General features: G+C 42.6%; 7 protein-coding genes across 12 annotated transcripts; 4 read left to right on the forward strand and 3 right to left on the reverse strand.

The window, feature by feature from the left end:
- Positions 1–5,641: 5,641 nt before the first annotated feature.
- Positions 5,642–10,503, reverse strand: LOC308316360 (ras-related protein Rab-7L1-like). Of its 2 annotated transcripts, XM_080764934.1 has the most exons (5): positions 10,181–10,503; positions 9,270–9,341; positions 8,967–9,148; positions 7,232–7,353; positions 5,642–6,649 (listed from the first exon to the last, which is right to left on the reverse strand). In XM_080764934.1, exons 1-5 carry the CDS (start codon positions 10,296–10,298, stop codon positions 6,517–6,519), a joined length of 627 nt encoding a protein of 208 aa, XP_080621060.1. In that variant the 5' UTR covers positions 10,299–10,503; the 3' UTR covers positions 5,642–6,516. The 2 variants fall into 2 exon arrangements, with proteins under 2 accessions (XP_080621060.1, XP_080621061.1); XM_080764935.1 differs by lacking the exon at positions 9,270–9,341.
- Positions 10,504–12,489: 1,986 nt separating this feature from the next.
- LOC308315435 (NFX1-type zinc finger-containing protein 1-like) lies at positions 12,490–28,116 on the reverse strand (the record flags this gene model as incomplete). The annotated part of the gene is made up of 17 exons (XM_080763401.1): positions 12,490–14,931; positions 15,395–15,490; positions 15,796–15,906; positions 16,463–16,630; positions 16,728–16,860; positions 17,756–17,895; positions 18,204–18,424; positions 19,254–19,377; positions 19,764–19,913; positions 20,997–21,127; positions 21,408–21,530; positions 22,790–23,034; positions 24,836–24,939; positions 25,085–25,264; positions 25,500–25,843; positions 27,229–27,436; positions 27,589–28,116. The coding sequence occupies 17 exons, from the start codon at positions 28,114–28,116 to the stop codon at positions 12,757–12,759; spliced, it is 5,181 nt and encodes a 1,726-aa protein (XP_080619527.1). The 3' UTR covers positions 12,490–12,756.
- Positions 28,117–34,716: 6,600 nt separating this feature from the next.
- Positions 34,717–35,727, forward strand: LOC308315967 (eukaryotic translation initiation factor 3 subunit I-like; the record flags this gene model as incomplete). Its single annotated transcript, XM_080764244.1, has 1 exon — positions 34,717–35,727. One exon carries the CDS (start codon positions 34,717–34,719, stop codon positions 35,725–35,727), a length of 1,011 nt encoding a protein of 336 aa, XP_080620370.1.
- Positions 35,728–43,876: 8,149 nt separating this feature from the next.
- LOC308315438 (solute carrier family 41 member 3-like) lies at positions 43,877–74,076 on the forward strand. 4 transcript variants are annotated; one of them, XM_080763407.1, is made up of 12 exons: positions 43,885–43,995; positions 44,470–44,572; positions 48,135–48,502; positions 56,287–56,394; positions 56,615–56,686; positions 59,323–59,467; positions 60,337–60,483; positions 63,151–63,295; positions 64,567–64,646; positions 67,153–67,287; positions 69,651–69,799; positions 71,401–74,076. In XM_080763407.1, exons 3-12 carry the CDS (start codon positions 48,179–48,181, stop codon positions 71,572–71,574), a joined length of 1,479 nt encoding a protein of 492 aa, XP_080619533.1. In that variant the 5' UTR covers positions 43,885–43,995; positions 44,470–44,572; positions 48,135–48,178; the 3' UTR covers positions 71,575–74,076. The 4 variants fall into 4 exon arrangements, with proteins under 4 accessions (XP_080619531.1, XP_080619533.1, XP_080619532.1 ...); XM_080763405.1 differs by lacking the exon at positions 44,470–44,572 and having other exon boundaries at positions 43,877–43,995; XM_080763406.1 differs by lacking the exons at positions 43,885–43,995; positions 44,470–44,572 and adding an exon at positions 45,147–45,293.
- Positions 74,077–76,723: 2,647 nt separating this feature from the next.
- Positions 76,724–108,159, reverse strand: LOC308315439 (carbohydrate sulfotransferase 11). 2 transcript variants are annotated; one of them, XM_080763410.1, is made up of 5 exons: positions 106,652–108,159; positions 86,839–86,921; positions 81,353–81,517; positions 78,860–79,198; positions 76,724–78,506 (listed from the first exon to the last, which is right to left on the reverse strand). In XM_080763410.1, the coding sequence occupies exons 1-5, from the start codon at positions 106,743–106,745 to the stop codon at positions 78,162–78,164; spliced, it is 1,026 nt and encodes a 341-aa protein (XP_080619536.1). In that variant the 5' UTR covers positions 106,746–108,159; the 3' UTR covers positions 76,724–78,161. The 2 variants fall into 2 exon arrangements, with proteins under 2 accessions (XP_080619536.1, XP_080619535.1); XM_080763409.1 differs by having other exon boundaries at positions 81,353–81,520; positions 106,652–108,155.
- Positions 108,160–114,349: 6,190 nt separating this feature from the next.
- On the forward strand, positions 114,350–128,407 carry LOC308315968 (synaptic vesicular amine transporter-like; the record flags this gene model as incomplete). Its single annotated transcript, XM_080764245.1, has 15 exons — positions 114,350–114,467; positions 116,168–116,359; positions 116,511–116,859; positions 118,249–118,307; positions 118,425–118,508; positions 119,230–119,322; positions 119,693–119,782; positions 120,683–120,726; positions 122,899–122,962; positions 125,620–125,715; positions 126,387–126,465; positions 126,935–126,986; positions 127,295–127,358; positions 127,841–127,960; positions 128,250–128,407. The coding sequence occupies 15 exons, from the start codon at positions 114,350–114,352 to the stop codon at positions 128,405–128,407; spliced, it is 1,662 nt and encodes a 553-aa protein (XP_080620371.1).
- Positions 128,408–130,215: 1,808 nt separating this feature from the next.
- Positions 130,216–136,767, forward strand: LOC308315437 (E3 ubiquitin/ISG15 ligase TRIM25). The gene is made up of 5 exons (XM_080763404.1): positions 130,216–130,388; positions 130,593–131,432; positions 133,354–133,493; positions 134,349–134,516; positions 135,188–136,767. The coding sequence occupies exons 2-5, from the start codon at positions 130,812–130,814 to the stop codon at positions 135,894–135,896; spliced, it is 1,638 nt and encodes a 545-aa protein (XP_080619530.1). The 5' UTR covers positions 130,216–130,388; positions 130,593–130,811; the 3' UTR covers positions 135,897–136,767.
- The last annotated feature ends 674 nt before the right edge of the window (positions 136,768–137,441 follow it).

The raw sequence follows: 137,441 nt of genomic DNA on the forward strand, positions 1-137,441 counted from the left end.
ATATGACGTAAATTTTCCATTCATTGTCAATGGCATTTTTGAGGGGTGCCAGCCCATCCTATACAAACATTAAACCTGTGTATAGTATAGTATACACAGGTTTAATGTTTGTCTTTTGTAAACGCCATTGACAATGAAGTCATAATGTGCCTCATTACGTCATATTGTCTCTTTATTGTTAATGGCGTTTAATGTTTGTGTTTGCACTGTTGCTTTTTCATCACCATTACATCACCTAATTAACATGAGTTAGACTTTAATATATTAGCGCCCCTCACTTCACACTGGTGTGATTGTTAATGTTTGTTAAGACAACACAAACATTAAACACTATAGGCCTAGCTGTTTATAGGAGGGACTAGCACCCCTCAAAAATCACACTTGTGTGAAGTGAGGGGCGGCTGATGTATTTATATCGACACACATGTCACATGACATTTTCTGTTCTAAACAAACATTAAAAGTCCATAAACCTGGCTGCCATATCACATAATTTCAAAAGCCAGATGTTGGGAGCCCCTAAAATAAATTCTCAGTCAAGAGGATGGTTGAGAGACCACCACAACTATAACAAAGACATTGCCGAACGACACGGTGGTCACGCATGATGTGAACAGCCCTATATGCAGTAATTATCATCATTATAGTTATTGATGCCGATGGCCCTTAAAATCGTATGACTTTTTAACTTGACATTTACACTGATCACTGTGGAGTGGACTGTATCGAATTAACGCTCATGATGTGATGTACTTCACCTTCCTGGTTGTGAAACAACTGAGCCAGTGTGTTGTATTGTACTGCTGGCTCTGTACTGGCACCGGATTCTAAAAAGCCCGAACCCACGGGAGGGAGATGTGGGGAACTGGCATGTGGACAGTTGTGCAGCGCTGGGGCCTAAAGAGTGAAACGAGGGAAAGAATGAGTCTTACGGATAAGAGGGAGGCCTGTGGGACATGTCTGTTTCTTTCATCCTCCTCTGAGTTGCATGTACAACAAGCTGCTGGCTCCTTGGACTGTTGGATGCTGCTCTGAAGTCACAGGAGCCTCCGCTGGCCCACAGCCACAGGGAAGAAGAAGAAAGAGAAGAAGGAGGGGGGAAAAAAAGACAATTCTTTTCTTATTTTCACAGAAAATATGTTCTTTTCTGTTGAGAATATGCCACAGAATTTAAATATATTTTAATTATACATTTGTACACACCCATTAATGCAAATCACAAACCTGCACAGTAAAATCTGTCAATTTAGATTGCTGAAATTCTGAGGGGGAACCCTGAAAGAAGAAGAAGAAGAAAGCCTACAATTCTGGAGTTAAATTAAAGCTGAAATCCAGGATTTACTACAGTAAACAAAATGTTATTTGATCGAATCTGCACAATACAGCTATAGTGTATCTACAGTGGTCTCTACTCTACCACTGAGACATTTAGACCCTGGTGTCAGGCAGGACAACTACTGGTTGACAAGCAGTGCTGACTGAAGCTCATGAGAGCAATATTTCCCCTGTGCTTCCCGGAGTGCTTCTTTGATGAGCGGTAGACATTTTGTTTCTGACGCAGGAGACAGAGGTTCGAATTCCAGATAGGTATGAACATTATGGATTGCAGCTTTAAGAATCAGAACAGACAATTGGACTAACTCCAAAGTCACCATGGTCATATCTCTCCATCTCTCTCTTTCCAATGAGTCAACTGTGATGGCTCAAGTCCACAGTGAGAAGAGCAACGCATTGTCTAAAAACACATTTTGTCTAACAAAGTAATTCTGTTGAGCACATACAGTAATGTATCGCTCACAGTATGAGGTATTCTTTACTTTACTGGACTATTTCCAATTTTCAATACTTTTACTTCAACTCAACTTTGTTGCCGAACTAAACTTTGCCTTTGACTATAACTTTTTTGACTTTTGGATTCTGTACCTGCTTGGATTTCGATTTCATTAAAACTTTTGAAATCTACACTAGCCTCAAAGAATGTAATTACAACCTTTATAAGCTTCGACTACTTGAAATAGCCGATGCATCATGTTGTGAGCTTGTAGAATCTACAAGCTCACACTAGACTCTACAATGTAGTTCAAGTTATTTTAATACATTTGAAAAACTTGTGAAAAAGGACTTTTACTTTTGATACTTTATGTATATTTTGATGCCAGTACTTTTACTGAAGTACATTTTGAGTACAGTACTTGTAACAGTATTTCTACATTGTATTGAAACTTTTCTTTATAAGTAACGTGTGTGCTTTCTCACTGATTGCTCAACAGGATGGTGTGTTCGGCAACAGTGTACAGTACGCAACTTGTTTTAGTTGCTACTGCACCAGTATGACGACTACACACCCCACGCACCCACCCAGTCTTCAGAAGTCCCAACACAGACGGTTGAGGAACAGTGTACGCCTCTGGTGAATCAGCATTATCTTCCTGGATTACAGGAATATCTGTTGCTTAGCAATGGGAGACAAACACGGCACGCTGCCTGTGACTCTATTACTTTCCTGGCAGCGTCAGGCATCTATCAGGAAGTTTTGGGAACTGTTGACTGAAGTTTTGCTCATTTCAATGACATAACTCATTGAATGGCTCTGGATATTTTCATCTAAATGTTTCACATAAAACGCAAACAGGCAGGCAGTTTTGAAGTGCTGACAACCGTACTGGCCATGCTTTGAGATTTTCAAAGCATTGGATTGTTCATTTAACGGCTTGTTTAATCTCAGTTTAAAATCTCTGATCTCAGACTATCGGCTTGGTCAATATATTGGACATTATTTAACTTTTTGAAAGTATTGGTTTTACTTTTGGTACAAATATGTATCAGATGCGTCCTTTTTTAAACATATTGGTTTAACACAAATACCAATTGTGCAGGAGTTTAACGGTATTATACCATTTATTATAATTTTTTCTGGGGTTTTTTTCCAGTATTTTGAGGTTTTATGACCACAATTACACCCAAAAAACCTGAACTTTGAACATTCAGTGGATTTTCTGTTGTCTGGAGTTTTCTCTAGTGTTTGGAAGCCTTTTTGAGCAATGAAAACAGGCAAAACTGTGAAAACAGGGACATCTGCTGGCAAATCCCATTGACATTTACTGATTTGCTGGCTCTTATACATCACAAACAGCAGGAAAATCAGATCACTTGTTTGAGCCAGAAAATCCCAGACCACAGAAAATCTACTGAATGTTAAAAGTTCCGTTTTTTTGGGTGCAATTGAGCAAAAAAATAAAGAAATTACAAAAACGTTTTTTTAATGTCACAATCCCTTTAAGATCCTGCATAAATGGTGATATAGGCACTATAAGACGTGCTCCTGACCTTGCCCCTAAACACCACACCGCCAGGTGATTCCCTGTGTGCGGTCGGTCATTCCATCTAAGCATGACACACACATGCCAGAAAATAAAAATAAAATCTGACATCAGTTATTGTGAATATGCAATGCGAGTTGAGTTAGTGAACTCCTCTTCAGTGGATGGAATTGTGCACAGCCATGAAGTGCATCTCTGCTGAAAGAGCCTAGCTTTCTGATGATGGAACATAATCCATACATATTTATAAGAGCCTGAGATGTGGTTACTGGTGGTTTGCACTGACTATACTGCAGAGAGAGCGCCACAGCTTTCCTCCAAGCCTGCTCCTTCCAAACTCTGATGAGATCACGCAGCCTCAAGAACCAGGCCCATGCCAGAAGACAAAGGGCCCAAAAGCAGGGAACTGAGGCAGAGCTCAGCTGGTGCAGTTCACTACATTTATTTTATTAATAAATCAAGGAACAATGGCTTACGGGACGGTGATGCTGATACAAGCATAGACAGGCAGATAAACAGTCCAAAAGGAGCAAGCGATAATCCACCCAATGTTCAGGCAGAAAGGGTCAAACAGGCAGAACCTTTGACAGAAACAAAGCTTAATTGCTCCTGCAATGAGCTGTAGGACTAACAAGGGAGCCATAGAGAATGATACAAAGTGTTCAGTGCATCATCTCCATTCACTCCACCAGGCCAATCATTTTAAAACTCAGCACTTATTAAAAAAATTAAATCACACTTGTGTTGCGGCTTGGGTTAACGTCGGCAAAGCGTTTCCGTTCACTAGCGGTTTAAAATATAAACCCGGAAGAGACCCCTGGTCTAGGCGTTTGTGTGCCTGCACCCATACACACACAAGGCTGGCCATAGGCCAAAAATGGTCAATTACCTTCTCTTAATTTTGTTTTAGGGTTATCCCGATTGGATCGGATCGGTTGATTGGAAATCAGCTCTGATCACATGATTTTCAAAATATCGGAATCGGCGAGAAAAGATCTGATTTTTTATTGTCTAATACAAATCTCAAAGAAATATGTATAAGCAATGAGATTTGTAAAAACTGTGTTTATGCTACTGTAGTTGTTTTCCTTCTGGTCCCAGTCAGAGATCATCAAACAAAGACTAGTCACACTCAGAGGCGCTGGCCGAAAGAAGAAAAACAACAAAAATAAGTGTTGTATAACCTGCCGTTTATTTCTTCTAATTATTTGTTCGGCCCAATTATTTTTGTTTGTTGTCATGATTTGTCACAACTCAAGTTGACTTTGTACGAGGCTTAAAAGGTCTTTAAATAAATACTTTTTAAAATGTCATAGGGAAATCACAGCAAAAAGAATGGTGAATTGGTTAATTAGAGTGAATACAGATATACAGCTTATAGAACTGCAATGAAGTTAAAACTCGTTCTCATTCAGAGAGTACTACAGACACCTATCCCATCATGCATAGCGGGGGTTGCATACTGTAGGTGTCTTAAAGGTCTTAAAGTTCTCAGTCCTGGGGACGGATTTCAGTTGGCCATGGGGAGGAAACCGCTGTATTAAATCTAATCTATTGGTCAGTGGTGGAAGTGGTGGTACATTTTGATGCCCTTGTACTTTTACTCTTGTAAATTTGTAATACCAAACGTGTACGGTACTTAATACAGTATAACAGACTATTTCTACAATAGGGTATTGATATTACGTAAGTAAAAAAACTAAATATGAGTATTCTATCACTCTATCACTATTCTATCACTCATGAGCCTAGGATGAACCCCCGAGTGCCATCAGGTTTACAACCAGCAGGTGGTGTTGAAAACACACCAGTTAAAACAGAGAAAGAGTGAACACAAAACATGACATCTCAACTTTCAGGTTCCAGGTTATGGAAAAGGTATCTCTGCCAGCTAGTGAATTCTTAACAGAAGGTTTATTGTTGGATTTATATAAACTCTATTGCCCAAAGGATTGACTGAGGATATTCCATGGAATGTTGTGTTAAAGGGACATTTCACTGCTGGAATAAACTGCAGTCACTCAATGTTAATAGTATTTGTAGTAGATAACAGTAGCACAATTTGTGCACACTATAGTCAGAAAAATAACAAAGTCTGTGTGTTTGACTAGGGTTTGACTGGATTGCTGAATTCCTACAATGCCCATAATGTAGTGCACTTCCCCTCCTTGTGGAGAGGGGGGGGGATGCTGCATGGAGGTGTGACTTTGTAGTCCAGGAAGGAAGTGAGACTACATTGCCATGTGTTTCAGGTTTTTGGTCATGAACATGGCGTCATGACTAAAAAAGAATTACACACATGAACACCCCAGGAATCTTGTGTCCTAAACATCATTAAAATAAGCTCTGGGTGTAAAGGGCTGAAGTGGCCCTTTAAGTATGTGTGGGATTAAATTAAATTAAGTGTCTAGTCATCTTCTAAAACACACTTTGCAGCTTTCATAAATCATTCCAAAATGTGCATAATGTATGCCTATATTTATGTATTTGTTAATTGGTGTTACACACTCATGTTCATGTCTGGAATGTTCTGGTTAGGGTGGTTAGTGAGTCACATGCACATGCAGGCCACAGACAATCATAGAGATCGAGGCACTCCCAGTGTGATTGTCTCACACCTGTGAACACAGAAGGGGTGGCGTCTATCAATTTCTGTAACAGATGAAATAAAAAAGGGCAGTGTGCAGGATTCATGAATATTTCTTCATGAATGGTCACACACTAAAGTCAACAAACACAATCTCCACCACATTGTGAAGTTGTTCAAGTTTAAAGGGATAGTTCAGTTTTTTTTTAACTTAAGCTGTATGAAATAGTTGCCAATAATATAGTGGTTGCAACTGTATTAGAGTTGCCAATAATATAGTGGTTGCAACTGTAGTAGTGAGTAGTGAGTAGCGAGTTCTGCTCTGGTTTTGGTGAAATATTAAGTAGTTCCGCTCATTTTGTGGGGGGCACTGGGACCACGCATTAAAAGTAAATTAATCCACAAAACTAACATCATTTGTATTGTTGACCAATTTCTAAAATATTAGTGCAACTTTCGTTCATTTTTTACCCCTCTATCACTCACACGGAACTATGTTTTTTGTGTCCATAGCAATTGGTTGCAATTTCAACAGTTGCAACCACTATATTAATGGCAAGTATTTCATACAACTTAAGTAAAAAAATGGGGAAATATCCCTTTAAGGTGCTATCCTGAGCAGCAACCTGTGTCCAGCACTGGGCCAGCATTGAGCTCAACTGAGTCCAAGTGAAAACCCATGGTGTCTATATCTGATGGTGGCACCGGGCTCACAATCGACAGCATCTCCTCCACCAAGCGCCTGGAACAACAAGGTGGACAGGTTAGTGCAAGTATTATTAAGAAATATTACACAAGAGAGTATGTGCTAATGAACGGTAAAGCACACCCTCGAGTGTAATATTGCAATTATACAACAGTATATATAAGCACAGCTAGATGGCTGGTTAAACCAATCAGATTGCTTCCTCGAAAAACAACCTGTTGTATAAATTGTGTTAATATTCAGTTCCGAGTCCATGACTATAGGTTTTTGTCTTCATGGCTTTTTAACATTACAGATTGAAACTGGGGTATTCTTTGGCTCCAAAACAATTACTTCAGTTTAGTCTTTAGACTGTAAATACTGTTGTCAACAAAGAGTGAGTGAGTGAGTGAGTGAGTGACTGCACTTCACTCTTCTTCTATTATAGATTCTGTATAGTGTCATCACTAACAACATGAAAATGTACGCATCACTTATTCACTCTGTGAAGCCTTGAATTCATGGACAAAAACAAAAGTCATCCATGAATTCATTTTGGAGGTGAAGTATTCCTATTAGTATCACCCACTAAATGAATCGTGAAGTATGCTGCACTGTGATTCCTCTACGTTACAGTACCTCATGGCCTCGTTGACATTCCTGTTGTCTTTCACCGAGGTCTCCATCCAGCATGTAAAGCCACAGTCCTGACTGAACCTCTGTATGCTCTCCACTGACACCACTCGCTCCGTCAGGTCACACTGGATACACAGAGAAACAGGAGGAGTCAGGGAGAAAGAGAGAGAGAGGGTTCTTTTGAGGGGCTCAGGATCCTATAGGATATAACATTGTATATTGTTTCTTTAGGATAGGATGTAACATTGTATTTGTAGGATAGGACGTAAAAAATATATTTTGTTTCCGTTAGGATAGGATGCAACATTGTATTTTGTTTCCATAGGATACTTTGGACGTCACAGGAACGTTCACACAGGTGAAAGTGAAGTGGATTTGAATTGGACCACTTCGCCGATTCGCTCTACCTCCTGTCTGAGAGAGACAGAAGTTACATGCCGTTGATGACCCCTGACCCCTGTAGGACATATAGATGATCTCTGACCCCTGTATGGACCCCGCAATCTCTGTCTACCTTCATTTGATAGTTTCTCACCAGGTGAACGGTCTGGAAGAAATGATTTACATTCACAGAAAATGACAGCACTCAAACTGCTGTCCTTTAACCTCTTAAACCCCAGGGGGGTTACACACAGTGTGCAACATCAGAGTTGGAACCGGAGACCAATTGGGTCTCCATTGACCCACTGAGCGCTGTTCAGAGTGTACAGGGTTTAATGAGGTCTAGCCATATATGGAGCGTGTCTTGAGTGTACAGGGTTTGATGAAGTCAGATCAACATATGGAATGTCAGAACAGGTCAGATCCAAATATGGAGATCTAAGGGTGGCAGCGGGGGAAGTGTCTTGAGTGTACAGGGTTTGATGAGGGCCCAGGTATGGCCGGGCCTTCATTTTTGGGCGTGTTGATTGGCCAGGTATCAAAAGGGAGACATCGAAGAGGAAGGACGGGTGGGGAGGGATCAACATATGAAATGTCAGAACAGGTCAGCTCCATATATGCAGATCTAAGGGTTTGAAGTTTGAGGTCAGAAGTAGAGTTGCTGGCCAGCTCCAAATATGCAGATCTAGGTGATGATCCAGTATTCTAGTACTGTATCCTATGGCTATCCAGGGTTTGATGAGGTCAGTGACGTGATTTTCATATATGGAGATGGCCATACTGTATATGGAGCTTATTGTTTTTTTCAATGGCATTAGCCCCTCCTATATCCAGCTTTTGTGTGTGTGCACAAACTTTGTCCTACACAAACCCATTGACAATGAATGGACAATTTTACGTCATAGTGTCTGAGCAATTGGTGTCTATTTTACGTCATGATGATGTACAATGATAAGAGCGCCCCTCACTTCACACGGGTGATATTGTTCTCTAATTTCTATTTATCCCGTTTTCTCCCCAAATAACTTGGTATGCCAATTCCTCCCCACACACATTTCCGTGTATTGTCACTGCTGTTGTATCCTCTGCCAATCAGAAGAAGCCCCCACCAGGAGGATGTAGAGCCTCCGTCCTACTCCCCCTGGCTGCCCAACACACGGTGACGGTGTGCGGTGACAAATATCACCCTCCCCGCCGGGCTTCCGCCCCCACAAACATGGGCCAAAAATGTGTTCGTATAGACACTCGACGAAGCCGGAAGCCTGATGCACCACGGTGGATTCAAACCCCCAGACTCCGCAGTGCCAGCACTTCACCAGCTTTTTCAAATGCTCTGTTCTAGTGCAGCTTTATTCACCTTATTGGCCAGCAGGATGCAGGGGAGGGGCTGTCCGTTGGACAACAGGCTCTTGTTGTCCAGGTCCTGTTTCCAGTGGCGACAGCTTTGGAAGCTGGCTGAGTTGCTGACGTCGAACATCACCACACAACCCGAAGCGCCTTTATAATAGATCCGGTTCATAGAGATGAAACGCTCCTGACCTGAGGAGATAAAACAGAGTTAAACTAGACACACACACACACCACAGGCACAGGCACACACAACCCTGTAGAATCTAGTAATCAATGAATCAATGATTCAATCGTATGTGTTGTACTGTACCTGCAATGTCCCAAAGCTGCAGTCTGACTTTCTTTGTGTCTGTCCAGAGCAGCAACTTTAAAGTAAACTCCGCTAAAGAGAGAGAGAGACTACTTCTATGAAACGTTGCATTTCCTATCAATCCGTCACCCCCACGATTATGGTCACGCTATAACCGAAACCCTGCATACTATACCATACATGGTTTGACATACTAGATCTGCATAATGTAATTAGGAAGAAACCTGCGGTATTCTATAAGATATGGGAGAAGTTCTTGGACTTCATTAAGCGAGGTGATATTGAAGAGGCTTTGGATGTATAGTGGTAAATTGGAGTGGTCAGCTGTGGGGTGGGGGTAGGGAACTGTGACGGACATTGTGCATTTGTTTGTTTAACTGTATGTAAAACGTTTTATTTTCGATTTATTTTTAGTTTTGTCATTATTTATTTATTTTTGTTCTGTATTTATTGTTGTCAAAACATTTCGTGATAAGATTTTGTTTGTATTTGTGCTGCCATGGGGATGTGGGGGGGGAAATAATATATGTAAATTGTTTTGAAAATACTTCTTTGTACTGTAAAGAAAATCAATAAACATATGTTTAAAAAAAAAGAAAAAGATCTGCATATATAGAGCCGGCCAGCAACTGTACATCACTGACACCAGATTGAATAGTTTAACTCCTGCTTCTCAACTGTGCCGTATTAAGAAGCTGTTGTCAGGCTTCTCGCCCTTAGGCATTTTACTGGTAATAAAAAAGGTATACTCTGCACTGTTGAAAATAATTGCAGCAATTAATGTTTTTGCTGAAAATAAACATTTACACACATACTTCATAAACTAGCAGTGGCATCGGAAACAGTCATGCTCACATCAGAGAAGCTTCATAGCAGCAAAGTAAATCCTCTCAAAACATGCAAAGGATTACCTCCCATTGTCGTCTTGTAATTCCTGTTGAACTGTCCGTTGACATAGCGGTGCACAAAGGATGATTTCCCAACTTTTACATCTCCTATGATCAGTATTTTGAACTGGTGCTCCGTCATAACCTCTCCGCTCTCCCACTCAGCAACGCAGTTGAACAGCACAGAGAAAAGGTTCCTCAAAGTAAGACGGCTGACATCAATGACAATGCTTGCAAAGCCAAGTACATGTCATATCTTTTTCAGTTACTTTTTCCTTTCTTTTAAACAAGGAAGCTATCACTGAAAACTCTGCCTGACCTTAGACCCAGCTTTTTCCTGTCTGACCCCAAGTGTTGTTATACTACTACCCTGGCCTAGATCAAGCCCAATTGATCTCTGTCTCCAGCCTAAAAGTCTAAAATGAAGTCTTTACGTTGACATACGTTGACATAATTGCATTGGCTGCTTTAAGTCAATTGCTGCTCTGCTGCTGCCAGTTTTGCTTCCAGAAACAAATGTGGACACATAGCATGCCATGCATATCTCTCATGAGCCACACCTTTGTGAAATACAGGTTGCAGTCGTAGACATAAATACGTAGAGACACTGCATCGCTCCAATGAACCAAAGAGGTATCTCTATTGGCTCTTTTCAACTAGAGTGCAGTTGCATAACCTGAAACTGAATCTGTGAAGGTCTGTGAGTTTTGTATCATGGGAAGCCGTTTAGGGCTTAACTGAATAGTCAACTTGTACATTATATGCACTTCACTTGCACATATACTTCACGTGCACATACATACATATTGGTACTTCACTTGCACATACATACATACATACATACATACTTCACTTGCACATACATACATACATATGTACATACTTCACTTGCACATACATACATACATATATACATACTTCACTTGCTATACATACATACTTCACTTGCACATAAATAGTTCATTCGCATATTAAATACTTCACTTGTACTGTACATGCATACATACTTCATTCACACATACTGTATACAAATACTTCACTTGTACATACTGTGAGGGCGCTGTTCTCAATACAAAGAGACACAGAAGCCAAGTTCATAGTTCTAGCCAATATGGCGCATTTTGGTTCACAACAGAGAAAATGGAGCATTCAGGTAAGTGGTTAGCATGCCATAGGGAATAGTCTCTTTCTTTTTCAGGGGGGACAGGGGGCCAGCGAGGATCCAAGGAGGTAAGTGGGTTAACTTAGATTATTTCAATAATCGCAACTTAAGCATCAAATAATAACCCAAATTAATGAATTTCTTTCTAGGATGGATCGTCAACAGGTAAGTGAGGGGGGGGTTCCTTCCTCAGACTGTACAGGTAAGATATGTGTATGGTCCAAGGTTTCATTCATCTAATTTCTGGCTTATGTATGCGTGTGCGTGCTACTGTATGTATTCTCATATATCTCATGTTTCACCTATCTCACTACTTTTTAGTAAGAGAAATCTATGAAAATCTGGGAACTAAATCGATCGCATTTGTATTTATTTTTCCTTTTCACAGCTGGTCTATAACAACGCTATAATTTCCATTACACCATAAGCCTGAAAATCAGCTATTTTATATCATCCATAATTCTTCTGACTATAGTTTATTACAGCATATGAACAGTGTTTGTCGCTTAATCCAGACAGATTTCAATGACCATATTCCAGTGGTTTTCAACCAGTGGTTTGGGGACCACCAGTGGCCCTTGAGAGGGTTCCAGGTGGTCCCCAGCTAAATGGAGAGATGGTAACCATTCTTATTAGATCTTTAACTCTTGAGAGCGTATTAACCCATTGATGCCTGAGGCCAAATCTGGGAACACCTTCTAGGGCCTGACCTAAGGTTTCTGAAAACCTTCAAATTCTGATGATTTTTTTTTTAAATAGTTACGTTGCTACATGTATAGCAATAGCTGATGAGACACAGAGAGCGCGGCCGGCATCAAGGGTAGAACAACGTATACGTTACACCAGGCGTCAATGGGTTAAACCAAATGGACCCTGATGGGTCCATTTGATTTCATTTTACACTAGTCTACACAAAAACAATTGTTATTTTGATCAACGTTTCTGTTATTTCTCCTATGGTACCATATCAATACAGCATGGAATTGTGGACAAAATCTTATCCAACTACAACAAAATATTCTTTAGTTTTAGGTCTGTGAGTAAAAATCTCTTCAAATGGTGGTTTGTGGCTTAAATGCTGAATAAATAATGGGGCCTTGATATGAAAAGGGTTGAAAACCAAAATATTTTTTTATTTCTGTGAACGTCACAGAATGCATATTAAAACAATTTCTCTCAGCATGCAATGCCAGAACAGGATATTGATCAATACAAACAAGCCAAACAGCCAACAGCCAAACATATCTAGACAACAATTATATGCATAATACTATAACTGTATTAAGGCCAGATGGGTATCAGGTATCAAAGGTCAGGCATAAGGAATGAAAAAATAGTCCCCAAAAATATAAAACGTCAATGGTGGATTCGAAAGTCTATGTTGCTTGACTTCAGACCAAGCAACGTATTGTGGCCCATTCATCTGACATCTTTAGGTTCAGTGCTCAGTGTCACAGTCAGGGCAGTGCTCACTCTCTGCTGCCCCTTCACACTTGCTTATAACATAGACATGGCCTTTATGGCATCTGTACCAATGGTCAGGTTTCATCTGTATGGCTGAGACAATCACCTTACTGTGTTGAAGCATGTCCTCCAGACTCTCCAATGCCTGTTTTACTTTAGTGTGTTGAATCATCAGTGTGTTGTCATCCTGAATCTTAAGTGCCTGTTTCACTTTGTCTTGCGGACTTGGAACTTCTTTGACTAACAAGTTGAAACGGATGTTGCGGTCAGCAGAGAGGATCAGCTTCTTCAGCTCATGCTGTAGATCCCAGACCTGCTGGTCAGTGAATTTCTGCCTCAGATCGAGTAGCCACATCACAAACTTCTTAAGTCTCCCCTCAAAACGGAGTGCTTGGTTACCAGACATTTGCTCCTTTTGGATCCTTTTGAGCATTTCAACTTTCTCAAGGAAGGCCATCTTGTTTTCCAGGACAGACATGTCCTTCATCATGAGACGGGAAGCGCTCAGTTCCACTGTGATGTTCATGTAGTCACTGTTTTGAAGCCCCCTCATCATCCATTGGTTCTTCAGGGTCTTCTTCTTCTCTGCAATCTCTGTTTGGCACCCACTGAGCTTCCCCTTTACTTTCTCGATCTCAGTCAGAATGCTCTTGATTTGGGTTCCATAGCGGAGGTTATTTCGAATTGGAGTTTGACACTCAGGGCAGTCCTTTAGTCTTATGGCCACCTGCTTCCCTTCATTGTCACCCATCCCCATGTGTGAGTCAATGGCTGTTGATTCAATGATGTGTCCACAGTCTTCTAATTGAACGTACAAATCGGTCCTGGTGGTGTCCTCAGTGCCAATGATAGTTGCATCACAGATGCGACATCCGTTTGGACATTTCTCTCCACAGATGCCTATGCAGGCATGGCCACAGTCAAGGATCTTGTCACAGGGCTGGACACAAGGTGGACGATCGCATGGCTCATGGCAAGGCTTACTGCACCTCTGGTGAGGGCACTGCCAAGCACAGGGCTTAGTGCAAGGTGTGCACGGATGTCCACATGGGTGCTTGCAGTTACTGTGGATGCAGCGGTTCTCACAAGGCCTGCGACAGGCAGCGCAATCAGAATCGCATAGACCCTGGCACTTATGGGAGCAGATCAGAAGACGTTGGCACCGTTGGGCACAAGAGGAGTGGTAGTGTCCCTGGTGGCAACTGTGGCAACTACCAGTACAAGCATGCCCACATTTGAGCATCTCCTGGCATGGCTCCTGACATGCAAACGTCTCTGGGTCTTGGTGGCAAGGAACCAACTGACTATGCCCACATTGGAGCATCTTCTGGCATGGCCCCTGACATGCAAACCTCTTTGGGTCCTGGTGGCAAGGAACCATTTGTTTGTGCTGGCACTCTGGTATGGTCTTTTCAACCATTACTGTGCACTTATCGGGGCATGGTAGGTAGCACACGAGTGGGCACTTGTGATTCAAATCACAGAGAAATCTTGTACATTTCTCAGGACACTGGTACTCTTTATGCTCAGGGTCACGAGGATGGCAGTACAATGTGCAACGGTGGCCACATTCCAAACTGAAATCACAATCTAGTGTGCAGCCTCCCTCTGGAGCTTGTTTAAAATGTTCAGCACAGGAGGCCTCAACCTGATGGTCTGGATGATTGCGACAGCAGAGGGTGAGGGCGGTCCCAATCTCGCCCTTCTCCCGCAAGGTACCGAAGATGTCTGCCCACAGCTTGACTCTGCCCAGCATTTCGCTGTTGCAGATGCAGTAGAGAGCTTTCTTGGCCCGCGACAAGGCCACACAAACGCGGTTGGGGATGCTCAAGAAGCCAACCTTACCCTCTGCATTGCTGCGGACCAGAGATAACAGGATGATATCATTCTCTTCCCCTTGGTACTTGTCCACAGTCTTTACATTAACCCCCTCAAAGGACTTGGAGGGCATGAGTTTTCCCAAACAGAGAAGCTGGGCTGTGTAGGTGGTGAGGATGGTAATCTGCTGCGGTTTGTAGTCCTGTAAGAGAAGGTAGCGGCACAGGGCAACTACAAACATGGCCTCATGCTGGTTCTGGTGACTCTTTCCATCTCTCATGTTTTCTTCTGGATAAGTGTGCTCCAAAAAGAATAGATTGGTTTTAAGGCCCTGCAAAGCAATCATTTGTACGATTTATTTGTCATATTCAGTGTATGGAATTATCTTATATTCAGAATATCTAAATGGGGGGACGGGTTAAATGATGCATTTTGAAACGGTTTTCTAAAAAACCTAATATTTGTCATATATCGAACTGGAAAAACATGATTTTAAAAGGGTTCCTGGCTAATAAACCTTACATGCCTTTATAATTTCCTTGAGCCTTCTATAACTAAAAACACTTTCAATGTTTTATTTATTTCTTAAAATAAATAGTTTTCTATCTTTACTCAAGGGGCCCGTCGCAAGTTAATGATTAATTCATGATTTTTTGTCCATGTGTGGTGTGCCAACTAAAAAACAACTTAATAAGTCTTCAGGTAGGCATCAAAATAATAGTAGTAGTACAAGTATGCGGTGCTGGGGAGCTGAAATGCTGTGGGAAGGTAGTGGAGATGAAAATGAAACGCACCGTGATGTCTTCGTGGGCCATGACAGAGGGGTGGTTCTCCAGCTCAGGGTAGATGTGTGGGGTCAGGAGGCACGCAATGTTTGGCTTCATGCGATGCTGCAGGCATACAAAGACCAACATGAACTGAATGCAAACGCATACTGTCAGTGTTGAAAAAGTTACAAAAAAAACGGTAATAAACTACCCATTACAGTTACTTAAGTAATAAGTTACTTTAGTTACTTTCCAACACACTGCATACTGTACACACACCTAAACATGGCACAACTCTAAAGTAACACATACAGTTATGCATTGCCTTCAAATGCATGATTGAAAGCTTCCCCATATTATTATTAAATGTTTCATGCATAAATGAACGTCAATGACAGTTTTGCTGATTTGTGAAACAAAGCACACACCTGGCTGTTGAGTCTAACGTAGGGTAGGTTCATTCTGATCAGCCTCTCAAACATGGACACCTCCAGGTCGTAATTCCTTCCCAGATCATATACTGTAGCACTGGGCCGCAGCTGAGAAGACAGTATAGGAGATAATATAGGTCGGAGATCACTGTGAAGTTGCACGCACACAGCAACCGCTGCCATCTCCATTATAAAAATAAAATGAAAAACAGCAGCTGCTATAAATAAAACTATCTTACAAAGTAAGTGTGTGTGTGTGTGTGTGTGTGTGTGTGTGTGTGTGTGTGTGTGTGTGTTTGTGTGTGTGTGCGTGTGTGTAGTGGCTAGAGCGACTCAATGCGTGATAGACCCTCAATGCAGCCACAGTCACCACACAACACTCGTGTAGAGCAGCTTACAATGCAGTGGGTGAGATTACAATTACAAAAAGAAAAGAAGGAAAGTCTAAATGCCTTGTTTGTGCAGACAGTCCGGATACTACTTTTTATTTTTATTCTTGCAATGAAATTATTACTAAAGCCAGTTTTCATTATCTATTCCATGTCTGCTTCGCATCGGGGTGAACAACGCCCCTATACTCTGATATATGCCAATATACCATGGCAGGTTAGTGACACTGATGTGTGGGTTTAACTGACAGACAGTGACAGTGGTGCTTCCTGACCTGCTGGTGGTCTCCGATGAGGATGAGGTGCTCACAGGCTGCACTGAGCGCAGTGATAGTGTGGGCCTCCAGCACCTGTGCAGCCTCTTCTACAATCACCAGCCGTGGCTGCACTTCCTGGATCAGATTACGGAACTTGGCCGCTCCCGTTGTTGTCATACCAATGACCTAATGGGCAGATAGATTTTTCCATTTTTAACTCTGTCTATAATGAACATAATACTACTATTACATTACATAGATTTCAACTAGTATTATAGTGTACCTTGGCTCTCGTCAGGACATGGATACGTTCATTGCGTTGTACATCATCTAGTCGATCCACCACACGCTGATAGGCTTCTGCAGGCCGCAAGGCTTTGCTACGCAGTTCCATCCTGTAGCGTGCAACCCACAACCTATAGACAATTTACAATTTAGGCATTTAGCGGACGCTCTCATCCAGAGTGGCTTACAATAATCACGGTAGTCACATACATCAGATGCAGAGAGACAGGGTTTCAGACAGGGTAGTGCCTCAGTGAACTAGGATCATAGGTAAACCAAGAACCTAGCATCAGTCTAAAATACACTATAAAAATAATAATCTGTACGTTGAAACAATAGCAGGAGACCAGGTAAACAATGAGCCTAGAATCTGTCTAATATGCTACAGTATCTAAATTCAACATTGTGGCCAAGAAGACAACAAAAACCTAAGTAACAAAAACATGATAACATGTCGTCAAATCTAGACATTAGCATGAAACGAGCAGAACGTGTCAGGAAGTGGGTACGGGGAGAGTGAAGTGCTAAGGGGTGGAGGGTGAGGTGGAGTCTGAAGTGGGTACGGGGAGAGTGAAGTGCTAAGGGTGGAGGGTGAGGTGGAGTCTGAAGAGGTACACAGACAGTATGGGGAGAGTGAAGTGCTAAGGGGTGGAGGGTGAGGTGGAGTCTGAAGAGGTACACAGACAGTATGGATGTATGAAACAATAGTAGGCCTATGACAGCACTAAGCCTCATAGGTGGACAATGACAGTGTCATGGTTTTATTGTTTACTGGTTATGTAGTCTTGCGTGGCCAGACTGTTGCCTCTGTAGTTCCGGACTCTAGTCTATATAGCATTCGGAGAGCATTGTGGGATAGTTGTCTGGCTACGCGAGTCTACTGGTTATGCATTACCCATTGTACCTGCTGCCAGGGTAGGCTGTACCCGTTGTTACCCAACGTACCCAGTGCAGTACCCGCAGGCATATATACTGTAGGCCTACTTGGGATCGATAAAAGTTATAGGGTTAGAAAGGGAGCCGTACCGATAGAGTCTCCATCTGTCTGGCAGACTGAGGAGCCAAACATCCAAAACGTCTTTCTCCTCTGCTTCGGTCATGTCCGTGCCCCGGTCCAGCTCTTTCCTGATTCTGTCCCTCATTTGTCTCCTCTGTTGTCGTTGCTTCTACAGTATGTAAGCAAACAGGTGCATGGCAAGGTTTGACTTTGAACCCACATTAATGACATTGGCTCAAACCTAGGAAAATGTTTTATCACCGTGTGATGGACAATAACGTTTTCCATTTAAAATTTTGAATCTTTCTTCTGCACTGTAATTTCATTATCTTCCTATTTTACACTATGCCAGTAGAGCCTTAATCCTACCTGATTCATTGTGTACTTTTGGGTAACATAATAACATAATATGCTATTATTATTGGTCAAATGTGCAATGTTTATGTAAGGTATATGGCACCGCTTGTTTTCCCTCACCTCCCAGCCTTGATCGCTTGGCTCTGCCTGTCGTTCAGTATGGTCAATTTTCAAAGCCAGCATTTGCACTTCAAGTGCTGCCATCATGCTTCTCTCCATCGCCTCGTCCCGCTCGCTTCTGGTGGTGTGGACGTCTTCAAGGATTCGATCCGACTGGATCCAATGGGCCTCCTCCATGATTTCAATCATCTCCTCACCCTCCACTGTAGCTCGCTCTGCAGCTTAAATGAACAATACAATAAAATACAACTATTAAGATTACTCTTCAAATTCAAATCTGTTTTCAGATCTGCCTTTACAATGTATTTCGAAGAAACACCTTGCCTTTCTTTAGCTTAACCCATTCAAACCAGATGTGTGTCAATATATAACGTGGCTTTTCAAAAATAGAACATATTCAAGCTCACTTTGTTCCGTGCTATGAGCTTGTATATCTCCTATTTTATATATTTAAAAAAAAAAGCTAATCTTTGAACATATGTTAAAGGAATTTTTTTAACTCAAATCTTTGCTTCTGGGTCCAAGCAAAAATATTTTGAGATGGGGGTCTGCGGCCAAATACATAAATTACAATTTTAGGTGGTCCATGACATGACAATGTTTGAGAACCACTGGAAAGTGGTAGTTTTCAGAAAACTGCTAGGATTTAGAAAACATATTTGTAGAATCTGCCTCTTCATGGGTAAAAGCAGGGGTGCCAAAAAGGTAGATTGCGATCTACCAGTAGATCACATACTGTAGGCTGTGCAAGTAGACCACATGACATGCTCCTAAAATATATAATATAATAAAAACTATTTTTGGCATCCGTCACTTGAATTACGGCGACTTGATTCATTGACTTTGATTTGATTTATTTTCAGCAATGGGATAATATTTTTGGGGGTGGGTATCTTGTTGAGTTGCGGTTAAAAAGTAGTTCTTGAGTCAAAAAAGTGTGGGCACCCCTGGCTTAAAGTGAAACTTTGACTGTTCTGATGCGAGGAGTTAACTTGTTGTAACATACAACAGATTGTGGACTATAAGGTGGGCTCCACTTTAAAACCTCACCTCCATTTACAATGGCCTCCTCTGTCGCCCTCTGCTGGAAAACAGTGGAATCAATGTCCAACCACTCCATTATGGCAGAGGGATTCTTCTTCTTTTCACCACCGCCCTCAAACCCATCCTGATTCTAAGGAGGAGGGACATTACACAAACAGTTAATGGCAAGCCATGTTATTTCCTGACAAGACAATTGTTTTGGCCAAAGTAGATGTGGCCTGTTTAATATCCCAATACCCATTAGCAGTTGTGTTCTTTTTTTTTTATATATATTTTTTTTATCCCACGATTTTGTAACCCATTTTTCACCCCTGTGTCAATCATCTAATGTGATCCTGGGCTCTACACACCCTCCACCAACCTAGTCCCCATATATGGGGGACAAGGGGAGAGCAACGGACTTGAACTCATGCTTCCTTCATGCCTGAGTGTCCAAGTTGCTCCTTTACACCTGACAGGGGGGAGTTTCCTCCCTGTCAGGTGGCAGGGGGTTTCCCCCCTGCCCGCATTACTCACAGGTACAGTTGAGCGGCGCAGGCTGATCCAATGTTCCCTTGACATGAATGTCTGTAGGAAAGCCTCTTGGAGGATTCCTTTCAGACTGCAGCCCAGCTCCACCACCAGAGGCCTCATCTCATTTTTCACCTTATCCAGCTCCTCGAAGATCTGAAAGAATACAAAGACCCTCGGTGCACAGAAGCAGTGGTTCTCAAAGTGGAGCTCAGGGGTCCTTGAGGGAGTTCCAGGGGGTCCCCAGAAAAATGAGTTGATACGGTACATCATCAAGATACAATTTAACTGTATTATATGCTTCTGTTATTCAAGCTCACGAGTCGCATCTTGGCACGTTGTGAGCTTGTAGATTGGATATTTGTTTTATTTGTAATATGCTTAGGATATTGTGTTGGGTTGCATGTATATGAAGAAGGAACAATTGCTTGCCTGTAGTTCATGGAGATTTTTTATGTCATTTTATGAGGGTTAAACTGGTATATTGTGTATTTGTCATATGTTCTTTCGATACCCTTTGACATGGTGAAGTCCAGAATAATTACCTCCAGCTGAGTATAAAAGGCTCGGCTACCAGGTGATAGGACATGGTGAGAGAGCTGGACACTACCATGTCACCTGCCTGTCTCTTTGTCCCTTTTGCCATCTTTTTTAATTTTTCTGTGGTGAATAAATACACCTTTTGGTTGCACCTTACCAGCAGCTCTGTACTAGTAGTAGTTCCAGCTGCTAATTGGTTAGAATGGCCCAATTCATTGTTCTTTAAAATCTTTTTAGTTTTTGGCTAGGTGGCCCAGCCGTCATTCAATCAGGATAGAGATGGGCCTTCCGCTAATCATGATCGAGCGGGGGCGGGCCTTGGTGTGCGTGCTGATGGCCTGTTGCGTGTCCCCCCACTGTAGTGCGTGTATGTGCACATCTTGTTACCAGGGAGGACCAGGTTTTTTTTCTCCAAATCACCCAAAATACTGAATGCTCCTTTAATTGTGATACCAATAAATAGGAACTTAAAATATACTGCGTTAGTGCTATTGAAGCAAGCCAGAACACAATTTATTGATCATTAAAATGAATATGAACTGTGTTCACGTTCATTTTAATGACCAGTGTTAACTGGTCGGATGGGTGGGCCGCGAAAGCTGTCAAGATTTTCAAGTGGATAATGATCCAGAGAATGTTGAGAACCACTCATTTATTTATGTTAAATAATTATCAAATAGGTTAATCATTTTCTCACACCTCTTTTTTTGCAGAACGGAGGTAGCTCGGCACGTCTCGGGTCAGCTCCCGAAGATTGAATTCCATCAGTGCTTCACTGTCGCTCCGGCCTCCTACTCTTACAATGCCCCTTGGCAGAAACTTAAGGATACCTGTGTCACAGATAGAGGCGGTAAAGTCAATTATTTATATAGAAAGCGCCTTATCAAAACAAATAGGTGTAAATATCACATTAAGACAATAGACATTGTTAATTTGTTAGCCATTTTAACATCCCATCCCTAAAAGCTCATGACAAAGATCATTTTTGTCTTGCATTGTAGAAGATTTCTTCCGTAACGGCCCTCGATCAGTGCTGTCACACATCCATTAATAAGTGCAAGTAGAATTTAATGTAGTTGTAATTCAGGACGTGGACGGTGAAAAACGTACCCTCAAGGAACTGATCCAGGGCGTGGTTAGTGTAACACACCACCAGCAATGGGGCACCACTGCTCCAGAGATACACATTGGTCAACAGAGCCTGAGCAATCTTCAGGCCCACATAGGTCTTTCCTGGAGACACAAGATGCGTTAGTGTCGTGATAATAATAATAATAACTTCATTTGTATTTGTATATTTAAAAACAAGTTTACAAAGTGCTACACAAACAGGCAATTCAAATAAAATAATAAAATACAAAAATAATGAAAGACAAGATAAAAAGCAGAAACTGGAACTGTTCATTCAAACTTATTAAAAGCCTTTATATAATAGTTTTTTTTAAAGTGGACACTGAAGTGGTCTGTCTTAGTTCCAGAGGAAGTTGGTTCCACAGCAGTGGAGCCCTAGCAGCAAAGGCTCTGCCACCTTGCGTCACCAGCTTTGTGTTGGGGGGGGGGGTCGAGTAAAACTTTGGCTGCTGATCTGAGGTTACGGGAAGGTATGTGCGGGGACAAGAGGTCGGAAATATATGCAGGTGCTAGTCCATTTAGTGATTTAAAAGTTAATTTTAAAATAAATTCTGTACATGACTGGTAACCAATGCAGTGAGGCGAGAACAGGAGTAATATGGTCATATCTCCTGGTTTTTGTAAGAACTCTAGCTGCTGTGTTTTGAACTAGTTGATGGATTTTTTTGAGTCCAGAAAAAAGAGAATTGCAGTAGTCCAGATGGTTTGTGACAAAGGCATGAATAAGGGTTTGTGCATCGCTGAAAGTTATCTGATTTTTGCAATATTCCTGATTTGGTAGATGGCTGTTTTCGTGATGTTAGTGAAGTGCTTTGAGAAGTTTAGAACAGAATCAAATAAAACTCCCAGATTTCTAGCCTCAGGGGAGCACTGTAAGCCATGTACATTTAAAAGCTGGATTTGGTTATCTCTGTGGGATGATGACAAGACATGTAACAGGAAGCAAAAGAACACTACTACTACACATTTTAAATACAAGTTACACATTTGAAACATACTGTAGTGTACAGTACATTAGGCTTCAGAATTCAATGATTGAAATAAATGGCTTTGTAAGTGCTTAGATAGTATTTTAGTGAATGTCAATGAGAAGCAACCATTGTAATTGCACTGAGCAGTACAAAATGTTTTATAGCATCCATCTGGATTTACATTATCGTTGGAGTTTTAAAAAAACGACAGAAATAGTCAAAAGCAATGTGGCAAGTTGACTTAAACCCTGTATACTTGGTCTCACAACAGCGAGAAAAACTAAAGAAAACAAACAAAGAAAAAAAACTGTTTCATTTTCACCGATAATGAAGAAAGGCTAATTAATTTGAACTCAGGCAGACCTTTGAGAACACCCTGCCCTGCCCTACCAGTGCCAGGAGGTCCCTGTATGATGGCCAGTTCCTTGGTGAGGGCCAGCTTGAGGGCACTCATCTGAGACTCATCCAGTCCAAGCTCCTCCATTGTGGGCCAGGCCTCTGGCTTCAGCAAGCTGAACATCCGCGGCCGAATGCTGCTGCGGTGCTCAGGGTGAACAATGGCTGACAGGTTGTATGTACTACTCATCTTCAGATAGGCTGGGGGGAGCACATCCATGTTGCAGTCCACGATGTTCCTATAAAGGTGTTAAGAGATTGTTTATAGATTATACTATATTAGATTATATTCACCATAATTCATTATTTGTCATGAAACAAGACTACAAGGTCAATAGCAAGAATAACTATAAACTATAACTATAAATATTCCGTTAAATGTCTGACTCACGTGGATGTCAGTGTCCACGCTATAACGATCACGAGTGGTGGATCATAATATCATTGTTGGGATCGTTTTCAGTGATTTGATGAATGATGGAAACACTGACAGCCAAATAACATCCATCCCAATTTAGAGGGTGTCAACTTAAGTTCAACATGTTTACACAACGTTAGTATGGATGCATCATTATCGTTAGTTATCATTATAGTTATCATTCATGGTGTATACAGCCCTTAAGACCTGGGGCTCCAATTTCATCGCCGGCTTTACCCGCAACACGGCCCGCAATTCAGCAGCTGCCCGAAAATTACGAATATAGGAGCGTTCTGTCCCTTAATGGTATTTTCGTCCAGCGTCACCGGCTATCTTTTTTGCCGACACCGGTATTTGCGCCTAGAGGTGTGGTCATGGGTGTTTAAAAGCACCCTTTTGGGAAAGCATTTTAAAAGCACCCGTAAACCGTATGCCAAATTAGTTTGGTAAAGAGCAGCGCGCACCGCGCCTCAATGGAGATGTCCACGTAGTGTAGGCTGGTCATCTCTCCTTATTCTCCTATGCATGCATCTCTTTGTAATTTTCATATAATCAGTAGAAGTGAGTGCCTGCCACTTCCTTGTGTTTATATAATTGTATAGTCAAAGATGTTATTTGTGCCATGCGTGCGGCGTGCGCGATTCCATTTGCTCATTCAGTTCATCACCAAGCAGCAAATGGGGTTAAATCGATGTCTAAATCCGAACTTTCCTTTTCGCTTCATACCGTTCCGTAGAGACGGCCTACACGCACGATCTATATACCCAATGAAAGCCCTAATTTACTAGTTTACATAGAACTTTGAAATTAAAAGAATTAGGTTTGAGCAAGTTGTGATTCAATGAAAAGACGAGTGTTCTTGGCTCTGTGCGGGGTGGAGGAAAAAACGGCACGAGGGGGGGAGGGGGGTTGGGGGGGTGCAGCACAAGTGAGACTTCAAGGCAGCATGTAACCACACCTATGCATAATATAACGGGTAACCGAGGTGTTTTAGGGATTTAGACAGGTAACCAAAATACCAACTTTAGTGGAGGAACACCCCTTCCCCACTGCTAAATCCCATAACAGAAGAATAGACGAAATTGGAGCCCCTAGTGTCATCATAGTGCTCAACTGGCGCAGTCAGACAATAACTAACCAGCAGTGTTATAAGTTGCATGCAGGCTCTAACACAATATTGTGTAAGCACTTCATTCCCAAGTATTGATCTGCTGTGACTGTGCCATTCCTGTCACAGTCAGGGTGACGAGCCAACAATATGCAAGTTTGATTATGAATGACAGCGTTACACTGGCAAATTATACCTCTCACACATGTGTGTCACAGTGCCCAAGTTATATATAATGGAGTTCAACTTTTATTTAGGGATGCTAATTTAGTACTTTTTTTCCTTCTCTGACCGATACCTGACTCTCATTATTAAACATTGATAGTCAAAATGAAACAAACTATTTAAAATTGACACACCTGTGACAATCGGGATTCAGTAGCATATCGAAATCGGCCATAAAAATGCCATATCGGTATCGGATTGGTCTCAAAATAATCCTGATTATTTTAACAGCCCTGTCCATAAATTGCCCTGTACGCCTACAGTATGTCAGGAACACATGCTCACATACCTCTGGAAGGGCAGGTGGGCCTCCTCTTGCTCCTGCAAGCCTTGTAGCACATAACGGTAGGCCTCAAAGAAGGCGGTTGTCTCCACCATCACGAAGCGGTCCGTCTGTAGGATCAGGCCATTTTTGTTAGTATCTCGGTGAGTACAGACAGTTTTGGACATTTTTTCCCAGGGCGAAACATTGGCTTGCGCCGGACCTGCATGATATTAGTGGCCATTAAACACACTTTACAGTTCCAGACCATGTCACCTGTATTGTCCCCAACTTGTCTCTGCTCTCCTCAGTGAAGATAAGCTGGACCCTGCCTTTCCGCAGGTCTTTGGGCTCACTATCTGACACCGTGGCGTACAGGAGGGTCTCAAAGTTATCACACGACAGACAGACCAGGGAACCATAGATTAGTCTCTTAGAGTTCTCCCATCGCACACCCTGTTGGGAAAGTGTGTGTGTGTGTGTGCGTGGGTGCGTGTATGCGTGTGTGTGTGTGTGGTAGATGGAGTGTTATTAGTTATTTGGTTTATTACGAATGGAAAATATACAGTACATTTGCCGAACAAAATCGAGGATTTACTGCAGACCAGAATTATACAGTCAGTATTATTGCTGTTATCTATCCAATATGAAAGCATATGAAGAAAACACAGAAATCGACACAGATACTGACCTTAAAAGGCTGAGGGTCAAATTGAACAACGTAGACTACGCCCGCCCGCGTACACTTTGGCTCCATCAGACTGGTGTCACGATACACTGTGATGTCATCAGAGCGCATCCTCCTCGGCGGGCTGTCATTGGCCATTTGTATCTGGAGTAGTTCCTGGATCCCCTCACGAAGCGGTCGCACAAAGTCCTCTCTCAGCAGCCGGAAGTGAGTGTCGAGGTACAGGTGGCTGCTGGTGTAGGGCTGAGAAGTGAGATTGGGTCTAAGGAATGGCCTCTGATCCCCGTGTATCTCCTCAGGTGTGGGGTAGATAGGCACGTTCCTGAAGTTCCCCTGCTCTTCTCCACCTTGGATAGGAGGCATGGCAAAAGTGGCCATAGTTTAAAATTATGATCATATAACAACTAGGCCTGTCAAAGTTAACGCGTTATTAACTAGTTAATTTACAATCCTCTTAACGGCACTATTTTTTTTGACGCGCGATTAACGCACTGTGAAGTTTGACAGAATGGTTGAGAATGTGAATGCAGGCAGTCAGTGAGCCCCGCCTCTCTCCCCCCCCCCCCCTCTCTCTCTCTCTCTCTCTCTCTCTCGTCAGCCTGTGCGCACTGCCACTGTGGGCTCACTGGGCTGGGGGAGTTGAGCTGTGAGCAGTGCACTCGTCAGTCGTCAGCTAGGCTGAATGCCTCCTTTGGACTCGTTATTAATTAATTTGCTCCACAATGTGTTAGATCAGAATTGGGCAAAAGCAAAACTCTGGCCGTTTTGGTTGATAAATATAGCAGTCAGTTGTAAAAGCCTGATGCTACACAGACCATGCTAATGCCCAAGCCAATGTTGACTGTCAACATTAGCTTTAGCATTAGCATGGTCCGTGTGGCAAGCTGAGTGACATAGCATGACTGCGTGCTTGCAGGAGAGAGAGAGAGGCAGGGAAGGGGGCCGCTCGTCTGGAAGTGTGTGTGTGTGTGTGTGTGTGTGTGTGTGTGTGTGTGTGTGTGTGTGTGTGTGTGTGAGAGAGAGACTGTGTGTGTTGAGTTGAGTTTATGATTTAGTTTCTCTCTTCCATGGCATTTGCAATAAAGCAAGCATTCTCCCATATTGATAAGAGTATTTCAAACTTGAAAAGCAGTGGTTCTGAACCAGTGGTGCGGGGACCACCAGTGGTCCCTGAGGGGGTTCCAGGTGGACCCCAGCTAAATGATGAGTTGGTAACCAAATGAACCCTTGTAAATCTTTAACTCTTGAGAGTGTAAAATGAAACCAAGTGTGTCCATTTGGTTCAATTTTACACTCAAGAGTTGAATAATTGTTGCATTAATTACTTAAGTTAATTTAAGTCTACACAATTAGAAAACATGTTATTTTGATCAACATGGCCTGTTATCTCTCGTAATGGTACCATTGGCCAACATCAATACAGTTCTTTAGTTTGGGTCTGCAAAGCTAAATGTCATCAGATGGTGGTTCCGTGGCTCAAATGCAGAATAAATAATGGGCCTTGATACGAAAAATCTTGAAAACCACTGATTTAAGGTGTATTTAGAACGGATAAAAAATATGCGATTAATTTGCGATTAATCACAGTTAACTATGGACAATCATGCGATTAATCGAGTTAAATATTTTAATCGATTGACAGCCCTAATAACAACACCAAACTACTGAAATGTTACCCGCCGTGCAGGAGTATAGCCGTATGAATATTAATAATGTCCTTCACCATACATACCATGGTTCTCCCCACTGGTGTTTATAGGTCTCCATCTGTGTTTAGAGTCGCTCTCCCCTGGACTCTTAAGGCGGCTGACCAGGTCCTGGATCTCCTCCAACTTCTCATCCGTCTCCGGGAGGACATCCATTCCAGATACCTTGAGGTCCCTGATGGAGTTTCGAAGCACCATGACCAGCATGGAACTGTTAGGGAATGTTTTGAGCACCTGGAAATGAGTGAATGGGAATAAATGCATGTATTTTATTCGGGCATTTCATCAAAGCAAACTTTTCTTGATCATTTTTGAATGGAAGTGAGTCATGACGCGATCTTAGTTTTAGAAAATGGCTTCTCTGCTATTGGTAAAAAAAAAATTACCTCTAAGACAACAGCCAGGATGTTGTCCAGATGGTGTGTGTACTGTTTCCTGAGGCCAGACTCTGAAGCCATTTGCGCCACATGATGTGGCAGTGTGAGGCGGAGGAATTCGGAGTCTTTCACCATGCCGGCCAGGTGTCGCCGGGTGCCCCTCACTCCCCCTGCCTGGAAGGCCTTGCATAGGACCGAGCAGAGGAGTTGGACAAAGTCCTGACCCATGTCTTTCTCGTTTAGCAGGGCTTGCAGAGTGGCGATAGAGGACAGGGTGATGGCCACCTCGGATGGATTCTTTTCCGATAGGTTCTGTAATATTTTGAAGGCATTTCGAAGACCACCATCCCTCCTCTTAGCAGAACTTGAAGCCCCCTCATTCCTGTTGTGTCTTCCACCATCTTTTCTCCTACCACCACCGCTGCTGCTTCCTGCTCTCTCCGCACCACTGCCTCCTCTTCCCCCAGACCCCGCTGCATCCCTACCTCCAGATGCACCACTGCCGACGGCTGCACCTCTCCCTCCGGCTGCATCCATACCTCCAAATGCACCTCTCCCTCCAACTGAACCTCTCCCTACAGCTGAACCTCTTCCTCCAGATGCACCTCTCTCTCCAACTGAACCTCTCTCTCCAACTGAACCTCTCCCTCCAACTGAACCTCTCCCTCCAACTGAACCTCTCTCTCCAACTGAACCTCTCCCTCCAACTGAACCTCTCCCTCCAAATGCACCTCTCCCTCCAAATGCACCTCTCCCTCCAAATGCACCTCTCTCTCCAACTGAACCTCTCCCTCCAACTGAACCTCTCCCTCCAACTGAACCTCTCTCTCCAACTGAACCTCTCCCTCCAACTGAACCTCTCCCTCCAAATGCACCTCTCTCTCCAACTGAACCTCTCCCTCCAACTGAACCTCTCCCTCCAACTGAACCTCTCTCTCCAACTGAACCTCTCCCTACAGCTGCACCTCTTACTCCAGATGCACCTCTTACTCCAGATGCACCTCTTCCTCCAGATGCACCTCTCCCTCCAACTGAACCTCTCCCTCCAACTGAACCTCTCCCTCCAAATGCACCTCTCCCTCCAAATGCACCTCTCCCTACAGCTGCACCTCTTACTCCAGATGCACCTCTTACTCCAGATGCACCTCTTCCTCCAGATGCACCTCTCCCTCCAACTGAACCTCTCTCTCCAACTGAACCTCTCCCTACAGCTGAACCTCTCCCTACAGCTGAACCTGCAGCTGAACCTCTCCCTACAGCTGAACCTACAGCTGAACCTCTCCCTCCAGCTGAACCTCTCCCTCCAACTGAACCTCTCCCTACAGCTGAACCTCTCCCTACAGCTGAACCTCTCCCTACAGCTGCACCTCTAACTCCAACTGCACCTCTAACTCCAACTGCACCTCTACCTCCAACTACAGCTCTTCCACCGAAGCCATTACCTGAAAAAATAAAAATTATAATAATTAAATAAATAAATAACAACAACAACAACAACAATAATACGCTGGCGAGACAATAGCCAAATTGGCTACCCGCTTTGAATGCTATCAACTGACGTGGCTAATTTGTACACTATAACGGTTGAGGAATAAGTATTGCAAAATCTGTCTTAAGTGATTCAAAGTGACATTTATTACACGTATACGCCGATGTTAATTGACAGATGTGCTCATGGCAGGATCTTCAAGGAACATAACATGAGAAAGCAGGACACAAGTATTATATTGTCCCAGTTCAACCCACCCAGAGAGAGAGAGTGAGAGAGAGACAGACAGAGAGACTCGAGAGAGACAGAGAATGAGACAGAGAGAGAGAGAGAGTAGAGAGAGTGAGACAGGCAAAGAGGTGAGGGGGAGAATGAGAAGAGGAAGAAGAATGCAGGGAGGACCCAACGCTATCTGTGTGCGAAGACCTTGACAAGTTTCCCAGAGTCAGAGAGAAAACATTAATATAATTAATTGCACAGAATAATGATCAACCTTTATATGAAAGAAATGCTAAATCTTAGTGATTATAATTGGTTGAAGACATGCACAGAACCAACACAAAGTAGACAGGCCCTCGAATAGCCATTCTGGGGTCAACATGACTTGATCTCAAGGGGCCCTGTAGGTGCTATATGAAGCAAACACAGTACAGTAAGATGGAAATTCTCTGTCACAACCCATAATCTGTCCCAACCCATAATCACCAGTGTAGGTTACTCATCAAGACCATGCAATGGAGCAAGTAGGCTATACCTGAGCCTACTTGGAAACACGAAATGACTGCCACCGAAGCGAAAACATCATGAAACTGACTCACGTGGCCAGTTAAGACTGAGGTTAAGGTTAGGGGACTTACGTGTCCGGTTAAGACTGAGGTTAGATTTAGGGTTAGGGTTAGTAATAATAGTCGGACAACGCGACCAACTCCACGTCGAACAATGGCTGACAACAACAGCATCGCCACTCCAGTAAAGCCTACTGACTCCATTAAATGGTCTTGATAAGTAACCTACTGTGATATAATAACACTCGAATCTGCTATATTGGGACTGGACTCAGGGGAGGTCAGGTCATTTTGTTTACCAGTGATATTAATCACATCTTTTGTGTGCGTTTTTCATACTCCACCTTGGTGAGCACATTAACTACTGTTTTTCCTAACCCTAACTCAGGGATGGACTGACAGTAGTCTTAAATTGATTGGGTCTTTTTGTGTGCAATTATGCAAACTACTCTCACATTTTAGAACAGTATATTGTTGATTGAAAAGAACACCAAACAGTTATGTTTGTTTTCTAGTATACAAAAACTCCTGTTCATCTGAAACCCATTGAATTTAGTAGTTTGGGAGATGTTTATCTCGTCAACTTCTGAATTATGTTCCATTGTTGATTGTAGTTTCGCAGGGAGTTCTACAATAATAATAATAATAATAAGGGTAATAATAATAGTAACTAAAACTGCACTCTTAAATTTAAATACTAAAGTCAGGTTATAACTGGCTGTCAAAGGTGACGTAATTACGATACGTTTCAATATTGTTTAGCTAACAGGTAACGTATGTAAGTACGGCAAGATTGTCAGTACTATACTGGGGTCGGCTGACAATCTTGCCCTGTGCCCAGCAGGTTCAGCCCTGATTTTGCTTTGCTCTTACATCTTGTATGGCTGCCATGGTCAGGTCTCTCCTCTTCCATATGCCTCTCAGGGTGGATGGATGTCTTTGAAATGTAGGATGGTCACATGGCATGTGCTGTGTGGGAAAGAGAGGACAATGAAACTCAACATTTAAACATGAAAACCAAAATCAACAAAACCTAAATGACACTGTTGCAAAGAAAAAAGTCTCAGAGGGCAAGTACAGGTCATGCCCACACAAAAGTAAATTATATTATTATAAACTAGCGACAGTTACTTTGAAAACCAGAATGAGTGCAACTGCTAATTGTAAAAAGGTTGCATTGTTCTTCATGGATAGAATGAAGCTTGCTTGCTCTTCTTTCTACCAATAGAAACACACAAACTGTGTGATAAAAAGCTGAAATGTGATAAATGTGAATATGAACTGCAATAAAATGAAGCATAAGAATCAATTAAATCAATCAATTCAACAATCATTGACTGCCTCTGGCCCCATTTAGACTGCAGTCACAGCCCGACCTTTCACACTACTGTTTGCAAGTGCCAAGTGACCATGCAGATCCGATCTGTGTGTTCAGACTGTCAGACAAATCTAGCCTGAATCAGAACTGTGCCACATCCAAAATGGAATCGGATTTGTTTACAATAAGTCTAAACGCAAACAAGTCACATGGAATCCGATTTAGATCAGGTTGTTGCATTAGATCTCCTGAAATCACATTTGAATCAGATTTGAAACCACCTCTGAATGTGGCTCAAGTCACATTGGAAAACATCAGATTCCATGTGACTTTGTATGTGACCTGTCTGCATTTGGACTTATTTAAACAAATCAGGATGTGGCACAGATCTGATTGAGGCTAGATTTGTCTGCCAGTGGAAATGGGGTCTTAATACCAAACCTTTCATGGTCAGTGCAATGAAGGCTGTTAATTGCAACAGGGGCAAATATATTACTGTATGTTTGGAGCCAACAGGAGATTGAAGGAGCAGTTTTAATCTGCTCAGCAGATTAAAGGGAAGGTTAACAGACTGTGGTAGGCATGGTACCAAGTACCATGCAGTGGCACGCCATTTGGCAATAATATCTATCTGGCCCCGCAAATCGTACGGTACGTCAAATAGAATAAATAATCTACCACCAACCTAGTATACGTTTTACTTTTTAGCCACGCTGAGCGTTAATGACAGGCACACACGACGACCATAAAACCAGGCATGATCTAGCCTCGGTCCCAGGCTTACTTATCTGCCCAGGGTGGACATGATCAGGGTGCACTGTGCACCTGAAATCAATCAGGTTATAATGTGGACAGAAAGATACAGTGAATTATACTTTCATTGATGAAACTGGCCGAGTAGGATTTGCATAGTTCTATTTTCATTCTTAATGTTAATGCCCCATGATCTGTCAGTGTCAACTTTCCTCGTAGACTTTAGGATGAAAACATTTGTCATGTTGAAAACACCGCTGCGTTTCCTTTGCATTAAACACTGCCCGTTTCTCAACTCTCTCCATATTAGCCCATATTAGCCATATGGTGGTTTAACCTCCGCCTGTTTTACGCTATCGCTACATTTACATTGTAAACGTGTACATAAACATTCAGATTTCAAATAAAGTACTCACCACGTGGGCCATGGTTTTAGAAATGTGCTGCAACAGCGATTAGAATTGCTGCATTCCGCGTTGTTTAATAAATCATTTTTATCCGAGCTGGGTTTTTTTTGCCATTGGCTTTCAACTACGCGCCCCTATTGGTCGGGAGGAGTGTGGCACTCTGAAACACTGGGTGTGCTCGATATATTGGTCCGCTGACCGCACTGCCAATACAGACTAATAGGCAAGTACGCTCCCGGTGTGAAACTGTGAGTTTTCCGAACGCACCCCGCTTGAGAAAAGTAGCCGGGGCGTTCGGATAAAAATGCCTTTTATTAAACGCGGAATGCAGCAATGCTAATCGCTGTTCAAGCAAATTCCTAACACCCGTGGCACATGTGGCGAGGACTTTATATTTGAAATCTGAATTTTTATGTGCACGTTTTCAGTGTAAATGTAGCGATCGCGTAAAACTGGCTTCATGTTGCGTCATGACTGTCATTATGACATAAAACGTAGGCATATACAAATAAATAAATACAAAATTCAGGTCTATCTATCTCCATATAAGAGACCTTGAACAAGCAATGACCTCATATGAAAGAGCACTTCTCATATTCAAAAAGGAGTATATGCTGTGTTACTGTTGGGCAGATTTTTTAACTTTTAATTAATGTCCTCGTGTGAGATCCAAGTATTAAAAAAGGATTAGATATTAGATATAGGCCTATAAGGCCCTATAACCATTTATATGCATGCACATGTAACATTATTACACATACAGATCATTTTAAATGTTGTAAATTCAGATATTGGTGGAAAACAGCCTACAAACTCTCAATGCTGGACCAGAGCTGGTCTATATAGCCTAATTTAGGGACAGTAGGCTAATCAGCTCATTCTCTTCGCAGATGTAAGGCTGGGACCGAGGCTATCTCTCAGTCCCTTCATTACGTGACGTTTTTCATTGCTCTCTTCACTTCTTAAATATTAACTGATGCTGCAGGCTATAGTGAATGCCTAGCCCTATATTGCCTACAAATAAAAAATAAATTGAAGCCACTCACCTTAATAACCAGTAGGCATGGCTATGTGAATATCAGTCAGTAAGATTCGTGACAAGAAAAACGAACCGTTAGATCCTCTCATGTGTTCATTAAGATCATAATAGAACCCGTGTCCCCTCAGCAACTGCCAGGCCACGCCCTCTTTGTTTATAGTTTCGTTTCTTAGCCTACAAAGTCTGAACTGAAGAGTGGCTTGAGACATCTTGTTAATGTAGATGAGTCACTCATATCTGGCTTGCTTAAGACATTGTGGCTTACTTGAGACATCTTGTTAATGTAGATGATCGAGTCACTCATCTGGCTTGCTTGAGACATCTTGTTGTGATTTGGCACTAGGCCTATATGAAATGGCCAGGATGTTGCCCATTTGTTGGTTGTTTGATGGTTTATTAATTGACCTGTAGCCTAGTGTTTAACACATTTTTATTATTATTATTTTGAATAAAATTCCATTTAGTTTTAGTCACATTTTAGTCACCTGAAATGTTAGTCTAGTTTTAGTCGACTAAATCTAGTTGGATGGATGGATGGATGAATGGTTCAGTTATCAAATCATGTGCTATATTGAAATTGGGCGGGCGGGCGGATGGTCCACGTCGTCACGCTCATGCAGCTGAAGGTCTATAATCCAATGGACCAGTACATGTGTTTGGAAATGGGCTGTGAACTTCAATAATGATAGACACCTCCCTCTCATTGTTCTGCCTACTGGGACCTTGCCAGATACACCTCACTCACTGTCGTGTGTGGTTGACTACTAACATGAAGATACATACCTACGGACACTGACCAGGGAGAGACCACAGACGTAAGGACAAAGACTACAACAAACATCACAGTGACAAATAAAAGACCATGAGCTCCATTAGTTGCCATGAGATGCAGGACGAGTATAGAATGCATCACTGGACTCCATGGATCAGCACACGCGATGGGAACATTGGCAACCAATCACAATGTGAGGTCGGAATTGTCACAGACGACATAGAGGCTTTTTCCCCACAGCTGTGGCGCTTGGTCAGTCGAATCTGACTTTCTTGACTACCTATCTGACCGCCAAATGATAAAGGAGCCTCAGAGATATGTGTAATAATATAGTACAGGAATATCTTCATGGCGTGTGATTGTGCATGTCTTTGTCCCTTTATCCCAAACTCTCTGAAGTTGATTGGTTGATGTCACTATGACATCATAACATCATACTGATGTCTTTGGCCATAATATATGGAGCTTGTATGACTTCCAAGCAAGCTATCAGCATAAATCAGAACGCAAGCTTCCTGTCTTTAACACAGGATAAAGTTCTAGTATTCAGTTGTAGCGCACGCAGGTCACAACAATGAAACCTATTGCTCTAAAGGGCCATGAGAGGGCCATCACTCAAATCAAATACAACAGAGAAGGAGATCTGCTCTTCTCTGTTGCAAAAGATTCAGTAGTCAATGTGTGGTACTCTGCCAACGGAGAGCGACTCGGCACATACAATGGACACACTGGTGCCGTGTGGTGTGTTGACTGTAGCTGGAACACTACGTATGTGATGACGGGGTCGGCTGACAACAGCTGTCGATGGTGGGACTGCGAGACCGGCAAACAGCTGGCCTCGTTCGAAACCAGCACGGTGGTCAGGACGTGCGGTTTCGATTTCAGTGGAAACGTCATCATGTTCTCCACGGACAGACAGATGGGCTACGAGTCTTACCTCAACTTCTTCGACCTCAGAGACCATAAGCAGGTCAAGGACAACAAACCCTACCTGTCGATACCTTGCACTGGCGATCTTGGACTCACAGAGTCCAAGATCACCAGTGCTGTGTGGGGACCACCTCTGTCCAGTGATGAGTTTGTCATCACTGGACACGAGAACGGAGAGATCAACCAGTTCAGTGCCAAATCTGGACAGCTCCTGAAATCAGCAAAGGAAACGGAACACACCAAACAGATCAACGACCTGCAGTCATCTGTGGACCTCACCATGGTCATCAGTGCATCCAAGGACAACACCGCCAAGCTGTTTGACTCCACATCTCTCGAGCACATCAGGACTTTCAAGACAGACAGGCCTGTCAACTCTGCAGCAATCTCCCCCACAATGGATCATGTGGTGATGGGTGGTGGTCAAGACGCCAGCGAGGTGACCACAACCTCCTCAAGAATTGGCAAGTTTGAGGCTAGGTTCTTCCATGCGGCAAGTGAGGAGGAATTCGGTAGGGTCAAAGGTCATTTTGGTCCAATCAACTGTGTAGCATTCCACCCTGAAGGCAAGAGTTACAGCAGTGGAGGAGAAGACGGTTATATAAGGAGTCACTACTTTGACCCACAGTACTTTGCCTTGCAGCTGGACGCATAACATAGAAATCTCTCCAGTGCATATCACTGAGGAGTGAGGACTCGAGGGACTGATGTGGCGAGTGGGACGTTGAAGATCAGCGGATCCCTGACTCTCTCAAGCCCGATTGGTCAGACAAATCAGACATTATAAATATATCATAATACTGTCTGGGCCATGGCTCAGTGGTCCAGATACCTTGGCTGGTAGTCCAGACTGGCAGTGTGCCACGGGTTCAACTCCCGATCCCGACGGCCTTTACTGCATGTATTCCCCCCATCTCTCTCCTCATTTCCTGTCAGCCTATACTGTCTGTCCCTCCATAAAAAATATAAAAATTAAAGGTGAAAGCCACAAACATTTAAAAAAAATACAGTACTCTGATAATGGGTACTGCACTAAAGTACTCTGACAGGTACAGTACTGCACGGCTTTGCTGATTGGTGTGTCTCCTTTTGGCCATATATGGTTGGTGCTGATGTCCAACTGCTGACAACACATGATGCGTAAAAGAAAGCTCAGCTTAAAACCGGATTTCATATAGTGCAACAGCATAATCGAGCTCTGACTGCATCTGTGGAATCAAGAATAAACACACAGCTCCTAAACAATACTGAAAGGGGAATCACTAGAGAACGGAGGACAGCTAGACCACTTTTAGACAACCAATATTTTACTGGTAGTCTAAGTCATTCCTGGATCATAAGGGTGGACATTTTTGGCTATGTTCTCACCTCTGACTATACCTACTCACTACAACATGGTAATATTAAAGAATTATGTCAACCAGCAATGGTTCAACTTTGAGAGCAACCCTGGACCCATGGCGAAGAAATACAACGTGGCAAAGCAGATAGCTGTAGGTGGAAGCAGTGGATGGTGTGCAGGTTTTCTTTTTCGGAAGGTTGGCAAAGTTGTGGTTTCAGCTGTGGGAGGAGGCATTCTGCTGTTACAGATAGCCAACCATAGCGGTTATGTCCAAATAAACTGGAATAAAATGGAGAAGGATGTCAATAAAGCATGCCCTGAGCTAGACTCCTTTGCTGACCAGTCCATTGCGCTTGTGAAGGAAAATCCAACAGTCACCAGTGCGTTCATAGGAGGCTTCCTGCTTAGCCTGGCATCATAGAAGATCTGAAATGATGTCTGTATGTTCTAAAATCAGTGCATTATGGCTGTTGGTTGCAAGTATGCCATAGACTATTGACATCATAGCTTTGACCATACAATTAGAACCCATGCTGTAAGTGATGTGACGTCCATAGCCTTGGCTGCCACATGATGTCATTTCTGAAAGTCAGACGACGTTGGAGAGGCTACTGCCACTCAAAATAATTCACCCACCCTTGGCTGAGATGTGTGTTTCAGAACCACACAGTGGCCTTTTTACAAATCCTTCCAGAATGAGATTTTATTGCCAAACGAGCAAGACATGACTCTTTGACTGGTCTAAGAATAAATGAAAAAAACACCAACTTTCAAAAAGGCATACGTATGCCTACAGACTAACTGTACTCATACATGGCTTTACCTACAGCCAAGACTCTCTTTTAGAGCAGTGGTTCTCAACGTGTGGTTTTGGACCCCCAGGAAGCGGTCCCCGTATGATTTTGGAGGGGTCCCGAGATGAGAGTGAAGTGACAATTTAAGTAACCTTTTTAATATCTAAGAAAAGAGAAACAAAAAGACCATTACTACATCAAAAGTAATCAACAAACTGGCCTGGGCCATAGCTCAGTGGTCCAGGCACCTTGGCTGGTAATCCAGTCTGGCAGTGTGCCCTCCATAAAATATATAAAATAAAGGCGAAAACCACAAAAAAACATTTAAAAAAAGAAGTAATCAACAAACTATACAAAAACAATGGCCAAAGTATCAAATAGAAGGTATGCGAAGCGGGAACACCTACTGAGTGGCAAAAAACTACTTTCTGGCCTTGACAGCCCATACAGTACATCCAAACAGAAAAGTCCTATTTGATTGCATTAAACGACTTTATACAACGTTAAACTCACTTTTCCTCTCGATATGCCACTCACTTTATGCATGTGCATACCCTCTGGTGAACATTTTGAAAGTAGCCGATTTACAGGCAAGCTGTTGTGAGCTGGTAGTGCTGCTATGTTCACAATATAAAGTTTAATGTTCTTGTAGAGCAATGATTCTCAACCTTTTTAATTAAAAAAATGTCACCCTTTTTGAGGGGCGCTACTGCGCTAGACCCTCCAACGTCTGGCTTTTGGGATTACGTCATGGCAGCCAAGTCTATATGGCTTTTTTAGAGCACTTTAAACAGAGTACACACCAAGTCTATGGACTTAATGTTTAGAGCACTTTAAACAAACAGAGTGACAGCTAATCTTTGGGACCCGTAAAACACGTATGTGTACAAATGAAATCAAATGGACTCGGATAAGGGTTAATTTGGTTCCAACTAACAGATAAAATAAACATCTGGAGCATTACAAAGAGAGTTGCGAGCCCCTGCTTTTGTCCATAAAAGGGACACAGACATAATAACTGGGTGGGGCATTCATTTCCAACTTCCCAACGGGCACCGCTCTAGTTTTATATAAAATAATGACCTGCCTAACTGTGTTTACATTAAACTTGATGACTCAGATATCATAATAAAATAACTATGGTAGCCGTAGGAGGACGTTTCCAGTCAGATTGCTTGCTCTCTCTGTCAAGGGAAAAGCTCAAAAGCTGCCATATAATCTGTATCTTTCTTTTTTTTTATGGGCACCCTCAATGCCTTCTCAGTATCGTTTCATTGTCATCAGTGCAAGAAATGAAACTTCCCTCCTTATCTGCATGAATGAACAGCAGGTTCATTCATATCCTCTGCAGCCCGAGCCTTTCACCTACCCTCCCACATCAAAGAGAGGAAGTGCATATCATCACTGTCAGGCAGAAACCTGTGTCTCTCCATATGTAATCTTTCCCCCCCCCATAAATTAATGTCCTATTTTGTAGCATAGCTAATAGCTATAAGCCCATCATGGCATGTTGTGCCACAATGTTGTGAGCTTGTAGATTCTATTCTCACTATGTTTGAGAATAGTTTTGCCTATACAATGGCGTGCCCAAAATTGAATAAATAAATAAAAATAAATCATGAATCGTAGACACTTTGGTAGTTTCTCTTTCCTGTAAATCATGTCAACACAGCTCATGAGGATTAGTGAATGAGGCTAATGAGATAATACAATAGCAGTGATCTGAACCAGGATTTACAGTTGAGTTTTAGAACCAAAAAGGCTCAATAGAACGTCTACACTTTCAATTGCTTATATTATATTTTATCTGTACAGTGCCCCCCAGAACTCAAAGATGCATTATGGGATAGAACAATTCAGTAAAGTTTTGCATTACATTTTCAAGATTTGACAAAAAATAGCAGATCTACAAGCTTGTGCCACAAATATCTGCTTTTGAATAGCTAGAAAATACGGTTAAAGTGGTTAAATTTGACACTATATTGACACATTTTGATGGGCACCCCCTGGAACCCCTGGGGATCCCCGGACACCTTTTTGAGAACCAAAGCAGTTAACCAGAAAGAAAATGTGTCTCCTCTCCTCTCCTCGCCTCTCCTCTCTCGCGTACTTTATTCGACTCCCTGTGACTCCCTGTGTCTATAAATTAAGTTATTCCAGAAGTTTGATGTCCAGGTTCATCACAAAGAATCATGATGATCAAGGAACAGTGCAGTTCTGTGACTTATTTTTAACAGCTTATTGAACAACAATGGAGCTCCATGACTTCTGAGCTACATTCATGAGGTGTTGGAGACCGTGTAAGTAGGACGTAGGAGAAATGCAATTTGACTGTTTTGGTGTTTGATTTAGGATATATATATATATATATATATATATATATATATATATATATATATATATATATATATCACACACACACACACACACACACACACACACACACACACACACACACACACACACAGTATATAACATGTTACATCACAGTTTAGTAGTCTACTAAATAGATAACAACTTAAAGGAGCATAACAAAGCCTTCTGTTGAAACGGGAGGAAATATGTATCTTACATTTTACTTACATTTGTTTGATACTGATTTGTACAAAATATGTTCCATTATTTTCACCTACAATAGTATATCCGGCAGTTACTGCAGAATGCTTTCCAGCTTTTAAAAGAGCAGGCCAAGCATGGGACATTAGATCGTAGTCTCTCTGCTCTCCCTTGCTTTCATGAATATTAATCTCATGGTCACTGGCAGTCAACTTTGCATTCTGCATTTTGCTGCAGGCCTGGCTGGCAGTACGGCAGCACCTTGTGACCAAACCAGTTCAATAGACATTACAACACCTAAACAGCAGTCAATAGAACCAGGGAACCACAGTATAATGTATTCATAACTTTCAGAATTACAGGTCATAGCCTAAATATTAGTTCAAGTTTTTATGTAAATACAATAATAATACAATGAATTAATACATAGGGGGTTCAGAGCTATTGTTCTGTTGTAAGCTGGCTGCCCTTATGGCAACCCCCCCCCCCCTGTGCTTATGACAAGCCCCCCCCCCCCCCCCCCTCCCAACATTATGCTTGCCTTGGAGGCAAACTAATTACCAATAGGTAGATGTGAATCAGGGAAATCAACCTTATACAAAAGAGGTGTAAGTGCAACATCTAGTGGACGAATGGTGTCAGGAATATTTGTAGCTGCAGTGTGAGTTTGTTGGAGTTTGCACCAAGGAGCTGTACCATTTACTATAACAACAACCATCATCATCATCATCATCATCAAGTTATTCTGCAGGTCAGGCCTGAACCACAAACCGTCCTCTCACCAACATCATTATTATAGTTTTTGAGGAGCACTAGCCCCCCTATGCCCAACTTTCCGGATTTGTGAGGACAGAAACATTGGCTTGTGATTGGCCGATCACCCCATAGCGATGATTTGATTTGCTGAGCGAAGTAGCCTACACGATAAAAGTGAGGCTGAAAAGTGAAGACGCCAAAAGTGATTGGCCGAATTACACTTGTGATGATTTGATCGGCTGAGCACGGAATGTGAATGATGTATGATGATGAAAACATCACACGAGTGTGACTTTTTTTTTTTTTTTTTTTTTTAGATATTTTGGGTCTTTTTGCCTTTATTGATTGATCACAGTAGTCTGATAGGAAACAGGGAGAGAGAGAAGGGGTGACCTCATGTGTGAACCGGTCTGGAGCGGATGGTAAAATACGTCATGTTGTAGTCAATGATTTGTAGTCATCTGGCAGGAAACCACAAGGTGGAATCAGAAGTACCCAAAATAAGTCTCCATAATCATAATTTTTAGGGCCTACCCAATAAAATAGAATTTCCCTGTGGGTCAACAAAGGTATACAGACGCTAAATCATCTCTGGAATGTACACTCACATTTGTATTTAAAAAATCAATGATTGTATTGGGTTGCCCTAAAAGTATGATCGCGGGAAGTATTTTGGGTACTTCTGATTCCACCTTGTGGTTTCCTGCCAGATGACTACAAATCATTGACTACAACATTACAAAAGTTACCATCCGCTCCGACCGGATCATAAACCCAAATGCAATGCTGCCCAGGCTAGAGAAGGGGAGTGACACACATCAAAGGTCATCGGGATCGGGAGTCGAACCCGCAACGCTGTCAGGCAAGGGCAGTGGTGGAAGAAGTGCTCAGAAGTAAAAGTCGGGCAAACATCATTTCAATTGAGTAAAAGCACAAAAAAAATCAAAATAGGACGAGGCCTACTGTATTGCCTAGTTTGCCTACTGACTTACACTACCAAATGTAAAAGCATCACAGATTCACATTGGATTGCAATTAGTAATGCATTAATGTGTTCCTTACTTTAATGTTGATGCTGAAAAAGATGGGGCTGTATGATTACTTCATGTGCTGCTGGGTAGCTTAACTTAACTTAACACTAAATAATATGTTTTTGTAATATCTGCAAAGTAACACTGACTAGTAACAACTAAAGCTATCAAATAACTGCAGTGGAAGATTTGCCTCTGAGATGTATAGTGACATTTATACATAAAATAAATCATAAAAAAGTATCCTACTTGGCTATGTTCCACCACTGGTAAGGAGGTAACTACCGACCGGTTCACACAGTGATTTTGGAACACAGACCAGGCATTCCTCCGAGGTGGAAAGCTTAAGGTGACACGAGGTTACCCCTTCTCTCTCTCCCCGTTTCCTATCAGACTACTGTGATCTATCAATAAAGGCAAAAAATAAAGAAATAAGTCACACTCGTGTGATGTTTTCACCATCATACATCACATTCCGTGCTCAGCTGATCACAGGGTAGTACCATGTGCCACAACATTGATATTGTGTGAAACCACAGCTTGGACCCCCATGCATGCACAACAGGCTCCAATGATCTATGTTTAGCACAGTAATACCCTCCTGTGCCAACTGCCAAGTCTGTAGCCAGCTCTTGGCAGCACGTCAGACTTCTAGTAACAACATCTCAGTCACATAGTCACTAAATATCCTACACTAAAGTGGGGTCTGGGGACCCCCAGGGGTCCTTCAGGGGGGTTTAGGAACACAATGGAAACAAGCGCCCTCTGTACCTCAGTACTTAATTAGTATGGGTGTCTTACTGTCTTGACATGAAAGCGTTTGAGAACCACTGTCCTACACAATGAAAACCTTGCAATCAATTTAACTCTGAGAGTGTAAGATGGACCTTTCGGTCCATATTACACTCTCTTGACACACTTAGGACTTGTGTGTGTGGGGTAGCATGTGTACAGTACAGTGTGATTATGTCTTATTGCTAACAGATATTGGGATCCTGTGGAAATGTTCACACAGGCTGTAAAAATGTTAAGAACAATAACTATCTATGATAGTGATTGATAATTATTATAATAGATTATTATTGATAATAGCCTAGATCGGAAAAGGAACTGCAATTACAATGCACACACTTGAATGAGGACCGACTCTGTCTTGACTTGGTCTCAGACCAAGGGAATCGGGACTCTTCCCCCACCAAGTCCACTCAAGTCACGAGTTACTACAATACAATGAATGAATAAGAGCTGTCAGGTGTCTTGTATTGGAGTATAGCTGATGCGTCTGCCTGCTCTCGCAGTGTTTTCTGGTCTCAGTCTCAACTCGGACTGTACCTCTCACACTATGTCTTGACTTGGACTCCCCCCCCTCCCTCAGACTTGACTTAGACTCGTTTTAGGTGGACTCGACTATAACACATGGTGAGACTCCTCCCTCTCAGGTGAAAAGAAACAGCTAGTGACTTCATGTGTATCGGAGGAGACACATGCTGCTCGTCTGCACACTCTCACATGACCAACTGTAGGTCTCAGCAATGACAGGGACGCCACGCAAGTAGGGGATAAACTGGGAATTGGCATAAAAACTAAATTGGAAGAAAAGGGGGAAAATGGAAAGAAGAAACACATAATGTCACATGTGACATACCGACGTGTAAAATGTGCCTACAGTAGTACTAATGTTGTTCCCCCAAATGTTAAATTCAGCACTGGATGGCATACAATAGGATAGCAGCATGAATGATTACTCTCTGATTTGATGACAGTCATCAAAGGTTAATTAGAGAACGCTATATTATATTATCTGTATATTCCAAGTTGAAAGTGTGACTTTAAGTAGGCATAAGTGTTAATGGAACTCTTGAGAGTAACCAAATGAACCTGCAGGGCCTATTTTAAAGTGCAGGACTGCAAGTGAACGAGCTGCAACTGACAGAGTGAGATGAGGTCAGACAGACGGAGGGATATCCTTATCTGCCAATGGCTTGAAATTTAAGACCACACACACACGCGCACAAACACACACACACACACACACACACACACACACACACACACACACACACACACACACACATACACACACACACACACACAAACGCACAGCACACATACACGCACAGCACAAAGATTCACAACATAGCTCAGTGAGCACGGCATGGGCACACATGGAACATACACACGTACTGTAGCTTTTGAATGTACATTGATAGAAGCACACACACACACACACACACACACACACACACACACACACACACACACACACACACACACACACACACACACACACACACACACACACACACACACACACACACACACACACACACACACACACACACACGCACGCACGCACGAGTGGGGCGCTCACAGTGACTGTCAGTTGTTCTGGGTGACTGGTGTTCACCTCAGTGGATCTGCTTTACAATCTCTTGATAGGAAAGGTAAGGACTTTGACTAACCTTTGCTATAGAGAGCAATGTCCGTCACACAGTATGAATGCTCAGTGTTAATCTATTGTGACTCTTACAGTGTACAAGCTGCAGGGTTCATTTGGTTAGGCTATATTTGTAACAATACCATGGATCGTGACCTCTGGCTGTGGGTCGAGTTTCCATGGAATATGACCGGACACTCGGACAGTTATAGCTTATTGTTGTCATTACAGTTGTTGATTTTATTATTGTTGCTGCTGTCTGTTTGTGTGCCCCCCTCTCTGTATCTCTCTCTATATTTCTGTATCTCTTGCTCTGTCCATTAGGCCTCTCTCTCTCTCTCTCTCTCTCTCTCTCTGTCTGTCTCCGTCTCTCTCTCTTGGTCTGTATCTCTGATCTCTGTATCTCTCTAGATTGAATTGTAAACACTTAAAACTTCTTCACTAATGATCATGATAAAATAGCACACATTTTTTTCAACAGAAACCTGTCCACCAGTGACATCATCGATGGGGAATCCCAGCTAATAGAAACTGCAGGCTTTCTATTCCTGAATGGAAGCCATCGTTCTCACGATAATAAAAATGTAAATATATTTTTAAATCTCGCTGCCTAATGATATGTCACTGGTGGATGGGCTTTTCACAGACCTCCTATGAGACAGGAGAAAATTGTGCTATTTTATCATGAACATTACATTAGTGAGGACCAATTACTGTATATGAAGATAGGTTGAAAAGTGTTTTTTATTTTTACTATATTATTGTAATTGCATTGCAAATTGCATCATGTCTTGTATTGTGCGTCAATACAATTAACAATTTATTTATTCAAAAGATAAACCTTTATTGACTCCTGTAACTGAGAAATATTTTATACCCTATGTGTGTGTGCGAGGGACCACAAACACACACAGGCATGCACACTGCAATTAGGCCTACTCCTATTCTTTGTCATGTCATTTATTATTATTTATAATATATAATAATTATAATTTTGAATTATCAGCATGATATTGATATCCATCAGAATCAGATAAATATATTCACTTTCTTTAGAGGGCGGGACTGCCTATTAGACCCCTCCTCCCGTTGGTTTCAAACCAATCACAGTGCGAGTAGTGGTGTAATTATTGGTTACCACTGCTACTGCTAGTACTATTATGGTCTGTCCATGCATGCCATGGCAGCCTCCTGTAGCACGTCTGACGTGGATATCTCCGATATGTTGGATCATTATTGTTGTGAATGACCATGTGTTTATTGACGGGGCGGTCAGGCGACCATCAGCAGATTATCAACAGCACTGTATGTATGTGTATGAATGTTTACCGTTGGTGCTGGCTGTTGTTTGTTTTGCAACATTGTAACATTATAACGTTGTAACAATTCACGCATATTGGCAACGTGGGACGACGTAGAAGAAAGACGCACCCCTTGATGTGTACCGGTAAATGTTTGGCTGCGGAATCCCATTGATTAGTCTCTAAAAAAAAAAGAGTATTCAATCATTAAAAAAAATAAAAAGACAATGTGCATTCAAGCTTACAATTAAGCTCCATATGGAACCACTCCCTCCGTTTCATATGGGGCTATAGCTCACAATATTGTGTCTCATCGAGAGTCGTAGATATTATTGTTGTAGACGTTGTGTAGATTGTCTATTTTCGCGCATAGGACCGCTGGCTGCCGGCTGCACTATACGCAAATTAGTTTTACAAACGTACAGCTCATGAATTTGTCATTCACAAATCACACCGTTCGGCTATGGTTCAGCTTGCCCCAAAGGGGGCGGGGATCAGAGAGAGGGGGGTTTGATTTATTGATTGATTTATTAACAGTTTGCAGAATTACACTACATTTCAAGTACAACTCAATACAAAAACTATTAACAGTGAGTGGACGACACCATAAAGCATTACACTTGTTTACAATAGGGCCCCCATTTTCAATTCATCAAAACATTTAGAGACAAACTATATAGTCAAAAGGAAATCATCATAGGAGGTAAAAAGGGAAAATAAAGATATACAGTGAGGGGGAACAGGGGTGGGTGGGGGATTCAGATTTTACGGGGGCCAGTTTCGAATTGCAGCCGTCCGTAGGTGCCCTTTGAGAGCAGTTTTGAAGGAGTCAAGGGATTCGCATGTCTTAATGACTGTTGGTAGGGCATTCCACATTTTGATGGCATGGGAGCGAAATTAATTTAGTCCCTTGTTTGTGCCGAATCTGGGTTGCACATGGTTTGTTGAACTCCCTCTGGTGTTGTGGGTGTGGACTTCGTTGACATTAAGGAAGTATTTAGACAGGTAGGCCTACATGGGTATCTTGGTGGTGTAGCGAATCTTGTGGACCAGACCCATTGCAAGGTGCTGTACTCTGTCGTCAACCCTAAGCCATTCCAGCCTGTCAAAGTGGGCAGGGGTGAGGTGGTTTTGGGGAGTGAGGCCAAGTAGTAGCCTGACCAGTTTGTTTTGGGAAGTCTGGAGCGTTGTTTAAAGGGCCTTAGAGGTGCTGTGGTATACCAGGAGGTGCAAGCGTAGTCGAAGAAACCTTGTACGAGGGCTCCTGTTAGGGTCTTCAAGGTGTTTTTGTTGACCAGTGAGGAGATCCTGTATATGAATCTTGTTCTTTGGTTGACCTTTTTGATTACGTTGGTGGCCATTTTATCACCCACTCTAACCAAGAAGCCATTTGCCTTGCCGAGATTACTATTTGATCCAAATAGAATGGATTCATTTTTTCCCAGGTGTAAGGATAGTTTGTTATCAGCGAGCCAGGTGCAGATTCTACCAAGTTCAGAGCTGAGGGTCTTTTCAACCTGCAGTTTGTTCCTGTCCGAGACCAGCAGTGCTGAGTCATCTGCGAACCGGAAAAAATTGCAGTCACAATCTGATGTCATGTCGTTTACATATATTAGGAACAGTAAAGGTCCTAGTATGCTTCCTTGTGGAACGCCACAGCTCACTGGGGGGGGGGGGGGACAGTGTTCCGTTCACCTCCACCATGCCCAGTTGGGTTTGGAGATCACTGTCGAAGCGTTTGGCTAGCTTGGACTTGCATTTTAGAAGTTCAGAGCATTTTTTGTCTCTGGCTTTCATTGCAGTCAGTATGTCCGAATTCATCCATGGCTCCGAGCGGGTTTTGACCCTGACGAGACGTTGCTGGAAACTATTGGTGCCACTGCCGACTGCCACGCAGAGACCCCACTTTATTTAGCCCGATTTTGAGTACAGCTTTAGCACCACAGTCCACGCCGCTTCAAAATATACCGTTTTCATTCAAATAAAGTACCCCTTCGCAGTACCCCAGATAACTAATTCTAATACAATATAAAGTATTATGATGCATTGTATGATAATACACTATATGGATTAGGCTATAACTGATTTATAATACAATAAAATCACACCCGTGTGAAGTGAGGGGCGCTCTTATCATCGTCATCATCACTGACTTCTTACTGACTGTTGAGAGTTGAAAGCCACATATCAATGTTTGCAATGTTACGCAATGTTTGTGTTTACACTATGACGTAAAATAGTTTTAGACATGTGTAAATATTTTCCATTCAGATTTGTATATACAATTGTAAAAACATACAAATACATGTAGCTACAGTACAGACATGCACAATGTTTCTGCAAATCTAGAAATATTTGTTTTTTTATTTTATTTCCGAGTTATGGTTCATTTGGTTCAAATGTAAAATTTGCGATTTAAGCTTTTCATCTCTGAGACTCAAATGTAAATAGAAAGAATACAGTATAAAACTTAAAACTATGTCACAAAGTTTACAGAATTGATATCCAATGAATGATATCTCAGTGAAACAAGACAACAAAGCACCGGCTCCATGCCACACTGTTCCCATGTGGGTCCAGAAGACAATCCCATTTTCTTCCCTCTACATTTTTTAATGTTCAAGAACCTTTTATACCTGATGTTGAAATGTCTCATATTGTTGGTAAGATATTTTCCATATAGCAGAATTGGATGTATTCCCTATACCCCAGTCCTTTTATGTATTCCCTATACCCCAGTCCTTTTATGTATTCCCTATACCCCAGTCCTTTTATGTATTCCCTACCCCAGTCCTTTTATGTATTCCCTACCCCAGTCCTTTTACTTACTGTGTCTTTCTGTCAGACTGACCCACCACAGTCACCACCGCCCCTACGCCCACCAGCACCATGCCAGGTGACGACACACAACAAGCCCGTCAAAGGAAGAAACCCAAGAAATCTCGCCCCAAGGGGAAGGGCAAAGGCCAGGCCGGTGGCAGCCCTGATGCCCGCCTGGCAGACGCTTTAGACGGGCAGGATGAGCCCTTCTTGTCCCCCATTCTGCAGCCGGCTCCCAAGAAGCCGGCTGAAGACAAGAGGCCTACTAAGGTGACATTCGCCAAGGAGTTGGACGAGGAGTCGTCGCTTTGGATTTGTCTACAGGTGGTGTTCCCCTACCTGCTGGCAGGGATGGGCATGGTGATGGCGGGCATGGTGCTAGACTCTGTGCAGGTACAGTGTGTGTGTATGTGTATGTGTGTGTGTGTGTGTGTGTGTGTGTGTGTGTGTGTGTGTGTGTGTGTGTGTACGTCTGTGCACGCATAATTTAGCAATTGGTGGTGGTGTCTGTTTTATGACATTTATGACATCAATCTCTCTCTCTCTCTCTCTCTCTCTCTCTCTCTCTCTCTCTCTCTCTCATAACATACGCCTATCATCCTGTCACTCGAACTGTACAGTTTAGGCATTATCAGGCACTCATATCCAGACTCAGAGTAACTTATAAAGTGGAAGGTCAGAGTGTAGATGCCATGCACCATCGTTAATCAACGACATGGTAAATGGCCACATATAAGTGTGCAAAGAAATCAATTTGGTATCCAGGACACCATGTCTAAACGACATCTAAATACTTAATTTGTGGTCACGCAAATAACTGATTTTGTACACATGGATATGCATCCATGTGTACAAAAAAAGAAAAGAAAAAAAGGATCCAATTACAGTCCAAAAATCAAACAAGCTAGCCAAACCCTTCGCAGCTTGATTTATTGCCTATCCTTGTTATATGTGGCGGGAGCCCATTCAAACGTGTTACTGCTTTTTACCTCACATGTTCTCTTAAGATTCAGAGTAAAGAAAACACCCATAACCTGTTCAGTGGCATAGCCATGTCTAGTATTGGTGGGTTCACTGGGTTGTATCTGTAACAGCACATGTACAGGTTCATGCCCTTGATTGCCTTGTAGGTCATCACCATGGGTGTTGGCAGTAATCTGCAGAAGCTAGCGAAGGGAACGCCGAAGGGCGGAGATGTGAAATTCTAGGGAGGTTGAAGAGCAGGCGTGCTGCGACATTCTGGATTAGTTGTACGGGGTTGAGTGAGCAATGCATGCAGGCAGACCAGCAAGCAGGGTGTTGTTGACAGTCAAGCCTGGAGATGACTTGGATGGCTCACAGGGGCATTTTAGCATCTTTGAAGGTGGAGGGGGGGGCTCTATGCGCAATTTTCGGGTCGGGTCAGTGGGTCTGGCGGCCACCCGTCAGAACACAATACAGTAGAGTAGGCATATACAGTAGGCATTTTAGCAACAGAAGTTGGCACATGTGGCCCATCACAACGCAATACAGTAAATGCAAACAACTCTTACTCCACAACCTGAACCACATCAGGGCTTTTTATTTGAGCCCAACAAATAAATCTGAAATTAGTTTCTGAGCCATGCTGTAAATAAACAACCTGTGATTATAGCTGTGATTGGCTGGATGGCCATTCAAATCAATCCATTTGCGATGGCCAATAGAGGGTATGCGTGTGACATCATCATCAAACCCGGAAGTTATGCAGGAATGCCTACTGAGTGGCAAAAAACTACTTTCTGGCCTTGACAGCCCATGCATCTTATTTGATTGCATTAAATGACTTTAAACAACATTAAATTCACTTTGCCACTCGATCTGCCATTCACTTTATGCATGCGCACACCCTCCATAGATAGGGGATAAGGGAAACCTAGTTGGCCAATCACAGCGTGGCTTTCCTAGAACTGCGCTGGGATCCATAATAACGTGTTAATAACGGACATCCAAGCGGAAAAACAAAAACAAAAAATCGGTCAAAGCAGTCAAAGTGGGGGGGATGACATCACTGATCTGTGAGAGGGGGGGGTGTCGCGTTTTGTGACGCCCATGGGCTCAGATAAGGAGCTGGGCAGACTTCATTGTGAGGAGGGTCTGATGCTCCGGGTGGTGTATTCTGTGTTGTACAGTCTGTATTCTGTATTGTACAGTCTGTATTCTGTATTGTACAGTCTGTATTCAGTATTGTACAGTCTGTGATGCTCCGGGTGGTGTATTCTGTGTTGTACAGTACTGTACTGTACTGTACAGTGTGCACACCACAGTATCAAGTGATCGTTGTAATGTATGCCTAGAAGCAGTGGTGGAAAGTAACTTTTACTCTACATACGTCTTTTTTAGGTATTTCCATTTGCCAGTACTCCACTACATCTCATATTGTACTTTTACTCTACTACAATCATTTGAAAGTTTTAGTTACTAGTTCCTTTGTAGATTTGGATTATTATAACAAAACATACATTAACCATGGCAATAACCAGTCCTGGCCTATACATATCGGTCATTTGAAAATAGCAGATCTACAAGCTCACAATGCATCGCGATGCAACGCATTGTGAGCTTGTAGACCTGCTATTTTCAAAAGATTTGTATACATTTGACAACTTGAAATGGGACATTCTGCTAGTGAGTACTTTCTATTTTTTGTACTTTAAGTACATTTTTATGCCAATACTTTTGTACTTTTAGAATACTTTTTGAATTCCGGACTTTCATTTGTAACGGAGTAGTTCTACATTGCAGTATTGACACTTTTACATAAGTAAAAAATGTATGTACTTTTTCGTTGCAATGTATGAGGACAGCTGACCCTCTTTCCATCTGCAGCTAATCAGTATTTAATCCATCCACTCTGAAACTGTATCTATTTGAGCTGTCTCGCTCGGCCAGGGGACAGACAAGGACACTGAGAGAAGATGGTAATACACCAATGTCAAACTCTTTGGCTCATAGCCATTGCCAATTACTTAGGGATACATTAAGCTGATGTTGATTTGTTGATTTCCAGGTATATCTCCAAGAGTTTCAATGACACGACTTTCAAGTCACACAGGAAATACTTTCTCTAAGTCAGTCCATTCCTTCTTTTGTCATGTCTTTTCTATTTTAAATAGACCCATGGCAGCTGTTCGATAGAAAGATATGCTCTTACTATAGCTGAGAGTACACATTCTTTTTCAGCTCTTTCAACTCAGTGAGGAAAAGTGTGATAATGAATTCATAACACAGTGAGCATCATTCTATGTGCCGGGGTATCTCAGTAACTCGCAACGTTCTCAGTTTGTTTCCGGGCACCATCAACCCAGTGTATGTATGAATAACACAGCTTGGTTAGCTAAGATGTGCCGCAAGTACTGGGAGGAGCTGATGGTGTAGCTCCACCTCAGCAATCCATAAAGGGAATAGATGCCCTCGTTGCTCGGCTGAGAAAAGGTACAGTAGTTGAATACATGTACCGTACTGGGTTACTTTACACCCCTGCCAGAGTGTAAACATAGCAGGTAGGAGGGAGGGAGCACAGATGGGGAGAGAGAGAGAGAGCTAAGGAGGAAGAGAGGTGAGCGAGGGAGGGACAGACAGAGAGAGAGAGAGACAGAGAGAGAGAGAGGGACAGAGAGAAGAGAGAGAGAGAGAGAAAGAGAGAGAGAGAGAGAGAGAGAGAGAGAGAGAGAGAGAGAGAAGAGAGCAGAAACTATAAGGAGAGATGGAGAGAGAGAGTGCATGGAAGCAAGAGAGAACAGAGATGAAGAGAAGAGAGCAGAGGGAATGGAGAGGGAAACATGGGCGGGGGGAGCAGGGATCAGGACACAGCAAAGAGACTGCAGGAGAAAGACAAGATGGAGAGTGAAAGAACACATAGAAGGGTAGATAACATGGAACAGGAGAGTAAGAGGTTGCCACATAACTGATAGAGAGAGAGGAAGAGGAGAGAGAGAGGGGGAGAGATTGGTCTTCCTCAGTGAGTTCGGATATGATGCGTAGCAGATAGCCCTCCCTGTTTTTATGCTACGTCACACAGCAAAGCAGGACTCCCCGGTGCTGCTGACACGAGCAGACACAACCCGCTCCTGGACGCCGGCTGCTACACTCTGCCAGTGGATCTCCCATGCGGCTGTCATGGGTCACAACGTTTTACCTTCCTCCGTCTCGTCAGACTGTTTGTCACCCGGCCAGCGCATAGTAGTGTGACCGAGACGGGCTGCAGACATCTGGGGAGGGCAACTTACAGGACACTGGACGTTTTGAGTGTCTTCACGTCTGCGAGTGAGTCAGACAGAGAGACACAGACATTCAGGGCCTGTTGGACCCTAGTGGACCTGTAACAGTAAGTGGACATCACAATCGACTGACTTCACAGGACTGGGGCAAGTGGAGTTAACAAATGAAGTCTGTTAATTGGATATTCAACAAACTTGAACTATTTGCTTGTCCGCAAAGCAGCCAGAAACCCCGAAGCCTCTCACGATCTTAATTAAAGAGACAGGTCATTTTAAGAACATCATTTATATGCTAATGATGATTGAGCTCCAAAATAAGCTGGTCCATCTGGACTTAATGAAAACAGGACATAATTCAATATGACGATGATATGAAATGTGCAAATGTATCTGCGTCAGTTTATCTTGTTCCATTTTGCCTGAGAGAGAAGCAATGTGCGTGGAGAGCTGCTGCTTGTCTGACGGCATCATTTAGTCAGGCAGCACATCAGACGTGCCGGGAAACATCGTGACCTGTGAATACGGGAGAGCCTTTTAATGATTTTGTGGCCGGCTCCTGCTGACAAATGGACACCTCAACGCCACTGACTCACTAGAAGATGTCATGCTTCCGTCGGTGTTCTACAGAGAATTCGTTCCAACTTTCAGTGGATGCAAAGACAATCGGAGTCCTGGAGACAGTATCTTATTTCTTTGACTTCATTCACTTCTAGCAGCACAACAGCTTAGAATGAATTAATTTTTCCTTACTTGGATTACATTTTCCTCTGACATCAACGGGGTAAGATAAGGACACACATATTCATTTTGTAAGACGTCTTATTAAAACATGTGTTGAATTAGAAAGCCTTAACCACAGGAAGGAAGAAGTGAATAACTGGATAATTTGCTGTTGTTTTTCAATTGATGCCTAAAGCATTTATCAATAAATATGATCAAACCGACACTTAAATCTATTGGCGCATCTATAAAATCACTCATTTGACCGTCCACTTCTCCCTCCCTCACTTTTTAGGGCAAAGGGGGCCAGTTAAGCTGATTTGATTTGATGCTAACAGAGACGGCAACGATATTTTGCTTTAACTGAACACACCACTTTTGCATTGGGACAGCCATGGGCTAACAGACTGGTTGAACTCCATCACTACTTAACCCAACATGGTGGTGACTCGTCTGGAAGTGGAGCTCTGCTACAAGGGCAGCAAGCTCCGCGGCGTGACATGGAAGCTGACGCGCTCGGAGCACGGCTTCCTGCCGGAGAGCTCGTGGCGGATCGCCGCCCAGGTCATGGTACCGTACCTGGTGGCGGGACTCGGAATGGTGTCTGCCGGCATCGTCATGGATCTTATACAAGTATGAACAGCTGAGAGAAACTGTTGATGTTTCAAAGGATATAGCATAAGATATAAGATAATACATAATATATTATAACAATGTAATTTTATATCGAAGTAAAGAGCTACTAACTCTATTGCCCCATGGGGGCAATTCATTATCGTGATATCTTATCCTTATCTACAGTATATTCTGTCCTGTGACTCCTGTCCTGTCGGATAGGGAGATGACTGCACATACATATGGATAACCAATTTCAGATGGCACACTGGATGCCTATTTGCAGATGGATGACTGTGCAGATGGGTGGCGAGGTCGTATGGTGTATAAGTGGAGGGTGAAGGTAGTGGTGGACAGCTGAGTGGATGGAACACAGACACACAGAGAGATACGTAATACTTAGTGTCAGGATTGTATCTGTTTGAGTTCAGCCTCTGCCAGGTCCTCCAAATCACATTTGGACATCTCAGAGAGAGGGGGAGGGGGGGCAGCCTCGGGACGAAATGTAACTGTTGATTGAATCAAGGGTGGGGATGTGAATGCTGATGTGGATGGGGGGGGGGGGGGGGGGCCTTAAGTACTATGGGTTTGAGGTATTTTGTTTTTACTTTACTAGTATTTCCAAATTTCAATACTTTTATACTTAGACTCCACTATACCTCAGAGGCAACTATATATTTGAAAACTTTTGTTACTAGTTACTAGTAGCCTGCTGCTAGTAGGTCATAGTTTTCTTTCATTTAATTCTAGTTATAGCTAGAGAGATAATGGGAGTAAATTGTATTACTTTTGTACATGCTGGCTACATAACGTCTTACGTTGCCCTAAGCAAACATTAAAGTCCATAGACTTGGCTGCCATATGACGTAATCTTCAAAAGCCACATATTGGAGGGGCTAGCGGCCCTCAAAAAGTCAAACACTGGCAGTTTGCACATTTGGTGCTGATTGGCCCAGCGGTTTGTGAGATTAGCTACGGACAAATGGACACGCAGACATGCGCAGACAGATCACATACAGTATATGGCTAGCCTCCTTCAGAACCACAGCGTAAGAACCTTAAGAAGGAATCCTTGGACTATGTTTCTGTGGGCCAAAGATTTTTGTATGGTGTCCGAGACTTACAGTAAGCAGACTCTTACAGAAAACGTGATGTGCACTGGATAAAACAATTCATAACCATAACCATGGTGTGGATATTCATGCCATGGTGCTTGGTCTGCCTATACTGTGTACAGTTAGTTACAGTACATGCAGAGAGAGATGGAGAGGGTTCGAGCCCACCAGGGAACAACAGCAGCCAGTGTAGAATTGGGCCACATCCCATGACAGCCGCTTGCAAGTGTGACACTTCTCAGCCGGATCCCAGCCATTCCAGAACCCGAGAACTGCGTGTAAAAATAAACTCCCCCTCCTAGAATCAACCACTGGATCAACCCCCCTCCCCCCCATATGTTCAGCCTGCCAGTTATCCCCCTTGCTCTTTTTTCCCGTCCACATAAGCTGGCATGGCAGTGATGGCACCGTGATGAGACGAAATAGTGAGGCAGACGGTGTGGCCACACAGAAAAGTCCTCAATGTTCATTTTACTCCAAGAGTGTGAAAGTGGACCCTCAGGCTTTTCCCGCGCAGACCGGCTGAACTTGTCTAGTAAATCTACTGTAGCATGTATAGTATGCACCTGTGTCTGCTGGCAATGGAGACGTGAAAAAAAGTAGGTTATTGGGTCAGGCTTAATTTATGCCAAGAATATAGGAGATCTACAAACTCACGATGAATCACAGACACGGTTCATAATATTTGTGAGATTAGCCATGTGAGAATGTTGCATGATTATAAATCAGGCAGTTGAGACAATGGCAAGCGTGTTCTTGTTCTGATCAGAAGATAACGTTAGATATAATGGTGGCAATGATGACAGTAGTGATGGTGATGTTTGTGATAAGGATGTCATAATAGAAACAGGGGTTTAGTCCATAGGCTATTAGATGGCAACTAAGCTGACACTTATGCAGGGTATATAACTAGAGGTTCGGGCCGCAACAGGTCCCTCACCTTTAGAGTTTGGCACCACACACACACACACACACACACACACACACACACACACACACACACACACACACGCACACGCACACGCACACGCACACGCACACAGACACGGACATGGACATGGACATGGATGGACGGAGTGCAAAACATACTCTCCCTATGCTTTCGGCCTGGTGGAGACAATAAATCCAGACAGTTTTTGTTGTAGGAATAGCATTAGTCAGCATTAGGACAGGAACAGGACCGTTTATATTATAATAGTTTTGTCTGTCATTGTATTTATGTAGTGACATTTTATTTTATATTGTGAATTTTGTTTGTCTAGAGTTACAATACAAAATAAAATGTCATCTGGCCCGTGAGATCATTTGGATTCTTAACCCACTTCTCGCCATTGTCATTAATCTATTGATTAAAGGTAATTGCGCTTTTATAGTGCGTGCGTGTGTGAGTCTGTCTTTCTAATGTCTCTCTGTGTGAAATTGTTTTTCTGATGAAACTTCCTGTGTGTGTTTCTGTGCATGTGTGTGCGTGTGCGTGCGTGTGTTCCAGCACTGGGAGGTGTTCAAGGTGATAACAGAGATCTTCATCATGGTTCCTGCTCTGGTGGGACTGAAGGGTAACCTGGAGATGACGCTGGCCGCTCGCCTGTCCACTGCTGTACGTTTTTTGATTCATTTATTGTCTCCGCCTGGCCGAAAGACATGGCCAAGACTATATTTTACTACAACTTAGCATCTTCACATGTGTATGTCATATATGTATAGCCTACTAGTCAGCATGTATGAGTTGTTCTGCTCTGAATTTAACATTGGACTGGTACTGAATGGATACTGTGAATTTAGTGTCAGTTCTACTAAAAGTGTATGTGTGTTTATAGGCTAATACTGGTCAGATGGATGACCCTGCTAAGCAGTGGACCATGGTGTATAGTAACCTGGCTCTAATACAGGTAATACAACAACACAACCTCTTCACATTTGCATATTCTACTGTGTATACTTAATTTCTTTGACTTGTTTATCCTTGTGTACATTTCCTTTCAATGTTAATGTGTCTTATTTGTATGAGCTGAAACTTTAGGGGGTGGGAGGGGTAACATACTCTTGTCACGATGTGGTTCTGGAGGTGTAGGACAGTCCCAAAAACGCACACTGTGAAATAACTTGGAACAACTAGGACTTGGAATAACTATGAATAAACTAGTATAGGGAAACACAAGGAACAGACCACATCATTCACGACGACGAACTGACAAGGAACTGCAAACACTGGGGCATATAAATAGACAAGACTGAAATACACAATCAACACTGGGATAGGCTAACGGGCAACAGGACACAGGTGGCTAGGGTTACACCAGGGGGGCAGTCAGACAGATATTTTGTGAAGCCACTGAGGAAATCGGGATTTCCTGAAAGTTCATATAATGGCCTGTTGTGGCGCTGTCATTGGGCCCAAAAAAAAACCCATAGCCCCATAGAAGTCCATGTATTTGGGCCCAACTTCACCTAGACTGTATTACCTTAATAAACATTGTCATGAATACTTTCTGCTTCCAGTCACTAGTTTAAAGTCTCATTTCTAATGTCATAATATTCTTTTTGGAAGTTTTTAAAGTCGCGTATGTTCTGAGGGGCGTGGCTACCGTTACAGTCTATGATCGGGATTCCCCACCCACTCGAGTCAAAATAAAAACCAACTAAGAAGAAGGGGGGAAGTCCCGCCTCGTTGTCTGGGCCCAAACGGATCTAGAAAGATGGCGATTTACAATTCAAGGACTGACAGGCTTCATTTTATGTTCATGTTAGACCCGGGGAACGCTTTGTCCATACTTTTTTACAGTCTATGGGTTACACTAATACAGGGAGGTGAGTCAAGGCAGGTGACAGAAAACAAGGCAGACAGGAAATCACGGAACACTACTACAAAATAAGGTACAGAATACAAGTAATAAGTCCCAAAACACAGGCAAAGTCCAAGGGCAGAGGAGCGTACCGTGACAACTCTTTTTAATGCTATTGTTTTATTTACCCATATGTGATTTGAAAATGTCAATAAAGAAACTTTGAAGAATCTCTTCACATTTGGAATACATAATGTAATGAAATGCGCTATAAATAGCCCCTTCACAATATCATATTTTTGAGGGGCGCTAGCCCTATGCACAGCTTTGTGTGTAGGTGTGTAGCACGGAATGTGATGTATGATGATGCATGATAGCCCCTCCTACGTTCAGCTTTCGGTGTGTGTAACCCAAATGTTGTCCTAACACAAACATTAAATGCCATTGATAATGAATGGACAATTTTGAGTGTTTGTGTAAAGTAACACAAACATTGCGTAACACAAACATTGATGACGAAGGTGAGGACGCAAATTCTGATTGGCCGGAATGAGATGTATGTATGTATGATGTATGTATGATGATAAGAGTGCCCCTCACTTCACACGGGTGTGATCCTATACTGCTTTTGTCCCCACACGTCTCAAACTTTGCCATTGACAATGACAGGAGAAATTAGGTCAAATGTCCGCCAAATATGATGTAAATTTAACCAACCAATCACATAAATTCAGTTGTTCATGAGATCATGTATGATGATGTATATGATAAGAGAACCCCTCACTTCACACATGTGTGATTCTTTTATGATTTTCTACTTTGTCATCATGACATGGCATATTGTAGTATTTTGTTTCCTTTTTTTAGCAGTCTCTCGCAAGGCATACTTGTTGGCTTCCACAATGTCAATTCCACAAATGTTTCCGTCCAATAGTCTGTAAGCTATGAAAACGAGTACATTTAAAATACCTTTTTAGATACATTTTCATGAACCCTGTCTTGATACGTTGAATACCCTTCCATCTTCCACTCCTGCCATACCACACAAAACATACAGTAACCACTTATATGCCCTATGCTATATATACATTTTGGCCATTTGAAAGTACCTGATCTACAAGCTCAGGTTTGTAGATCTGATCTTTTCAAAAGATATTTTTTGACACATTTTACATTTGATAACTTGTGAAATGGGATAATGAGTACTTTTGGTACTTTAAGTAAATTTTGATATTTTTTCACTTTTACTCAGTACATTTTTAGTTCCGGACTTTATCTTGTAACAGAGTATTTCTACATTGCCGTATTGATAATTTTACCTTAGTGAAAAAAAATCACCCTTGTGTGAAGTGAGGGGTGTGCGCCCACTGTATTTATATCGGCCACATTATGTCGTCATTTAGTGCCCTAAACAACTCGAAAAAAAAATCTAAACATTTTTGTAAAAAATCTTGTTTAAAAAAGATCTGCCTAATGATGATGTCACTGGAGGGCGGTTTCTAAACTGCCCACAGCCCTCCTATGAGACGCAGACTGAGTAGGAAAAAAATCGTGCCATTTTATCATGATTATTAGTGAGGACCTATTATATGAAGATAGGTTGAAAAGTAGTGAAGCGGTCCTTTAGACTTGGCTGCCATATGACGTAATCTTCAAAAGCCATGTCTAGCGCCTCTAAAAAATGTGAGTCCTTTTTTCCACCACATACTGTAAAGTATGGACGTCTGTGTGTCTCCATGCAGGTCCAGGCCACCGTGGTGGGCTTCCTGGCGGCCGTAGCGGCCGTGTGTTTGGGGGCTGTGTCCAGGGGAGGGGTGGAGCTGGACCAGGCAGCCGTCCTGTGTGCCAGCAGCATCATCACGGCCTTCGTCGCCGCTCTCTCCCTAGGCAAGTCTCTCTATAGTGGGGTCCAGTAACTCTGAGTTACAGACGCGTAAGGGTCCATTTGGTCCCTGAACGCCCCTCGGAACACACTCGAGGACGTCTGGGGGTCCATGGAGACCACGTTGAGAACCGGTGCTCCATTGCAGTGGTTCTGGGTCGTGTCCCCAGATGACAGCGGAGTCACAATTTAAGGGATTGTCAAATGATATAAGTGTGTAGAGGACAATATAAGGAGGCAAACATTTTGAAAAGGCGTTTTACACTGAGAGCCAGAATTGTAGCCATAAAACGACCACATACTGCACAAAATCTATAAAACTGAGTGAAGCAAACAAAAAAGGTGTCTGGGGCTCTGTTGAAGTCAGGCGATTTTCATTTCATAACCACCACTTTGTAGTCATTTATGTCGTCATGAATGTACCTCTATCACGTAATCTCATGTCCTAGATTGTCTCTGTTCACCTAAATCTAGAGTGAATGTGTTTCTGCAAAGACCAACTTCAGCACACTAACCTACTCAGACATCTGACTGTACATGTCCCACATTTCTCTTCCTCATGCATCATTTATGCATTACGTACGTCGTCCATTATTTATTGCCGTTTGAAATAATCCCACTCATTTCAGGAGGCCTCAGTGGCTGAAGAATTTAAAGTAGACTGACGTCAACAGTAACACCGACCGTGCAGTGTCAGCGCGGAAACAGTTTGCTAAAGTCTTTCTTTAGGCTCAAGATTACAATCCATGCGTGCTATACTGTATACAGTGGATGTCTGTCTGTCTGTATCTGTCTTTATATCTGTCTGCCTGTCTATATATGTCTATATACTGTATATCAGTCTATATATGTGTCTATATATCTGTCTATCTAGGTCTGGTGATGATCGGTGTGATCATTGGTTCCAGGAAGGTGGGGATAAACCCTGACAATGTTGCCACGCCCATCGCAGCCAGCCTTGGTGACCTCATTACGCTGTCATTGCTGGCTGGAGTCAGCAGCACGCTCTATCAATATATAGGTAAGAAAAAAAGAAAACAAGCTTACAGCTATGTGTTTTTAAAAATATTGCAGTTACAGAGTGTCACTCTCTGTAACTGCGAAACAAAAAATTTAACTGTCAAAGGAAGCAGTACTTTTTATTCTTTGATCTCAGTTCACTTCGCGGCCAGCATCTGCCTTCAAGAGGTTGGATGTGCGCTACTACTCTTTCATCTTGTACCTCTCAGATGTCTTAACTGATTGGTTCATTGGGTATAGGATAGTTTTCTCGTTGGAATGGATAGGGTATCCGTTGGCTGTAAATGTGGAGTTCTGTTATCAATATTGTGTAATCACTGAGTCATGCTTAAATTATACTGTCACGTCATTTAGATCTGCCGGGAATAGATCTACAAGGTCACGGCGCATTTTGGGCTATTTTTGGCATGTTTCTTGTTACATACGACAAAGTACAAGCTTTAGTGCAGAGGTTCGTAGAGTAGCCAAAAACTGTAGAAGTAAAAGTACTTAAACAAAAATACTGACTCAAGTGAAACAAGAAGTCGTCCAAATAGCAAAATGTAGCCAAATAAAATGGAGTATAACACCATTAAAATGATAACACAACTTTTACAAGTACAGTTACAATGTAAATGTAACAGAGTAACTTGTTTCTCTGGGTATTGACTCCATCATGGATTCTATCAAAAGATTTATTTTTGCCAGTCGTTGACGAAGGTTCTGTGTAGGGCCTACGTGTATCAATGTAGCGTCAAGATGACATTACCCCACAAAACTGACCACGGACACATAAGCGCCAGCAAGTGTTTTTCTGTGAAACTAACCCTGCATGGATTAATCACAAGGCCATATGGATGTTGTGAGAAGCCCCTTTTGTATCCTGTATCATATTGTTGCAATAATGGTGGTGCAGAGTTACAGTGTCAGCCAAAAATGCCCTTAGAAACAGCAGATGAAAGTAAAGTGTGCACTCAGCCATCTGTATCCACCATTAATGTTATCTTGCGGTATCCCTAACATAATTCACTTTATTTTCCACATTTTAGTTTTGTGTACTGTAGCTGTCATGGGCAAGTCTGCCTCTCAAGACTGTTGACGAATTCAAATGAAAAGAGGGCTTATTTTTTGCCGATGGGTACTCCGATTGTGAGCAAGTTGAAAAAGGGTTTACATTTTTTTTGTGTCAGCCATGTACTTTCATTTGTAAGTCTGAAATGTCTTCTATACACTCTGGGAATGTGCATGCGTGTGTGGCTGTGTGCATGAGCATGCACATGTGCGCTTGTGTGTATGTATGTGTTTGTGTTGATGGGGTGGGGTTAATAAACAAGTCCACTTCATCCAGGTGAGGGTTGCTGGTGGGTAGGCTATAAAACATATCACTTGCCTAAGCATAAAGAAATGAATAACAATGAAAGCAGACTTAATTGGAATTGGAACACTGTAAAATTGAAGCTCATTAATGATCTTTATGGTTCTCTGTACTGATTGGTTAACATTGGTATCCCGACCTGAACATGTATTTGAATATTTAACTAGTTTACTAAAGAGCTGGAGAGCCAGGGGAACCCCTGTTACTGAACACACATGCTATAGCTGATGATCGGAATATAGATAGTAATCTATCTATATAGATTGTATTTTTTATTAAAATTACAATTATTATTTAAAATTATGTATTTTTATTAAAATTACAATTATTATTTAAAATTATTATTTAAAATTATGTATTTCTATTACAATTACAATTATTATTTTATTATTTTATTATTATTTTATTTTCTACAAAAAACACATCACTTACACTCCCTTTCAACGCCAAAAGACAACATTTTTACATACTTTCCGTTAGGCTGTACTGTCTTCCCCCCCCCCCCCCCCCTCTTTCTTTTAAAGATAGATTTGGCATTTGTATTTCAGCTGCATACTGTATAGGTCGTGTAGATAGAGAGGCAGGAAAGTAAGGGACAAGTTGGTAGTCGTACTGGAACCCCAGGTCATCACGACCGCAAGGAGCATTCTGGTCTATGGTCTATGCACCAACTGGCTGAGCCTCCAGGCACGAGCAGTCTCTGGAGACAGACTGCTGACTCACACAGCCTTTCCAAAGGCTTCCGTCACAAACAGTCACAGTCCGTGTGCAAAAGAAGCACTCAGTGGAAATATGCAAAGACACTACAGCACACTTCTGTCTCGTCCCGCCGCACACTTCCGTCTGGTCTTTGCAGTCGCTTGAATTTAGTGACTGCAGTCGCTGCTTTAAATCAAATTGGTCGACGTGGATATACGTATATAGTTGCCTGCAGGTTGGCATGAATGGAAATTAAGAAATATGATTTAAAGATATTTTGGTGAACGGAAATGATGATGAACAGATGACAGGTTCTATTTGCGGCTTTCAGGAGACGTACAATGACTATAATAGCATTCAAGGACTGTGGAATAATTTCTATGACATTTATGTCCAATACCACTAGAGAGCAGCAAAGGTCACATCTACATCATAGACACATAGAATAGGCTTTACATATCTTAATTGAGATCCTACTCATCTCATGCTTTTGTGTATTTTGTGCATGCAATGCATGCATACAGTATGTGAATGTGTTCACCACAGCTTCATCTGTATGTTAATAGTACTGTATATGCACTAACTCTCCCCCTTTGTGTGTGTGCTTGTGTGTAGATGTATGGTACCTGTCTCCATGTGTGTGTGTGCTGTTCCTGGCTCTGATTCCTGTGTGGGTGATGTTCGCTCGCCAGAGTCCACAGATCAGAGAAGTTCTCCGCTCTGGATGGCAACCTGTTATAGTGGCCATGTCTATCAGCAGGTACTCACGCACGCACACACTCACGCACGCACGCACAGACGCACACAAAATAGAACACAAATCAGTCAAAGAGAGCATAAATAATCCATAGATAATACACATGAAAATATCCCTGTAACCACACATTACTGCAGAGACCAGATGAGATGAACAGACTATATACAGGACTAGTCGAAACTAAAGGACAGCAGCAGTGAACTCTATGAACACAAACAAAACTAAACAACCTGCACACATGTTGTATACAACTTATTGTGAAAGACTGGTACGATGCACAATACCCTGAATCAAAACAAAGATGTTCACAATTTCCCTCAATGATGTTGTTTGTATGAATTCCCCCAAATTCCATGAATACCCCAAATCCCAAACCTATGTGATTATGGATGGATTTGCGTTCCCAGAGGTTTTGTGCTGACTGGCTTGTAAGCGCCAGTCCAGTAAAGTGACGTCAATTCCTTGCCAGTGTTATAAATTGTCACTGTTGGGCGGAAAGATTACCGTATCTCCATAATATCCCAACTTTTTCACAAAAGTATAGCAAGAATGTTGCCTATAATAACATGCCCAAAAATGGATGCCAGGTTGAAAGTGGTTTAGTCTGTCTAGAAAATATTAGTAGCCTTAATGGAGGCAGAAGGCTTGTATATGCTTAGGAGGGGTATGATGCTATAATTATGCCCACCACAGGGCTCTGGTGAGGGAGCTTGGTAAATTACAGGCTTAACACATGGCTAGTATTATAAGTAACTCAGCTAAAAACAAACCTTTTAAACAATATTTGAATTACTTCACAATGAATTGTTAGAACATAAATTAATATAATTAATATTGTAGCATACTTCCACAAGAACACATTCTGTTGCTCCTGTTTGTGCAGCTGCATGTCGAGTTGTAAACTCCACAGTACACACAACTGGGGTCCTGTAGTACTGAGAGTGCCCAAACAGAAGCCTGAACTAAAGTCTTAGGCCTCATACACACGTATCAAACACCATCAAACAAATATTTGGACGGTTGTGTCCTAAAGAATGACTATAGGTTTCCCAAAATAGTCCTGCACAAAAATAAGGCAAATAAATATAGCTACAGTATGGGAATTTTAAGTACACTGTCTGTGGATTTCACGAATATATAACCAATGAAAAGTAAGAGCTTGTGACTAAATAATTACTACATTTGACTACATTTCCTGAAAGGTTTAAAGGTTTCCTCCCAACAGCTACGATGTGTACTTTGAATTTGATTGTGTTCCTGGTTGTTATTTTCAGTTTTGGGGGTCTCATACTGGACAAGACTGTGAGCGATCCAAAGTTCAAGGGCATGGCTGTCTTCACGCCCGTCATCAATGGTGAGATGATATGGATGACATGGAAAGACAAGAGATGACTTGACAAAAGATGACATGGCATGACCTATGACTTCACAAAAGGTGGCATGATGAGTGTGAATGCTTAAATTAGTGTGTGTGTGTGTGTGTGTGTGTGTGTGTGTGTGTGTGTGTGTGTGTGTGTGTGTGTGTGTGTGTGTGTGTGTGTGTGTGTTGCTTCAGCTAATTGTGCATCTAAGGATCCACGCACGCACACACGCACGCACACGCACACACACACACACACACACACACACACACACACACACACACACACACACACACACACACACACACACACACACACACAACCCTAACTAGCCGAGACTAACAGCGAAGCTGTTGATTTGTTTACCCTTCCATTGCCACAGTGGACCGTGACTAGGCAGACAGATGGTCCCCTAGAGTCTGACAAAGTCTGCTATTCATTTTACTCTCTGTTTATCTCTGTCTCTCTCTCTCTCTCTCTCTCTCTCTCTCTCTCTCTCTCTCTTTGTGTCTCTGTCTCGTTCTATGTCTCAATTTCTTTCTTTCTCTACCTCTTTCTCCTCTCTCTTTCTCTCACGCCTGACTGCTGACTTGCTGTGTTCTTTGGTGTACAACAAACAATGTCGCACTCCGAAAATAGCCAACCTATAAGCACACAATGTGTTGGCATCGTGACGGCTATTTTCAGAGTGTGACACACCACCACATGATAGCCTAGAGGGAAGATTAAGCATCACTTTGTTTCTTCTCTAGTTGACTTTCTCCCGTTGTCTGTCCGTCTTTGTCCTTTGTTTCCTGTTTCTCTCTCTCGAATTATATTTATTTATCTGTTTCTCTCTGTCTCTCTCTCTCTCTTTCTTTCTTTCTTTCTCTCTCTCTCTCTCTCTCTCTCTCTCTCTCTCTCTCTCTCTCTCCCTCTTTCATTATACTGCTCTCAGCTGTTAATGCTACACACACACCAATCTGGTTTGAGTTTCCCTTGCTGGCTTGGACACACCAGTACATTGTGTTGTGTTTTGACCACCAGAAACAACCGCAAGACATTTCCATCTCTCAAAATGAGGCATGTGTGTTGGTGTCTGAGGCACTGTGCTCTTGGATGGGTGGCTTGATGTTATAGGATTAGACACAGATTTGTATCTCAACATCATAACTAACTGCAAAGTCATTTGAATGATTGTTTGGAAATCAGGTCTGACATTTATGAGTTTCTTTACCAGAAATGTCTTCATCCATATGTTGTGCCTTATAAGTAGCTCCATATTATGTGTATACATGTGTGAAACAAAGTATCTAATCAGACAGCATTCGTTATTTCCCTCAGTATCCTATCTTTGCACAGATGATCATTTATTTTTATCATGTATCAAGTATCATGTCAGTATCATGACAGTATCATGTCAGTATCATGGTCAGTGTCATGGGCTAATATTATCATAGTCAGTATCATGTCACGTACCATGGGCAGTAAGAACTGCACATTGTCAACATAATGAAATGTGGACATGATGTAATCTTTTGTAATCCTGTAATCCTGAATTGATCTTTACTGTATGTTGAAGGATAAACATGGGTCATATTTTAGAAGTGAGGAGCAGTAACAATGCTCATAGTTTTTCTTTCTTAGATAGAATGCTGGGATGTCTTCTGAGGCTCACATAGTCTATAAATAATATAAAGAAAACATACGGTATGTACCGTACCATCTAGAACTTGGAACACATATGGATTTTGCATACAGTATGCAGTGTCTCATTTCACTGTTGGGGCCATATGACTGCACATGTTTCCATATGCTTTTCCGTGTCATAATGTCTTTTCCAACGCTCCTTTTGTCTTCTCACTTTTCAAATACCTCATCTCCACTGGTCCAGGTTGAGTCCTGTGTAGGGGTTTTAAAAAAAGGGTGAAACTGTCTATAGAGGCTGCCGGGGCCCTGCGGGGTTCTGTGGGGCCCTTGCAGGATGCTGGCAGGCCCTGGTGGGACTCTGGCAGTGTGTGACTGCTTTCATAACTCGAATAAAACTCTTGTCAGCTGCGCCTCCAATATAAAGTGTCACTGAGTTCTAAGCCGAGTATTTACCGGCCCCAGTGGAAAAGAACATTCTTTTCCGATTGTCAGTCTTGCCAGACTGATTCCTTATTTTGCAAAGCAAATAATCCATTGGAGACAAGTCAAGGACGAAATTACGTTTATCTGTAATTTGTACCACCTCATGTCATTGTCATTTGTATAGGCTCTCTTTATCCTGAAATCCTGATTCATATTAAACTAGTCGAGAAGTAAAATCACAGCCATGGATTAGATCTCTCATATGAATCCCTTTGAGATGTTTTCTCTGTCTCGCACTCACACAATGAATCAATGAATCAATGAATGCATGAATCTATCAATAATCAATCTCTCTCTCTCTCTCTCTCTCTCTCTCTCTCTCTCTCTCTCTCTCTCTCTTTTTCTCTCTCTCTCTCCCTCTCTCTCTCTCTCTCTTTCTCTCTCTAGGTGTGGGTGGCAACCTTGTGGCCATTCAGGCCAGCAGGATCTCCACTTATCTCCACTTCTGGAGTATTCCCGGGGTTCTGCCCTATAAAATGAGACAACACTGGCCCAATCCCTGTATCACCTTCTTCTCTTCAGGTACTGGGGCTATTGTCACATGCACTCACAATCTGTGCCTACAATTCCTACATCACTGGTTCTCAAAATCATGGGGTCCAGCTAAATAGCCCATTCAATCCGAGAAAGCATGCGTGTCATTTTAGATTTTGGGTTTACAGTATGTATATTTCAGGAAACAGTAAGAAAGGCTTAGAGGGAATTTAGGCTTAGAATTGGCATCAGGTCTAATTAAATAGGATAAAGGATAGTTAGGAACCAAATAGAACCTTGCACGTTTGTAACTCAGGTGTGTGTAACTGAGTGTGTATCAAAATAACGGTAGTGGGTCGCACACACCAAGACTTCAGTTCAAATTAGGGATGCACCGAAAATTCGGCCACCGAAAATATTCGGCCGAAAATGGCTAAAAATGTATTTTCGGCCTATTCGGTTTCGGCTCAAATAAGCCGAAAAATATCACCGAATAGTAGTAGTGGTCCTAAAGTTGTGAATCGAACTAAACTGCGAGGAAAACACAGATGTACAAGCCCAACGCGCTGTGCATTGCGACGGGTAGATAGCTTGTAGATCTGCTACTTTCAGCGCAGGAAGGGCGCATGCTTATGACGCTCTTTAACTATGCATCATTCAGCAGCCTGCAGCCAGCGACAGTCGCAGGCAACACAACACACGAGCAGCAGTCACGGAATGCACAGGCAGATCCACACATCTGTGCTTTCATCCACGATTCCATAGCCTTCTAAATCTTATGTCCCATCCACGGGCACAAGCAACGTGATATTAGCAGCTTCCACCCGATCTGTGGTGGTGTACTGTTGACGAGGGAAGCTAGTAGCTAGCATGGGAGCTAACGTTAGTTTTAACACTAGTACTTTCCATCCGTTCCCCAACCCCTCACACTCGCTGCTGCGTTTACACGGGCAGACACAAAGACGAATGGGAATATCATTTGGAGCTTTAACAATGAATGATAGACTGTATTGTTGCTTCTGCCCGTGTTTAATGGTCAGGGTTTCACTGTTCACATGAGCAGGCAGACCTGTCAAAACGATGCACTTCCCAAAACTCAGAGACATGCCACCACGTATTAATTCAAACCCACCTCTGGAATATTGCTATCTCATTCCACTTTAATTTATTTTATTCCATAGTCTTAGTTTTTCTCTAATAAAGTTGTTTTTATTTGTTTTCTCATGTTCTCCTTGAAAAGTGTCTTTAAGTACTCAGAGAAGCTTTATATATATAATATTATTATCACTATTATTATTACTACTTGTTTTTATTGCATATGCTTATGTAGAAAAAAAAGCTCACTGCTCAGGTCAAATAGGCCTATTGATATGCGATTAAAATGTGATTAATTGAGATTAATTAATCACAAAGCCTCCAATTATTTAGATGTTTTTTAATGGACCCATAAGTGTTTATTATTTAAGTTAGGTTTTGCCATAATCATGTCTTTTGCCATAATCAGGTAGCTTTACAACAAAGATATATTCGGCTATTCGGTATTCGGTTTTCGGCCAACTGTTTCCTATATTCGGTATTCGGTTTCGGCCAAGAATTTCCCTTTCGGTGCATCCCTACTTCAAATAGTTTATTTCATTTTGAACAAATACGGACAAACGTTTCGGCTATCCAGCCTTCACTGAGTGTGTACAAATATACCAGATTACCAGGTTGCCAGTTTGAAACTGGGCTACCCCATGACTTAGTGTCAAAGACACTGAACCCCTCATATTTTTTTACCCCCTTTGAACTAGCTCATTACTTTTACTGCAATAAGTGACAAGTTGGGGGTGAAAACGTGACCATTGACTTTCTTTTGCAACGAAAATAAAACTATACTTTCCCTAGTGAGAATGTATTTTATGCCTTCTGTCTTCTTTCTGGAAATCAGTCACTGATTAACGTTATTTGGTCCACGTTGAGAACCTCTAGGGGTGAACTCAGTGGTTCCTCTGTCTTCTCTAGGGGTGAACTCAGTGGTTCCTCTGTCTCCTCTAGGGGTGAACTCAGTGGTTCCTCTGTCTCCTCTAGGGGTGAACTCAGTGGTTCCTCTGTCTCCTCTAGGGGTGAACTCAGTGGTTCCTCTGTCTCCTCTAGGGGTGAACTCAGTGGTTCCTCTGTCTCCTCTAGGGGTGAACTCAGTGGTTCCTCTGTCTCCTCTAGGGGTGAACTCAGTGGTTCCTCTGTCTCCTCTAGGGGTGAACTCAGTGGTTCCTCTGTCTCCTCTAGGGGTGAACTCAGTGGTTCCTCTGTCTCCTCTAGGGGTGAACTCAGTGGTTCCTCTGTCTCCTCTAGGGGTGAACTCAGTGGTTCCTATGTCTCCTCTAGGGGTGAACTCAGTGGTTCCTAATACTATCCTATGTCTCCTCTAGGGGTAAACTCCAAGTCGGCCAGAGTGTTGCTCATGCTGGTGGTCCCCGGTCACATGGTGTTCCTCTACGCCATCTCCCTGCTGCAGGGCGGAGAGGCACCCATCACCGTGCCCTTCACCATCTTGTACCTGTTTGCTGCGCTGGTGCAGGTAGGAAAATGACCACGCACGCGCACACACACACACACACACACACACACACACACACACACACACACACACACACACACACACACACACACAAATTAAGACACACAATGTTCTCTACATAAACAGAATACAGCCACACTAGCAATAGAAATGTGTCATCTTGCCAGTGACAAATTAACTCGGTAACATGAAACAGTATATATGTCTCCAACTCCTCAGCATTAGTGTAACTGTGTTAATTAACAACCCCTGTGGCTGCAGAGACATTCTCAACAGTAACACCATCTGGGGTGTTGGCAACAAGTGCCTTCAGATAGTGTGTTTATCATTACCTAGCATCAAGCCAACAGTTCCCTCATGCCTGGCTACGTAACGGTAAACACACAGATCTGGATGCTGTCAATATTGTGGTTCAAATAAGACTCGGGTGACATGGCTAGCCATGTCACACTTGACATGTGGAACAGCTGTTCCACATGTCAAGTGTGACTCTAGACAGTTAGATCATGTTTGGGCACCAAATGACGATATGTCTTCATATAAATGTCTTGAACATTGTACGTTGTTGATACATAGGGACTCTGTTTGCTGTTAGTTTTCCCCCTTGTTGATTAGAATGCTTCAATGCGTAGCACGATGCACTTTGAGCTTGTAAGTTGTCTATTTCCGTTGTGCGACACAGTGTTAACAGTGTGCAGACTCTATATTACACAGTATGAATCACCCTTAACAGTGTGCAGACTCTATATTACATTTGATACAGATCTTGTTTTTGTCCTTCACCTGATTACCAGATGGATGCTCATGCTCTATGTTTCTAATTGAGAGAGAGAGAGAGAGAGAGAGAGAGAGAGAGAGAGAGAGAGAGGAGGGGGAGAGAGAGGCTGCCATGACACAACATAGCTCCTGGGGCAGGGACAGATGTTGCAGTTATATGTGGTCGATGCTTCAAGCCCCAGATCATCCAAGAGTACTCTTTAAAGCTTTGATCTGATGTGTGCTCACATAATTGACCAGCAGTTACCTGTTAATGTTAAAGTAATGATAAGTCTTAAGAGGCGGTGGTTTATAGAGGTTTCAGAACAGCTAATCTGGGACGACGCAGAGCGGAATGCCTAAAACCCCCATAGCTGTGCTAAAACCACTGTAAACCAAGGACTAACTAAAGTGGTTTAATGTAGCTCATTACTTTTACAATGCAGTTACGGAATATGGATAAATCAGACATACCCTGTATACCAGTTTAAAAAGTTGTATAATACATCTTGATAACTGAATGATAGAGCTGTCACAGAGCTGTGACATCATCAGTATCATGGTCAGTATCATGTCAGTATGTCACAGTGCAGGAATGCCAGGCCCTGCCACATGATACTGACATCACCGGGCCAACAGCCTTGAATAAACTCCCACTACAGCTAAGACACGCACCCTCTGTAGACATCTCTAAAGCTAGATGTTTTAATATTTGTGTTTCTACTCTGTTCTGACTGATTTGCTGCCATTTTATGTTTTATGTTGTTTGCCATTGTTTTATTGTTTTAACAGCTTGCTTGTGTTTTATTGCCATTTTATGTTCTAAAACATCTGTCCTCCCCCAGGTGTCCATCCTACTGTACGTGGCTGACCTCATTGTGCGGCTGATGTGGAGGCGGAGCCTGGATCCAGACAACTTCTCCATCCCGTACCTGACGGCGCTGGGAGACCTGCTGGGCACCGGCTTCCTGGCGCTCTGCTTCCGCTGGACGCCGCTGCTCCAAGGATTGGGCCTTTAATTTAATGAAACCCACCGTTTCTCCCCAAACCCACCGTCCACTTCTCTCTCCCACCCTACCAGTCTCACCATCGGGATGTCGTTGTTCGCACGGGTAAAGCTGGACAGCACTTTTTGTTTTTGTTCCAAAATGATCCCTTTTTTTGTTGAAGGTGGACGGTTTTTCTTTCCCCCACCTTCCACCCTATGGACCAGTCAGTGTCAATAAGTTAACAGTAGGTCTGAATTAAAAACGTGCCCATACTGCTAGGAGTGACCCCTGGGTGGTCAACGAACATCCAAATGCTGGGGACGAGTTTAGAGGTTTGACCAAATGGCATTTCCCCAGTAGAGCAGCCACGTTGAACGTGAACCTAAGAGCCCGTATCAAAGTGAAACTGAGGACAAGGACCTTTCTGCCGTACTACTACTGTACATACAGTTAGTAGTACCCACCATGCCAGACTGTTTTTAGTTTTTGTTAAGCGTGTGGGACAGTATTATGGATGGAGATCTGCTTGGACAACCAGTAGTCACACACTGGTTCACACTTGGAGGATGTGCTGTACTATGCATTTTCTGTTGAAATGTGTAACACTTGTGTGAAACAAACACTATGATTGAATTACCCGAGTCAGAGCAAATAAGACCGTTTTCCCGTTATTCAGATCACGGCAGACTAGAAGCACGTTACTCATTAAGGGACTCATTTCTCTTTTGTTCTTTTGTTGAATTGATAGTTTACAGTCCTTTAAGATCACAGTAAAATCTGGAGTGTGAATTTGAAGGTTCTCCGAGTACAATGAACACCCTGGATCTTACTTTGAAGTGTGTACTGAAAATGTCATGATACCGTAGCCCAGGAAGCCTATTTAGTTCTGACCCAGTTTGGTATCCGATTCTGACTCATTCTATTGTTGAGAATTTCCGTCAAAATTAATTAAAATTTACCTTTTTGACACATTTTTAAATGCTGAGAAACTGGCCATAGACAGTCCTAGGAGCATGACATTCTAAACAAATATTTTGGTAATGTTGACTGCTCCCTCAGCATTTAATGTGTATACAATAAAGGTGTCTCGGAAAGCCTTATTATCCATTGTTAATAGTTTAAGGAGGCCATCCAGAACCACAAAACCTCATTAGCATCACAGTTCAATTATGTTCATATAATAATGTGCATATCGACAAGATGGTCTTCCTTCTAGCTTACAGTATATGCCGTAATATTTAGAAATGCTGTTTTCATATTCCACTCCTGATCATATGTACCTATAAAGTATATTAATAAACAGCATATTCCACCTATTCTATTGGCATTGTAAAAAAGAAAAAGAAGAGAAACCTGTGGTCAACAGGTTAAAGTTTTGACGTGCCTCAGGAATGCATACTTTAGCTTAGTAACTAGTTGGTAACTGGGATGTGATCCGCAACAATGCATCCATAATAAACAGTGAAATATAATCTTACACATAAACACTATTTGTTACTACCGCTAAGTGGTAATAGTCAACTGTATTCAACTGTCACAGTTAAAAGTAATTCTGGATAACTGTGCCAATACCAGATGTTTAATGTGCCGTCTGTCCGTTCAATAGTGCTTTGCTAAAAGCGGCTTTAACACACTGTTGCACAGTAGTTTTGAAATTATAACATATCGAGTGTTGGTGCGTTTTTGGAGTCTTGTCAGCCCACTGTGTGCTTCTCAAATAGTGCTGCTATCAGAATCAGGGCCACAGTTCAACCAAACCCATCATCACCAGTGAAAACATACAGATGTGTAACCTCTTTACCTAAGTTCTCCATACTACAAATAGCTACAAGCTCACAATGTGTTTATTCGCTGCATATACATCTCAGAATATGGATGCTAGTTTCCGAGTGAAGTTTCAAGTCAGCAGCGGGCTGGAGCCCTGTGTTCAAATCAAATCAAATTAATATATGACTTAGGAATCTAGTATTGAGACATATGGTCCGCATCTGGAAACGATATGCAATGCTTTTTGGGTTGAATACCATCAATATATCTTGTACTGAAAAGTACAGTGCCACCGTTTTCTCTGGTAGGCAAACTGGTTCGCCTCACCTTCCAGCAGCACATGAATGTGTTTAAATTCGATGTGGTAGAGCAGCGTGATATCATAGCACAATACCCGTTGCACCCTTTTTTGATTGCACATCCAATCCAAAGTTGCCAAAGTGTTTAAAATGTGTCTTTGTCTAAAAGTCACCACACCACACCGATCGGTATCACAGTCAGAGACTTTATTAAAAACATTGTATTTGTTCATTACGTGAAACGTCTTACACACCAACGGTCACACTGCCACGTTCTAGTGTGTTAAGGGGTTTGCACTTTTTTCCATATGCCTTTGCAGAAAACGATGCAACAGTCCTCGTGACCTCAGCGCCTGTACTTTCTTTGGCGTGCGTAGAGATGCTGATGATACGTGGTAAATGTGTGGTGAGTGTATGCTATTTTCTGGACAGTTCTATTTTAATAAAAACCAACAGTGTCGTCAAACGGAGTAGTAATGTTTATGGTTCCTGATTCAGTGTGTGTGTGTGTGGGGGGGTTCTTGGGTACGATCAGTCGTTTCAGAGTGATGGAGTATCTTAGATCGGGTGCAGTACTTAGTTTAGACAGTATTTGGTTTAGACTAGTCATTGGTTAGACCAGTCATTAGTCCTACAACTACAACCTATCTCAAACCCTCACCCTAACCTCCCACGGGGGAGCACACCTAAACCTAACCTTAACCCACGTCTAACCAATGACTAGTCTAAACTAAGTATGCACCCCTCTTAGATCAGAATTGCTTTTTTCCCTAAGAAACAAAAATTATGAATTATGGATATCTGAAGACATTCTGCCAAAGTGAACTGGGCAGTTGGCGAGCAGATGTGCGTGAAATCAGTTTTCATTATTAATCTTGTTTTATAGTTCTGTGGAATCGGTTTAACTGCTTCTTGAAATCAGGTTCACAGTTTTTGTTCACTCAAAGAAAATAACGTGGTGAAACTCGATTGACAGGAACCATTTAACCAAATTGTATCGTCATCATTACACATCAGTGAAATCCTCATTATCAGTTGAACTGTTGGCAGTTAGAGTAAAAAAAGGAACTCTCACGAGTTCTGTGCTTTGGTGGTTTCAAGAAGCAGTAACTGAACGTCACAGTTTGTGCTGATTCACTGTTCAGTCCGTTTCATAGTGACTCACCACAACCAGCTCACTGGCTCGACTGCACAAACATCCACGTATAAACCGTGGAAGATGTCAGACTTCTGATCAGATACCCTACATCAGTGGTTCTCAAACTTGTTTAGTATCAAGTACCCCCCATAACTTTTCTTTTGTATTTCAAGTACCCCCCCAGTAGTGTGTACACATGGAGTTACAGACCTGTAAGGGTCCATTTGGAAACCCCCTCAAGGGACCATGAGGGTCCCTGGACCCACTTTGAGAACCACTGCCCCACATGTCATACACCATTTCCTAAATTCCTACTGAACTGTATTAGTCCTCTGAATTCCCAAAAGACGAGAATAATGTTTCAACAAGTTACAGTATGCTTAGCCTCGATACCCAGGCTTTTACACTATGCTATACCCTCAAAGCAGCCGAGAGAGGGGAAGGGGAAAACGGTCATCAGCAAGTCACAGCTTCTTGTAGAATATGGCTTGAGATAAACCGCTGCGAAACAAAGACAAACCGCAAAAGGCATCAGGCTTGATAATAAAAAAAATACTTACAGTATAAAGATGCAGCTTCCTACACACTACCCATTCAAACAGATGAAGTATTGCACATTTATAAAAGCATGCTCGAGGGGATCACAGTTTTTATTTATTTTTTTGTTTAAAGCAAAAATGACACTTTGATAGAGGTTCGGGTTGTGCCATGATGTAACTCTGGTGAGATATCTAAAATAGCTTCTCCACTGATTATTAAATGACATTCCAAAATGTTCTCATTTACTTCCATTGCCCATTGAAACAGGTCTCAAAGGCACCGTTTTAGCACATTGCTATTGTTCATGCAGTCATGCACTCTTTTAGCACATAAACAAATGCTAACAAAGCCGATTCTACCAATTACCAAACCCATATTATTACTTTTTTAATTCATTATATTTGCATTTGTTTACGTGCTAAGAGGCTTCCTTTGAGATCTGTTTCACTGTGCGGTGTAAGATGTATTTTAAATCAATAGAGACTTTTCCGCTTTGCCAGTCGCCAAATTTTGGAATGACATCATGGGAAGGTATAACTGCACACCACAAACCCTCTACCAAAGTGTACATTTCGCTTTAACCCATTAAAACCAGGAAAGCATCTGTCATTTTAGATTTTAGCTATAGAGCACATTGATTGGCCATTCATAAATAGCAGATATACAGTACAAGCTCATAGCACGTCACTTTGTGCCACACTATGAGCTTGTATATCTGCTATTTTTTTTAAAGTTTGAAAACCACTATAGCAACATACATTTTTCAGAAAACTGTTTGGATTCAGAAGGCATTTCCATTTTATGGGTTAAGTGACAACTTGTTTGCCAACGCTGGCACATCTACAGACACATTGCCAGTAGTTTTCTCCCTCTGTCATGACAAACCAAATAATGTAGAAGTATAAAACACGCACACCGCTCTCTCAACCCGGCATAATATCCTTGCTGTTTATTAAAAAAGAATCTCTACCCGAAACTCCAATTACATTTCCATAATTCGGAGCCATAAATTCCATAGCGTTTGGCCGGCTGAAACAAGGCCTTGTAAAGGCCATGACTGTGGGTGGGTGACCCTTTCCGTGCCCATGTCCTCCCTGACAAGGGAGGCTCTGACTGGGCTCCAGATCAGGGCCAGCACTGCCTCTGACCACAGCTATGTGGTTGTTTGTTCAGCCTACCTGCCCAGAGCTAAATGCAGACGGGGATCCGGGGCACATCCAAACTATTACTGGAAGCAGAGACACCAAAGAAACCCTGTGATATACTTCTAAAGGCAGGGGGCCTAGCCCGACACACTAAACAACTCCCCTCCCTCCAAGATAATAATTATAATATTTGTTTAGGGCTCCCCTCCCCTCCAAGATAATAATTATAATATTTTTGCCAATCAATAAATCAATACATATTACAATTTTACTCTGTGATAATTTTACCCTTTTAACCACTTCCATCCTGACATCCCTATTTTGGGGATATAATTTGTAGACGAACAATACAAATACAAATTAAATAAAAAGGCTATTTGTTTAGATTTCTTTCAAAGAATAAAGTAGGGCATAAGTGGTTAATATTGTGACACATTTTAATATTGTGTGCTACATTTGTATTCATCTAAATATATTTCTATTGGTGCCAAATCTTTCTGAATGATGGCCTCAGGGTAGTTTTTGTCCAAAATAATGGGCCTAATAATAATATATAGACTTTTGGTTTAGGGCCCCTAAAAACCTTGGGCTGGTACTGCATCCTGGATGCGTGGAAGAGTGTGAATAAGACCATGTGATAAAGTTATAAAAAAGCACAAGTTGGAAAAGGCTGTGTTCAAGTTCTGCTGTTCCCCAGAATCCTTTGTTATTTTTGGCGACCATTTGTGTGCAAAAGATGAGTGATATGATCTTACTTGGAAGCCAAACATTCACACCGAAAGAAAAAGCACAACTCAGACAACACGTTCATATCAAATTCATTCATGTTCACAAAATGAGGAGTCCGTCGTCTCTGTGGATAATAAATACTCTGGGCATACAGTAACATAAATAAAAAGGCCTTGCAGAGAGATCGGCTTTCAGACAACACGTCGTAGTCTGTTTCACAGTCAACACACTCACATGTGTGCAAGAGAAGAACCCGCTTCCCGACAGTGTGACTTCTTTACTTATGGCTCACTAGGCTGAAATGAAACGGGCCTTGAGGACGTATGTTTACCGCAGCAGGCCCTCTAGATTTGACTCTAGCAAGAAGGCACATTCACATCTTCACAATCCATGTGTGCAGGCCTCATGGAATGGCATGAAAGGGAATTCAACAGCACTAAGCTGTGGCTTATTCTGTGCTTGGAGATCATTGAACTTCAAGCAGCCACCAGGTTAAATAAAACATCCTGATTGAATTCAGCTGAACCTCAAAGCTCTGAAAGACTGTAATCCAAATGCAAATGAATGACCCCCCCTCCCCCCTCCCCTCGCCGCCCCCTGTAGTTCCTGCTGAAGAGGCAAATTGCCAAAATAGAAAAGGTTGCACTCACTGAATCTTGACTCCCTGAGTCAAATCCAATGACCATTGTTTGAGAATCCCAAAGAAAGGCCAGTCCACCTCGTTCTCCAAACCCTTTCACAGTGCCAGAAAACCCTCAAGTTCTCTCCTTGACGCTTAATACCTGATTTATACTCGGCTGTGCGCCATATAGCACACCGAAGACAGCAGATCTAGAAGCTCACAATGTGACGCACTGCGACGCGCTGTGAAGCTTCCAGATTCGCTATTTTCGCCGTGCAACACCCGGCACGCAACCATTTATAGATCAGCCTTAAGGCCCATTCATACACCAGTTTTAGGTGATGAGGTGACCACCGTTTCGGTGTCGTCCCCCGTCGTCACTGCGTCCTGAGGTACTGCGGCGTGGAGTAGTTGAACAGCAGGAAGTCCATGCGGTACAGGTTGAACAGCTTCCGCTGGTAGAAGGGGCTGATGTCGTTGAAGAAGCGCGCCGACATGTCGCCGTCGGTGCGCGTGCTCTTGCCCGACGTGGGGAAGCGCACGGCGCCGTCGGCTCCGATCAGCCGGAGCACGGCCTGCGCATCCGGCTCCAGCGTCTCGTACTTGCCGACCACGTCGTAGTGGATGAGGCACGGGTGGCACAGCGAGTGCACGCGCTCCCAGTGCTCGTTGAAGGGCTCCTCGCGCTGCGTCCGCGGGTCCACCAGGTACTGCACAAACTCCTGGAAACGTAACAGGACAGCACATGTGTATTTAGTTTTCAGTCTTTTGAATAGTTTAGTTTTATTCATATTTGAGTCATCTGAAATTCTTTCGCGTTAGTCTAGTTTTGGTCGACTAAATGTCGAAAATGTGTTTTGCCTTGAAGGCGTCATAATTAGTGATTTTAGACGTGGTTGCATGCTGAAAATAGCCAATCTACAAGCTCACAACACGTCAGAGTGCGACGCGTTGTGAGCTTGTAGATCGGCTATTCTCAGAGCGCAACCACACATAAAAAGACTTATCTTTTGTCCATTAGTCACTCCCTAATATTTTAGTGTAGTTTATATTTTAGTGTAGAAATCAACACTACCTGGAAGGAGACGTCGCTGCCCTTCTCCAGCGCGTCGGGCTCTGCGTCGGCACGGTGCCGGCGGATGATCTTGGTGCCGTAGCGCTTGTGGAAGGCCGTGTTGTAGCTCCGCGTGAACTTGTTGCGGTAGGCCGACACCAGGCGCTCGAACGGCTCGCGCACAAACACGAACTTGAGGTAGGTGCGGAGGCGCTGGTTGATCTCCGAGACCGTGTACTCGGAGAGCGTGCGGAGGTTGCCCGCCACGTGGGCCTCGTTGGCGGGGATGTCCAGGGGGTCGGAGTAGCGGCCGTCGCCGGTCAACACCATCATGACCCGCTTCCAGTTGGTACAGGCCACCTGGACGGCCATATTTGATTGATTGAAAATTGTATTAACAGATTGCAGAATGGGTACAGTTCAAGGAAGGTACAGGTCAAAACAAAATCCGCTAAGACTAAGACTACGGGTCCTTCATTTTCAATTCATCAAAACATTTAAAAGCATCCCTATGTAAAGTGCACACAACACAACACATGCTAGCGTAGATAAAAGTGAATACGTGATTAAACTGATTCTGAATAATAACTATCAGTATCTAACATTTCTCTAGTGACCGTAGTTCCACTATAAAAATGGTGTTCAACTATTTTGATAAGACACTTGAGATGTGCAATATTAATCTCAAATATAAAATAAAGAAACACCTGAAGGACTCTAAAGGATAATGCTCTGACAAGCCTGTTTTCAAGACTTCAAGATTACTCTCGCAGCACAGTACAGGCTTAGTACATGGTTTAAGTCTTTTAAAAACGTAAACCCTATACTTAATACTGACCGTATTCCCAAGGGCCCTATGCTAGGCACTCTCTTGTTATCACTTTACACTAAATATCGTATAATAGCCAATCTACGAGCTCAATGACCTGCAACACGTTGCAGGTCATTGAGAGCTTGTATACGAGCTATTTGTTGTTAAATTGTAGCCTCAGAATAGATTAAATATCGTTGCTGTCGAGTTCAAACCTTGTATGTCCAAAACTGTTATTTTTTAAAATTATTGTAAAAACATAATAATGATCACGATGTGATGCGTTGTGAGCTTGTAGATGTACTATATTCACTAATTTTGTGTGATACTCTTTTATGAAGTAGGGCATCAATACAAATAAAAAATAAATATGTAGAGGTTTCTGCACATTGTGAGCCTTGTCAAAGGAACATTTGTTCCGTCTCTTTGTGACGAACAACAAAGTCATATTGAATGGTGTTGACGGAGATCTCAAGGCAGCTCCTCAGCAGTGGTGGAAAGTAACTATTAAAGTACCATTTTGAGGTATTTGTACTTTACTTGAGTGTTTCCAATATCCAATACTTTTACTTCTACTCCACTGCATCTCGGAGGCAAATATTGTACTTTTACTCCACTGCATTTATTTGAACACTTTTGTTACTAGTTACTTTGATGATGATTATTACAAGACATACATTACCCACTTCAGCCCAATATACAGTTAGGCCATTTGAAAAGAGCAGATCTACAAGCTCACAATGCCCCCCAGGGGTCCTTGAGGGACTTCCAGGGGGTCCCCAGCTAAATGATAGTTTAGAACCAAATGGACCCTTATGGGTCTGTAACTCTGACATTGTGACATTGTACCCTGGCATTATCTCTTCAAATGGGGGCAGCAGTGGACGAGGCTCAGTTTACAGACCTTGGGTACGTAGCAGTGGACGAGGCTCAGTTTAAAGACCTTGGGTACTTATAGTAGACGAGGCTCAGTTTACAGACCTTGGGTACGTAGCAGTAGATGAGGCTCAGTATACAGACCTTGGGTACTTATAGCAGTGGACGAGGCTCAGTTTAAAGACCTTGGGTACGTATATCAGTGGACGAGGCTCAGTTTAAAGACCTTGGGTACTTATAGCAGTGGACGAGGCTCAGTTTAAAGACCTTGGGTACTTATAGCAGTGGACGAGGCTCAGTATACAGACCTTGGGTACGTATAGCAGTGGACGAGGCTCAGTTTACAGACCTTGGGTACTTATAGCAGTGGACGAGGCTCAGTTTACAGACCTTGGGTACGTATAGCAGTGGACGAGGCTCAGTTTACAGACCTTGGGTACTTATAGCAGTGGACGAGGCTCAGTTTAAAGACCTTGGGTACGTAGCAGTGGACGAGGCTCAGTTTACAGACCTTGGGTACTTATAGCAGTGGACGAGGCTCAGTTTACAGACCTTGGGTACGTAGCAGTAGATGAGGCTCAGTATACAGACCTTGGGTACGTAGCAGTAGATGAGGCTCAGTTTACAGACCTTGGGTACGTATAGCAGTGGACGAGGCTCAGTATACAGACCTTGGGTACGTAGCAGTAGATGAGGCTCAGTATACAGACCTTGGGTACGTAGCAGTAGATGAGGCTCAGTATACAGACCTTGGGTATGTAGCAGTAGATGAGGCTCAGTATACAGACCTTGGGTACGTAGCAGTAGATGAGGCTCAGTATACAGACCTTGGGTACGTAGCAGTAGATGAGGCTGTGCTTGTCGTCGACGATGAGGTGCCGGAGGTCCTCGGGGGAGAGCACCCTGCGCTTCCTGGTGTGAGTGAGACACGCCTCCTCCAGCAGGTCCCTGCGGTCCTGTAGGGACAGCCTCTGGGACAGCCACAGCTCCGACTGCTGCCGTCGAGGAGGACATAATAAGTACCAAGAACCAAGAGTTAGGCAAGCACAAAAACAATAATATTAATCATCATACGTAAGAGGCAGAAGGGGAGTATTTTCTGATCCTCGGGGGAAGAGGAAATTGCTTTTACAGTTGGGGCCACTGTGATGAGTGTACAGGGGGGGTTGGGGTTAAGACAGTGTCTTACTAAGGGCTACTACACACTGCAAGATATTATGCAATATACTCCGATAATGCTCTCGTCGACCTTTTTTGGCGATCAACGACAAAAACCTCGCCGATACCTAAACGAAAGTTTCCAGATATCTGGCACGTTTGATATCTGGATCTGTCGCCACTCGCCGACTGGAAATCGTACAGTATGAATGGAGTTGCGATCACTCCCCGAGCAGATCCGTGCTACAGCCAATGAGAGCATAGTACCAGCCAGAGCCATAGAGTAAGACAGAGTTACAACATTGAGGGGGCAGACAACTGAGAGCTCGAGTGCTGTAGCCTGGAGAGTGACAAGCTGGAGTTTGAAATACATTGTTTTCAACGAGGGGGGCGCAAATATCAGCAATTTTAGGCATGTGTGCAACATGACAACTATTTAAAGTATTGTACAGTGACAACTAAAGTCACTGTAATGTTTATGTTTATGTAAAATAAAGGAAATTAAGATCATTAAAGCTGGACTGTTGTCTGAGTCCAGCGCATTCTGCCAATTTCCGGTCCAGGACATTGTCACTCTTCGCAATGCTCTTCGCCAATAGAAGTCTATGTAGAAGAGCAGCCATTGGACTGGCCGCATGAAGTGAACGGAGATGTCGTAACTCTGTCTTACTCTATGGCTCTAGTACTAGCTAGGTGACCAGGAGAATCGCTGGCCCGTTCCACCGCTCCTGCCCGCAACAAAAGAATGTCTTGCCATTTGTTCTGGACTCCCGCTTTGTACAGCAATATTACCGTCTAGTCCTGTATAAGCCAGCAATATTTGTGAGCGGGAGAGGGGGGGATTGGGGGGTGCTGTTTATTTGGGAGGAATCTGCGTGCAATTGAAATAGTTTGTGTTCATTTTGCGACGAGCAGCTGTGCACGTGGAACACACAAGAGAGAGAGGGAGAGGATGTTCCCCTCTGATTGAACATGTAGACTGTAGATGTATCAGAGTGGCTCAGAGTCCTGCCTGATGGTCTCATAGTGTAGACTGTAGATGTATCAGTGGCTCAGAGCCCCTGCCTGATGGTCTCATAGTGTAGACTGTAGATGTATCAGAGTGGCTCAGAGCCCTGCCTGATGGTCTCATAGTGTAGACTGTAGATGTATCAGAGTGGCTCAGAGCCTCTGCCTGATGGTCTCATAGTGTAGACTGTAGATGTATCAGAGTGGCTCAGAGCCCTGCCTGATGGTCTCATAGTGTAGACTGTAGATGTATCAGAGTGGCTCAGAGCCCTGCCTGATGGTCTCATAGTGTAGACTGTAGATGTATCAGAGTGGCTCAGAGCCCTGCCTGATGGTCTCATAGTGTAGACTGTAGATGTATCAGTGGCTCAGAGCCCTGCCTGATGGTCTCATAGTGTAGACTGTAGATGTATCAGAGTGGCTCAGAGCCCTGCCTGATGGTCTCATAGTGTAGACTGTAGATGTATCAGTGGCTCAGAGCCCTGCCTGATGGTCTCATAGTGTAGACTGTAGATGTATCAGAGTGGCTCAGAGCCCTGCCTGATGGCCTCATAGTGTAGACTGTAGATGTATCAGAGTGGCTCAGAGCCCTGCCTGATGGTCTCATAGTGTAGACTGTAGATGTATCAGAGTGGCTCAGAGCCCTGCCTGATGGTCTCATAGTGTAGACTGTAGATGTATCAGAGTGGCTCAGAGTGCTGCCTGATGGTCTCATAGTGTAGACTGTAGATGTATCAGAGTGGCTCAGAGCCCTGCCTGATGGCCTCATAGTGTAGACTGTAGATGTATCAGAGTGGCTCAGAGCCTCTGCCTGATGGCCTCAAAGGTCTAATATCTCCCCCGGTCCATAGGGATATCCCTTTGGTCTAGTGGTTAAGATGTTGGACTTTCGCGCGGGAGGCCCGAGTTCGAATGCCGGGCGTTACATAGACATATTCATATCTTTCTTTTTGCGGGGTCTTTAAATACCACCTGCAAGCAACGAAAGAACAATGGATGGACATTACTGAGGAACTGTATGTTATGGAAAAACTAACATTCATACTTCAAGAGGATAAGTTCTATAAAAAGTGGGATCTCTTCTCTCAGCCTAGCGATAATGCAAGAGGATTTCAATGAATGTATCTTTTAATATGAAAAATGCAGCCTTGTCTTTTGTCTTCCTCCTTTTGTTCTTTTTTTCGTATTGTCTTTTGTCTTGTTGTCTCTGTATTTTCATCAATAAAAATGAAGTGAAAAAAAATACCACCTGCAAGATTTGTGTTGGGACCAGCGCGTACCGCAGGATCCCGCTGCTTTTTCTGCGATATGTGATCCCTTGTATAGTGTGACTGTGTGAAAACCACAACGATTTCAAGAAAGAGACTTGTGTGTGTGTGTACTTGTGAAATGCTTAGTGATCTGATGCCCCCCACACACACGCGCACACACACCACCACCACTTTAAAGGTCATACAGTGTGTAGCACACGCAGACATGGGAAAACCAGCAACCTTCTGATTCCCTAACGACCTCGCTACTCACTCAGTTATAGCCGGCTCCATGTAAGATCAGAGATCTTGATATTCTAGAACTGATGACATGCGTCAAATCTACAGTTGAGATCTAATCTCCTCCAGCAGTGTCAGTGAGCACTATTATGACACGTTATGGAAGATAACGGGCCATAATCTGCCATTATCATCAGTATAACTACCAGTATCATTAAACCATAAACAGCTGAAACATGCACGCGCAAACGCGCACCCGTGTGTGTGTGTGTGTGTGTGTGTGTGTTTTACTGTGTGTTTGTGTGTGTGTCTAAAGTCAACACAATGTGTCACCATCAATGATTGCCATATTTTTATCCTAGTAAAGACAGTAAAGTAAGCAGTAAAGACATTGGAGGGGAACCACCAGGAAAATGCCAATATCTGCATGGATAAGAAACATTTTCTAGCATTCATTGCAAGAAAGGATCATTAATTGTTTTCTTGAAGTACAAGAGGATGGAGGGATGTCTGAAAGAATTGGAGATTTGGCTAGCCAACTCCAGTGCAATTATTTTTAATTGTGTGCCATCCCTGGAATTAGGAACAATAATAAATAAATACCGGTAAATCAATGAAAATAATGGAACAAATTATCTTTGAAGTATTTCCCAAACAATCCTGTTTATGGTGGAGTAACTGAAGTAAATGAATGCATCTGCACTTTGATGTACTACTGAATTATTCAGCTTTGGTCTTTTTTTTTGTAACTTCATTTCCTTTTGGGCGAGGGGGATTCTCCCAAATGCTATCCATCTTGACTCTCCAAAGTTGAAACAGGCTGAGATAAAAGAGATGCCGGACAGGCTCTGGTCACGTAAAGAACCTCTAAACACTGACTCACATCGTAGGTGAATGCGACCTTACCGATTTAATACCCTGCAGCGGAAGCTGCATGATGCCAGAAATCATGTCCAAGAGGAATATTTTCGGAGAAAGCAGATCTGCACAAGCGGCGGTAAATTAGCTCGGACGTTTTCCTTTTCCAGCGTCCTCCAAATGAAAAAAGCTTCAGGTTACATCTGGGGAGATTAGAAATCTAGAGTAGAGTTTCAACCTCAGTGTTGAAAGAGACTGCAACACAGATGGTGATGGGTTTTGTCGCTGCAGGTCTTTGGGTCATGGGAGCTCATGGAACCAACGGTCATTTCCCTCATAATATTATGTACAGATTGGCTGCAGAGTTCCAGTTATGTGGGAGCCAGTGGCAGCTGAGCTCCCATAAGGTGGGGATCTGCTCTTATGACACAGTATTAGGTGGGGTCACCTAATATACAGTATTATGATAAAAAACATTTTAATCACATTAGCACTGTGTGTATAGTCATTTACTTAATCCTGGTTCTTGGCCTGGGGTTGGCATATCTCAGGCTACTGAATTGCAGGCTGTTCCAGATAGTTATTGCAATCTACTTGATATAACAAGTATTGGGCTGCCTGTTGTAATGAGACTGTAATGTAACACCGGGGCTCCACCGGGCGCGTCAGCGTCTCGTCTCCGTCACTGTCAGGGAATGTTCCTTTTTTAATCACTGAAGGGTGGCTCCACTGCCCGCGTTGCGTTGCGTTGCGTGACTGCATTCAAATTGTCCCAGTTCGTTTTTTGACGCACGAGATGGAGACGCAACGCGCCCGGTGGAGCCCCGCCATAATAGTCTTTCTCTCTCTCTCTCTCTCTCACACACACACGTGTGTGCCCATGTGTGCACAACTGCACATGCATGTGTGCTCGCGTGCCCAGCTAACTTTGGACACTACTGAACTGATCAGCATCAAACTTAACGAAGCACACTCCCAGTAGACCAAGGAAGACACTCCACCTCCATCTCTTTGTGGTGGCCTATACAGTTAGCACTTGAACCAGTACAATTATTTTATGTATCTCTGGATTCCTTGGGTCTTGATTCATTCATGGTGAAACTCCCCATCAATGCTCATTTCCACCAAACTAGATTCAGCATTTTCTTCAAAACAACATATTTTTGCTACTACTACTTTTTTGTCCAGAACTCACACCAATCTGTACATATTCAATCTGGAGTGGAGTCGTGTGATATTCAGTCATATTACATTCTTTTTTAGTATTTTTATGGCTTTCGCATTTTTTTTATTTTTTTATGGAGGGACAGACAGTAGACTGACAGGAAATGGGGAGAGAGATGGGGGGGAAGACATGCAGTAAAGGCCGTCGGTATCAGGAGCCGAACCCGTGGCACACTGCCAGACTGGATTACCAGCCAATGTGCCTCATTGAGCCATGGCCCAGGCCGTCATATTCCATTCTGATTGGCTATGATTGCCTTGCTAAGTTTTGACGCCAATTCTGCAAAAAACATTAGCAGGACCTGATCTACCGCACATGTCATGTGCAGAGACCACATTTATGTTAATACCACATACTGTACAATTGTGACTTTTCAAATATGACCCAAAGCTGTTGGGGACAGACTGTCTGTCTGTCTGTCTGTCTGTCTGTCTGCGTGTCCTCAGTTTCAAATGGCTATTTTAGGGTTTGCACAACTACGGGTGTCAATTTAACAATGACATTGTAAAAATGTGACCTGTACACTTTCACAGGCAGAGTTAAATCAACAGTGAGGCTGGCAGTGTATGCTCACCGGGTCTCCATTGTAGAGGGTCTGCAGGGGACTTCTCCGGCTCTTCGCGGGCGGAATGGATTTCTTCACAGAAGGATCTCCAGCTACAGGAAAGACACCACATGAGTACAGTTGTCTTCTACATCCTGACAGTTTTCTGAAAAAGCTATGTTTCTATGTCAGTCGTTTTTCAAAAATAGCAGACCTACAAGCTCGTAGCGCACCACTCGGTGGCGCGCTATGAACTTGTAGATCTGCTATTTTTCAATAGCTAAAGCATAACATGATGCTAACACCAAAAGGGGTTCCCGCCCAGAATGGGTTAAAACTAAGAGGATAATTAGCTCTATATACTTCATTTGCCATACGTCGAGTAGCAGATATGGTAGCCTACCTACAAGCTCACAACACATGTCAACAATGAGGCACATTGAGCTTGTAGCAGGGCTTAAAGACAAAAAAGAATCCCAAGGCTGAAAAAGATTTTTTGCAAATCTGCACTGATCTCATTAAATGATATATAAATAGATATATAAATAGATTGACTACTTTTATTTGTTTTATACGCACCATTTTGTTTAATTTGTTTTTTCATGCATTTATTTGGCCTCTATAATAATGTATTTGCTCAAAACGGGGATGGCAAGCATGTTGTGATGAAGCAGTAATATAACGGCTTCATCACTACATATTTATGTATTTTTAAGGCCCTCTGTTGTGATTCCAAGTGATCTGCACCTTCTACAAGAAGTGTGCCACAGAAAACTATTCTATAGCCTCGAGGGACAGAAAAGAAGAGCACAAAACCATTTCTTGAATCAAGCGTACAGACTTTTGAACAAGGTCTAACTAACTACTGGTTCACTTCCAGGCCAGTCCACACCAATGCAGTTCCTTGCAACAAAACCATTTTAAGGCCAGTCCACTCTTTGCAACTGCCATTGCAGAAAATGCTTGCAAGTAGTTGCATCATGTTGCAAGGAGTTACGTCACAAATCATTGGTGTGGACTGACATCACACACACACACACACACACACACACACACACACACACACACACACACACACACACACACACACACACCTGTGCTACACTGGACAACGTTACTTAGAAGATGAAGAGAATGTGTAGAGAGAACAGGAAATGTGGAGAGAGTCTTGGAATGACATACAGCAAATGTTCCATCCGGCCCAGGAATAAAACCGGGACTCACTGATCAGGGCCTGATGTTCAATGTTCACCCCAGAGTAGTGGTTAAAGTGGGACTGTGTTCTGGTTCTGAAACATTTAGCTGCTGGAAGGATTGTGGAGAATCACTTGATTATTTTTCACCATAATGTGCGGTTGTGCGCTCTCTGCATTTTCCCTGTCCAACAGCCTAGAATGCCTATTCACTATCCTCACAATCACATCTTAGTATTCACTTATTAGACTTGCCGTTATATAAACATCTTTGACTGGCCACTTTAGACTTTTGATGTTTAGCATTTCTCCTGTAAGTTTCACGTCCTACCCACGGGATTCAAACCCACGTCTCCTGTGTGGGATACCAAACATCTATCGCTTATCCAGAGAATCCCAGTGCGACTTTGAGTTTCAGGAAGTACTACTTCTCAATCAGTAGGTGTCCAGGCCGACCTTAGAGTATATATTAATAGAGACGGCACCGGATTTCTCCTCCCATCCACTTGCATTAAGTTGCTCAAAAGCGCATGAGGTGATTTCACTCCTCCTTCCGGGTAGGAACAGAGTGCATTCTGGGATGAATTGGGCCAAACACATGAACGCGCTGGCCGTTGACTATCATTGCACGTGTTCACGCATGAAACAGTGTTCAAGTGTCATCGTGAACGTGCGCAATGATAGTCAACGGACCACCTCTGGCCCAGCACTTCAATACCAAATTCGGCCACTATGTCCATTTTGCAAGTTCAAATAAGTCCCGTATTGAAGCTACAGCTATTACTTACTCATCAATTTAGCATCTCTGGCCTTTTACAACAGACCTCTGCTCGACCAGTATGCTCCATCACATGAGGCTCTCGCTTGCCGAAAAAGAACAGATCCGCAGGCTAACGCTGCGTGTTAGCTTGCAGATCTGTTCTTTTTAGCAAGTGACATCGGTGTACTGTGGAGCACAAACAAAACGCAACACCTTCAGAAATGTGCCTTTAAACGAGCCCCGGGCCGTCTGCTACAGAGCTGCAGGCAGAAAGTCTCCCTCCACTCCACCGGTGACGTGACCCTCTCCTCCCTCTCCCCTTTTCAAATTCCTTCCTTTCCCCTCATTTACATGCTTCTATAGGAACAGCTTGTTCCCTGCAAAAGCCTCCTACTCCTCCTTCTCCTGCTAGCTAGCTATACATCCTCCCCTCTCAACTCACGTTTCTTCACCTCCCCCACCCATCCGTCCGTCCATCTATCCATCCATGATCCATCCGTCGGTCGTTTTCCACATCCCTCACTTTCTCCCAGTTGGCAGTGATGTTTCAGGCACTCTGCCCGATTCCCTCGTTCCTTCCCGGTGACTTTTTCAATACGAATAGTACTAATAAAAAAATAATAACAGCATTCTGGATGTTACTGTGCAGTGGACTTGGTAGAACAACTTTCATAGTCATACACAGAATGTTGCTCAGGGTAGTTTATGGAATTGACACGAAAGAAAAAGTAGAAAATATTGACACAGTAATGTCTTTAAGTGTATAGATTTGGAACTGACACTGTCAGAGTTACAGGTGGTGTAAAAGTTAGTTATTGGCAATAAAACAACCACGTAAAATCTCTAATTCAGATAGTTATCTTTGCTATAGTGTTCAGTAAAAGGGCTCAGCCAATTTTGTCTTTTGTTTTCCCATCACCTTTCCTTGTTTTTATGCAGTATCCTGCAAGAGTTCTCTCTCTTGATTGGATAAACGTGGTATCCTGACCCGAAAAGTAATTTCTGTTTAAGAGTTGGGAGAGATGGGAGGAGCTGTTACTGAACAAACACTCTATAGTCAATGCAATAATGATGGGAATATAGAGGTGTTTAGCACTGGAGCAGTAAAGCAGGGTGGGGGACTGGGGGTTGTGGTCAGGCTATAGGACACCTTTCCATTGCCTCACCTTCTGGATTCTATTGCTGCGTTCACACGGGCAGATGCAAAGATACAGTCTACCATTCATTGTCAATGGAAGCCAGCGACAGCAAGATGCAAAGATGCATCCAACGTTTGTAGCTGCTGCAAAAGCTACAAAGCTGCAAAAAACGTTGAGTTGGTTTCAACTTCAGATACAAAGATACAAATACGCTGTGTGAATGCAGTATAAGGGGTTAACGCTTCCGTCCACCTCCGACTACACGCCGCCTTATCTCTCCTCTGTCTGTCTCTCTCTGATCCAAACATGTTCTCCCTTCGAGCATGCCTGCCTGCCCTCCCGCTTCCTCTCTTCCTCTACCCTCCGCCTGTATTCTCCTCTCGTCCACCGCCGCTCTCATCTCCTATTGTACCCTCCCGTGCCGTGCCCCCTCTCCCTCCTCTACTCCAATCCCACCTCCTCCGCCTCCTCCCAGTCCGCCCCTTCAGGGCTGAACGGCCCGTCATTTGTCTGTGGTCCTCCGAACCGCTTGGCGACCAAGACAGGAGTGATTGGTTTTGCGTGTGTGCCAGAGAGAATGTATGCATGCATGCATGCATGCATGCAGGGCTGCTTGACGTTGCACAAGAAGAAGAGAGGGGCAGCGCTGGGAAAAGGAGAACGCGAGAGAGACTGAAAGGAGTGTGTGAATGCCAATGTGTGCATTACGGTACACAATGAAATCAGTTCAGTTCAGCTATATTTTCGGAATGGTGGACATACAGTTCATACATACATAACAAACTTGCTTGTGTCCTGTCCAAATATCAGAAAAGGGATAGGGAGAAGCCATAGTCGTAAATGCGCAGTATTCATTTCATTAATACTTTTTCAGAGGGAGTGTCTGTCTACAGTAGGATGATGAAACAACGCCAGATGCTCATATGGAAAGCATATCAGTTGAATTGGCAGGAAAAATGAAAGGAACGGGAGGTGAAAAAAGAGGTCAAGTATAAACTGACATAATGTAGGTACATGAGGATAAATTAACCCCCCCAGGGTTCATTTAACTGAGTGTACAAATGGAACATTCATTCGGTTCCATTTGTACTCTCTTCAGAGTTAAGTTAACACTGATAATTTTCCTGTGATGTAGAGCTGACACAGAGTACCGACACTGGACGTCTTGAAGCTTACTTGTGCTAAGACATTAATCAAAGCAACCTCCCAGAGGCCTGAATACTCCTAATTTATACTCAATAGACTATGATGATATGTTTGAAGATCAGTTCTTTTAGGCTGGGTGGAACCTTCTGGCACAGTAGTACTAAACTGGTTCAAATCATACTTCAAGGACAGGGACAACTTTGTGTCTATAGGTAATTACATGGACAAAAATGTCATCTGCAACTGCAAGTCTCCAGTCGGAGGCAAAGCAAAGTTACCATGTTTACCCAGGGTAACTGGACTAAGCTCAAGAACTTGTTTACAGCCAGGCCCTGCTCATAGAACATTTCATGGTCAGGGTTCAATGCCTTGCTCAAGGGCACTTCAATGGTGGTAATTTTAACATGCCGGTCCGGGGATACGAACTAGCGACCTTCCGATATCAAGACCGCTCTGCAAACCGTTCGGCCACCGCCACCGCGGCCTCTTCTGGCCCCACTGGCTCAGATTATGGAAAACAACTAAAACTTACCATAGATATGCGGAATACATTTACATAACCATATCACAAGGGGACTACTAAGTAAAATGAATGCACTGAACCAGACGATTGGATGTGCCAGAATTTTCTTCAATTACAAAAAAAGACTAAACTAACCCAACCTTGGTGTAATCATGGACTCAGACCTGAGTTATATTGTTACACTGCTCTGCCTGACAAAAAAATGATTTAAAAATACAATGGTTTATAAAGCACTGAATGGTTTTGGTTTAGGGCATCAACTCTTCTCAGGTTGTCTGGGACAGGTCTGCTTTCTGAACCCAGAGTCAGAACTAACAGATCTGCTAAAACCTTTAGATATTTATTATTTAATGTGTTCGGCATTCTCTTTTTTAATCTTATTATTTAATTGTTTTTTTTATTTGTTAAATTATCCTTTCAAAATGTCTTTCTTTGCTTTCTCTTGACCTGAGATTAGATTGTAAAAATGTCTTCTACATCCTGACAGTTTTCTGAAAAAGCTATGTTTCTATGTCAGTCGTTCTTTGATTAAAAATAAATAGCAGACATACAAGCTCTGAGTGGCGCGCTATGAGCTTGTAGATCTGCTATTTTCCAATAGCTAAATTACAACATAATGTTTAAAACACCAAAAGGGGTTCCCACCCAAAATGGGTTAATGCTCTGTGTCGTAATGCTTAGTGTTTTATGTGAGGTTTTATGTGATATGCTATACAATTGAATGTGCCTTGTCTTGCCTAGGCAAGCGTCATTGTCATGTGATGGAATATACATTAAGCTTTAATGATTCTTGTCTTGAGCCAACGCCTGAAGCTAAAAGACGGTGTAGCGTTAGCTTATCTGACAATCCAGATCACTGTTCTTTTTTACTGCAAGGAAATGTTTCTCTCTCTGTTGCTCAGAGATGTGTGATTTCAATAAATAAAGGCATCAAATACATTGCATCTTGTCAGTTAGGAAGTTTAAAGTCACTGTTTGTCTATAGTAATGTGCAGGGTAACATGTCATTGTTCCGACCTCCCGTTAGTCTAACCGATTACTAACACTTTCACACACCCTTAACCGGTGACGTAAGTCACTAACCCTAACCTCGGTCTTAACCGGCCACGTAAGTCGCTAACCCTAACCTCAGTCTTAACCGGTGACGTAAGTCACTAACCCTAACCTCAATCTTAACCGGCCATATAGGTTGGACTAGCGGAATGTCGGATTTATGGGCAGGGGGATGTGAGAGAGAATGACGGACAGACAGACAGACCGACAGACAGACGTGAGACTGTGCAGTGGTGATCCTTCCCAAGGTCCCCCTCCTCCTCCGTGTTCCGCAGCTCTCATGAATCATCAAAACCTCCATCTGTCTGCATCTGAGTCACGCCGTCTGAACACAAGGACGGGCGCTTCATTTTGGGTTTAACTTGTTGGGACACGCTCCAAGCACCGGACCCACCATCTACAGCTCGCAGCCCCTTTCATTTTTTTTTGTTTAATTCCATTTAATTCATTCCCCTATGTTCACTCAATCATGAAAGAGGCCTTCAGGCTGAGCTCAGAGAAAATGATTTCCCTACTGGACTGAAAGTAACAGGAAAAACAGTGCCTGAGGGCGACATTGACACAAGAAAACAAGTTATAGATGAGAAACAAAACAAATCACAAGTTTCAGCAGGACTAACACAATAAACTGAAGGGAATGAGCCCAACAAAACCACAACCAGATGTCTGGGGAAGTGAGACACAAATGAATTGTTTATTGTCAGTGTTAAGCTAAATTTTTACTCACACAACGCTGTCGCTTACTGACTGATCTTCAAGCTAACAATGCATGAATGTACAGACACACACATACATACATACGTACACATATAATATATGTATATTATATTTAGAAGTAGGTCCTAGCATCACCTTCAAAGCACTTCAAAGTGTGCTATATTCAATGTAGCATTATGTAACATATACTGTAACATTAACAAATGACAATGATGGAATGGAAATGTTTCCACATACGGTAAACTATTTCCATCATCAAGGAGCATATGGACTTCTCAGTGAGCCCCATTATGTCAGAGACAGCCCACGTAACGTCACGGAATTGTCTATTGGCTAAAAGGAACCTCAGAATGCCTGAACCCTTATGAAGGTCATTGGGGCCAGACAAACCGGTAGCATAGAAAACCAGCAGTACAAAAATCCCTGGTTGGATAGAAAACAGGCAGTATTAACAGGTCCCATTAGGATAGAACATCTGCAGTAGTAGAGGTTCTGGTCTCCTGGTACTGTAGCTCTGGTCCATAGGGTTAGATGGACTAACACTGTGGACCAGAGCTAAGGTCATGGTAGCTCTGGTCCATAGGGTTAGATGGACTAACACTGTGGACCAGAGCTAAGGTCATGGTAGCTCTGGTCCATAGGGTTAGATGGACTAACACTGTGGACCAGAGCTAAGGTCATGGTAGCTCTGGTCCATAGGGTTAGATGGACTAACGCTGTGAACCAGAGCTAAGGTCATGGTAGCTCTGGTCCATAGGGTTAGATGGACTAACACTGTGGACCAGAGCTAAGGTCATGGTAGCTCTGGTCCATAGGGTTAGATGGACTAACACTGTGGACCAGAGCTAAGGTCATGGTAGCTCTGGTCCATAGGGTTAGATGGACTAACGCTATGGACCAGAGCAGAGGTCATGGTAGCTCTGGTCCATAGGGTTAGATGGACTAACACTGTGGACCAGAGCTAAGGTCATGGTAGCTCTGGTCCATAGGGTTAGATGGACTAACACTGTGGACCAGAGCTAAGGTCATGGTAGCTCTGGTCCATAGGGTTAGATGGACTAACGCTATGGACCAGAGCAGAGGTCATGGTAGCTCTGGTCCATAGGGTTAGATGGACTAACGCTGTGGACCAGAGCTAAGGTCATGGTAGCTCTGGTCCATAGGGTTAGAAGGACTAACGCTGTGGACCAGAGCTAAGGTCATGGTAGCTCTGGTCCATAGGGTTAGATGGTCTAACACTGTGGACCAGAGCTAAGGTCATCGTAGTGGTCCAAGTGAAAACCAGCAGTACTAGACGTCTTGGTAGGATAAATCATAGAACAGTGGTTCCCCACACTCTGCCCACAGATAAATATTGTGAAAAATTGTCGGTCTACAATATTTCTAATAATATTTGACAAGTTGGCCAATGTTTGACCAGTTTTGATAATTATACAGTTTGTTGATTATTTTTTGTGTAGTGTATAAAGTCTTTCAATCGTTAAACTGTTAACTGGAGAGCCCCCCCTGGGGGTCCAGTCCACTGGGACATAAAACCTGATGCAAACTAGAGTTCCTGACAGACATTAAACCATCAGTATTATGAGGTCCACTCACTGCTGCAGAGGACACAACCCTATGGTGGGTAGAAACACTGCGCCTACGTACTCATTTGTGTAAACAGCATGCAGTGCACTGCGTTTAGAACCACGCATCTTTCCTTCCTCTCATTTATCTCAACAGCTCTCTGTCACCTCGCTTCCTGTACCTCGTGTTTGCATCAGTAACTGTCTGTCACTTCCTCTTCCTGGGCCCACACAGTGACACGTTCGCAGATAGGATGAGGTCTACAGTGTTAAAGTGTGTGGTTAAAGTGTGCAGTGTGGTAAACATATTGTCGGGTGGAAAAAAACCTTCTATATGAACTGAACAAAGAGGCCCCACAGCCACATTTTTGTAACTAAAATCCACTGTAGCTGCATGTTTTCCTTATAAACATCAGTGTCATCCACAAAGTAATGTGCAAGAGTGTGAGAGACGCATAAATTGTATTTGTGTGTTTCGCTTCAGTAATATAATAAAAAAGCCTTTCTCCCTGTTTTATGGCCTCATCCTTTCTTTAGGTCTGGAATAAATCTTTCTCAGCCGCTTATCGTCAGACTCTGCTCTCAGTTTCGCAAGAGCAGAAGTCGATAGCACTTGAAAGTGCCGTTCACCTTTACGAGGAATGCCTAATGGAAGTTGTGCCCCATAAACTGAAAAGCGAGACCCAATGAAATGCCCCGTGACCTGATGTTCCTTTTGCGTAGACATGGGAGATACCCCATAAGGGGGGAAACCATGCAAAACAAATGGGAATAATTTAACATCAAGCGAGAATAGTCACGGGGGGAAAGACTGATTTACAAAGTTTGATTCAAACGGATGTATGACTTAACCCGGCAATGATGATTTAATTAAGCAAGGACATTTATTAAAGTTTGAATGTGTTTTGAGACAATGTACTATAAAGACATTAACAGGGGGGTATGATATGCTGTATGGCTAAAGCTGTGAATAGATAGTATGTATTGATGCTGGTATGGTCTTTTATGGATGAATGACATTTTGTGGAGCTCTCAAGACAGCTCTTCATTTTGTCTAAGTGAGGAACACCATCCTTTTGCACAATAAGCAGCTGAGACAAAGAACCATCTAAATCCATAATCTATCCCCCCCCCCTTATCTATAATTTATATACATTATGGACAATTACTATGGACTTAGATGGTTCTTCGTCTCAACTGCTCAATCTCTTAATTGTCTTGCATGTCTTCCTTAAAAGCAGTCCTAATCTATAACATTTCTTTGTGACTTTTGCCTCTTTTTCCTCCCAATTTAGTTGTTATGCCAATGAATCCTCGCCACACATGCTGCGATGCCACTGTGCGACCTAAGCTTGTAGATCTGCAACTTTCAGCTGGAATCGACCTAAGCTTGTAGATCTGCAACATTCAGCTGGAATCGACCTAAGCTTGTAGATCTGCAACTTTCAGCTGGAATCGACCTAAGCTTGTAGATCTGCAACTTTCAGCTGGAATCGACCTAAGCTTGTAGATCTGCAACTTTCAGCTGGAATCGACCTAAGCTTGTAGATCTGCAACTTTCAGCTGGAATCGACCTAAGCTTGTAGATCTGCAACTTTCAGCTGGAATCGACCTAAGCTTGTAGATCTGCAACATTCAGCTGGAATCGACCTAAGCTTGTAGATCTGCAACTTTCAGCTGGAATCCAATTGTTTGATCAGCTGTTGCACACTATGAGCGTCAGAATACTCCGAACAGAAACTGTTACTAACATGTCAACGGCTCTCGACCACAGGAGAACCAGCCTACAGCCATGTACTGTACATGTTGTCATGTTCTGTGCATGTTGTCATGCAAAGCAAACAGTGGTGCCACAAAGTCTCACTTCAACATCTAGATGTCAGAGTTCAGGCTTTAACCTGAAATACATCAACATGTCAACCCCTCTAATTCAACCCAGGCCTCTTCACAAGTGAAGGGCTTAGGACTTTGAACCACTTTCATCTTTCTAAGATGAACATCACAGTGAACCTTTTCAGCTTTGGTATTTTCAAAAATAGCAAAGCTATAGCAAAAATATAAAACAGAGTTTAAGTGATTAAAGGGATTGAGGGAAACATTCTAACGGTACATTCAAAATCAGACCCGTCTGAAGTGAGTGGTGCTGTACTGTACTCCTCCCTGGCCTCTACGTACTGTGTGTGTCTGTGTGTGTGTGTGTGTGTGTGTGTGTGTGTGTGTGTGTGTGTGTGTGTGTGTGTGTGTGTGTGTGTGTGTGTGTGTGTGTGTGTGTGTGTGTGTGTGTGTGTGTGTGTGTGTATGTGTGTGTGTGAGTAGGCTTTACCTAGCAGGTTATGAAGAAATTATTCCACAATGTAAACATACAGTCCTCCGTTACAATTGGTCCATCCATGCTGTCAGAGGCAACAGCCAGAAGGCAACTGGCTTAACAATGTGCACGCTACGGCGTGTTTGGAATAACAAGAAGAAACAATCTTTTGATGCTACCCCCCAAGTGCGAGCACACACACACACACACACACACACACACACACACACACACACACACACAAAGCCTGTGGGTTTAGCGAGGCAGAACAAATAGCCAGCAGGTGTAGCATGTGGAGTGTGCTTTGTTACAGTACCATGAGCTTGTTGATTTCACAAGACCCACAGTGATGCCTGGCCTGCCTGCTTCATGAGATGCTACGTGGCTGTGTGTGTGTGTGTGTGTGTGTGTGTGTGTGTGTGTGTGTGTGTGTGTGTGTGTGTGTCCATGCACTCTCATGCACACCTCTCAAGGCAACGATTGCTGTGGGTAGTATTTTTGTATAAACACTGTGTGTGAGTGTATGCGTGTGTTTGCGCACACACAAGTGTGCATGTGAACACAAAGTAGTGTGTATGATACAGTCAAGTACAGCTTCCCTTGAAGTTACCTCTCTATGGAGCTGTAATCTAATCTCCGTCAGTGCAGTTTATTGGGAGGGATAATTTAATTGTATTTATTTTATATATCCATAATATATTCTGATTAAACATGAAGCAAGCATTAATTATCGATATATTCATATTCAGTACATAATAATCTAATAGCCTACAATGTAGGGCGTAGGCCTATTCATTCTCAGTAGTAATCATGGGTGATGGTTTAGATGCCTACGCTATTATTAATCATCATATCACTGGCCGACCGTACAGTATATCGTGCATGCATCATTACGTGGAATAAGCTTGGTGGAAGACCTCACTTAGAACGCAAATACACAGCAGAAGCCTTAATTAATCCAACTCTATCGATGAAAACAAGTTTAAAAGCCAGGTGCTGGGCACTGGGCAGAGACAAATACTGAGAAAAGTTAAGACCGCACACTGGATCCATGAGCCAAAGGTTTTTCATTTAGGCGCATTACCTTTGGCGCGTGGATCCAGGGTGCGGTCGTAACTTTTTCCTACAGTCTATCGATGCCCATCCTCTCTGAAGACAAACGAGAGCTCCTCAGCCTTTCAGAGGTGTGTGTCAAGTTCAAATGGACAGGCGGTGTTTTGTGTAAACGGCGGAGCTGTCACTTCACTTTTATCACATGAGTGTGGATTTGACCTGGCTTGTACGACAGCCGGTGGGCGCCTTGCGGCTTGACAAGTACATCGCCCCCCTCCCCCCGTGCTGAGCTAGCACCCAGCATGCATGGACACGCGCACACACACACACACACACACACACACACACACACACACACACACACACACACACACACACACACACACTTACTTTCATAGCAACGGTGCTAAGTCAGGGTAATGGACACAGAAAGCAAGCAACAGAAAAAGCAAAGAGTGAGAAAGAAATCGAAGAAATCGAACTACAAAAGAGACATGTGATGTCATAGCACCACCATGATGCCGATTTGGACATTTTGGGGTAGAGGTTCTTCCTTGGCCTACTTGGGAGTGTGCGTGCAAAATGTCACACTGATCGGGCCAACGGTGTCCAAAGATTGCTGTGCACGTACGTATACGCACGCACTCACGCAGGGGTGAAAACATAATATCTGGCCGTTGGTCGCACGGACTGGTGGAGATAAAGAAAGAGATTAAGAAAGAGAGAATGTGTCAATCAGAGAAAAAGAAAGTGAAAGAGGCAGATGGAAAGACTGAAAGAAAGAGTGAGTGAGTTAATGAGCGCACGAAAGAAACTGATCGACAGACATTATTCTGTAAATTCTGTAAAGTAAATCATTCACACTGCAAATATAAGCATATATAACATTGTTGTCTCATTCTGATTCATTTAGATCGCACTACAGCGATTAATACCATACCAATCAATGACCTATCAACAATAACTGAGTTATCAATCAATCACTATAGGTCTAAAATGCACACACTCACAGAACAGACGGAGGAAATGGACCACAATTACCGGTAGAGATATTTTCCTTTAATCTCTTAATGTACTGTACTGGGAGTTTTCTGGTACCTCAAATAAAAACAAAGTTGATAAGGTTGTTGGCTAACGCTGATTTCCCTAAAGACTATTATGATACAATACTGGGAGGGACTCACATTTTCCGGAGTAACAACTACTGATGTGTGGGTGATGCGTGTATGAGCCTGAACACACGTGCACACAAAACTAGATTTATTTTTTACTTTAATTTAAATGTAATTAACTGAAATAAAAATAAAATTGAGGATTTACAAAAAGAAGATAACTAGGTTCAAGATCCAAGGTTGTTCTTTATCGTTACGTAAAGTTAACACAATCCCCGCCACGATTAATTAAAGAATGATTACTATATGCCAGGATATAATTTTCGCCCCATTCTTCCTTATTTTGAAGATCCAAAACGAGTGTCAGCTCGTTGTGTCAGCTTAATGGAGTGTGTTGACTCTCGACCGGCCATTACTGCGACCGCCAGGCTCCGTGCAATAAGCGCTGTTTTGACCAGAAATGCCGCCTGAGGGGGATTTGGAGTCTAAAGCAACTGAAAGCGTGTGTGCGTGTGTGTGTGTGTGTGTGTGTGTGTGTGTGTGTGTGTGTGTGTGTGTGTGCACCCGCAACCAAGATGAAGCAACACAGTTTGTCAAAGTGTTAGGAGAAGAACACAGAGTGACAGAGGTATGTCTGTGTATTTTTAGAGGTATCCTGCAGTGAACATCCATAAGGATTCCATGTTCTGCCTGACACTCGCCTCGAGACACGTCTGTAGCGGTAAAGAGAGGTTGAAACAGTCGGTGCTGGAAAGTAGAGCACTTTTGTTTGTGATGTTAAATCTGTATGGGAAATGGGAGTTCTCCCCCACGACTGTATGACCGCACGGTGCACATCTTCTGATGAAGGAAAACTGGTATCTACTGGGCTACTGAAATAATACATAGGGTAGGGGGACAGCTGGAGAAACTGGCCCAGGACTGGGATGTCTGGAGAGCCCTTGGCCTAGTATGCACAAAGTTGGCTATACTGTAGGCGTAAATAAGTAAGTAAGTAAGGAGAGGTCTTTGCAACTTGCAGACACCGTGAGAATAGTATAGCTTAGTGGTGAACTCTAGAAGCCAGCTGTTGGGAGTGGGATTAAATCCAGTGAGGGTGTGTGTGTGCGGTTTCCACAAGGCGGGGCATCAACCTACAGTATACTGTCCTGGCAGCGTTCCCTGGCCTGGCTGTTTCCAACCTATAGCCCGATCTGTTTCTAACTTACAGTACTGCACTCGTGTCTCTCTCAGCAGTAGAGTTCCTCTTCAAAGCACACTTTTCCCTTTGGATGTCAGTCTTTGATGTAAAAAGAAACTGAGGGTGATTTGAGAAAGTAACAGGGAATGCAGACTATGTTTCAATTTAGGCATTTAGCAGACACTCTTATCCAAAGCAACTTACGTGTGTGAGGTCGGAGTAAGCAGAGAAGCATGAGCCCTTGTTAACAAACACACAGGTAAATCGCCATAAAGGGCCATATAAAAACGTTGACAAAAACAGAAGCGCAACACGAGGATAAAGGAATTATGGAAACATTCAGTACAAATGCTAAATCACAACAACTAGCCTACTACTACTTTGGTGTTGAAACTTTGAATTTCTCTAACTAAAAACTTACTTTCATGACAACAGACTGCCTAAGTAGCTACAAATATAATTTATGAAAAAGCTACTACAGTGAAGTCAGTTCACGGAAGATGTGGGGATTATCTGACGAGGTACCATTTGAGTGGACAAAACCTTACATATACTAAATTATACAAAATTGTTTATAGGGTCAATATAAGAAAAATAATATAGCCTTTCCATGAGTATCTTTTTATATTTTTCCAAAAAGAATACAAACAGCCAATAGCATGATATTACAAGTTATGAATCTTGAACCTAAGGCAACTAATTGTAAAGGTTGTTTGCTGTAGTAAATAAGGCAGTGTGTTTAAATCTGCATACTCTCGCACTCCCACCCCTCACTGGTGTGAAATCGGGTAGGAAAAACAGGGATGCGGCGTCACACGGGTAAATCACTCAAGGAGAGTGCAAAAATGTGGCAGTGGACTGGCTCAGGGGTAGAGTGGCCGGATGAAAACCGTGAGGTTCCAATTTGATCCTGGGCTCCCCAAGAGAAGTGTCCTTCAGCAAGACTCTGAACCCCCAATTGCTCCCGATGTGCAGGTTGGTGCCTTGAATGGTTTCCTCTGCCATCAGTGTATGAATGTGTCAGTGTGTGTGAATGGGTTAATTAATGTAATGCACAATCTATGTTAAGCGCTTTGGATAATCATAAAAGCTCTATATAAATACACCATTTACTATAAAGTTATAAACCATCAACATGTGATCAAGCAAACAACATATCTGCATGTTGGCTGTGTTGTCATGGAGTATTTTATTCCAACTCCATCAGAACAAACTGGCCCATTTCCAAAGGTAGTTTCAGCCCATTTTAAATGGCTTCCATAAACCGTTTATAACCCATTCAACAGGTGACAGTATTGTGTAAACTCCCCTTCCAATTACGGCTTCTATAGATACTCTTTTTGAACATCCTGGGCTCGCCGCCTTCTTCCGTTCAATAATTGCAGGGGTAGCAGAGTATAATAAAAAAAGTTGTTTCAGCAGAAACATCTTCATGTACAGTATGAATACATACCACCACCTGTGTTTACAGTGTGTACAGATGTACAGAGTGTACAGATGTTGACCAAATGAGCCCTCTTAGCATCCGCCTCATCTGCCGTCTTTCCATTTGTGTATGTTATAAGCAATTGCACTCATAAATATAGCGTTGTGCTTTAGGGGGCCCAGTTCAGTCAAGAGTACAGTGGAAACTGGAAACAGATGACAATTGGGCAGAGAGGAGCCGGGTAAACATGAGGCGAGCTGATACTACATAAGGAAAAGTGGCATAAGATGGGCGTACTAGCCTACTAGTTCTTTCTAGTGTCTTTTAAAGGGGAACGATTGCACGCACACATATATAATTTGTGCGCATGCAATCGTGTTTGCTTTATTTCTTTATTTTATAATTATACATTCCAGTACTATTCTTCTTATGATCGTGTTGTGTATTGCATTCATTGGTGGTGTTTCACGGTCTTACAGGACTTGCCACACTTGCATGACAGTGACAAACATTTTAATTTATTGAAGCCGCTCTGACCTACTTATTTACTTAACTTTGTTTTTTCCTGAGTGGGGAACAGACCTTTTCCACCTTGACATCTAATTTCACAACCTTTACGTGGAAATGATGCCACCGCCTCCAGCTGCAGTTTATAGACGCACAGGACAGGACTGAGATGGTTTTGCTGAAGGTGTTGTCAAACCCAATTCAAGCCACACACATTGACTGGTGCATTCAGTGGAAGTGGGTGTTCCCAGGGGACGGCCATGGCAATTGGAGGTTGCAGAGCTATGAGGACAGACTTTCCAAGCAGCGGCTGTGTGACTGTGAGCATGGTCAGAGTTTGGCAGCGTACCGCTTCTCTGATAAAAGGCCTCCAGTGATTAGGCATGTTCACATAGCCACATGGGTTGACTGAGACTAGAATTAAGCAACATTACACAAGAGGGTGTGCACAGACCAAAACCCAACATCAGAAAAGAACCGAGGAAAATAGAAGAGAACCGAACCGAACATGATTGAAAAAGAAAAAGCAAACGGAAACAAAGCGTTGGATTTGTGGTGTCTTCAGACCCGGTTTGTGATACACAGTTATTAGAGAACACACCCTGTGCTTATTTGATGTCCTGTGTATGTGTCCTGCACCATGCTTTTAGTTTCATGTGGACTATACTGTATGGTTAACGATGCGCCTGTGAAGCACACAAGACAAGCCTCGACAGGACAAGCAGGCATACACCTACACTGTAAAAACATGTTAATGTAAAGGACCATACCGCCATTTTTGACATTTCAAATATCTTCTTCCATTATCGACATGTCGGCCTATTCATGATCGCTATTGAAGTCTGAAAAATGTTATAGTAATAATAATCACAACCACATGCCATTCTGTTCTCACTCAGATTTTGTCATTTAGGTCTATTGTAATAATCCAGTCATAATCAAAATGTGAGTGTGAATTAAATGAATGGATATGCAATGCATGGGACTAGGAGGGGTTTTACCTTTGGCACAATGGACCAGAATAGAGTAGAATAGAGTTTTGTGTGATTTCAAGGCGTTTACGCCGTTGAACCGTATACTGGGGTTCTATACTCACTCATGTACACTGGGGATTTTACTGTGAAGCTGGTACAAGCTTAAGAATCAGGCACTGACTTGATTAAGTATGATGATGACAGTAATTTTAAAGGGCATGACAAAAATGTGGGGCATTAACATGTAATATCGCTGCCATAATTGAAGTAATTTCATGGAATTACTCTGACGACATCTCTCTGTTGAGGCCTGCATGATCATTATTATCTATGATGATGCTGAACTTATTATGACATAAATTTGAAACGGCACAGCAAATTGGTTCTGTGCTGCTGTGGTTTCACATCCAATCTGGGTGTGTCCAGGAGCATTAAGTATAGACTACTAGAGGTCAGCAGTGTGGTGCTGGAAGTAGAAATCCCATTCATTTTCTGCATAGAGAATTTAAACAGCTATCATGTCGTAACAATCCAATGTAGACTTACCACTAACGACGTGCTTGTAAAATGATACATACTCCTGTAGTAGCCACATATCTGTATAAGCAATCAATCCAGTTTTTCATCTTTCATTCGCAATGTCAAGGAGAAATACTACACTACCCACAATCCATAAGTGTAACAGCAACGTCTTGATTGTATTGATTGATTCAATACTTTATCGACAGTTTGCAAAATGTACAGTAGTATGCTTCCTTGAGGAACGGCAAAGCTCACCAGGAGGGAAGGGGAAAGTGTTCCGCTCACATCCACCACCTGTTCTCTCCCCTCCAGATAGGATTTCATCCAGTTCATGGATGCACTATCAGTGATGCAAATAGCCTGCATCCTGCATCCTCAGACTCACTAAATTCAGAGAGGACACAATTCGTGTCAACCTCCGGGGGTCCTGGGATGCAATACTATACTCAGAACTGTAGGCTACTCTAACGTAGTTGAAGTAAGACTCATAAAATGTCCCTGGGCTGGAGCCTGGGACCTATCTAAAAGACGACCCCTGGGTCCGGGAACCCATTACATTGAAAACCAATTTACCTGCCTTCAACTTATCAATCAGTATAAAGTGATTTAAGTCTCCAATGGCTTTTGGAGTTCCAGTATGAGTCATGACCATGCCATTAAAATGTTATTGGGCCTGTGAATGTCACCTGAGTTTCTGGTACACTACATGCCACAGTCCAGAGACACCATCACACATTGTTGTCGAAATGACTACAAGTCAACTAATATAATAACACTATTAACAATATACAAAAGAAGCAAGCTAAACAACTGTTTGGTTGAAAGCATTGGAACGGTATGCGCAATGGTTTATGGTCTGACTGTGAGTAGTTCACTCTTAAATATATGTACACACGCTACAATCTTGTACTTTCACCTTTCTTTGTTTTACCGTATTCAAATGTCACATCGCTGGCTGGTTTTATTCCAGGCTTAAAAGTCCTCTTTAGGATTTTCTGAAATGTATATAGAGTAAATTAACAGGAAATTCTCTGACAGAGCACTATTCTAAAAGTGGGCAGGAACTGTTGAGCTCTATAATGTAAGGAATTACATGATTTAACAGTCGTTTCTCAGACCTTCAAACTGACAGAGAAGTAGTCGAGTCAAGTCATTGTGGATCAACTGTGTCCTTCTGTGAAGCACGCGCGTGCGAGAGACACACACACACACACACACACACACACACACACACACACACACACACACACACACACACACACACACACACACACACACACCTCTAATTGTGCCCTTCTAAATTTTGGCCTGCATGATGCCTCTTGGGTGTGTCCTGACTGAGCTAGGCTATTTCATAGTGCGTTTATGGTTCGATTTAATAGGCGACCAACATTCAAACCATTCATTCAATGTAATTTAACTTCGGTGTTAAATACACTGATCACAAGTTCATTTTGGAAAACAACCATACCTGTCTGAATACCTGTAGGCCTATAAGTGATACTATTACTTGTTTTGAATATCAGTCATTTAACTACACTTAAACCACTGAAATTGTAATAATAATATTTATTTAACTTAATAAAGGATTCATTCAAAATGTTATTGTAACAACGATGCATAGATGTGCAGCAGCATGTAATACTATTTGCGTCCCTTAACTCAGAACTGACCACTAGAACCCCCACACACACACACACACAAACACACACTTTCTAAATGTCCCTTCATAAACGAATCTCTCTCAGCCCTCCTCCAGTCCAGTGAAGTCTCCCTGAGGGAGGATTAAGCCAACCTGAGTCCACCACAGACAGACTCAAGAGAGAAGTATTAAACCCATTGGTCTGATATGCCCTGTGTTATACTTTGTCGTACAACGGTGTTGTGTGAAATAAAAATATTATTGATTTATTTTTAAATACTGATCTACAAGCTCAGAATGCAATGCATTGCGGTGCATTGTGTGAGATTGTAGATCTGCTACTTCAGTATCAGGCTACTTTGTATCTCAAAGTTAAGTTCTAAATTATTAAAATTTGTCATTATTTTAAGATAGTTACCAAGTCATCATTTTGAGATTGAAGGTTTCTCATTATTAAAACTTAGACGCAGGCTGAGCGATAAAAATATTACAATATTTACTACAATATTTGAAGAACAGTTAGGACACCAACTATATGGTCCTGGAAATTACATCACTTAAAAATACAGCCTTTAAAACCAGGAAATGATCTTAGGCTACTATGTCAATATTCAGCCCTATACATTACATACAAGATGTACATCATGTACGTTTCTTACTTTCTTTATTCTTTCAATCACATTTAACAGAAAGGGACTATAGTACAGTAACATCGTAAAATGCAACCAAATGGCAAATGGACGCTTACGGGTCCAATTGTCGCTCAGACTCAGAGTTAAAGTAAACACTCGGGATTTGACAGAAGAGAAGAGAAGAGGGGACAAAGTTTGGGCTGAAAGGGCAGGGAGAGGAATGCGATGGGGGGTTCCTGCTGAAAACGGAGGGGGGCTTTCAAAACATTCCACTGTTCACAGTGAGCTTATTCATACGGGGCCACTTCATTGTGTGTGTGTGTGTGTGTGTGTGTGTGTGTGTGTGTGTGTGTGTGTGTGTGTGTGTGTTAAGTCTTAAGTGTCTTCTTACCTGGCCTGGTGATGCTCTGGAAGTACAGGACGAGGATGAAGAGCGAGCCGAGGCACATCGCCAGGAACACGCGTCCTCCCCGGGGCATCCTCATCCTGACGGCCCGCCGGACCGACCGATCTCCCCCCGGCCGGCCTCCTGCCTCCTCCCGCTACCCGGGGCTCCTCCGCTCCGGCGCCGTCAGCTGCTGCAGGCTCATGCAGCGGAGAGACAGCGGTCCTCCTAGTCACCTCCTCCCGGGCGCCGGATGCTCGGCGGCCACGTTCAGCTCCGGGGAAACGACAGCGACAATACGGGCGGAGGATGATGAAGAGAATATTGATCGAACATGGGTCGATTTATCAAATCTTGGCCGTCTCGAAACGAGCAGTCGCTCCGTTCTCCGCGGATCGAAGCGTGCCGTGACTGAAGCAGCAGGACCCCCGCTCTCTCTCTATCTCTCTCTCTCAAGAAAGACCCCAGCTGCAGTCTTTTGTTGGTTGATTTGAGGACTTTTAATTCTGCATATGTGGAAGATAAAAACAGAATAGAAGACGACAAATCCTTTCCCCCAGCGGAATAAAGTTCAACGTGTCCCTTCGTTCCTTCTTCAGGTCTCCAGTCACTGAGCAGCTTGTTGTAGTTTTGTCAGAGCGTTATAAACTTCTGCTGCTTCCCCCTGACAACATGGACGGAACGGACGGGGGCATGACGTCACGCCCAGGGGCGGATTTTAGGGGCTTCAGACTCGTTTTCATGCGCTATTTCATATACTGCAGTGCTTAATAACAATACATTACAGCAATCACATATACAAATGTCAATTATGTGACGTGATTTGAGGATTCTAATCTCAGTCAGGTCTCTCAGAGTCTCAGGTGCCGCTGTGCCGGGTGACCCGGCTATAAAGCTATCTTAGCTATGCACAAACAAACGCACCCATAGAACCCCCCCCCCCCCTTGAAATTCTTCTCCGTCCAGATGGCAGTATTGTGAAGTGATGATTGACGGATGATTAGTATCATTTGACAGTTTGCTGTTAGTGCACTGCACTACTAGACGTGATGGCCTGATAGACGTGATGACCTGATGTGATGATGGCTCTGTAGTAGTAGGCGGCTTTTCACCTTGGGGAATTTCCATATAATTTATATTTGATTGTGGAAAGTTGTTCCCACCAAATATGTATTCAATTGTAGGCAAAGGCTGAACTTTATAATAAAACAACATGCTAATTTAATTGTATAGGATTCTGCTGTTGATATATCTATTCTAGACATTTAAAACAAAAAGATTCACCATGTTTTGGCCGATAATAACTCTTGAACTAAAGGTTGAACAATCAGAATGTGCATTCCTTGGATTATTCTAAACATTAAAAAGTGAAAATAATCTACAATGTTTTGTGAGCTTGTAACATGCCAACAATTACAGGAAGACTCCTTCCATCACATGGCTGGCGATTCAAGCAAAGTGAAAATTCAGTCCTAGTCAGAAAGATTTACTGTTTTTGTGCAAGGCGGTGAGTTTGTTTCATTTGTTTATTTCTGTAACTATACAAACCAGAGAATCTCATGTATACAATTAAACTCCTTGGTCACTGTCATCAGAACATAACACTGTTATTAAGCCTGCATTCAGACTGGAACATGCATGTACAGTAGGCTATACAACACAAGTAGGCCTACACAACACTGCAACGCCTGCAAGCTTTTGTTACCTTTCTGTATCTATTTTTCTTCACTTTGCATGATTTGATTCATAGCAAGGCTATATGTTGTAGGAGGAATTATACAGACAGCTAAACCTCTTTATGAGTCACGGAAAACAAATCATGTATGTTCTGGTGAAAGTCTGATCGAGCAAAAGTTCAAAGTAAAGTGAAGCACTGCATGGAAGTGTGCAGAGAACTTTTCTGTTGGTTTGGACTGTTTGATTCGGCTTGCACCATAAACATTTAGCCGGGTTATCCTGCAAGACGGGAACCCCTTTTGGTGTTTTTACCCTTCAGGACGGGAACCCCTTGTGGGCTTCTTATTGCTATGTACATGTAGCAACATAACTATTTTTTTTCTCCAGAAAACTTCAGGTCAGGATTTAGGATTTAGAATTGGCCTCAGTCCTAAATGGGTTAAAGCTACTTTACGAACAACCCTGTGAGGCGAGATAACTTTACTCAACTTGTTTCAGGTATTCCTTACTGTGGTTGTAATTCAGTCTAGCCTGACACTCATTTTGTATCACTCACCAGAACATTATTCTTTTTAATGGGCGTGGCTGGGGCCAGGCTAAGTTCAGTCAGGACAACTCATGAATGAATAGAATATATTTTTATTGAATATAAAATGAGCAATATATTTATTATATATTTGGATCTGCTTTTTATGTACACTGATAAAGTGCATGAGTCCCAACCGGGAGAGAAGATTTATGGATGTAGTGAAAGAGGACAAAAAAGAAATACTTTTGTAAACGTAAAAATAAAACCCACTTTGATGTATTAGCCTACTTTTAAACCACAATTAATAATATGTCTTATTTAATCATCGCAATGTGCTGTGAGCTTGTAGATGTTGTAGATCTGTATATTAGGCTACCCATTCTAACTATCAGGAGCAGTGGAGAAGTACCATTAATATGGCGCAATTCATAATTTTGTGGCAATCCATATCGTATACTATAATATAAATTTTATGCATTTGTATTGTATTTATTGCAAGCAACGACTATGGAAATGCCAAAGTAGTTCTGTGAGGAGTTAACATCTCCCTTAAACTTGATTTATAGGCTACTTTGTCGTATCACAAAGCATTTTGAGATTGTAGATTCTTAGCAAGCAACACACATGAATGTATAGTAGATGGGTACAGTTCCTATAGAGAAACAGTGAGGGCTCTATTACCTGTTGTCTGACACATGTACTGTAAGACGGATGATGTCGTCCTCTTCTGAACTCTCCCAAGCTGCCGTGTTGTTGTGGCAGACGTAGCATCACACAGGAAGGACTTCATAGCCTAAATTCAAACTGTATATAAAGAATTCCCAGCTATTCCCAAAGAAGACAAACATCTTTGAACAAAGTTTCTAAGGTGAAAGTGTAGCGGAGCAAGAGTGTGCCAACATTTAAATGGATATGTCTCTTAATTCAAACATGTTTGATGTATGAATAAATGTATGATGAATATCAAATATCTAAAAAAAATACTGACTCAAGCAACAACAAAAACAACTGACTGGGATGCTCACAAAAGCCTGGGTAGCAAACATGTTTCAAAGTGAAATATCCCTTTAACCTTGTTGTATTTAACACTTGAGAGCGGCTGCATGGTGTGATTTCAGTGCATTCAGTGGATACACCCCACAGAACATAGTGAGCAGAGGAAATACTGCTTGTTTTTTCATGATTTTTGAGTGGTGCAACCACTCCCTTACGGAGCTATGTGTGTGGGTGGGTGGCTGCTGGCTGGCTGGCTGGGTGCCTGGGTATGAGCATGAAAACAGAATGGTTGTTTTTCACCACCTAACGCAACCTAACACACACACAAACATTAACTGTATATATGATGAACTCGGGTGTGCCAGTACAGTACACTGACAGTACAGTACAGTAGAGGGTACAGTAGAGGGACCCCCACACGGAACTCTGTCATTTCTTAACCGTTTCGGACGTGGAGCGGCTCGCCGGTACCGGGCCGGCACCCTGGGTTCGTTCCTGTGGGTCTGGAACTTCCGGGGACCTCCCCCGGGGACCCCCACACAGAGTTGCACCACTTTAATCCAATATTTGGCCTTTTTTAATACTTAAAGTGGCTGGGTGGTTAACACATTGGAGTAGAAAAACTCAATATATACTACTTCACCGGGACTTTGAGCATCACGCTTGAAATATTTGGTAAAGGGTCGGAGTATAAATCCACGATTACAAAGGCCATTGACCTGGGACACTGCAGTATTGTTTTTCCACTCTGCATCTTAAGAGAGTGATTAGTCATTTTAAAAGTGCAAACCACAGCTCCGTTATTGGACTGTGAAAGCACTTTTATTGAACAATTACCAGCACAGTGGAAAGCATGATTCATTGTGCGTGTGTGTGTGTGTGTGCGTACATGCGTGTGGGTGCGTGCATGCGTGTTTGTGTGTGCGTGCGTGCGTTTACAGCTGATTAGGGTTTAATGATACATGTTAAATCAGGACACCTTTGTTGGCTGTCGCTGTAATGTTCCACATTATTCCGTGTTCATAGTCAATGAAATACAAATATAATATAATTGTACCAACATGAACTGGCAAAACAGCCAGGATACCGGTATGCTTAAGTGTCTGGAATCCTATAGCTATATGCAACAGGCAACACTGTGCTTTCATGAAAAATGACATCATTAATGTTTTGTTTAATGGTTGTGGAAAACACTGTCTCACACAGGATACAAAAATGTCCTATTAGAGTTCAATTAGGTTGAGATCTGAGAAGCCTTTATGGTTTTCTGTTGTCGCTGCTCATCAAACCATTTGGTGACCATGTGTGCCCTGCGGCCTTGTATTCACTGGAATTACCCACCTGTGTGTGTACATAGTGAGTTTCATCTGATATAGATAAAACTTGGCGGGTGTGTTCAGGATCTGTACTTTTGATTATTATTTGTGTCCATATTTTGGCAAATTAATTTTGGCCAAATTAATTTTGGCCAAATTAATTTTGGCAAATAATTTTGGCAAATAATTTTGGCAAATAATTTTGGGGGGCAAATAATTTTGGTAAATAATTTTGGCAAATATTGACAACTGGTGTGATGACCACATGTATGATCTTGGAGAAAATAATGAAATCTCATAACCCTATTTTTGTGGGAAATGTTCGGTGGATGTTTGGTGCAAGATGCTCAAGATAGATGATCTGAAAGGGTTAATATACAACCACCTGAAAATAAATATGCTACAGTTTCACTAATACAGATGGTAGAAAGCAGATTTGATACATTTGATACATTTGACTTGATTATTGTGCATACAATCTCAAAAGATGCTTCACTGCTTCCCTTCACTTCACTTTGATTATCTCTGTCGATGTAATTGCTGTTCTCCATGGCGGTTTGGTGGTCTTCAGAGGGGAGTAGCCTTGAGTGCTTCCACATGCTACCATGTTAGCTAATGGTTTAGCACTTTGGCTTTAATGACAGCCTGTTACTGGGTGATCATGTTCTGGGGACTTATACCAGCAGCCACATCAATGGAGGCACCCAGCTGAGGTTAAAAATATCTGATCATGATTTGAGAGATTACAATATGCCTGACTGACCCATATGTGTCCAAAGTAAAATTGTGAGCAAGAGTTCTATAAATATAAGTCATGCAGTAAAGCGTGTCTGGTAGTGGTACTGTAACTGTGAAATTATTGCAGCTACTTGATTCCGTGTAACAAACTAACTAATCAGTTTCTTTTAACCTTCATCAGTTTCTTCAGTTTTGTTAAGCGTGGACTTACTTTTCTACTACGAACTCACTCTGTGTGGTGTTGGAGGCGAGTTGGTGCAATGATTCCACGACAAGGGATATCTAGTCAGGAACTTGACTTGGCAGAACAGCAGGTTACAGTACCTACTCAATACAGGCACATTAACAGCGCTATACAGGTCAGCAAAAACACAGTGTGTCAGAGTTTGGAAGTGCTCGTTATCAGTAAAGCAACCTCCTGCAGTTATGTGCAAATTCAAAACAGGAAGTAGCTCATAACATGTCTACAGTGGATTTGCACCTAGTTACCACCTTGCTGGTGTAGTCCCCAGCCAAGACCCAGCCCGCAACAGCCCTGCCAATCGGGCTCAGCTCAGCCCTATTGGTATGACAGGTTGTGCGTTGGTCTGGTGAGTGGGAGGCCGGTTCAATCCCCACTTCCGTGTAATGCTATACAACCTGGCGTGTGTCTCACCACGGACCATGTGCGGCGGTCCATGGCGAGAAGTGAGAAGCATGAGGACACGCTTCATAGACTGGGGGGGTGATTGTAGCCCCCAGCCAAGACCCAGCCCGCAACAGCCCTGCCAATCGGGCTCAGCCCTATTGGCACGACAGGTTGCGTGTTGGTCTGGCGAGTGGAAGGCATAGAAGGGGCTAGCGCCCCTCAATTCTTTTTGATATATAGTAATTCGATTATTTATATTTAGATATTTAGATTCCTGTAGTGTGTGATGCTACCAGATTTCATACATGTGGTGTTTTGGTCTGATCAAATAAATGATGAAGGGGGGGCGGGGTCCTGACCCTTTAAGTTGTAGGAGACTAACCACAACACAAGATGGCGCCATTGGAAGGGTAGGTGCTCAAGCCAAGCCTGTAGATCCTATATATTATTATATTGTCAGCAAGCAACAGTATAAAACAGGCTTCATGTCGGCTCTGTCTAGTGAGCAAATTTAGAACTTCCTGTTTGAGAGCTAGCAAATTTAAGACAAATTTCACAGCAGCCGACCTTCTACTGGGGTCAACGGTCAAAAAAGTGCCGTTTCCAGACCCAGAGTGGACACTGGACAAAAGACGGCTCCGCGAAGCAACGGTTGGGACATATGCACGCGTTCAGGGAGATGTCCTCTACCACACCCCACTCTCCGCTAAGTGGGAGAAGTGTAAAATTCACAGCAGCAGACCTTCTACTGGTCCCCACTGTTGGGACGTCTTTTGTCCTGCAGTGTCCACTCTGGGTCTGGAAACGGTCCCTTTTTGACCATTGACCCCAGTAGAAGGTCTGCTGCTGTGAATTTTACACTTCTCCCACTTAGCGGAGAGTGGGGTGTGGTAGAGGACATCTCCCTGAACGCGTGCATATGTCCCAACAGTTGCCTCGCGGAGCCGTCTTTTGTCCAGTGTCCACTTTATAAAGTCCATGCACTCCAGTGAATAGCATTTATCCATTTAGATAACTTTATTATTATTATAATGATTTAATAACTTATGTTTACACAGAAACATAATGTGTCTTATAGCATCATTTAAATGCTTAATTTGTAGTTTTAATGTGCAAATTAAACTTTTTTTCAATACTCTAGACTAGGGTACTCTTATTTTGAAGAGATCGTCTTAAATTTGCTCACTAGATTTGCTCACTAGAGTCAGTAAGAGGCAGCGGTGGCCGAACGGTTTGCGGAGCGGTCTTGATATCGGAAGGTCGCTAGTTCGTATCCCTGGACCGGCACATTAAAATTACCACCGCTGAAGTGCACTTGGACAAGGCATTGAACCCCTACCATGAAATGTTCTATGAGCAGGGCCTGGCTGTAAACAAGTTCTTGAGCTTAGTCCAGTTACCCTGGGTAAACATAGTACCTTTCCTTTCCTTTGCCCTTCATGTCCGAGTGTCCAGAATGGTCGACACACCTGTCCTCCACGACCTACACTGGCTCCCCGTCAAACAAAGAATTCATTATACAAAATCCTGCTCACCACCTACAAAGCTCTCAATATATGGACCAGTGCTAAGGTAAATAAAGAACTGCTACGAGGGTAAAACCAGAAAAGGCACTACTGTAAGACTTGTTTACATAGCCTGTCATGTTAATATGAGGCTTCAATTGTTGTAGCCTATAATATACTGTAGGCTAATATACCGGTATGCAACATTTTACAGTTAAGTGCCCATCCACTCTCCTCTCTGCAGGCGCACAACACGCACTTGTATTTCCCAGCTGAGCGATTATATATTTCGCTCGCTCCATTGAGGATTGGAATATGGCCAGATTAAAAAACTTGATAACTTGGCTCGGAGAAGAGAGGCAGTCGAGGAAACTCACTTTGTTAATCGTCTTCATCGCCCTGCTCCTGGATAATATGCTTCTGTCAGTAGTGGGTAGGTGCAACAACTCCTCATTCACACGGTCACTCACACCTGTTACCATTTTTCTAAGAGCCCAGCACGTGTACTATGTATTAGGCCTATATAAACGGCAGACAAGGTATGATGTTCTAATATTTGTCAAATTCAGACATGATTGAGATGAGAGATGATGATTGCAGGCAAGATCAAGAGATAGGCTAAGTCAAAAGCGGTCTGGCAAAAAGGTTGCCAATTTAGTAACCTATTCACCGTAAAATAACAGTAACATCCTGCCATTTATTTTAAGTAGATTTGGTCTAATACTAGCCCTGAAACAGTCATGTACGAGTGTCATGTGAACCATGGCTAGCCTAATACTAAACAGTGTCTAATACTGAACAATCTTTGTTTAACAAAGATTGTTAAATGTTCAACGTTTATCCATCTTTGGAAAAGGTATTGCCAGGTTCTTGAGCACATGCAGCATTATCCTTTGAAAACAAAAGCTATAGCTCTGCCGCCACCGGTATTTCTTGGTGAAATCGGATTCGATTGGGAATGCCTAACTGCTGTTTTCTTTTTTTTGCCGATTTATGATGAGGATCTTCAGTATTGCAACCCCCAGAAGAGTAGCTATAAGCATAATAATAATAATACATCCAATTTATATAGCACTTTTCTTGGTGCTCAAAGTCTCTTTGCAAGACAACTAACAAAAATAATAACTTTATTAAAGGAGATCTTCAGCCATTTCCAACCTATCTTCATAATAGATCCTCTATTTTGTGTCTCAGAGGAGGGCTTTTGACAGTTCAGAAACCAATAGTGACCGTATCATCGACTGAGAATACAAGCTATTAAAAAACGTTATTGCAAAAAATTTAAATAATATGTCCACAGCCCAGCTATGACTGAGACACAGACAGAGTAGATTCTTTTTTAATTTTTATCATGAGCCTTAGTGAGGACTAATTATAGTGGAAAATGGGTGAAGTTGCCTTTCATTTTAATGTTATCTTTGCTTCATTTTTAGCCTTTTAAAGAGATAATTCAGAATTTGGGGACGGCTTTGACGTGAGCTGGGAGTGAGTTCCAAAGAGAACTTTAGCTGCACTGCACCCCAGGTTTGTTTTGGTTTGGCTATAATCTCCAACAATACTGAGTAAAACCACTCGATTAGTTTATCTCAGTGGTTTTCAACCCTTTTTATAGCAAGGCCCATTATTTATTTGGCATTATGAGCCACGGACCACCACACTCAAAACTTTGAATATTTTACCGTTGGATAAGATTCCATGCTGTATTGATGTGACTACATTCTCTAATTGTCTCAAACCTCTTGCAAATTAAGTAAAGCAGATGTTTAAATATTGAGAGTGTAAAATGAAACCAAATGGACCCATCAATTTGGTTTCATTTTACACTCTCAAGAGTTAAAGATCTAATAAAGGTCCAGTTGGTTACCAACTCCCCATCATTTAGCTGGGGACCACCTGGAGCCCCCCCAAGGACCACTGGTTGAAAACTACTGGTTTATCTCAATAACAATTATTAGTCCCAAATTTTGTTTTGGCTCCTTAATCAAACTCTAAATGCATAATAATTACATTTTGGATACCTTTATACTAGGCTACCAGTGACAATCAGCCGGAGGTTCTGTCACATTTCAATCTTCCTGTGTCTTTTTCCCCACCAGTACCCATCATCCCAGTCTGTGTCTTTTGCCCCACCAGTACCCATCATCCCAGTCTTCCTGTATCTTTTGCCCCACCAGTACCCATCATCCCAGTCTGTGTCTTTTGCCCCACCAGTACCCATCATCCCAGTCTGTGTCTTTTTCCCCACCAGTACCCATCATCCCAGTCTGTGTCTTTTGCCCCACCAGTACCCATCATCCCAGTCTTCCTGTATCTTTTGCCCCACCAGTACCCATCATCCCAGTCTGTATTTTGCCCCACCAGTACCCATCATCCCAGTCTTCCTGTATCTTTTGCCCCACCAGTACCCATCATCCCAGTCTGTGTCTTTTGCCCCACCAGTACCCATCATCCCAGTCTGTGTCTTTTGCCCCACCAGTACCCATCATCCCAGTCTTCCTGTGTCTTTTGCCCCACCAGTACCCATCATCCCAGTCTGTATTTTGCCCCACCAGTACCCATCATCCCAGTCTACCTGTGTCTTTTGCCCCACCAGTACCCATCATCCCAGTCTACATGGCCACATTTAATCACCCAGTGACTCAAGTGCACAACAACACCCTCCTCAACGTAACAACAGTCAGACCGACAGCACCTCTGGTGCCTCAGAACAACTCCTGTCTCAAATCAAGCCATAGCAATGACCATGTCAAAATTGGACTACTGTTCGCCTCCAAGGCCACCGTACAACTGATAATCAATCCAGTCATTGGACCACTCACAAACAGGTGGGTGACTCGTGTGGCTGGGTTCCCATGACTGTTGTGTTTATCAACACATTCTTAAACTTCAGGGAGTAAGGTGTTGAAAGGTGTTGAAAGTGTGTGTGTGTGTGTGTGTGTGTGTGTGTGTGTGTGTGTGTGTGTGTGTGTGTGTGTGTGTGTGTGTGTGTGTGTGCCGTGCGTGTGTGAAAATAGATGTTCTTATGACATCTCAATGACATAGCAACAAGTGCAGTAATTCATAATCAAACTTTGAGGATGCAATTCAAGCAGTTTGCACATTTTTATGGTACACTGTCTGTAACGGAAAACAGGATAAACAGGATTCATCATGTACTTCAGTGACATTTATTTGCACAATATTTGAGTGCAAATGATGTCAGAGTTCAACTGGCAGCCCAGAGTGTACAAAAGTTTTATGAATTAATGTACCTCATGTCTGCATGAGTCTATGTGTGTGCATGCGTCTGTGTGGGACTGAAATCAATGAATGAATGAATGAATGAACGAACGAATTAATGAATGCAATATTTATTTTTGTGTCGTGCCACTTTGGCCCATCCCATATGGGATTATATGACACATTTAACAAAGTACATTGAAAACAACTGACATTACAGTCCTTCCTGTTCATATTCCATAATGCATTATTAAATATACATATTTGTACAGTATTGAATAGTATATGAAAAAAATGAAACAAGGCCATTTACATGTAAATGGCCCTCCTCCTTGACCAGGCCTTTTCAAGGAATGAGGCAAATGAAAAGGTGTACTTTTGAAATAGGCGTTTCAGTTTCTCGAAGTCCTCCAACCATATACATTCGTGATTATCTTAAAAAGTCTCTCCCTAATAGAGTTGTAGACTGGACAATAAAAAACAAAATGCATTTCATATTCAATTTCCTAGATCACACAGACTACATAATCTATCCTCCTCAACCGTGCCACTGCCTACATATCTACCCATCTCAATATGCAGACCAACTATGCCAGCTCTAATTTGGGCACATAAGGATCGTTTATTTTTTGACAGATTATTCAGTACGTAGTTTTCTGTATCATAGATACATGTTTTATCTCACAGTATGTGCAGAGCTTTAGGTTTACACCATATATCCAGTGCCCATCTATCCTTTACATTTTGAAAAATAATTTATTTTATTACCTTAACCAATCATTATAAATGCTATGACCAAAAACAAGAGCAGATATTCTGGCAGTCCCTGTGCCAAGTTTCAAACCAAAATGGTAAAGGTCCCAGATCTTTTGTTTAATGAAATTGAGGAGAATGGGGTGTCTTTATGTGTGCTGCTTTTCTCCCAACTATGCAATTTACTAAATGAAAATGGTTACAGCACTACATTTATGAATGATCTGTCTCTGTCCTTCCAGAATAGGGTACCAGATCCCTTTATTTATTGGCTTTTGTATAATGTTCCTCTCAACCATCAGTAAGTTACAGCCTACCCTCAAACCTAACCACACAATCTCAAAAATACAAAAAAAAAAAAAATCATAATTGAAATTCCCACTTTGTCTGAATTTCTAATTTTCTTGCTGCCCTCAAGTGTTCGCCTTCTCATCGAGCTACGCTATGATGTTTGTGGCCAGAGCTATCCAAGGTTTGGGTTCTTCCTGCTCTTCTGTGGCTGGTAAGAGTTTGGTTTGTTTATTTTATTGTCATGTTTCCATGCATGTGATATCCAATATGCATACTTGAGAAGCAACAAAGTTGCCAAAGAAATTGTCTTTGGATTGGATGTTTTTGGATTTTTTTGTCTCCTGCGGGCTAGCCTTTCCAGAAAGAAATGTAAAAAATAAATGAAAACCATAATAAAAAAAACACAGCCCTCTCGCGTATTAGGACAATATCAGTCACCAGAAAAAAGGACAGGTGTTTTCGATGAATCTAACGTGGTTAAAATGGAGTTTAGAGTTACAATTGGGGCGGGGCAGCTAAAATGAATATCAATGGGGTGTTCAGATAAGCCTGAGTAGATGATAAAATTAGGGTTAAAAAAAATAATGCATCCCTTTAAATAGAAACAGGTTCTGTATGTTAATATGCAGTAATTTGCTGCCTTTGACGGAATATTCCACAATTAATGTACTTGAACTTTATCAATATTAAACTGTCTAGCTGAAAATCAACTTTTTACACCGACCCGGTTGCTAGGCAAAACAATAAACATAAACATCGTGAGCTACTGCCAACACAAGCCATTTCTTACAATGGAGGTCTGCGACTCTGCAAGCGAGGAACCTGGATGTGAAAACATCCAACACATCTTCCCTATTCTGGCTGGCGCAGCTAACTACCCTCTATCACCACCCGGTGGCAGTTAACTTGTTAATGTTTTGACTGTGACGCAGGGATGGGACTAGTGGCCAGTGTGTACACAGATGATGATGAGAGAGGACATGCCATTGGGATCGCCATGTCAGGCCTGGCATTGGGAGTGCTAGGTGGGTAGAATAAAACCAAATGGACACTTATTAGGCCTCATTCACATATAAGACACACGCAAGAAACACTTGTCTTCTGTGTGTCTCACGGCTCACAATGCATTTCCAATGGGAGTCACGTGGTTTGATGACACAATCTTTTTGCAAGGCTGCCCTCCTCCCCCCCATGCAACAAGGTTGTCATCAAACCACGTGAATCCCATTGGAAATACATTGCAAGCCGTGCAACACAGAAGATAATGGGCACAAGTGTCTCTTGCGTGTGTCTTTTATGGGTGTGTGTGTGCTTGCGTGCGTGCATACACAGTACTTAAAAAAGCCATTGATTGTACTTTGACCATTTAACTCTATCATTGACTGTTCCCCACAGTTGGCCCACCATTCGGTAGTGTGATGTATGAAATTGTGGGGATGACCGCACCATTCTTCATTCTGGCAGCTCTGGCAGTGTTTGATGGAGGTAGAGTTACATTCTTTAAAGCAGTATTGCTGTTGATGAAAAAACTAATAATTGAAATGACAGGACTTGTGGCTCATGCACATAAAGACCGCAATGTGGGAGGTGCGGGTCAAGAATGTGCGATCCCTTCTTCTGAAGGTTTATCTTCTGAAGGTTTATCTTACGATTTCTTTATTTGAATCCACAAATTACAATTAATTTTACAAGGAAACTAATATAACGGGGTTGACAGTTCATGTTCACTTAAGGATACACATGGCACCTCCTTCTCCACACAGACAAACTGCCTATAACAGCCGGAACAGAACAGTATTTGGCAAGTTGTTTGGCTTTGCTTTTTGTCATGCCAGCTATTCAGGCCACTCATGGTCAGTTTATGCACATGGCCCAGGCTTCCGAATATCAGTATGACAAATCTACAGCGATACCCCAAGTTTGTTATACTTCCAAGTACACACACACACACACACACACACACACACACACACACACACACACACACACACACACACACACACACACACACACACACACACACACACACACACACACACACACACACACACACACACACACACACACACACACACACACACACACACACACACACACACACAATATCTCTTCTGTCGGGAGAAACCACCTTACACCAAAATGTAAATGTTTCAGGAAATGGAAAATCCAATGGAGTTGAGAGGTTTTGTCGGAACTCGCTTTTTAATACTTTTCATTGGTTCAATATATTGTTTTAACCAACACACAGACGTATAGAGGGTGTTCAATAGCATTGATTTACGCAAAAAATTAGTTAGGTGGTTTCCTCCCGACAGCAACGACATATACACAGTATGCTGTGTGCTGAATTGATTAGTGTAATTCTAAATTATTATGTCCATACAGCTCTCCAGCTCTTTGCCTTTCAACTGAACAAGAAGAAGCCAGAGGCAAGTTTGTAGATATCCTATTGTGCTCAGAATAGGGACAGTAGGGTTAATGTGGTTAAAGGGTATACATGTGATATTATATGAATTAACAATGTTTTTGTAGTTGGTTGTTACAGTTAGTTATTGAATACTGATCCTAATCTGATGCAACAACTGTGTTGAAGCAGATAAACGGTGTGAAGATTGTTTAGTATAAAGCATAGTGATGTATCAGCCTTGTGATTTATTTCAAAATAGCAACTTGGGGTGCCGCAAGAAAGTCCCCCCTTTGTTCCGTACAAAAACCGGGAGAAATAATGTTGCTTGCTTACCTCGCTATGATTACGATAAAGTTGCTCGATAATCCCTCGCATTCATATTTTAAACGAGAGGCATGTTGAAGTCAGAAATGAAGAGCTTAGTATATCCATCTGGTCTAGATTAGGAGATACGAGCCTTTCTTTCTGAGCCGTAAACGGGGAAGTGAACGGCAGCGCGCATGCGCTAACAGCAGGGAGTATGGTGCAGAGGCCAAATTACAAATATATAGTTGTCTGGGTGAAAAATCAATCACAACATAATCCCCTCCAGTTGTTGCAATTGGACAGATCTCCCTTCTTTAGTATTTTAACGATGAGGCCTGTTTTCCAGGAGAGTGGTGTTCCTTCTGAAGTCCAGACATCTCCAAGAACTTCAGTAAGGATGGTTAAGTTAGGTGTTCCTCTACTTTCAGCATTTCCGGATGGACCTGAAGTCACCTGATCTATGCCTGGTGCCTTTCCACTTTTCAATGCCTTCATACCTTCTCTTCCTTACCTCCTCAACATTTGATGGCTTGGTTTCCATGTCCAACATTTCTACCACTGGTGTGATATTTGCCTCCATTTGTGGGTCATCTCTTTAAGTACCCTCTGAAAGTATTCTTTTAGTTTAGTTTTTCCTCTTTTGTCACCACTTCTCTGTTCTGATCTAGGGTTGGGGTGTCAGTTGACCGGAATCCATTGGTCATTGGCCCGGTTTCCCAAAGGACACATGGTGTAAGTCAAGAGGTATAGATGTGCCACACTGCCACGCAATGGTAGGCCTGGTATGGTAGGCCTCAGGTCTACCATTCTGTAATTTAATAATATTTGGACTGCTGGACAGTAGGCTCTCTTACTGTCTGAGGCACATCTATGCACAAAATGTATATGTTCACAGGCTTCTGTGTGCTGCCTAGAGGGCATCTGAGCATGTGCAACACCATACCTCTTATTTGTGGCCATTGTCTTTGTAAGCTTATAGGGACAGATTCACAAAGGAAATTTACACCCAGGTGTAAATAAAGTGAGTAAATGAGTGTGTATTTTCCATACGTCATTCACCAAAGGTGGCGGAATGGGTTCATTTGTCCATATCATGGCTGTAGCTCATTTTTGCCTCACAGTCACGGGGACTCGTTATGTTCCAAGCGTTTAGTCCGGTTTCGCTGTGTAGTACAACATCTCCGGCCATTTAAAATGGTAACCGGAAACTAACATGATGATCAAGCTAACAGCGCGTCAGTACCACAGAGGTACAGGTAAGTAAGACGACCCTTTGCAGGCCAGTTAGGGCCCTGGTGGGGCTGGGCCTTAATTTTCAGGCTAATGGACGTAGTTACTTACTTACGGCCAAAAAAAATAATAGAATTGTAATGTGGACATGGTCAGAAATCACGGTATGCTCAAAGTATGAGCATAAACTGCATAGTCAACCTGGCCTATAGAGTGGGCCCATATCCTTTTGAAGCTGCTGTTTCAGCTTCCTGTGCAATATTTTCTATTTGCTTTCCTATTTGCTCTGGCCCTCTTCTTTACCTCTTTTTCTAGTGTACTGCATGACTTTTGCAGCTTGGCTTGGCTTCATTCTTTCTGACTTAACAGGTTAACTGTCAAAATCTTTTTTTTCTTCTCTTTTTTCTTCCATGTCTCCTCTGATATCCATGAGGCTTCATTTAGTTTCCTTCTAAGGCCTAACATGAGATTGTATAACCTATCTAGATTATGTCTACACCTATAAGAGATTAGATAGAGGGAACAGAATTAGGGTGCCTGCATGGGACACCGGTCTGTGATATTTAATGAGAGGAAAGTCAAATCTAGAATGATCTTCTTGATCAAATTCAATCTGATTCTACCAATTTTAATGTATTGCGTTTGTTTCTCTATACAGAGCCAGAAAGAGGGGACACCACTGTTAACACTTTTGAAGGATCCATATATTCTAGTTGCAGCTGGTAAGAAACTAATGAAACTGAATCTAAAGCTACATTGACAATTGACATTTACTCAAATCCATTTCACTGTGGGGCCCCTTTTCCACCGGGGTTGAACCGGTTCGGTTCTTTCTTCCCGCCAAATATTGAACCAGTTCAGAGTGTTTCCACTGAATATTAGTTGGTTCCGAACCATAAACGTTCGTTCCCAATGTGAACCACAAAACGGTGGTTCAGCTTTGTAATTGCACGCAGCGCTTTGTGAACCGAGACGATATAAGTGGGTGTGTCAGTAGGTTGGAACTTGTCAGTGGGTTGGAACTTGTCAGTGGGTTGGAACTTGGGAGGACGCAGACACAGTGACACACGCAACAGATATTCGATGCGATATCTTTGAACAAAAATACGTTTACATTAATTGCCAACGCAAACATGAAACGATCCAAACGTATACGGATGCATCGCGATCCAGAATCCAGCTGAGACTTGCGGGGCGTTATAATAACTTGTAACCCTGACATCACAACCTCGTGGATACTGTTTACATCGGTTTGTGTTGTGCAACGCCCTCGGGGCGTCTGCGGGCATGACGGATCCTTCTCCATTTCAACATTTTGTGTTTATGTATAATAGCGCCACCAAATGAACCGGGGTTCAATCTGGTGGAAATGCAGCCTGTTCCCGACCGGTTCGCAAAAAGCACCAAGGTTCGGAACGGCACTGGTTCTGAACCGAAGTTCTTTTGGTGGAAAAGGGTCCTGGGTGTTTTGTCCAGTGACAAATAAGACAAATAAGCCTATGATTGATTTGCTGGGCTTTAGGTGCTGCAGCACAGGGCACCAACCTTGGGGTAGGGAGAAAGTGAAAGAAGACTGAACTACAACATTTTCCCTGCTTCCACCACACATGCACTCACAGAGCCCATGTGTGTCCAGTGTGGGTGAAAGTCCGGTGACGGCACGTGAGCCTGGGCCCATTGGTCAGGTAGGCCTACAGAAACGGGCCGGGCCGCGACCTGGTCGGGTCCCGACTAGCCTCGTTCACACTCTTACTCATCTGCGAAGAGAAAAGCCTGGTCACAACCTAAGGCAAAGAGCGCATAACCGGAAGTCTTGGGCTGGAAGATCTGTCAGATGTATTTCCCCCCGGTTACGATATTTTCCAGCCAATCACAACACTTGTTTCATACACTGAGAATGTAAACAGATTTGTTAAGCGTCAACATCATTCAAAATCCTGCTACTTACGCCATATTTCAGCAATGCACTCTACAGCAGTCTTGGCCAGCGTGGGTCCTGAGTCCCGACAGGCTTGCAGGGCTCTAATGGATACGTGGATGGATGAGACTGCATGAGAGAAAGAGAAATGGGAGGTGGGTGGGAGGTTGTAAAGCACAAAAGTACTAAAACAGAGAATATATGTAGCCCCACTTTTAAATATAAACTTGAGTTCCCTTAACTAATTACCATGAAATCACTTGTTTTTAACCTTTTTAGCTTAAACCCTTTTAAACCTGCACACCTTATTATTAAATCCTTATCTAAGCAAATAGAAAAAACAACCAGATGTCTTTTATAATTTTACCTAAAAATATTAATTCAAATAAAGTGATCCTAAAATAAAAAACAGAATAATGTTCTCACTGGTACAGTAGATGATACTCAGTTTCACTCAGCAAATGCACTTTACAATACCATTTCAGATAACTTGTGTATTCACATTACAAAACCTTATAGGCTAACCTTTAACACATGAACTATCTAAGCCGGCATGTAAAAATAAACAAAATAAAAGTACTCAAAACCCCCGTTGCAGGCCTGTGTCTTCACTCTTGTGAGTCAAAGGGCAACTTACAGTTCAGGAGAATGGTGGTGGTGTTGTTGTTATGAGAGCACTCAGCACTGTCTTTGATGCATGTGCGGCCTACACATGCAGGTGGACGGTGAACAATGGACTTAGCTGGGCAGAGTCTGTCAGAAGAGATGAGGGGCAGGTCCCACGTAACGTTGCCAGAGGAAGGTTAGAGCGTTGCCTGGTAGCTCAAGCCGCTATCTGGGATGTCTTGCTTCAGGCGACGTCTTCAGGAAGGTTTAGCTAGTAGCTTAGGAGTTGACTGCTTTAGCTAAACAGGCTACCTCCTCCTCCCACTATCATGATACACTGTCCAACTAGCATGCGAACAGCATACATATGCAGTCTCACTGTGAAGCTGGAAAACGTCCTTACTCCTTGTTGAAATCACTGTCCATGGCATCAACCAGTCCAACACTTGCAACTCAAACCAACAGTATACTTTTTCACTAATCTGGTCAAGACTTATAAAACAACGTTTTGTGTTACATTAATTTCTCCTCTTCACTCTGTCCCTCTGTGCTGCTTTGCTCTCTCTCCTAATTACAGTACTCAATGCCCCACACATGTGCCCAATCTACTCACTCAATCACTCACACACACACACACACACACACACACACACACACACACACACACACACACACACACAATTCCTTCAAGTAAGTAAAATAAAACATTACAGATAAATACATGGTAGGTATACATTTATTTTTTCTTTCTTTTTTAAACAGTAAACATGAAACCAAAATTATTACACATATTATATACCCAACCAGGTTACATATACTTACCAAGGGTCGACATGTCCTCTTTCTCATCACCAGGTTCAATTTGTTTTGCAAACATGTCCATCGCCATGATGGAAACCAACTTACCTATGTGGATGATGGAGACCATGTGCAGCAGAAAGTGGCAGCTGGGTATTTATGCAAATATGCTGAAATACATACAGTACGCACATATAAAATGTATTATCCTTTAACCATTTAAATTTATTTATTTGACTGGAGTACCCCAATGCTCTATACTAGGCCCCATCCTGTTTCGCTCTATACACTAATGGCATATTCACCGGAAAAAGGAGATCTACAAGCTTGGGACACTGGTGAGCTTGTAAAAGCAACGCAGAAGTATAATATATACTATATTATAGTATAGTATATACTTTTGAGAAGCTTCTGTTGGCCATTTGTCATCCTAATCTAAACGTCATTTTTACACATTTGTTTTGCCATTATTTTGCATGGCAGAGAATAGCCTTATATACTGTAGATTAGAATCTACAGTACAAACTCACAATGCATCATGCTGCGGCGCATTGTGAGATTGTAGATTTGCTAGTTTTGGTGCACAACACTGGCGCCCAACTAGGCAACCCCATTCCTCCAATCTTCTCTTAATAACAAGCATTTCTCCTAATTGTGAGGACGAAAAATGTCAAATTCCACTATACTTGTGGGGACATTTAGCCCTCACAAGTGTAGTGTAATAATACAATTATACACACGCACGCACATGCATGCATACACAAAGCATAAACACACACGCTTCAATAACACAGTCCCGCTGTCTTGCTGTGTTTGTCTCACAGGTGTTGTCTTCTTGCCTGCATCCATCTCCTACTTTATTGGAACATACATATTCGGCTCATTGGCACACAAGATGGGGAGGTACGGAGGGATATTAGTAATATTACTCTTCCCCCCCCCCCCCCTTGAACCAATCTCCTTAGCTCCTCTATCTTCTCTCTCTCTCTCTCTCTCTCTCTCTCTCTCTCTCTCTCTCTCTCTCTCTCTCTCTCTCTCTGGCCTTGCTATCTGGTTCTGCTGGAGTTCTACATGAGTTTAGACTTTTTCTGTTTGTTGTTGTCAGACATGCCATATTGAATTCTCAAAGACACCATTTCTTTCAGGAATACAATTCCTAGGATGATTAAAACAACATATACAATTCCCAAACTAGCCTAGGGCAGTACAGAGTCCACAGAATGAATTTGCTTTCTCTTGAGGACTTAATTCCTATTAAGGCAGCCCCCCCCCCCCCCCCCCCCCTCCTCTCTCTCTCTCTCTCTCTCTCTCTCTCTCTCTCTCTCTCTCTCTCTCTCTCTCTCTCTCTCGTCTCTCTCTCTTTCTCTCTCAGGTGGCTGTGTGCTGTGATTGGGATGGTGTTGGAAGGGCTGAGCCTAATCTGTGTGAGTATGATTAAGACTTCAAGGGAAAGGCTCGCTCAACTCGAGGGCAGTCTGGAGAAGTTCTTGAATATACTACTGGATCATATGTGTAATTTGTATTTGTGGAAAGGCAACCAGATTTGACAATGGATTTTATCATTTAAAGCAACCGCAACCACAACCATTCCTCCATATATAACTTTCTGTATGCTTACTGTATGTTAATTTTCCTATTGTATTTTAATGAGGCCATATTCAGAGATTATGATGAACTACAAACACTGGACAACAGGTTGTTTAGTATTTCTATATTCCATTCACTGGTCCAGATGCCCTTTGCCAGCGACATCTATGGTCTGATTGTTCCCAACCTTGGTGCTGGTTTTGCCATTGGTAAGTCCACTTTAGATTGTCCACATGCTGAAATTAAGGCATCATATAAAATTGAGATAACAATTACAAATCAAATAAACCCTTATAGTGAATGGTGCCGATTATACCCATAATATTTTTTGTCTGTGAATTTTGTGGAGGGCCGCTCCACTTTAAACATTTTCTCCAGTCTGCTCGGATGCAGACTTGCATGGGACCAAAACTTTTAGAACTTAAGAAATTATGCCTTATTCTATCTAGACTACTAACATGGGGAGTTTGGAAAATTACCCATAAGGGGCGAGCTCCAAAAGTGGTCTTTGGTATACCATTCTACAAAAAAGTGGTATATACCACTTTTAAAAGTGGTATACCAAATTACCACTTTTGGAGCTCGCCCTCCCTCAAATTACTTTGCACCCAAAATATGGGTGTAAACAGCTTAGTGAGTCGGGCCCTAAATCTTTGCTATTAGATTGTTTAAATTGTGTGATCTGCAACAGGTATGGTGGATGGTGGTGTGATGCCGTTAATGGCGACTTTGGTGGACCTGCGTCATGTGGCTGTTTATGGAAGTGTATACGCCATTGCTGATGTGGCTTTCTGCATGGGCCATGCTATAGGTATGAAATGTTTCAAGCCAGCACCAACGTGCTATCTGTTCACATCTTTTAAAAACTGAAATGCTGGATAATGTCAAACGTAAATATGAATTCATACATGACTCATACGTAACTCGGTAAACAGTTACAGTTGAAACTCTTGAGATGACAGGCCAGCTCACCTCCAGTATGTTTATTCTTATTGCCTTCAGGCTTTGGAAGAAACATAGTGGAGTCTCTGACATTCACTTGTTCATCATTATACTCTTAGTCCCTTACGTTGCCTTGTTTGTATTCTACACAACTCCAGGTCCGTCTATCGGAGGCTCCATAGCTGCGAAGTTCGGCTTCCCTGTGATGATGACCTCCATTGCAATAGTAGAAATATTGTTCGCTCCTCTCTGCATGTTCCTCAAGAATCCAGCGCCACGAGAAGAGAAAATAGTGAGATCTGATGCACACATCTAGAAATAAAATGCAGGCACGCACGCACGCACGCACACACACACACACACACACACACACACACACACACACACACACACCCACACACACACACACACACACACACACACACACACACACACACACACACACCTGCTTTAAAAGAAGATAATAAAACATGTTTTGCTTGTCCAGGAGGGGTGAGATCCCGTCAACGACGTCCGACATAGTCATCCTGTGTCTACTAACACCCATCGTCACCTCATCCTCCATCAGTTGCTGGCTGCATCTGTCCTCAACACCTCTGTCTACTGTATATGTATTTACTCTACTCTTATGTTTACTCATATACCTCACAGTATCCTCTTACATACTGTATTACAAAGCTTCTAGGAACATCTTTGAATGCAGGTTGTGATGTGTCACAGAGACAACATTTTTTGGGAGTGTTCTACCCATTGCTGGATGTCTGAATACAAAAAATTAAAAAAGAAAAAAAAAGGTAATTCAAATTTTGACATATTATTGCTTATAGCAGCTTTAATGTAAATCGCTCTGGATTAAGAGTGTCTGCTACTGTAAATGCCTAAATGTATTTAGTTTGTATTTTAACGTGTAAATGTATAAAAAGACAGAAAACTTAGATGTACAAATAATGCATTGTTTGACATATTTGTTACAGTACATTAATCCATATATGCAGGGGTGAAAGTGTCTTTCTTACCGGAACTCCCAGAGATTTAAATAAGGGACACCTGCTGGCCGTTATGTTTTTGAGTGGTGCAATTAAACACTGCAAAGTTGTTTTTTGCATTGGCCGGGACTGGACCCTCATTAGACCCCTCAATCATTCATTTATATTAAGTGTCTCTCCACAGTCATTCACCACAGTCATTGTTCAAATACTGGTAGTAAACAAACACGCCCATTTCTGGGACAGAGAGGACATGGCTGTTCGCCCCATGGCGTGTACAGTCAACACTGTGCTTTTACCCTAGGGCATGCTATTACACATGCAGGCAAGCACGCACGCACGCACACACACACACTGAGGTAGATTTATTTTGTTTTATTTACATAGCCTACGTTATGCATCTACTCAACACATCACAGAGACAAATATTGTACTTTTTAATCCCCTACAATTATTTTACTGTTTTATTTAGCCTACTAGTTACTTTGCAGATTTACATTATTTGAAATCATACAAAAATAAACATACATTCCTCTCCGGATTGTTTAAAAATTGGTATCCCGACCTGACATTATATTTTGTGTTTACCAAGAGCTGGAGAGACTGAACAAACAATAGACAGCAATTATTCATCTAAATATAGAGCATAGAGTTTTATTTTAACATTGTATTTGTTTACAAAAACATATCACTTGCACACCCTTCGATTCGACTTTCAAAAGCAGATTTTTTTTTTTTAAGTGTTCAATTATTATTATAATGATGTGATGTAAACATGCTGTAAATGCGTGAATTATGTAATGTAAACATGCTGCAAATGCAATTGTGAAATGGTGTCTTATAAACCCATGAGGGTTGGGCACATTGTGTGCAGGACACGGAAATAAATAAACAATCATCATCATCATCATCATATTGTTCAGGATGTTAAGCCCCTCTCTAGGCCTACGCCAGGGGAGATTGTTATCACATTGTTCTGCTTGAAAAACATTTGAAATATGGGCAGTAATGATCATGTGCAGGATATTTTTACCGTAAACCATAGCCCATATCAGTGTGAATTCCGCGCAGGAAGGAAGGAGGGCTTAGTAGTTGCAACGGAATGCTGTCCTTCACCTTTCTAGACACACACCTTTCACTGCCAGTGGGGAGTGCTTTGTTCAGACCACAGGAGAGACCCATTTCTCACTCACAATCTTGTTGACTGGACGTCTACACTGATTTTTGCAAGCCATTATATTGGATTTGTGTGTGCAGACATCATCAACCTATCTACATTTGTTGCTGTGGTAACAACGTATCACCAGAGGAGTAAGTAACTCTTAACTTATACATTGTCATGACTCATGCTGTTGGTCCTGAAAAATATTGCAGATCTACAAATTCTCAAGGCATTGCATCATGATGAGTTGTGAGAACTCTGATTGCAAGTAGGATATATAGGCCCATAATCTGGCTGGCAGTCTGAAGATATAGCCTATATGACTATGTTGATTTCTTGGTCTATTGTTTCAGATTCACCTGTATTTATCTGGAAGGTGTGACTGTTTGGAAAGAACAGACGGTGACATCTGAAAACAGAGGAAACACATATAGGTAAAGGATTTATCAGTCCGTAGAAGGCAGATAGAAAGGCGATGGCAAAGGGGGAGTAAAAGCAGACACCTGTTGAGGCATAGGAATAACAGAAGTCGCAGTACTGAGCTATCGTAGCACCACTGTCAACCCAACACCATGTCAGAGCAGCTGCTAGAATATGAGCTGAGCTGTCCCATCTGCCTTCAGCTTTTCTCTGACCCTGTGGTTCTCCCATGCGGTCACAATTACTGCCTGGACTGCATCCGACAGGCATCCCTCACCAAGGGAGGCGACCAAGATCCCCTGACATGCTGCCCCGAGTGTCGCGTGGGGTATGGCGGCGTCGAGACGCTGCAGAGGAACTTGAAGCTCCGTAGCATCGTCGAGGGCTACCAAGCCGCCGGGCCTCCTCCGATGCCAGACGGTCTCCCCGAGACGAGTCTGGCGCAGCCGGAGGTGGCCTGTGACCACTGCTTCGACGGGGACGCCAAAGCGGTGAAGACCTGCCTGCGGTGCGAGGTGTCTTTGTGCGACAGGCATCTCCAGAAGCACCACGAGAAGGAGTCTTTCCACACTCACTCGATGGTGGAGCCCAAGGGGGTGCTTGGGACGAGGGCCTGTGTCACCCACAGACGGCCCCTGGAGTACTTCTGTGCCAGCGACATGACGTCGCTGTGTGCTACTTGTTTCATAGAAGGAGCTCACCAGCATCACGATGTGCTCACCTTCGACGTGGCCGAGGACGAGATGAGGCGAGCACTGGAGAGCCACAACAAGGTACTGTTATTGATTTAAACTCAGCCACTTTCTACCTGCCTTCCCTATTTTGGGTAGCCTATATTCTATTTATTTTCCTTTTTCCACATATTTCAAAAAGCAAAAATAGCAGCTCTACAAGCTCACAACTTGTGAGCTTGTAGAGCTGCTATTTTTGACCTTAGCTTAGTGCAGTACACTACATCATGACTGGTTGTGAGCTTGTAGACCTGCTATTTCCGCTACTGTCGAGTGGGGATATGAGCTAAGATTAGTGCTTTGGTAACACTTGCTATGCACCATGTCTTTGCATCTGATCCCACTGTTTCCAACCAATAGTCCACAGACTACTAGTTGTCCATGGCATAATTTGGCCAGCATGTGATCCATGGGAACACGTTTTAAAATGTAAATAGATAAATAACCTACCTTTTATTCAAAATACCTTTTAGTATTAAAATAGTCCATGAAATAAATAATTACGATGTACGATATTACGATATTACATGCAACAAATTGTAAGTGTTGTGATTATATGGGCACATTTACAACTCAACTCAACTCAAAGTTTATTTATAAAGCATATTTGAAATGACAGAAGCCAACCAAAGCCACCTACAAGCCAATAGAATAATAAACAATTAACAATAAAGTACAATGAAGAAAACAGAAGGGAATGCAGTTTTGTATAGTTTCCCCCCCCCCCAATAAATGATTACACAATCAGCAATCCGGTAAACGTCCCATATACTTGAGATTCTGGTAACTGTGGAATGAATAACTGTGGAATGACTTCCTTGTAACCTGACAACATTGACGTGCCACTGCCATCATAAGTCACCAGGTAATTTAGTGCACTGTTCTATGGAAGAAAAATTAATTATACAAATTAAAAAAAAAAAGAAGAAACTAAAGAAGCCGTAGCTAGGGAGAACACAATAACTGCAGATAGGCCTATAGTCATATTGTATAAACATATTTCTTCCATAGAGATTTCTTAAAAGGGTTTAATTCATTTAAATACCGTAAGCTTTAATGCCACCCTTTTGACAAAATAAATATGACCTTCTGATCCAAAGATCACCATTCATAGAGTTTGAGCAAAACATTAATCACTGATCATGGTCCAACAGTGCTATCTGGTGTGAAATAACCTACATTACATGTGTAGTAGAATGTTACTTTCTACATGTTAGATCTATTTAATGCCCCTACTTTCTTTCAGAATACAGATGTAAAAAATATTAAAGCCCACTTTTACTACTAACAAATCTGGACTTCGATGGACTTGAAGTTGCCAACATCGGCATTGAGCGATTTGTAATGATAGGAACAGGGTGCATTGAAGAGTAGTACAATGATAATACCCAAGGAAAAATAATACCTGAACGATTACTAGATTTAATCTGCCTGTGAGTGTGAGGCAAACCAGTTTCAAAATGAGACCTGCTTGTCTTGAACATATTCCAGTTTCAAATGCATCTTGCCACGTCTTAAAAATCAACCTATGACTGCTGAACCTGACAGGAATGTTCCTCCTGTCTTATTAAAACCAACAAATAATGTCTGGCATGTTGACAAGATATGAGAGAGGCTGGAATTTAGGTCAGAGATAGCAGTTCATTTCCTTGTCGTTAATTTTAGATCTAGCTCACGATGGGTGGCAATGCAAAACACTGTGAGCTGTTACATTTGCTATACTAGCGGGCCTAGTGTAGAGTACAGTAGGTGGTTATATGTGATATGTTTTGCCAAATATTTGTAGAATATTGTAGGATGTAGAGTTTGTAGACTATATTAATTGTACATCCTCCTACCCATGAAGACCAGGGCCCATTATACCAGGAGTAATTCCGTAGATTATTTAATGATATACAGTAACACACACAGAGAGACACATGTACTTACTGTACATTAACAGGTTCATTGCCTGGGCTTGCAGGTGGTGTTGTGCAGGCTGCAGATGACAGAGAGTCTCCTCCAGAAGGCAGCAGTTGACCAGGATTCGTCTGAAGCCGTGGGGGACAAACTGGTCAACAGGGCCGTCACCCTGATGGACAACATGGCGTCCATGGTGGACAGGTAATTCAACCCTCATATAACCACACAGGTTAATTTACAAGTGCGGCCTGTTAGCACAATTAGCACTGTACGTGGTTTTGAGTTTCACTTATAGTTAAATTGAAATGCTTTGAAATAACCTTAAAGTGTGTTTCTAAACATTATTCACCTGCAACTCTGGTCAGTAGGATACAGATTATGTATCTGACAAATCACACCACATCGCAGAAAATTATTTGGTAAATGGAATGTGGTGATCATTGTAAGATTGAAAGGGTCATGACACTGAGTTTAGGAGGTGTAACCTTAATTTCAATCTTCTTCGTCTGAGAGGATATGAATGCAGAGAGGTAGCTATTATACACAACACAACACAACACAACACAACACAACACAACACAACACAACACAACAAACACAACACAACAATGGTTATGGGAGTGCCTATTATGGGTTGTAGATGGAGTCGGTGTAACCAAATGGAGCCGGTCCATTTGATTACATTATACACTAGTATAAACTAAAGAGTTAAATGACCACTCAGGCCTGACTCACACCTTCACAACAGATTGATGTATAGCTGATGCATGAGACTTATTGACTGATGCAAGCTCGCAATTCATTTCCAATGGGAGTCACATGGTTTGACACAACATTGTTGTTGTATGAGGGGGAAGGGGGCAGTCGAAACACAGCCGAAAGCCGTACAACAAAAATGTTGTGTCAAACCATGTGACTTCCATTGGAAATGCATTGGGGCAAGATGTAAACAAACCCTTTGTTTATAGCATGCATCAATGTTGTATACTATAGATCGAAAGGTGTGAGTCAGGACTGTGTTGACTGTGTTCTACTGTACCTAATTTTTCTATTCAGATACAGGGAACGACTCAGTGTACTGTTGGACGAAGAGCGCGGCCAGCGGAGGGACAGCTGGGTGAACGGTCTGTCTGCACTGGAAGAACAGCAGCAACAGTTACTGGAGGCCCAGCAGAGTGCCGTGCAGGCCCTCTCCGAGCCAGACAAGTTTCTCTTCATACACAGGTACGTTGTTGCTATAAACAGAAGGCTGTGTTGGTTTTTAAAAATATCTGTTTTTTCTGCACGGTTGAGGTCAAATTAAGGTTAAAGCACACCGTTTTAAAGTTGTTTAACAAACAAAGAGTAAAGAGATAATAATGAGAGAATGATATATTTAAAATTACATAACACAATCAATAGACTATCATCCAATCTGTTACCAGTAAATATGAACAAACATCTATCACCTATGGATTATGTACACTACAAACTATCAACAGTGGCTATGGGACTGATTTAATGTACAGTGTCAGCCGAGGGTATCTGAATTGTTTATCAACAGTATGAGTGAATAAACAGAACTTGAACAGTTGGTGTTCTTCTGCATGGCTCTCTAGGCCTGACTTCCACCAGGGCTCACAAGGATCAATCTATCCATGGAATTCCCTTTGCGTTTCTAGCCTTTAGGGTTGCATCCACCTAATCAGGCTATTTCTCAACTTCTCTTTTTAATAAATTACCTTTGTCTAGTTCCAGTATCGGTCTGTTACTGTACTCTACTCTGTGTATACCGTATGTGTAAAGCAGTAAACCCAAGTAAATTTGCTTGTATGTGCAAATTTAAGTTGCTTGGTAAATAAAATGGGTTTTTAATTCCAGAGGCGAGCAAATCATATTTGTCCTCTTCTCCCTAGGTACTTGCTGATTGAATCCCAGATCAGAGAAGCCATCACAGCCACCGTCCATTCCAGGCTCCCCTCGAAGGCCCCCATCAACACCAATCGGCTCCAGGGACGCCTCCGAACCCAGGACTTCCACTCCGAATTGACTCGTCTGCTGGACTCTCTTCAGGTCATGCTCAACCCCCTGGAGCTCACCTTCAACCTCTTCACGGCTCACCCCAGCCTGGTGCTCTCCAGCGACCTGCGCACCGTCAAGTACAGCGCCACCAAGCAGCCCTACATGGTGCACATGGAGCGCTTTGCCAGCGCGCCCCAGGTGCTGTGCAGCCAAGGCTTCTCGAGCGGCGAGCACGTGTGGGTGGTGGAGATGGGGGGAAACAGCATGTGGTCGCTGGGCCTGTGCTACAAGTCGATCCCGCGCCGTGGCGACCACAGTCGCCTGGGACACAACGGTGTCTCCTGGCGAGTGCAGTGGAAGAACAAGAAGCTGACGGCGTGCCACGCCTCGTCCAACGTGGGGCTGCCCGAGACGTCCAATCAGCCGCTGAGGATCGAGGTGACGCTGGACTATGAGAGCGGGACGCTGGCGTTTCACAGCATCAAAGGGCGCAGGGAGCACCTGCACACCTTTAAGGCTGTGTTCAGGGAGCAGGTGTACCCGGCGTTCAGCATCCACTCCAACAACGCAGAGTCCTGGATCACACTGCAGAGTGGAGTGTAGACGCTGCTACTACAGTATATACTGTTGTAAATGCAGCTTGTCGCGTCATATAACAAAGCCTCTTGTACAGTAAAATCATCAGTGTTAAAGCTGCAATCCAGAAGTTATTCTAATGAATAAAACTTTTTTTTTTAACCGATGTGTAAGATAGTTACAATACAATACAATATAGTATACTATATACATCTGCAGTGGTTGGAGGTGGTCTCCCTACTCTTGTCCTGAGAAATGTGGGAAACTGGTGTCAGGACACCAGTTTCCCCTGATCCAATTGGCAACTGCCTCTTGGATGAGCAGTAGACACTAGACATTGGTCTCTTATGCGTGAGAATCACATGAGGACATCAAAGTTATGGATTGCAGCTTTAATTGATGAGACTGTAAAAATTATGTTTTCGGTCCAGCTATTATTTTGCTGTATCTTTCTTTTTTGAATGGCACAAATTGATCAAATCAATACCTATACAGTAGCCTATTACGTGATTATTTTGCCTATCTAATGGTTCCTCATAATACAAACCCTGATTCATGCATATACTGTGTGTGTGTGTGTGTGTGTGTGTGTGTGTGTGTGTGTGTGTGTGTGTGATGTGTCTATCCGTCTATCTGTCTGTCTGAACCTTTTTTTCTTCAGATATTACTACTAGGGGTGCCCGATTATGAAATTATGACCGATATAGGGGCCATAGGGGCTTGGCCCAAAGTGTTAATAAAGCATTTAACCAATCAATAAATATACTCTTGTCCTGAATGAGATGAGCACACAAAGTAGACCAATCCGATGCCGATATGGTAGGCTATTTATGGCTGATATGGCCGATTCCGATTACACTACCAATCACATCGTGCATCTCTCTTCTTTTTAACGTTCTGTTTACGTTCTTTTTTATATATGCAAAAATAAATTGAGGAATACAAACAGAGTCTAATTACATCTCTAATTACTACACTGCACATGCATCGTTTTAAGGTTATTTATCACCATGTGAGCTTTGCAAATGTATCTACATCTAATTCATTCTCAATTTGTCTGTCTGGTATACAATCCATACATATATTGCAAACAAATTAGGAATCTGTACAATGCACAATGTAAATGTCTGTCATTAGGCGAAGGCTGCCAGATATGGACAGAAGGTGTACAAATAAACTGGTGAAAATATTAGATTTTTGATCAAATAAACCCAATAAGCCCTTGGTTGACAGACAGACATGTCATAAGCAAAGCAAAGCAAAGGTACTATGTTTACCCAGGGTAACTGGACTCAATAACTTGTTTACAGCCAGGCCCTGCTCATAGAACATTTCATGGTAGGGGTTCAATGCCTTGCTCAAGGGAACTTCAGCGGTGGTAATTTTAACGTGCCGGTCCGGGGATACGAAACAGCGACCTTCCAGTATCAAGACCGCTCCGCAAACCATTCGGCCACCGCTGCCATGCATTGGTGGGCCAAGCGCACCTAAAAAATAACACCAAAATACAATATCATCAAGAAATATAAAACACTATAATTATATAGTAGAAATTCACCTTTCTATGGGAGA

The sequence above is a fragment of the Protomyctophum bolini genome (assembly GCF_963924005.1).
Source record: "Protomyctophum bolini genome assembly, chromosome: 5".
NCBI classification, from domain to species: Eukaryota; Metazoa; Chordata; class Actinopteri; order Myctophiformes; family Myctophidae; genus Protomyctophum; species Protomyctophum bolini.

Bases quoted from the DNA above. Each gene is read 5' to 3' on its own strand.
- LOC308315437 (XM_080763404.1), top strand. From the start codon at position 130,812: ATGTCAGAGCAGCTGCTAGAATATGAGCTGAGCTGTCCCATCTGCCTT. The intron at 133,494-134,348 runs GTAATTCAACCC...TTTTCTATTCAG, and splicing joins ATGGCGTCCATGGTGGACAG to ATACAGGGAACGACTCAGTG. The intron at 134,517-135,187 runs GTACGTTGTTGC...TCTTCTCCCTAG, and splicing joins AAGTTTCTCTTCATACACAG to GTACTTGCTGATTGAATCCC.
- LOC308315438 (XM_080763405.1), top strand. From the start codon at position 48,179: ATGCCAGGTGACGACACACAACAAGCCCGTCAAAGGAAGAAACCCAAG. The intron at 56,395-56,614 runs GTACGTTTTTTG...GTGTGTTTATAG, and splicing joins CCGCTCGCCTGTCCACTGCT to GCTAATACTGGTCAGATGGA. The intron at 69,800-71,400 runs GTAGGAAAATGA...GTCCTCCCCCAG, and splicing joins TGTTTGCTGCGCTGGTGCAG to GTGTCCATCCTACTGTACGT.
- LOC308316360 (XM_080764934.1), bottom strand. From the start codon at position 10,298: ATGACGGAGCACCAGTTCAAAATACTGATCATAGGAGATGTAAAAGTT. The intron at 7,354-8,966 runs GTGAATAAAGCT...CTGTGTATCCAG, and splicing joins GCATCCTGCTGGCCAATAAG to TGTGACCTGACGGAGCGAGT. The intron at 6,650-7,231 runs GTACTGTAACGT...TTGTTGTTCCAG, and splicing joins AATGTCAACGAGGCCATGAG to GCGCTTGGTGGAGGAGATGC.
- LOC308315439 (XM_080763409.1), bottom strand. From the start codon at position 106,745: ATGAGGATGCCCCGGGGAGGACGCGTGTTCCTGGCGATGTGCCTCGGC. The intron at 81,521-86,838 runs GTGAGCATACAC...CCTCGACGGCAG, and splicing joins CCCTCTACAATGGAGACCCG to CAGTCGGAGCTGTGGCTGTC. The intron at 79,199-81,352 runs GTCTGTATACTG...ATGGCCGTCCAG, and splicing joins TCTACTGCTACGTACCCAAG to GTGGCCTGTACCAACTGGAA.